The sequence below is a fragment of the Somniosus microcephalus genome, unplaced genomic scaffold, assembly GCF_052327205.1.
Source record: "Somniosus microcephalus isolate GS21.2 unplaced genomic scaffold, FLI_Smic_1.0 unresolved_chr2, whole genome shotgun sequence".
Lineage (NCBI taxonomy): Eukaryota > Metazoa > Chordata > Chondrichthyes > Squaliformes > Somniosidae > Somniosus > Somniosus microcephalus.
This window is the reverse complement of record NW_028225180.1, coordinates 90,024,663-90,165,030: the sequence shown is the minus strand read 5'-3', so window position 1 is coordinate 90,165,030 and position 140,368 is coordinate 90,024,663. Positions and strand designations below refer to the sequence as shown.

The 140,368-nt window shown below is 53.1% G+C and overlaps 2 protein-coding genes, 2 long non-coding RNA genes and 5 other non-coding genes across 10 annotated transcripts; 2 read left to right on the top strand and 7 right to left on the bottom strand.

The window, feature by feature from the left end:
* Positions 1 to 684: 684 nt before the first annotated feature.
* On the bottom strand, positions 685 to 12,547 carry LOC147092991 (uncharacterized). 2 transcript variants are annotated; one of them, XR_015075094.1, is made up of 12 exons: positions 12,490 to 12,520; positions 11,609 to 11,637; positions 10,442 to 10,477; positions 8,520 to 8,567; positions 7,855 to 7,901; positions 7,217 to 7,254; positions 5,932 to 5,970; positions 5,148 to 5,182; positions 4,150 to 4,258; positions 2,499 to 2,935; positions 1,556 to 1,587; positions 685 to 887 (listed from the first exon to the last, which is right to left on the bottom strand). It is a non-coding gene; the product is annotated as an uncharacterized LOC147092991 (long non-coding RNA). The 2 variants fall into 2 exon arrangements; XR_015075093.1 differs by lacking the exon at positions 8,520 to 8,567 and having other exon boundaries at positions 12,490 to 12,547.
* LOC147092996 (small nucleolar RNA SNORD31) lies at positions 1,321 to 1,393 on the bottom strand. The gene has a single exon (XR_015075107.1). It is a non-coding gene; the product is annotated as a small nucleolar RNA SNORD31 (small nucleolar RNA).
* LOC147092995 (small nucleolar RNA SNORD22) lies at positions 1,664 to 1,786 on the bottom strand. Its single transcript, XR_015075109.1, has one exon. It is a non-coding gene; the product is annotated as a small nucleolar RNA SNORD22 (small nucleolar RNA).
* On the bottom strand, positions 4,048 to 4,117 carry LOC147092994 (small nucleolar RNA SNORD31). The gene has a single exon (XR_015075108.1). It is a non-coding gene; the product is annotated as a small nucleolar RNA SNORD31 (small nucleolar RNA).
* LOC147092993 (small nucleolar RNA SNORD22) lies at positions 6,054 to 6,174 on the bottom strand. The gene has a single exon (XR_015075110.1). It is a non-coding gene; the product is annotated as a small nucleolar RNA SNORD22 (small nucleolar RNA).
* LOC147092992 (small nucleolar RNA SNORD26) lies at positions 10,731 to 10,803 on the bottom strand. The gene has a single exon (XR_015075111.1). It is a non-coding gene; the product is annotated as a small nucleolar RNA SNORD26 (small nucleolar RNA).
* Positions 12,548 to 57,453: 44,906 nt separating the features above from the next.
* Positions 57,454 to 57,743, top strand: LOC147092990 (uncharacterized). Its single transcript, XR_015075022.1, has 2 exons — positions 57,454 to 57,503; positions 57,549 to 57,743. It is a non-coding gene; the product is annotated as an uncharacterized LOC147092990 (long non-coding RNA).
* An 8,280-nt stretch (positions 57,744 to 66,023) lies between these two features.
* LOC147092989 (cofilin-2-like) lies at positions 66,024 to 76,083 on the top strand. Its single transcript, XM_085976332.1, has 4 exons — positions 66,024 to 66,169; positions 71,722 to 72,032; positions 74,565 to 74,641; positions 75,057 to 76,083. Exons 1-4 carry the CDS (start codon positions 66,167 to 66,169, stop codon positions 75,164 to 75,166), a joined length of 501 nt encoding a protein of 166 aa, XP_085832458.1. The 5' UTR covers positions 66,024 to 66,166; the 3' UTR covers positions 75,167 to 76,083.
* A 424-nt stretch (positions 76,084 to 76,507) lies between these two features.
* On the bottom strand, positions 76,508 to 100,951 carry LOC147092988 (sorting nexin-32-like). The gene is made up of 13 exons (XM_085976330.1): positions 100,836 to 100,951; positions 93,811 to 93,915; positions 92,843 to 92,953; positions 91,844 to 91,965; positions 90,052 to 90,175; positions 87,041 to 87,145; positions 86,017 to 86,122; positions 84,527 to 84,602; positions 83,162 to 83,201; positions 82,877 to 82,963; positions 80,756 to 80,915; positions 79,240 to 79,325; positions 76,508 to 78,110 (listed from the first exon to the last, which is right to left on the bottom strand). The coding sequence occupies exons 1-13, from the start codon at positions 100,875 to 100,877 to the stop codon at positions 78,057 to 78,059; spliced, it is 1,218 nt and encodes a 405-aa protein (XP_085832456.1). The 5' UTR covers positions 100,878 to 100,951; the 3' UTR covers positions 76,508 to 78,056.
* Between the last annotated feature and the right edge of the window lie 39,417 nt (positions 100,952 to 140,368).

The window sequence follows — 140,368 nt, the reverse complement described above, 5'->3', positions numbered from 1 at the left end:
GCTGAAAGGGGGGGGGGGGGGAGGGGAAGGGGTGAGAAAAGTGCAGGGAAGGGACAGTCAAGGGCTGTCAACCAGGGAATCCTCAGTTGAGGAAAAAGACTATCAGAAGCACAGGTATGGAAGGTGGTGGAGACAAAGAAACTAGAAGAATGGGAGAGTCCTTACAGGAAACAGGGTGGTGGGGGAAAAGTAGTGTAGCCCAAGTAGCTGTGGGAGTCAGTGGGCTTATAGTGGATGTTTGTCAATGGCCTATCCCCAGAAACTGAGGCAGAAAAGTCAAAGATGGAAGCAAAGCGAATGAAATTTTCCAGCTCAGGGAAAGAGCAGGAAACGGCACCGATAGTCATTGATATACCAGAAAGAGATGGGACGGGGACCAGAGCAAAGACTGCTCCACAAAAAGGCACGGTTCCCATAGTAACACCTCTTATTTGGAGGAGTACGAGTTGTGAATGCCACTAATCATAGGCCAACTGTAGATCAAGTAACCCAGCACGGGCCAGGGATTGAAACTGGAGGTTACTGTTCTGCGATCCTACATGTTTCCTCTTTAATCTCCCTCTTAACCATTTGGAGGTCTATAATGCAGTACGACTGCCCTTATAGCAACTAATGTTTCTACATTAAAAATGCAGGCACTGCTACACCACTTTTCTGATCTGTTATTCACTTACTGGACAAGAGTTGAAAAATAATTCAATTTTATTTCAATTAAAAATGATTTGACAAGTCAAATACAGATCACAATGCTTTATACATTTCAGTACAGGTCACTTCAATAAGCAGGAACTGTAGAGGCAGCGTCCACTCAATGGTATGAATTCGCAACTTCAGCCCGTGGCCAAGTGATGATGCAGTGTCGTAAACTCATCCGCTCCCCGTCGCGCCTGTGAAAAGATGATCAGTAAACACTAATGTAACAAGCGTTCTTCGTCTACTCTCGCACATTCTAACTTATATTCAGGACTATTTGAGCGGTCGGCGATAGGAACAGGAAGCAGCCACTCAGATCGTGGCCGATCTGTATCTTGACTCCATCCACCTGCCTCGGTTCTGTAACCCTTAATACACTCACCCAACAAAAATCTATCAATCCCAGTTTTGAAATTTTCAAATTGACCCCCAGCCTCAACAGCTTTTTGGGGGGTGTTCCAGATTTCCACCACCCTTTGTGTGAAGTGCTTCCTGACATCACCCCGAATGGCCTGGCTCTAATTTTAAGGTTACGCCCCCTTGTTCTAGACTCCCCACAGTTTCTATCAAATCCGTTACTGGCTCTTGCACGTGGGGGGTTGCACACTCAGGGCATTTTCTTGCTGGTGTGAATCAGAACATACCAATCAGTCACTGGATAAGTCAGACTGGGGCGGTAACATGAGTCATCATATTCAAACCTAGCCACCTCATTCACTACTCAAAACGCCAGTGCCACACACTGCCTGAGCGTGTCTGTGTGGTGCTGTACACAGATTCAGCACTGGAGGGGAGGCAACTTTGCTCGATAGAACATAGTGTGCTGCAAAACACACGGTAAGGAATTTTTGAACCAGCTCACCTTGTAGTCCAACCTCTCACTCCAGCCAACACCTGCAAAGTATAAAGGACACATTACTCAGTCTGGGGTCTCTGCAGTAAAACACCAACAGCTGGAAAACACACCCTAGTCCCATCAGACAGTTCCAAGTGAACAGTGTCTCCTCTTTCGATGCTGCAGGCACCAGTGGGTTCACCTTTGCAGGTTCTGGCTCCTTGAAGCACATAAGATGCAGTATTCTCATCCTTGGGACTCGGCTATACGCAAACTGTGGCTGAATAAAGCTCTTTACCGCCAATTAACACAGATTAACGGGTCCTCCTCCCTTCATCCAGTGCGTAGAGTGAAGCAGAGACGCACACGAGCATTTCAAACTAATTGCTCCCCCACGGCATGTTCGGATTTGGAATGGTAAGTTTTCCCACCATGTTCACAGGACTCACTAACGATGAGGAACAATCTTTTAAATTGAGGGCTCACCTGTCACAGGATCCTGACTGCAGCCCCAATGGGCTCAGGAATGTAGAATTCGCAAAATTGAACATTGTCCTGTAAGGGTCTATTGGCAGAAAAGGCCTTAATTTTAAAGACTGTTTTAAAAGAAGCCCAGAAAAAGGGACACAAAATTGCCGCCAGACCCCGTGGCCAGCTTTTGGGACATTTTAAAATGGTTCCTGCAGTCCCCAGACAGCTTTTGTGGATTCAGCCCACAGTAAGTTCTGGAAGGCAGTTTCAGAGAAAACAAAACCAGACAGAGCCCCATACATACAGATTGGATGCAGATCCGATCGGCCTGTAGATAAAGGCCATCTAAATGTTTACCCAAAGGGCAACAGATTCAAGTTCGAAGAGGGACATTAAAGACAATACAGAGATGGCAGTTACCAGCAATCCCGAAGGTACTTTAAAAACAAAGACTACCCTGCTGTGCTACAAGCCCGCCAAAAGTTAAACAAAGACTAACCTTGATTTGGCGGGAGGTAAGGGCCTCCACAGAAAAGTATAACGGAGTCCTGGGGTAGCGTTGAAAGGTAGAAGGAGGAATTCGGATTGGAGTCCGGAGAGAGAATTGGGACCGGAGACCATTGGGTTTTCAGTAGCCATTGAGGAGCATCAGCTTCATGAGTGCAGAGTTGAGTGGAGACGACGGAGGATCGAGATTCGAGTTCGGAGCAGTTCGAGAGGGGAGATCGAGTCAGCATCCAGCCCCGGGGGGGTAACTGTCGGGAGGTCATCGACCAACCCCGGGACACTGACGAGACAAGAAGAAACCTATATGAAAATGGTCAGACAGTTGATGTCCAGGCCTGCTAACATCCAGCCTGTCCGAGTCCATCACCTCGAGGGAAAGAAGAGTGTTGCAGCCTGCTGCGTTCCGCTGACCACGTGAAGACAGGACACCTGAGAGGACCAAAACGCAAACTTCAAAAATTGTTTCTAATTGGGATTGGTGAGCATGTTTCTGGCCCCTCAATCTAATCTAGCTAGGTTTAGGGGTGGGCATTTTTGGGGAATAATTAACAATGAGTTGTTGTCCCTCGATGTTCCGTGTGCTTCCCTATTTCATGATGAACCTTGTAAAGCATAATATGCCTGTAGATATGTTGGTTAGTACTGTATTATGATTTGTTTTTCCCTCCCATGTACCTTATTGGCTTACATTCAAATTTTCTTTTATGCAATAAAATTTCATTTTGTTTGATTAAACTTGGTGTTAAGAGTATTCTCTGCATTGTAGTTCCTGGCTAAAAGTCTAGTGTAAAGAACCTAAGGGGTGAGTGCGTCAAACCACTCGGTAAACTACTGTGCAAGAGAGCGAGAGAGACCTCGTCGATCGAAAACCCCTTACAGGAAGGTGCAGTGGCCGTTTACTGCGATCCTAAAGTAGCCGCTTTATAGTGTTTCAGGAACATCGGCCATCACTACCTGCGAGAAAGAATATGCTCGGTTTAGAACAGAGGACAAGACCGGCACCTTTCGACAGACTGCAGGCTGCCCTTTTCTCAGCTAATGTCAAGCCTTCCAAAATACCAGCCCCACCTTCCTCCCTTAGCCCAACATCTACCCGAAGGACAGCACGTTCTGCAGTAACAGTGGGGTGGGGAGGGGGTCTCAGCCTCCCATGAGTGGAGGCAGAGCCAGTCACAAAGCCAACACGACTCGGCTTATTTGTTGTTCAGTAGATGTTTGGGAGGCATAAAGACAAGGGACAAGCAGGGCGTGCTGTGGAACATTGCTGCTGTGAAGTCCCGGTTACTAAGCACCCTGTGGACCAGCAAGCAGACAGAGCCTCCTGTTATCGACTGCATGCAGTGATCCTCGTTGGAAAGCGAGTACTGTGCACAATGTTTGCTCCAAGGTGCAGCACACCATGCGGGAGGGCCTGCACGTGCCACCCAAGCTGCTGCCAATGGAAGATAACGTGTGCACGCGTTTGTAAGAATGTAGAACCCTGGCTTCCAGCTAGACACCCCTCGTCCCATGCAAGTCTGCCTTCAGATGGCAATCAATCAGATTTATCACATATACCACTCAGTCACTTTACAATCAGACTGGGGCGGTAATGCAGTCATCACGAGAGCCAAGTTACACAGCGCGCACCAAATGCCACTCACCTGGGCGACCAGCGGAGTCTCTCGATGCGCCACGACCCATCCCCCCGCTCAGCGTGGCGAGATCAGATCCCACCTGGTTTAATGCAGAAGATCCCAACATCCGCTACCCCTGTAGTGGAAGGAGACAAGAAGCAATCACCACACAGCTTGTTTCACCTGAAGACACTCCGGCACAGCCCAGTCTATGCTGCATCAGATGTTTTCTTTTGGTAACATCACATTGTTCAGTCGAACGAGATCCCACAAGTAAAAATCATCATTACTGCAGCATGAAAAGGTTCAAATAAAGCAGGTACTCTCATTTCTACAGCGCCTTTCAGAACCTCAGGACATCCCAAAGCACTTTACGGCAGGGATAAGCATTGGCCCCAGGAAGAACTCCCAGTACCACCCATCCGACAGTGCTGCACTCCCTCAGCACTGCCCCTCCGACAGTGCGGCGCTCCCTCAGCACTGCCCCTCCGACAGTGCGGCGCTCCCTCAGCACTGCCCCTCCGACAGTGCGGCGCTCCCTCAGCACTGCCCCTCCGACAGTGCAGTACTGGCACTGGGAGTGTCAGCCTGAATTTTATGCTCAAGTCTCTGGAGTGGGGCTTGAACCTACAACCTTCTGCTCCAAGGCTAGAGAGACCCTGAGCCACAACCTTGTCATTTCCCTACAATACTGCCATGATAATTCAGCTGGGAAGCAGAATTATGAAATTTTGTACGGAACAGCGGCTGCAAATACTGCAGCCCCAGGGCAGGAGTTGTGACAATTTATCACTGGGATTTAGTTACCACAAGGGACTGAGACAGAGACTGTAGAGGGGGATTGCAGGGAGAGGACCCATCACTAGCACAGGCAGGAGGGGCCAAACAGCCTCCTCCTGTGCAATCATTTCTATAACGGTGAATTCTCCCCCGCCCCATGAGCCAGGAGGGAAATCAGCCAGCTAGTGTTGGGGGATGAATTCTGTTCTGGAACATGCACGGGTTATCAAACCAGAAACACTCACCGAGTCAGTGGGAGGCCACCGTCGCAGCGTTTGAGCTGAAAGGGAACAACAAAGGATCGTTAGCAACTTAAATCAACAGAGTCCCTGAAATCCAAAGCAGAGCCTGGAGTCAGTCACTCAGGGTGTTCTAGTCTCTTTTCACACAGGGTCAAAGTGAGCTAAGGATGATCATCACTGGACTTGGGTGTTGGTAGAAAGAGCAGCATCGCCTATGAGAACAGACCTCGTGACACCAGCCTCGCGAGGCAAACACACTCGTGTTTAAACACACCCTGGGGACCCATCCCTATCTGTCCTGAACTAACCGACAGATAGCAAGCCGAAGGAAGAGAGTTTTTGGCTCTGATTCCTCTCAGAGGAACACGGACAGGAGTTACAGTTGGCCTCAGCGCCACTTGGACTGAATAATGAGCTTGGGGGGGGGGGGGGGGGGGGGGAAAAAGAGAATAGATGTGATGCCCATCAAGTTGAATAGCTTGCCAGTGCCGACAGTGAGTGAGCCGGGCAGAGGACAGCGAATCTGTTCCGCAGGATTGCCTTCAGAAAGCGGGCAGGAATGGAGCAAAGCACTCGCTGCCCGAAGCTACACAAGGAAGCCTTAGTGACAAAAAAGTTAACTGTTGCCACAGTGCATGCCCGAACAGTGTTTGCACACCACAAGCCTGGAGCTGGGGGCTGAAAACCCCCTGGCCTGACCGACTAAACCAGCCCAAATTTACTGCCTTCAAGGTCACAGCCAAAACCAACAGGCGACGCTGCCCATTCCGTTAGAAACGCTACTCACCTGATATTCTCGTCAGCAGTCCCGGTCGTCTTCAGTCACCTAAGAAAAAAAGGGCACAGTGTTGAGACGAGCGCTCTCCTCCTGACCCGCCTCCACCCAGCAGCAGCACCGGGGAGGGTGGGTCCCATCAGACCGTTCAGAGAACAGGCTGTCCTCATTTCACGCCGCGGGAACCAGTGGGTTCACCGTTGCAGGTTCTGGCTCCGTACGGTGTGTAAGATGCAGACAAAGTCATCCTTAGGACAAATCCCGGTAAGGAGGGGCCGTGGGGAAAAAATTCCCAGCTCCGCAACTTTATTAAACGCAGCGAGTTGTTGTGATCTGGAACACGCTGCCCGAAAAGGGCAGGTGGGACTTTCAAAAGGGATTTAGGAGATTCAATTCGCAGGGCTGTGACTAGAGAGGCGGCACAGGCATGGTGGGCAATCGAGCCCCAAGCTGTGCCAACCTGACTGGACTCAGCCAGTGATTAGCCAACCCCAGTGAGAGAAGGCAAGGATGTTGGATATATTTCTTAAGGCTAAAGGGATCAAGGGGTATGGGGAGAAGGCAGGGACCGGGTACTGAATTTGGATGATCAGCCATGATCGCATTGAATGGCTCGAGGGGCCAAATGGCCGACTCCTGCTCCTATCTTCTATGTTTCTATGTCCTGCACTGACACAAAGGGCTTACTGTGCGTTGGGACATATCCTAGAAACTGCCAGCTTGGGGCAGAGGTCTTGAACGGTGGGGGGGGGGGGGGAAAAGAGATGGGGTCCTGCAGATTGACTAGGATGTTACCTGGGCTGGAGCGCTTCAGCTATGGAGAGACAGGACAGGCTGGGATTGTTTTCCTTGGAGCAGAGAAGGCTGAGGGGGGACCTGATTGAGGTGTACAAAATTATGAGGGGCATGGATAGGGTAGATAGAAAACTTTTCCCCTTAGTAGAGGGGTCAATAACCAGGGGCATAGTTTCAAGGTAAGGGGCAGGAGGTTTAGAGGGGATTTGAGGAAAAATTTTCACCCAGAGGGTGGTTGGAATCTGGAACTCACTGCCTGAAAGGGTGGTAGAGGCAGGAACCCTCACAACATTCAAGAAACATTTAGATGAGCACTTGAAACACCATAGCATACAAGGCTACGGACCAAGTGCTGGAAAATGGGATTAGAATAGACAGGGCTTGATGGCCGGCGCGGACACGATGGGCCTCTCTCTGCTGTATAACTCTTATATGACTATGCCACGGTCACCATCGCTCACGGGTCTGATAACAGAATTCCCCGGAGACGAGCGTTACTTACACAGCCTCGCCGCTTTTCCCCGCACTGCGGAACTGCACCTGAAAAGAGAACACGAGTGGTTTATAAAAAGGTGCGGGGAGGTGGCGCGGAGGAGGAGACACCGTGAAGGCCAGCTGGTTCAATCAGGGCTTTGGTGACTTCAGTGTATCACTCGACAGTGTGTCGTCCACTCACAGGCTAACGCCCATTATCATCCTTTCAAACCTTTTGCCAGCGTGCAGCTCTTGAATTTTAACAACCCGAAAGACTACAGGACCGAGCGCACCCAGGGTGGTACCCTAGGAGCATGTTAACTAAATTTAACACCGCCGTGGCCAAGCAATCCTCCCCCCCCTTGTTGTGAAGTCCTCGCTGGAGTCTCATCAGAGGACCCTAAAATTAGCAAGCTATTCAGTCATGGGGGCATCACCAAGCCAGATGGAATGCCCAGCGGCGGGTGGCCGATTTTCCTCTCCCTATTCTAGTGGTAGCACTCCCCTAAGCCCCGCAGTAACTCAGCACAGCCTGGAAGCTCGGCAGCAAGGGCAAGGCGAAGACAGTGAGCTCAGCACATCTCCCTGCCTCCCTCCCACATCAGAATGACAAAGCTGCTGGACTCTCCCATTTCCAGACAAGAGCCCCATTGAGTCTTCACTCACCCATCACGTGTCCTTCGTGGCATCACTCCAGGTTGCTGTCAGGTGGCCTACAAACAAGGAGACAACATGCTCAATACCAAGCAAGAGCCCCCGCCTCAGCCCGCCGTCTGATCAGCTGCTCTATCAGCACTCCACCATGCTTTTGTTCAGCACCAAGTATCAGACGAACGAGACTACATTAAAAGTCATCATTTGGAGCAGGCAACACCTGTCACAGAGCAGAGCAGTGAATTCCAGCACGGTCACTAGGGATATTTCAGTACATGTCAGGGCACTGGGTTCCTGAATTCACTTGGCGTTGATCACTGGGCTCAGTGCATTCATTGACGTGCATTAAAATTGGCACGGAGCTGCTCGTTAATAGAACTCTACCACATGACGTGCTTGAGTCGAGTAGCATAGAAATGTTCAAGGGGAAATTTGGATGTGGGAGAAAGGGAAGCATAGACCTGGTCTCTGGTGCTGTAAACTCACACAGCTCGAAGTGGCTCCCTCCAGAGACGGGTGCAGCTTCGATGGGTAGAATCAGAGTGTTACACCCCCCTGACATACTGTTGTAGTACTGAAATGCTAGTGACAACACTGGCGAGCTGGCAGCAGCTCTAGGAGGGCGAGCCCAGTTACACTGTCCTGCCTACGACTACGTCCCAGCGCACAATTCCTACCTGAGGCAGAGAGAGCTCGTCAGAACTTGGTCACGTCCAACCCAGAGCCTGCCAGAGGGGGGGGGGGGGGGGGGAAGAAACAGAAGTGTTACAATCAGTGCCCGCCCGACAATTACCCACAAGATCGGGTGCCTACTGCTGTCCTCAGCACAAGTTCGGCATCAACTCTTGTTCAGATATATGCTTGTCGGTTATTTATCATCATTGGAACAACAGTTTCAGGCCACATCACTACACAGGACCCCCCCCCCGGCTGACCAGATCCTTCAACACAGAGAATGGTGCACACAGCCCACTGCAAACAAACAGGCCCACAAGATTCAAACAGGACAAAGCGGGAAGGAAGGGCGAGCTAGAGCTGCTGGCCCTGGAGAGGAGCAGTGACCCACAGACCCGAGGATACAGGATGAGCTTCCATAAAACTCTCAATAACCTGCCCTCCGGGTAAGGTTGTGTTATTTCACTTGCAGTCCAGGCACATTCCCCCAATTTGCAGAAAGAGCCAAGTCCTTAAAAGTACCAGAGGTTTAAAACCCCCCCCCTCTTCTGCTCACCTGAACTTCAGCAAAACACACAAGGTGTTTAAACTGACCCAGCAGTTCCTAAATGCTGCACTGCAGAACATTTGTTAGGTAAAGTTTGCAAAAAATACCCTCGCAAATGACATAGTAAGTTCAGCAGACAGGCCATTCGGCCCAACTCCTCTGTGCTGGTGTTTATGCACCACACCAGCCTCCTCCCATTCCATCCGACTCACCTTCAGTACATCTTTCGAGTCCCCTTTCTCTCATGTACTCACCTAGTTTGCTTTTGGCCTCAGCCACTCCCTGTGGTAGCGTTTCACATTCTAACCGCTCTCATTTCCCCAACTGGATTTTTAAGTGAAGCAACCGAGGATTCCCCTCTACTGCGGTTGACACGGCCCTTGACCGTGTCCGTTCTATTTCCCACACTTCTGCTCTCACCCCACCCCCTCCCAGAACCACAATAGGGTTCCACTTGTCCTCACCTTTCACCCCACCAGCCTCCACATTCAACAGATCATCCTCCGCCATCTCCAACGTGATCCCCCCACCAAACAACGCCCCCTCACCTCCCCTTTCAGCATTCCGAAGGGACCGCTCCCTCCACGACACCCTGTCTCCTTCACCTGGCACCTTCCCGTGCAAGCACAGGAGATGCAACACCTGCCCTTCCCACTGTCCAGGTGAAGCATCGGTTTACTTGTACTTCTTGCAATCTAGTATACTGTATTCGCTGCTCACGATGCGGTCTCCTCTACATTGGGGAGGCCAAACACAGATTGGGCGACCGCTTTGCAGAACACCTCCGTTCAGTCCGTAAGGGTGACCCCCGAGCTTCCGGTCATTTGTCAATTTAATTCTCCGCTCCACTCCCACGTTGACCTCTGTCCTCAGCCTCTTACATTGTTCCATGGAAGCTCAGCGTAAGCCCGAGGAACAGCACCTCATCTTTCAATTAGGCACTTCACAGCCTTCCGGACTCCATCAAGTTCAACAATTTCAGATAATAATCCCTGCCCCCATTTTTCATGCTGTATGATTTTGCCATTCCCATTTGCAATATTTTCACAGTATGTTCTTTCAATTCCTTCCCTCCCCTGCCCCCCATCTCTGCACCTGCTTAATACCCGTTACATCTCCAGCTTTTTCCACTTCTGAAGGGTCCCAGACCTGAAACTAACTGTTTTCTCTCTCCACAGATGCTGCCTGGCCTGCTGAGTATTTCCAGCATTTTCTGTTGTTATCTTGTATTTATAAGTGACTTGCTTTGCATTTATGGCCCCTAGTTTTGCATTGAGCAAGTGGCGACACCCCTCAGACAGTGCAGATCCCCAATTTACAGGATTTAAATGGGTTTATACGATTATAGATAGATTTTGTAGATGAGAAGACACTCACCTCAAGAGGACAAGCCAAGACTGGAGCCAATGGAACCTGCAAGAATTAAGACAGTTGAATCATTTCAGCAGTTTGAGTGTCACAGACTTCCAGTTAGGATCCCCGTGCAAACAACGAGAAGACTGTCCAAACTGAAATCCAGGCCGATTAATGGGAGGAGTCAGCATCTGCTAGAACTGGTGAACCCCCCAGGCAGGGGCTGTGCATCAAGCAGTGATGCACTTTTTTAAAGAAAATTTGGCTGTCCCAACAATCTTTTAATTGTCATGGGGGGCAGGGGCAGCTCAGTGCTACTCAGTTCGCAGAGAAACTTCTACATGGTACATGCAGAAAGAGAGAGTTCATAGAAATCATCTTTGTAACACTGAACATGCTGCCCCAATCCAGCCCAGAGAACTTTCACTACTTGCAGAGTGATCCATAACCCTGAATGTGCTCGAGGCTGGCAGAATTAATGGCGGGGCAAGGGAGGTCACACATTGAACCGTGTGCTATCCAACACTACCCCAGTCCTCATCAGCTTCCCATCTATTCCCCCCACCCATCCAAAATCCTGGTGCTCAAATCAGTGCAACCTCAACTCTCCCCACACCCTAAACCTCTCCATCTCAGGGTAAGGGGGTCAGCCAGTTACAACCGAGATGAGGAATTTCTTCACTCAGAGGGCAGTGAATCTTTGGAATTCTCTACCCCAGAGGGCGGTGGAGGCTCAGTCGTTGAGTATATTCAAGACTGAGATCGATAGATTTTTGGACTCTAGGGGAATCGAGGGATATGGAGATCGGGCGGGAAAGTGGAGTGGAGGTCGATGATCAGCCATCTTAATGAATGGCGGAGCAGGCTCGAGGGGCCGTACAGCCTACTCTTAATGCCAAGTGCACCTATCACCAAAGCTTGAGTGAGAACACTGCTCAAAGTTTACACTGTGTTCCTGCTCTTACTGCACAGCACTATCCTTAACTAACTACATCAAAAGCACAGCACAGAAACAGGCCCTTCAGCCCAAATGGTCTTTACTAGAGTTTGCGCTATACAGGCACCTCCCCCCACCCTACTTTATCTAACCCCATCAACATACCCCTTTCTCCCTTGTGTTTATCTAGCTTCCCCTGAAATGCATCTATTAATAATGTATATACAGAAGTATAAACAGAACAAGAAAGTTACCTGTTCCAGTAACACCATCCTGACTGCGTCTGAAATACAAGAACAGAATTAGAATGCCCCATGGGTCGGCAAGTCCCTAATCACCCTTTACAAAACCGCACCGAAGCTCGTTAGACCCAAAAACCGTTCAGCAAACTGCAAAGTGGGGACGTTAACTTCGGAGCACGTCCCCAGAGTGAGTTTGCAAAGCTGCTAAACGCAAAACAGAAAGATTCCAGCATTTAAAGCGGCGAATCTTTATAGGCTGCATGCAAACCTTTAATAAGCAAAAATAATCTTCCCAAGTTACAGAATCATAGCATGGTTACAGCGCAGGAGGCCATTCGGCCCTTCGAGCCTATGCTGGCTCTCTGCCAGTCCCACTCCCCTTTTCCCATAGTCCTGCACATTTTTCCCCCCCCTTCAGGTCCTTATCCAATTCCCTTTTGAAATTGAAGTCGAAGCATTTGCCTTCTGGAACTACTTTTTTTTTTAAACCAGGCAAAAGTGCTCGAGATTTAAGGAGACTCCAGAATGGAAATCAACAGGAGAATGCAGAGGAAAAACCCCCAATTTATGTTCAATATTTCTCCTCTTTTATAAAAAAAATTAATTTTAAATGTAAGTTTTTTGGGGGGCTCAAAAGAAAAAAGTTCCGCCAAATTACAAACGGGGCAGCTCTCATCTCAGAAAACATCGTTAGCAATAATCACGGGTTGTGTCATTACAGGTCTGTGAAAAGTGATCATCACGGAGAGAGCGGCGGCCCATCGGCGGGAAATAACCCCGGAGGTTGGAAACTAGGCGGCGGCACAAGCTGCCGAGCCGTCAATGGGTGCGAAAAGCGCGACGGGGCGGCATGATGGCGGCGGATTGTCCGCCCCCGGGCCTCCTTCACTCACCTTCAGGCCGAGGATGCGGCGACAAAATGGCCGAGGCCCCGGCCGGTCACGCGTTTTATAGGCCGCAGCGAGCATGCTGGGTAAGCCCGCTCCTTCATCATGTTTCTTTCAATTATTATTTTTTAAAAACCAGCTCCGTATTATTTCATTCAGCGTCGGTGGCAAAATTAATAATTAATTAATTTCTCCATCTTCAAATCTGACCAGGGCCATTTTTTGCTGTTCTTGTTGAAAGGTTGATTTTCACACCATCACTTCCGGGTCAACTGGTTTTGGCGCCCAATTGAGTGGCCATTTGGCCCCTCTAGTGTCCCCCCAGGGCCAGAATGGGATCTCCACTCACTGCACTGACTTCACACTAAGCATTTAAAGAAAGACTTGCATTTATACAGCGCCTTTCACGACCATCGGACGTCCCAAAGCACTTTACGGCCAATGAAGTACCGGTCACGGAGTCGTAACGGCACAGAAGGAGGCCATTCGGCCCCTCGCGTCTGCGCCGGTTCTCTGTAGAGCCAATCCAGTCAGACCCATTCCCCCCCTGTTAGATCCGTGATTCTGAGAGTATGATGTTTTTCAATAACCACACGGATACTGTAACTGAACAATAAACAGATATTTACTGGAGGAGGGTCGTCTCAAGACTGGGGGTACAGAGGCATGCGCAAGGCTTATATACAGGTGTGGTCACTGCCGGTACTACAGTATACAGGAGCTGTAAAAGTAGTTCTGTCTTAAAGGTACATACACTACAATTCCTCCCCTTTTAGATTAGTAGTACCCCTAATATTCAAATAACAATTAACACTTTAACATGTACATTAAACAACAATAGTCCATTTATAGATTCAGTCTTTGGGGCGGCTTCCTGACCCTTTCGGGATAGCGCCTTTCCTGAGGTTCTTGTTCTTGGTGCGGAGGCGATTCTGGCCCCTTTTCATCGGGTAGTTCATCAGTTTCCACTGCTACTGGTTCTGAGGTAGATGCTACCGGTATGTCGGGTTCATCTCCAGGTACTCGAGACATGGGGTTGACTCGTTCCTGTGACGCTAAGATCTGATCGACGTGGTGTCTCACAATGTTCTCCCCGACATCCACTGTGTACATTAATGGCCCCTGCCTTGTGCATATCGTTCCGGGTTGCCACTTCTCTGTTCGGTAGTCACGGGCCAAGACTGGTTGTCCTACATTGAAGCTCCTTGTCGGCTTCTCATTGATGTGCTGGAATTGTTTGTCCTCAACATTTCTTCGCACATTTGGTCTGAGCAAGTCCAGACGAGATCTCAACCTTCGGTTAAAGAACATCATGGCCGGGGTCTGGTTGGTAACTGCATGTGTCGCGTTTCGGTAGGCTAATAAGAAATTGTCCACCTTATGCTGTAGTGGAATTTCATCGTCGCACATGGCCTTTATCGCCTTCTTAAAGGTTTGTACGAACCTCTCAGCCAATCCATTTGTGGTTGGATGATACGGGGCGGATGTGTAATGCCTTACCCCATTCCTTCTCATAAATTTTCGAAACTCTTCGGACACAAACTGTGGTCCATTATCAGAGCAAATCTGCTCTGGCAAGCCGTTTCTGGCAAATATGGTCCGTAGGACTGCAATCGTTTTCTCTGTAGTGGTTGAGGACATTTTTATCACCTCAGGCCACTTCGAATGAGCATCCACTGCTATTAAGAACATTGAGTCCATGAATGGACCAGCGAAATCAATATGCACCCGTTGCCATGGAGAGGAGGGCCACTCCCATGGGTGTAGAGGGGCATGTGGTGGTGCATTTTGGACCTTCTGGCATCCTGAGCAGCTCTTGGTTAGGTCTTCGATTTGTTGATCGATTCCCGGCCACCACACATAAGCCCTAGCAAGGCTTTTCATTTTCATTGCCCCCAGATGACCTTCATGTAGCTCATTTAGCACTCTCTCCCTTAACTTGGGTGGAATCACCACTCTGGATCCACACATCACTGTCCCCTGGCATACTGACAGCTGTTCTCTTCTGGATGAGAATGCTGGCAACAGTGAGTCGCCATGTGTTGGCCACCCCCTCACCGTCAAATCATATACCCGAGACAGCGTCGGATCATTGCGGTCTCCTTCTCTATATCCGCGTTCGTTACTGGCAATCGTTCAATTATTGACAAATAAAATAGCTCGATAGGGTCCACTGCTGGTGCTTCCTCCACAGTAGGCAGTGGCAGGCGCGATAGCCCATCAGCGTTTCCATGCTGTTTCGTGCCTTTATATTCTATTTCATATTGATTCGCCCCTAGAAACAGGGACCATCTTTGTAACCGTTGTGCAGTCATCACTGGAACGCCCTTCTTAGGATTAAAGATGGAGACAAGTGGTTGGTGGTCAATCGGCAAGGTGAACTTCTGCCCATGCAGATAGTGGTTGAATTTTTTTACTCCCCATACTAGGCTGAGGGCCTCCCTGTCAATCTGGGCGTAGTTGCGCTCAGCTGAGGTTAGTGACCGAGACGCAAAGGCTACTGGCCTCTCCAACCCGTCTGGGAATTTGTGCGACAGCACCGCTCCAATACCATAGGGTGATGCATCACATGCCAAACGAATTGGTAGTGCTGGGTTGAAATGGGCCAACACCTCTTTTGATGTGATCAATTCTTTACACTTCTGGAAAGCTCGTCTATGTTCGTCATTCCACTTCCATGGTACCCCTGTTTGCAGTAGGGTGTTCAGTGGGTGTAATACCGTGGGCAAATTTGGTAAGAACTTGTGGTAGTAGTTTACCAGCCCGAAGAACGACCTCAGTTGTGACACATTTTCCGGTGCTGGAGCCTTGACTACTGCCTCAATCTTTTCAGGGGACTTATGTAACCCCTCTTCATCGATGACGTGGCCACAATACGAGATCTGTTTCTGGAAAAACTCGCACTTGTGGCGATTAGCTCGTAGCCCATACTCCTTTAATCTGGTGAGCACCTTCTCCAAGTTGGAGAGGTGATCGCTGTCATTTTCGCCCGTGACCAGGATGTCATCCAAATAACACTGGGTCCCTGGAATCCCTTGCAGGACTTGATCCATTGCCCTTTGCCAGATAGCCGGAGCCGATGCTACCCCGAACACCAGCCGGTTATATTGATAGAGACCTTTATGAGTGTTAATTGTAAGGTATTGTTTCGAAGCTTCTTCTACCTCCATTTGCAAGTACGCCTGGGCTAGATCAATTTTGGTGAAGCGTTTACCTCCAGATAGCGAGGCGAAAATATCCTCAATTCGTGGAAGCGGATATTGTACCGTGTGAAGGACTGGGTTCACTGTCACCTTAAAATCCCCACAGATGCGGACCTTCTTTGGTTCCCCAGGCATATTACTCAACGACCTCTTCATTACGGGAACGATGGGTGTAGCCCACTCGCTCCAGTCCACTTTGGACAGTACTCCTGAACGTTCCAACCCTTCCAGCTCTGCTTCGGCAGCTGGTCTGATCGCATAAGGCACTGGTCTGTCCTTAAGAAACTTTGAGCTTGCATTTTCCTCTATTTTAATCGTTGCTGTTATGCCTTTTAGTGTTCCGAGTCCCTCCTGGAACACTTCTTTTGCGTCAGTTAGCATTTTTGACAGTCGTCCAGGTGTGACGTCGTCATCGTTTTTGGCCTCAACCTTCAGTGCCTGTATGGAATGCCAATCTAATTGTATCTTCCGGATCCATTCACGTCCTAGCAGTGGTGGTCCTCCATCTGGCAATACATATATATCCATTTTAGGTATTTCCTGGCCTTTATATATCACTTTCACCCTTATTTTTCCTTTGGGGTAGACTTTTTGCTCCGTGTACGTCTTCAAGACAATCTCTGTAGCTTTCAAGGGTATATTTGAAAATAGCCACTTGTAGTCCCTTTGGTTTATGACTGTTAGGGCTGATCCTGTGTCCAATTCCATTTTCACTTGGACTCCGTCTATCTTGAGTGTAACCCAGATAGTCTGGTGATCCTCCATTTTGGTTACCTTATGTAGTTTCAGACAACCCAGCTCCTTGCTTCCGGAGTCTGTGTCACTTTTCTGTTCGTCTGAACTACTGTCCATCACCTGGTGTACCTTTTTGTACTTCTCCTGTGGAGATTTCTTACTGTTGGTTTTCTTCCCAGACCTGCAGACTCTTGCTATGTGTCCTGCTTTTCCACACTGTCTGCACACTTGGTCCTTGAACCAACAATCCTTCTGGTCATGTGTTGTTCTGCTGCAGCGATAGCACTTCCCTGTTCCATATGACATTTCATTGGTGCCATATTCTTGCGGTCTCCGTTGTATCTCTGCAGCGCCCCTTGCGGCTGCTTCGTGTGATACTGTCATACTGAAAGCCTTGTCCAGCGTAAGATCCTTTTCTGATAGAAGCCGTTTCTGGGTTCCTTCACTTTGTAGCCCACACACAAACTTGTCCCTTAACGTATCTGCTAGTCCCGCTCCAAACTGGCAGTGTTTCGATAGCTTGCGCAGTTCCGTTAGGTACACAGCATTGCTTTCATCTTTGTGTTGGTTCCTTTTATGGAACTTAAATCATTCTGCTATCAGCAGCAGTGTGGGGTTTAAGTGGTCCTGTAGGATTTCTACTATGCTTTCGAAATTCTTGTTCACCGGCTTCTCTGGGGTTATTAGATTTCGCAGTAACCCGTAAGTTTTTGCACCCGTGGAATTTAACAAAACCAGTGCTTTCCTAGCATCTGGCACTTCATTTGCCCTGCAGTACACCTCAATACGTTCCACATATGTCGCCCAATCTTCGACTTCATTGTCGAACGTAGAGATACTGCCACTCTTCGGCATCCCTGGGTGTGATTTAACTGTCAAAAATGGCGTCTCCCGCGCTTCCCCTTCTTCTCCACTGGCACAAAATGGCGTCTCCCGCGCTTTCCTTCCTTCCCGCGCTCGCCCTTCTTCTCCGCTGCGGCTTCTAAAAATGGCGTCTCCCACGCTCTTCCTTCTCCGCGGCTCAATGGCGTCTCCCGCGCTCTCCCTTCTTCTCCCCGCGGACACTGTTAAGCCCTTGAGCTCTGGCTGTGCTCTGCGCGTTCTTTTTTTTTTTCCGTTTCTGCCGCTCGGTCCTGAACCCGGCTGTTGCTTTACCCTCTCTCTCCGTTTTGTTTTGTTTTCTCGACGCCGCTCGGTTTTCAACCCCCGGCTGCGCCCTGTGCGCTTCACCCTCTGTCTTACCCCGTCGACGCTGCTCGGCTTTCTCTCCGCCGTCGGTCGGCTCCAGCCGCCGCTGTCCGGGAAGGGTCTGCGCTGTACCTGTCGTCAGTCTCTTGCTGATCATCGTGGCTGGGGAACCAAGCCCGGCTCTCCACAGCCTCCCCTGCGATGTTCACTCTCTGCCGGACGACTGGGCGGTTGCTCGTGGTCGACGCCTGTGTTCCTGGCCTCGACTTTCTTACACTGCCCTCCCGGAGCGAATCCTCGAAGGGAAATGCAGAGTTGCAGGTAGATTCGAATCGACACTCGTCGCCACTGTTAGATCCGTGATTCTGAGAGTATGATGTTTTTCAATAACCACACGGATGCTGTAACTTAACAATAAACAGGTATTTACTGGAGGAGGGTAGTCTCAAGACTGGGGGTACAGAGGCATGCGCAAGGCTTATATACAGGTGTGGTCACTGCTGGTACTACAGTATACAGGAGCTGTAAAAGTAGTTCTGTCTTAAAGGTACATACACTACACCCCCCACTCCATCCCCGTAGCCCTGCAAGTTTATTTCCCTCAAGTGCCTCTTCTTCAGTCTCCCCTTGAAAACACTGAGTGTGTCCGCTTCCATCACTTCCGTCAGCAGCGAGTTCCAGGTGGAAGTGTGGTCACTGTTGTAATGTGGGAAACGCGGCAGCCAATTTGCGCACAGCAAGCTCCCACAAACAGCAATGTGATGATGACCAGATCATCTGTTTTAGTGATGTTGATTGAGGGATAAATATTGGCCCCAGGACACCGGGGAGAACTCCCCCTGCTCTTCTTTGAAATAGTGGCCGTGGGATCTTTTACGTCCATCTGAGAGAGCAGACGGGGCCTCGGTTTAACGTCTCATCCGACAGTGCAGCACTCCCTCAGCACGGCACTGGAGTGTCAGCCTAGCTTTATGTGCACAAGTCCCTGGAGTGAACCCACAACCTTCTGACTCAGAGGCGAGGGTGCTACCCACTGAGCAACAGCTGACAATGGAATGGAATTTTAATTAAATTTATTAATATCCTTTAATGTTTTACGTTAAGTTACAGTTTATTTATTAGCACAAAAGAGTACGCTAAACATTTATTCAATAATAAAGAACAATTAACACAGTTTCATGGAATCATAGAATGGTTACAGCACAGAAGGAGGCCATTCGGCCCATTGAGCCCGTGCCGGCTCTCTGCAAGAGCACTTCGGCCAGCCCCTCTCCACCCACCCCACCCCCGCCACTCCCCCGCCCTTTCCCCGTAGCCCTGCAAATGTTTTTCCTTCAGATACTTATCCAGTTCCCTTTTGAAAGCCACGATTGAATCTGCCTCCACCACCCTTTCAGGCAGCGCATTCCAGATCCTAACCACTCGCTGAGTAAAAAAGTTTTTCCTCCTGTCGCCTTTGGTTCTTCTGCCAATCACCTTAAATCTGTGTCCTCTGGTTCTCGACCCTTCCGCCAATGGGAACGGTTTCCCTCTATCTACTCTGTCCCGACCCCTCATGATTTTGAACACCTCTATCAAATCTCCTCTCAACCTTCTCTGCTCCAAGGAGAACAACCCCAACTTCTCCAGTCTATCCACGTAATCATGGGACCATTCTCGTAAATCTTTTCTGCACCCTCTCTAAGGCCTTCACATCCTTCCTAAAGTGCGGTGCCCAGAATTGGACCCAATACTCCAATTGGGGCCGAACCAGTGTTCTATAAAGGTTCATCATAACTTCCTTGCTTCTGTACTCTGTGCCTCTATTTATGAAGCCCAGGATCCCGTAAGCTTTTTAACCGCTTTCTCAACCTGCCCTGCCACCTTCAATGTTTTGTGCACATAAACCCCCAGGTCTCTCTGTTCATGCACCCCCTTTAGGATTGTACCCTTTAGTTTATATTTCCTCTCCTCGTTCTTCCTATCAAAATGTATCACTTCGCAATCATAAAATGATACAACACCAGGTTATAGTCCAACAGCTTTATTTGAAATCACAAGCTTTCGGAGCGCTGCTCCTTCGTCAGGTGAAGGAGCAGCGCTCCGAAAGCTTGTGATTTCAAATAAAGCTGTTGGACTATAACCTGGTGTTGTGTGACTTCTTACATTTGTCCACCCCAGTCCAACTCCGGCATCTCCACACCATAAAATGATACAGCACAGAAGGAGGCCATTCAGCCCATCATGCCATAGGAACAGGAGGAGGCCATTGAGCTCCTCGAGCCTGTTCCGCCATTCAATGAGATCATGGCTGATCGATGACCTAACTCCATCTGCCCGCCTTTGGCCCCTATCCCTTAATACCTTTGGTTAACAAAAAGCTATCAATCTCCGAGTTAAAATTAACAATTGATCGAGCATCAATTGCCGTTTGCGGAAGAGAGTTCCAAACTTCTCCTGCCCTTTGTGTGTAGAAGTGTTTCCTAATTTCACTCCTGAAAGGTCTGGCTCTAATTTTTAGACTATAACAACAACAACTTGTATTTATATAGCACCTTTAATGTAGTAAAATGTCCCAAGGCGCTTCACAGGAGTATTATAAGACAAAAAACTTGACACTGAGCCACATAAAGAGAAATTAGGGCAAGTGACCAAAAGCTTGGTCAAAGAGGTCGGTTTTAAGGAGCATTTTAAAGGAGGAGAGAGGTAGAGAGGCGGAGAGGTTCAGGCAGGGAATTCCAGAGCTTAGGGCCCAGGCAACAGAAGGCACGGCCACCAGTGGTGGAGCGATTATAATCAGGGATGCTCAAGAGGGCAGAATTAGAGGCGCGCCGATATCTCGAGGGGGTTGTGGGGCTGAAGGAGGTTACAGAGATAGGGAGGGGCGAGGCCATGGAGGGATTTGAAAACAAGGATGAGAATTTTGAAATTGAGGCGTTGCTTAATGGGGAGCCAATGTAGGTCAGCGAGCAGAGGGGTGATGGGCGAACGGGACTTGGTGTGAGTTAGGACACGGGCAGCTGAGTTTTGGATGACCTCAAGTTTACGTAGGGTGGAATGTGGGAGGCCAGCCAGGAGTGGGTTGGAATAGTCGAGTCTGGAGGTAACAAAGGCATGGATGAGGGTTTCAGCAGCGGATGAGATGAGGCGGGGCGGAGACGGGCGATGTTATGGAGGTGGATGTAGGCGGTCTTTGTTAGGCTGTGGATATGGGGTCGGAAGCGCATTTCGGGGTCAAATATGACACCAAGGTTGTGAACAGTGTGGTTCAGCCTCACAGATGTTGGGGTGAGGGATGGAGTCGGTTGCTAGGGAACGGAGTTTGTGGCAGGGACCGAAAACAGTGGCTTTGGTCTTCCCAATATTTAATTGGAGAAAATTTCTGGTCCTGCAGAACTGGATGTCGGACAAGCAGTCTGATAATTTATAGAGCATGGAGGGGTCGAGAGAAGTGGTGGTGAGGTCGAGCTGGGTGTCATCAGAGTACATGTGGAAACTGAGGCTGTGTTTTCGGATGATGTCGCCAAGGGGCAACATGTAGATGAGAAATAGGAGGGGGCCCAGGATAGATCCTTGGGGGACACCAGAGGTAACAGTGCGGGAGCGGGAAGAGAGGCCGTTGCAGGTGATTCTCTGGCTATGATTAGATAAGAATGGAACCAGGCGAGTGCAGTCCCACCCAGCTGGACGACGGTGGAGAGGCGTTGGAGGAGGATGGAGTGGTCGACCGTGTCAAAGGCTGCAGAGAAGTCAAGAAGGACGAGGAGGGATAGTTTACCTTTGTCACAGTCACAAAGGATGTCGTTTATGACTTTGATGAGAGCCGTTTCAGTACTGTGGCAGGGGTGGAAATCTGATTGGAGGGATTCAAACATGGAGTTGTGGGAAAGATGGTCATGGATTTGGGAGGCGACAACACGTTCAAGGACTTTGGAGAAGAAAGGGAGGTTGGAGATGGGGTGGTAATTTGCAAGGACGGAGGGGTCAAGGGTTGTTTTTTTGAGAGGGGTGATGACAGATTTAAGGGAAAGGGGGACAGTACCTGAGGAGAGAGAGCCGTTAACAATGTCAGCTAACTGACGTGCCTCAATAACTTCAAGACTCGAAGTTAGCAGAATAAAACAAAGGCTTTTATTAGCAAAGAAAGGATGCCGGTGGCTGCACCTAGCTTCACCTGGCGTGCTGCTGTTCTACTGCAGGACAAGCCTGGATTTGTCTTAAGTAGGGCCAGGTATGGGCGGAGCCGACACACAAAGGGGGCGGTGCCCTATACACAATACAAGGTACAAACACCGGAGCAGGCAATACAGTATATACAGTTAACTACAGAGTCTGATGAATGACATATTTCATCACACTAACATGGGAGCCAGAAAAGGAAGTTGGGTGGTCAGCAGTTTGGTGGGAATAGGGTCGAGGGAGCAGGAAGTGGGTCTCATGGACAAGATGAGCGCAGAGAGGTCATGAGGAGAGATCGGAGAGAAACTGGAGAGTTCAGGGCTAGGGGGGGTTCCTTAGAGGAAGTTTGGCCCGGTGGGCTAGGGGAAGGACGGGAAATGGCAGCGGCAGCTGAACGGATGAGGCAGCTGAGCCCTAGTCCGGGAATCCCCAACTAGTGGAAATAGTTTCTCTCTCTCCACCCTATCAGTTCCCCTTAATATCCGGAAAACTTCCATCAGATCACCTCTTAACCTTCTAAATTCCAGGGAATACAACCCGAGTTTGTGTAATCTCTCCTGGTAACTTAACCCTAGGAGTCCAGGTATCATTCCGGTAAACCTGCGCTGCCCTCCCTCCAAGGCCAGTATATCCTTCCTAAGGTGCGGTGCCCAGAACTGCTCACAATGCTCCAGGTGTGGTCTCACAGTGCTCCAGGTGTGGTCTCACAGTGCTCCAGGTGTGGTCTCACAGTGCTCCAGGTGTGGTCTCACAGTGCTCCAGGTGTGGTCTCACAGTGCTCCAGGTGTGGTCTCACAGTGCTCCAGGTGTGGTCTCACAGTGCTCCAGGTGTGGTCTCACAGTGCTCCAGGTGTGGTCTCACAGTGCTCCAGGTGTGGTCTCCCAGTGCTCCAGGTGTGATCTAACCAGGGCTTTGTACAGCTGCAGCATAACTTCTACCCCCTTGTACTCTAGTCCTCCAGATATAAAGGCCAGCATTCCATTAGCCTTTTTGATTATTTTCGGTACCTGTCCAAAGAGGGGACTTTGTCCTCTTTGAACGAGCTCTCCAATTAGTCCCACTCCCCCCTGCTCTTTCCCCGTAGCCCTGCACATTTTTTTCCCCTTCAAGTATTTATCCAATTCCCTTTTGAAAGTTACATGATAGAGATTGCTTCCTTTTTCTGATACGTACCCCCACACCCCCAGACAAACTCTTCAGTCCCACCCACGCTCCTGATCTTCGGGTCACCCGGTGCGGAGGGGAGCGGGCGGGTCGGAGGACCTCCTCGTGGGACTGCTCCTGGGCCCTGGCCAAAGTGGCCATTAACAGGTCCAGGCAGCGGGCGGTCGAGGGGGTCATCTGGCCCAATTGCCTGCCTCTCTTCCGCGGCTATGTTCGCGCCCGGGTGGCCCTGGAGATGGAACACGCGGTGTCCGCCGGCACACTCGAGGGGCCTTCCGAGACCGGAGTGCATCGTCACCCCCCCCGGCAAACACAATTTTAATTTGATTTGATAAGTTTTATTTAAAGTTCTATTTAATTTACAGTTAATTTGGTTCAATAAACGAGGACCCCCAAACAAACTATTATAGGAATAAAAGTATGTGAGGCACAGAGCTGCCAGTTACAGAAACGTAATGTATCCGGTTGAGTTGCCAACTCCGACTGGACATGTTTAACAAGCACGACCTGCATTTATATAGCGCCTTTAACATAGTAAAACATCCCAAGGCCCTTCGCAGGAGCGATTATCAAACAAAATTGGGCATTGAGCCACGTAAGGAGATATTAAAGAGGTCGGTTTTAAGGAGCGTCTTAAAGGAGGAGAGAGAGAGGCGGAGAGGTTTAGAGAGGGAATTCCAGAGCTTAGGGCCCCGGGCAGCTGAAAGCGCAAGAGGCCAGAATTAGAGGAGTGCAGAGATCTTGGAGGCTGCTGGAGGAGGTCGCAGAGATAGGGAGGGATGAGGCCCATTGAAGGGATTTGAAAACAAGGATGAGAATTTTAAAAACGGGAGCCAGTGTAGGTCAGCGAGCACAGGGGGTGATGGGTGAACGGGACTTGGTGCGAGTTAGGACACGGGGCAGCAAGAGTATTGGATGAGTTTGAGTTTACGGAGGGTGAAAGATGGGAGGCCGGGCCAGGAGAGCGTTGGAATAGTCGAGTCCAGAGGTAACAACGGCCTGGTTGAGGGTTTCAGCAGCAGAGGGGCTGAGGCAGGGGCGGAGACGGGCGATGTTACGGAGGCGGAAGTAGGCGGACTTGGTGAGGGAGCGGATTTGTGTTGGGAAGCTCAGCTCAGGGTCAGATAGGACTCTGAGGTTGCAAACGGTCTGGTTCAGCCCCAGACAGTGGCCAGGGAGAGGAATGGAGTCGGTGGTTAAGGAACGGGGTTTGTGGCGGGGACCGAAGACAATAAGAAAGACTTGCATTTATATAGCACCTTTCATGACCTCAGGATGCCGCAAAGCGCTTCACAGCCAATGAAGTTTAATTGAGTTGTAGTTAGGTGGCACACCAAAAGAGAGGAAACTGGCGAGGTGTTTTCGAATGATGTCGCCGAGGGGCAGCATGTAGACAAGAAATAGGAGGGTTTGGTCACATAGGAACAGGAGGAGGCCATTCAACGCCTCGAGCCTGCTCCAATTAGATCATGGCTGATCTTTAGCTCAACTCCGGTTACCTGCTTTTGCTCCATATCCCTTGATACCTTTACCTAGCAAAAATCTATTGATCACTTGACATTTGTTGGCCTTCGTAGCGAGAGGATTCGAGTACAAGAACAAGGATGTCTTGCTGCAGTTGTACAGGGCCTTGGTGAGACCACACCTTGAGTATTGTGTGCAGTGTGAAGATTCACCAGGCTGATACCTGGGATGGCAGGAATGACGTATGAGGAGCGATTGAGTCGATTGGGCTTATACTCGCTGGAGTTTAGAAGAATGAGAGGGGATCTCATTGAAACTTATAAAATTCTGACAGGACCGGACAGACTAGATGCAGGAAGGATGTTCCCGATGGCGGGGGAGTCCAGAACCAGGGGTCACAGTCTAAGGATAAAGGGTAAGCCATTTAGGACAGAAATGAGGAGGAACTTCTTCCCCCAGAGAGTGGTGAACCTGTGGAATTCTCTACCACAGAAGGCAGTGGAGGCCAATTCATTAAATATATTCAAGAAGGAGTTAGATATATTTCTTAAGGTTAAGGGGATCAAGGGATATGGGGAGAAAGCAGGGACAGGGTACTGAATTTGGATGATCAGCCATGATCGGATTGAATGGCGGAGCAGGCTCAAGGGGCCGAATAAGAACATAAGAAATAGGAGCAGGAGTAGGCCAATCAGCCCCTCGAGCCTGCGCCACCATTCAATAAGATCATGGCTGATCTGATCCTAACCTCAAATCTTCTATCACTCTCCATCCACCCGAACCCATGGGATCTCCCGGGAGAGGCAAAAAACCAGATAAAAGACCCAATGGCCAATTTGGGCGAAAAAAATCTGGGAAATTCCTCTCCGACCCATCTAGGCGATCGAAATTCTTCCAGGAGATCACTCTGTCCCTATATTTTCTACAGTACTTACCTTCTGTAAAGGCAATCTCCACCCCAGCCAGGAACAGGAATAAAACCATCTCCTGAAATCTAACACAGAATTAGAACACAGTAGTGTAGTGTATGTAACCTGTACTACCTTAAGAGGATACCTTAAGGTGAAGGACTACTTTTAACAGCTCCTGTACATTGTAGTACCGGTAGTGACCACACCGGTATATAAACCCTGTGGAGTAATATGTATCTCAGTTCCCGCTCTGACCCTCAATCACTAAAGACCTGTTTAGTTACTCTCTGTTGTCTGTGTCGTGTTATTCATAATAACTGCACTTGTAAACACAGACTCAACAGTGGTGACGAGTCTGATCGAACCTAGCAGCAGTTTTGCATCACCTCCCCCAGTACTGAATCTGGGGTACATTGGAAGGAGGCTGCGTCCTGGAACACGGGCGCCGACCAAGGGCATCCGCCCTCAGCATCCTGCAGAGCGGTGCATTGCAAGGGAGGCCATCGAGAACCGGGCTTGGTTTCCTGGCCACGAAGTCCAGCATAAGGGCTAGCTACAGGTAGTGCGCAACCCTTCTAAGGCAGCGGCGGGTAAGCCCGATCGAGCGGCGCGGGGGAAGACGGCCGAGCTTGTCGGAGGGAGAAGGGGAGGAAAGCATAGAGAGCGGAGAACAAGACCGCAGCCGGTGTCAGGGGCCGGACTGCAATCGCGGGGCAGAGACGCGCAGCAGCCAGAAAGGCGCTCCATTGCCACGAGGACCGCAGAAAGCGGCGTGGCAACAACAACAGCAGCAGCTCAAGGAAGCGCACATACAGGGAAAAACAAGTGCAGGAAGGACCGCTGTGAGGCGTGGGCAGCAGCAAGCGCGGGAAAAGACGCCATCTTGAGCCAGCGGAGAAGAAGACGAGCGTGGGAGCCGCCATCTTAAATTTAAAAAAAATTAAAAATAAATAATATCCGAAGGGAAAGAAGAAACTCAGCTAGGATGCCGAAAACAGGCAACATTACTGCATTCGACAACGATGTGGAAGATTGGTCCACTTATGTGGAACGCATCGAAGTTTATTGTAGAGCGAATGAAGTGCCGGATGATAAGAAAGCACTAACCCTATTAAACTTGATGGGTGCGAAGACGTACGGGTTATTGCGGAACCTGATAACCCCAGATAAACCGGTAGAAAAAAGTTTCACGGATATTGTTGCTATCCTGCAGGAGCACCTAAACCCTACACCGCTGCTGATAGCAGAACGATTTAAATTCTACAAGAGGAATCAGCATAAAGATGAGAGTAACGCTGATTACCTTACGGAATTACGCAAGCTATCAAAGCACTGTCAGTTCGGAGCAGGACTGGCAGATTCCCTACGGGACAAATTCGTCTGCGGTCTCCTGAGCGAAGGAACCCAGAAAAGGCTACTCTCAGAGAAAGAGTTGACACTGGACAAGGCTTTCAGCGTGGCCGTATCGTACGAAGCAGCAGCACGGGGAGCTGCGGAAATACAGCAAAAGCCACCTGAATTCAGCACCAATGAAATGGCATTGGGTGCAGTAAAGTGCTATCGTTGTGGTAGGACAACGCATGACCAGAACCAGTGCTGGTTCAAAGACAAAGGATGCAGGCAATGTGGCAAACTTGGTCACATAGCGAGAGTCTGCCGGTCAGGAAAGAAGACCAACAGCAAAAAGCCACCGCAGGAGAAGTACGAAAAAGTACATAAAGTGACAGAGAACAGTTCGGATGAACAGAAGACTGATTCAGACTCCAGCAGCAAGGAACTGGGTTGTCTGAAGATACATAATGTGGACAACACAGCAGACCACCAAACTATCTGGGTCATGCTCAAGATAGCAGGAGTCCAAGTGAAGATGGAATTGGACACAGGATCGGCCTTAACGGTCATAAATAAGCGAGACTACAAAAGGTTATTCTCGCACATTCCCCTGAGGGATACGGAGATTGTATTGAAAACATACACGGGGCAAAAAGTATACCCCAAAGGAAAAATAAAAGTAAACGTGGTCTACAATGGTAAAGAAAGTCAGAAAATGGACTTATATGTGTTACCTGATGGAGGTCTGCCACTACTAGGACGTGAATGGATCCGGAAAATACAACTGGATTGACATTCCATACGAGCACTGACTGTGGATGCCAGTAAGGAGGACGACGTCAAACCTGGACGACTGTCCAAAATCTTAGACGATGCTAAGGAGGTGTTCCAATAGGGACTTGGGACACTGAAAGGAATTACTGCAACCATCAAGGTTGAAGAAAATGCAAGCCCAAAATTTTTCAAAGCCAGACCGATGCCTTATGCAATACGACCTGCTGTGGAAGCAGAGCTGGAAGGGTTAGAACGTTCAGGAGTACTGTCCAAAGTGGACTGGAGCGAGTGGGCTACACCCATTGTTCCTGTCATGAAGCGATCGTTGAGCAACACGCCTGGTGAACCTAGGAAGGTTCGCATCTGTGGTGATTTCAAAGTCACTGTTAATCCAGTTCTTCACACAGTGCAATATCCGCTTCCGCGGATTGAAGATATCTTCGCTTCGCTATCTGGCGGCAAGCACTTCACCAAGCTAGACCTGGCGCAGGCGTACCTGCAGATGGAAGTTGATGAAGTGTCGAGACAGTATCTCACGATCAACACGCATAAGGGCTTATATCAGTATAATAGGCTGGTTTTTGGAGTGGCATCGGCTCCGGCTATTTGGCAACGGGCCATGGAACAGGTCTTGCAGGGAATTCCAGGGACACAGTGTTACTTGGATGACATCCTGGTTACAGGAGATAACGATAGTGATCACCTCGCGAATTTGGAACAGGTGCTCATCAGATTGAAAGAATATGGGCTAAGAGCTAATCGCCAGAAATGCGAGTTTTTTCAGAAGCAAATTTCGTACTGCGGCCACGTTATTGACAAGGAGGGGTTACATAAGTCCCCTGACAAGATTGAGGCAGTAGTCAAGGCTCCAGCACCGGAAAATGTGTCACAGTTGAGGTCGTTCCTCGGGCTGGTTAACTACTACCACAAGTTTTTACCAAATTTATCTACGGTGTTACACCCACTAAACACCCTCTTGCAAATGGGAATACCATGGAAGTGGAGCGATGACTGTAAGCGGGCTTTTCAGAAGAGCAAGGCGTTGATCATGTCTAAGGAAGTGTTGGCTCACTTTAACCCAATGCTACCTATTCGGTTGGCTTGTGATGCATCTCCCTATGGTATCGGGGCGGTGCTCTCACATAGGTTTCCAGATGGCTCGGAAAGGCCAGTCGCTTTTGCATCCAGATCATTGACCTCCGCTGAGTGCAACTATGCTCAGATAGATAGGGAGGCCCTCAGCCTTGTGTGGGGAATGAAGAAATTTAACCACTACCTGCACGGACAACAGCTTACACTGCTGACAGATCATCAACCATTGGTTTCCATATTCAATCCTAAGAAGGGTGTTCCGGTAATGATGGCGCAGAGGCTTCAGAGATGGTCCCTTTTCCTAGGGGCACATCAATACGATATTGAGTTCAAAGGTTGATGCGCTATCAATTCTAATAAAAGGCTAGGCAGAGTTCAGAACAACAGGCTTTTATTAACTACTGAATTGCACTTCAGACAGATCAGGACTATGCCTCTAGTGGACGACCGAATGCCAGGAGCTGCCATGCGGCCGCTCTTATACTCGGTAGCCCAGGGGCGGAGTCAGCTGAGGCATAGTCAGGCACAACAGTGAAACAAGAGTGAACGACAACAACAACAACAACAACAGTGAACACAGTGAACTACAGTGGTTTACCACATTCACCCCTCGTTTAAAATTAAGTCCGGCGGGGTGAAGTGTATCAAAAGTTCGAGTAGGCGAGTCTGTCGGGCGGCCTCGTTTGCCGTCGAGATCTTCGTGGCGACGGTTGCGATGGTACAGCTTCCCACGACGCGTCTTGAGCGGGGTCCAGCACCGGCGTATCGTCCCCTACTGGGGTGGAATGGACAGGGGTGAGAATTGGGTCTACTGAATTTTGGGCCGTGTCGGAGGGGGTCCTGGTGGGGGGCAATGGTGGCGGGTCAGTGGACCCCGAGGGTGCCAGATCTCTAATGGAGACTGTGTCCTCCCGCCCGTCCGGGTATGCCACGTAGGCGTACTGGGGGTTGGCATGGAGGAGGTGAACCTTCTCTACCAGGGGAGCCGTTTTGTGGGACCTTACATGCTTCCTCAGCAGGACGGGCCCTGGGGACGTCAGCCAGTGTGGTAGTGAGTTACCGGATGTGGACCTCCGGGGAAAGACAAACATTCGCTCATGGGGGGTTGCGTTGGTGGCTGTACACAGCAGTGACCGGATGGAGTGGAGCGCATCGGGTAGGACATCCTGCCAACGGGAGGTCGGAAGGCCCCTAGATTTTAAGGCTAGGAGGGCCGCCTTCCAGACCGTCGCGTTCTCTCTTTCAACCTGTCCGTTCCCCCGGGGGTTGTAGCTGGTGGTCCGGCTTGAGGCAATACCTCTCATGAGCAGGTACTGACGGAGTTCGTCGCTCATGAAGGACGAGCCCCGGTCGCTATGAATATAGCTGGGAAAACCGAACAGAGCAAAGAGGTTGTGCAGGCATTTAATGACCGTAGCGGTGGTCGTGTCCGGGCAGGGGATGGCAAAAGGGAAACGGGAGTACTCATCAACTATGTTGAGGAAGTACACATTGCGGTCAGAGGAGGGGAGGGGCCCTTTAAAGTCGATACTCAGGCGCTCAAAAGGGCGGGTGGCCTTGATCAGGTTTGCTCTGTCAGGCCTATAGAAGCGCGGCTTGCACTCTGCACAGACTGGGCAGCTCCTGGTCATGGTCCTGACCTCCTCGATGGAGTAAGGCAGGTTGCGGCCCTTAATGAAATGGAAGAACCTGGTGACCCCCGGGTGGCAGAGGTCGTTGTGGAGGCCCCGTAGTCTATCGATCTGCGCGGTGGCGCATGTGCCTCGCGATAGAGCGTCTGAGGGTTCGTTGAGTTTCCCTGGCCGGTACAAGATGTCGTAATTGTAGGTGGAAAGTTCGATTCTCCACCTCAAAATCTTGTCATTTTTGATTTTACCCCTCTGCTTGTTGTTGAACATGAAAGCAACTGAACGCTGGTCAGTAAGCAGGGTAAATCGTTTTCCAGCCAGGTAGTGCCGCCAGTGGCGCACCGCCTCCACAATGGCCTGTGCCTCTTTTTCCACAGAGGAGTGTGTGAGTTCGGAGCCCTGGAGGGTTCGTGAAAAGAAGGCCACGGGTCTTCCCGCCTGGTTAAGGGTAGCGGCCAGGGCGAAGTCGGATGCATCGCTCTCCACCTGGAAGGGGATGGACTCGTCTACCGAGTGCATGGTGGCCTTGGCAATGTCATCTTTTATACGGTGAAAGGCTAAGTGGGCCTCCGCCGTCAGGGGGAAGGAAGTGGACTTGATAAGTGGACGGGCTTTGTCCGCATAATGAGGGACCCACTGGGCGTAATAGGAAAAGAAGCCCAGGCACCTTTTGAGGGCCTTGAGACAGTGGGGCAGGGGAAGTTCCATCAACGGGCGCATCCGGTCAGGGTCAGGACTGATGACTCCGTGTTTCACCACGCAACCAAGGATAGCGAGGCGGGCTGTGCGGAATATGCACTTTTCCTTGTTGTACGTGAGGTTTAGGAGTTGGGCCGTGCGGAGGAACTTATCAAGATTGGCGTCATGGTCCTGCAGGTCATGGCCGCAGATGGTCACGTTGTCTAGGTAGGGAAACGTGGCCTGTAACGCATTCTCGTCGACCATCCGGTCCATCTCCCTCTGGAAGACGGAGACACCGTTGGTGACGCCAAAAGGAACCCTGAGGAAGTGAAAAAGGCGGCCGTTTGCCTCGAAAGCTGTGTACTGGCGGTCCTCAGGGCGGATAGGGATTTGGTGGTATGCTGCCTTGAGGTCAATGGTCGAGAAAACGCGGTATTGCGCTATCTTATTAACCATGTCGGCTATGCGGGGGAGGGGGTATGCGTCCAACTGGGTGTACTTGTTGATAGTCTGGCTGTAGTTGATGACTAGGCGCTGCTTGTTGCCAGTCTTAACGACTACCACCTGGGCTCGCCAGGGGCTGGTACTATCCTCAATAATCCCCTCTTTCAGGAGCCGCGTCACCTCAGATCTTATGAAGGATCTGTCCCCGGTGCTGTATCGCCTGCTCTTTGTGGCGATAGGCTTGCAGTCGCGGGTGATGTTGGCGAACGGGGGGGGGGGGGGGGTGATTTTGAGGGTGGAGAGACTACAGGTGGGGCGTGGCGGGCAATTTAAAAACTGCTGGTTGCAGACAGTGAGCGGGGGAAGAGGTCCACCGTATGTCAAGGTGACACTCTTAAAGTGACAATGAAAGTCCAACCCCAGCAGAACGGCAGCGCAGAGATGTGGCAGGACGAATAGCTTTACATTTTTATATACGGAGCCCTTCACCGAGAGGGTCACTACGCAGTAGCCGCCGACGTCTGCTGAGTGGGATTTCGAGGCCATGGACATCCGATGGCGCGTTGGCCGGACCGAGAGAGAATAGCGCCGTACTGTATCAGGGTGTATGAAGCTCTCCGTGCTCCCGGAATCAAAAAGGCAAGTTGTGGCGCGGCCATTTACCTGGATGTCCATCGTGGACCTGGCTAGCTGATGGGGTCTGGATTGATCCAGCGTGATGGAGGCCGCTGTGGAGTCGGTAGCGTCGCTGTAGAACCCCGGTGAGGCGGCGGTGGGTGAGTCGGGGGCCCGTTGGCAGAATGGCAGACAAGATGGCGGCGTCGGAGAGGAAGGACAAAATGGCGGCGCCCATGACGATCCTGATCCCCACGAGGCTGGAGGGAGGCAAGATGGCCGCTCCCACGAATCGCACGCGGCGCTGCTGGAGGTAGGGGTCTTCTGGCTTCTGCAGATGCCAGCGTAGTGTCCCTTCTTACCGCAGGCAGAGCAGACCGCGTTTTTCGCCGGGCAGCGCGCCCTGGGGTGTTTGGTTTGGCCACAGAAATAACATTTCTGGCTTGGGCGGGACATCGCTGCAGCAGTTGAGGCCAGGGCCCGTGGCGGCGCTGCGTCCCAAGGTGGCGGCGGCTGCGGCATCCATGAGGCGGCCGCGCGGTCCGGGGAGTAGGCCTCCATGTTCCGGTGGGCTACGTCCAACGAGAGGGTGAGTGAAATCGCCTTCTTCAGGTCGAGCTCGCTACTTTCCAGCAGTCGCTGCCGTGTGTGAGTGGACCTGAGGCCCGCCACGAGGGCGTCCCGGATGAGCTCCTCCGTATGTTCCGTGGCTGTTACTTGCTTGCATTCGCAGGCTCGGCCGAGTTCCTTCAGCGCCCGTATGTATGCTTCTGTGGGTTCCCCGGGCTGTTGTTTGCGAGACCCCAGGAGATGTCTTGCGTAAACATAGTTGACCGGGCGTGCGTATTGCTCCTTCAAGATGTCGATAGCCCCCTGGTAGCTCGTAGCGTCCCGGATAAGGGCAAAAGCTCGGTGGTTTACTTTAGAGTTCAGCACCCTGAGCTTGTCGGCATCGGCGGCGACGGTCTCGCCGGATGCAGTCAGAAAGGACTCAAAACAGTGCAGCCAGTGCGAGAACTTAGCAGTTGAGTCCGGTTCTTGCGGGTCGAGTTGCAGGCACTTGATCTTAAGAATCTGCAGCATCGTTTTTTTTCTTCAGTAGTTAATAAAATTGATGCGCTATCAATTCTAATAAAAGGCTAGGCAGAGTTCAGAAGAACAGGCTTTTATTAACTACTGAATTGCACTTCAGACAGATCAGCACTATGCCTCTAGTGGACGACCGAATGCCAGGAGCTGCCATGCGGCCGCTCTTATACTCGGTAGCCCAGGGGCGGAGTCAGCTGAGGCATAGTCAGGCACAACAGTGAAACAAGAGTGAACGACAACAACAACAACAACAACAGTGAACACAGTGAACTACAGTGGTTTACCACAAAGGTACAAAGCAACATGGTAATGCTGATGGGCTGTCGCGCCTGCCACTACCTACAGCGGAAGAGGCACCAGCAGTTGATCCTGTCGAGATATTCCACTCGACCATCATCGAATGCTTGCCAGTCACCAATGCGGGTATTGAGAGAGAGACCCGAAATGACCCGACACTGTCTCGGGTCTACGATTTGACGGTGAAGGGATGGCCAGCACATGGCGAACCACTGTTACCAGCATTCTCAGCCAGACGAGAACAGCTGTCCGTATGTCAAGGAACACTGATGTATGGAACAAGGGTAGTTATTCCTCCTAAATTACGGGAGAGAGTCTTAAAAGAATTGCATGAAGGTCATCTGGGGGGAGTCAAGATGAAAAGCCTTGCTAGGGCTTATGTGTGGTGGCCGGGTATCGACCAACAGATAGAGGATCTGACGAAAAGCTGCTCAGGGTGCCAAAAAGTTCAGAACGCACCTCCAATTGCACCGCTGCATCCGTGGGAATGGCCTTCAGCTCCATGGCAACGCGTGCATATTGACTTTGCAGGTCCATTCATGGATTCCATGTTTTTGATAGCAGTAGACGCACACTCTAAATGGCCAGAAGTGATCAAGGTGTCGACCACTACCACTGAGAAGACGATTGCAGTCTTGAGAACTATATTTGCGAGGAATGGATTGTCCGAGCAAATCTGTTCAGACAACGGACCACAGTTCGTGTCAGAAGAATTCCAGAAATTCATGAAAAAGAATGGGGTGAAACACTATACATCTGCCCCATACCATCCGGCTACAAATGGGTTGGCCGAGAGATTTGTACAAACATTCAAAAAGGCAATAAAGGCCATGTGTGAAGATCATATTCCACTACAACACAAGGTGGACAATTTCCTAATGGCATATCGAAACGCCACGCATGCAGTGACAAATCAAAGCCCTGCCATCATGTTCTATAACAGAAGGTTGCGGTCCCGGTTGGATTTGTTAAAACCCAATGTGAGATGGGAAGTTGAACACAAGCAATTCCAACACATAAATGAAAAGGCCACTCGGAGTTTTGAAATAGGACAACCAGTGTTGGCCAGGGACTATAGAAATGATAAATGGCAACCTGGAACAATTTGTGCACGGCAGGGGCCTTTGATGTACACGGTAGACACTGGGGAGAACGTAACACGACGTCATGCTGACCAACTTGTGGGATCAAGAACAAGGGTCAACCCCATGTCTCCGGCAGAGACACCAGTTCAAGAATTTATTGAGCCTGTAGCATCTACCTCGGACTCGGTTGTATTAGATGATGTTGAATCCATAGAAGATCAATTGAATGAGTCACCCCAGCAACGGGAACAAGAGATCCCTGAAAGGCGTTATCCGGCACGGATCCGGAAGCCTCTTCAGAGACTGAACCTTTGAATATTCATTGTGTGTAAACTGTATATATGTATATGTGGTAAACCACTGTTAACCTGTACATGCCTGTGTGGTAAACCACTGTTAACCCTGTACAAGTCCAGGCATATCTCAGCCCCTGGCTCCACCCCTAAGCCCGGGTATAAAGGTGACTCACCACCCTTCCCCCGGGAGCTCTTAGGATGGATTCACTAGCAGAGGCATGCTCTAGTTCTTAGTCAATAAAAGCCTACTTCATATAAGTCCATTTCGTAGTCTTTGGTATTGTTGATAGCGCATCAATTTTATTGACTAATTTTCAACATGGAGCAAATCTTGAAGCCGGAACGTTTAGACCTGGATCCTCAAGCAGCAGATGCAGCCAATAACTTTGAGCACTGGCTGAGCTGTTTCGAAGCCTTCCTGGAGGCCTCCAGCACTACTGTCACTACAGATGACGCGAAACGGCTTGTCTTGAACTTACGGGTGAGCCACCGAGTCTACTCGATCATCCGAGACGCCACTACTTACGCGGCCGCCATCGCGACGCTAAAGGAACAATACGTGAGGCCTGTTAACGAGGTCGACGCCAGACACCTCCTGGCTACCCGAAAACAGCGCCCCGGGGAATCGGGCGCTGAATATTTACTGGCACTGAGAGTCCTCGGCCGGGACTGTAATTGCAAAGCGGTGACGGCCAAGGAATGCACGGAAGACCTGATCCGAGACGCCTACATAGCCGGCATCAGGTCCAACTATACTCGGCAGAGGCTGCTGGAACAGAGGGGGCTCGACCTGCAGAAGACGGTGGCCCTCGCTAACTCGTTAGACGTGGCCCTCCAGAACATGGACGCCTACCCCCCTGACCGGATGGCCACGTGGATGCCACGGGAGCAGCCATCTTGGGACCCGGTAAGGCCACAAGCCGCCAGCAGCCCAACTACAGCTGCAATGACCAGAGGCCAGAAATGCTACTTCTGCGGCCAGGCCAAGCACCCCAGACAGCAATGCCCAGCAAAGGATGCGACCTGCTCCAAATGCGGCAAGAAAGGCCACTACGCGAGAGTGTGCAAGGCGAAATCGACCCCCAATTCCAGCAGCGCCGCGTGTGAACCGTACAGGCCGCCATTTTGGACCCCACCAACCACGTGTGAGCCGTGCGGGCCGCCATTTTGGACACCACCAGCCGAGGGGGAGCCGCCATCTTGGACACCATCTCGGGACCAGGCCCTCGGTGCGGTCGAATACTACAGCGACCCACCGACCTCGACGATGGCCTCCATCACCCTGGACCAATCTAGGCCCCATCAACTAGCCAGGTCCATGATGAACGTAAAGGTAAATGGCCATGCCACAAATTGCCTTTTCGACTGCGGAAGCACGGAGAGCTTCATCCACCCTGACACGGTGCGACGCTACTCCCTATCGGTTATGCGCACACGCCACCAGGTCTTTATGGCCTCAAAGTCCCATACGGCGGACGTCGGCGGCTACTGTGTAGCGACTCTGACAGTGAACGGCGTGGAGTACAGAGAGTTTAAATTCCTCGTCCTGCCACAGCTCTGCGCTCCCGTACTGCTAGGATTAGACTTCCAGTGCCATCTGGAGAGCGTCACGATGGCATATGGCGGGCCCCTGCCCCCACTTACAGTCTGCAGCCAGCAGAATTTAAACACGGCGCCGCGCAAAGTATGCAGCCTGTCCACCCTGAAGGTCAAACCCCCCCCATTGTTCGCTAACCTCGCCAAAGACTGCAAGCCAATTGCTACTAAAAGCAGGCGGTACAGTGCCGGGGATAGGAGCTTTATTAAATCAGAAGTACAAAGACTCCTGAGGGAAGGGATTATCGAGGGCAGCACCAGCCCATGGCGAGCCCAAGTGGTGGTAGTAAAGACCGGCGAAAAACAGCGCCTGGTTATTGATTACAGCCAGACGATCAATCAATACACGCAATTAGACGCATACCCACTTCCCCGCATATCTGACATGGTCAACCAGATAGCATAATACCGGGTATTCTCGACGATTGATCTGAAGTCGGCATACCACCAGCTCCCCATCAGGCCTGAGGACCGCCAGTACACGGCCTTCGAGGCTGACGGTCGCCTCTACCACTTCCTCCGAGTCCCCTTCGGCGTCACCAACGGGGTCTCGGTCTTCCAAAGGGAGATGGACCGGATGGTTGACCAGAACGCGCTGCAGGCCACCTTCCCCTATCTAGACAACGTCACCATCTGCGGCCATGACCGGCAGGACCACGACGCCAACCTAGAAAAATTCCTCTGTACGGCCCAACGGCTGAACCTGACATACAACAGAGAAAAATGTATGTTCCGCACCGCGCGCCTCGCTATTCTTGGCTGCGTGGTGGAAAACGGAGTCATCGGCCCCGACCCCGACCGAATGCGTCCCCTCCTGGAACTACCCCCCCCCACTGCCGAAAAGCCCTGAAGAGATGCCTAGGGTTCTTCTCTTACTACGCCCAGTGGGTGCCCAACTATGCGGACAAAGCCCGGCCCCTCATCAAGTCAACCTCCTTCCCCCTGACGGCAGAGGCCCGTGCGGCCTTCACCCTCATAAAAGAGGACATTGCGAAGGCCACAATGCACGCAGTGGATGAGTCCATCCCTTTCCAAGTGGAGAGCGATGCATCCGACTTCGCCCTAGCCGCAACCCTTAACCAGGCGGGGAGACCCGTGGCCTTCTTTTCACGGACCCTCCAGGGCCCCGAAATTCGACACTCCTCAGTCGAGAAGGAGGCCCAGGCGATAGTGGAGGCTGTATGGCACTGGAGGCATTACCTGGCCGGTAAACGTTTCACCCTGCTCACTGACCAACGGTCAGTAGCATTTATGTTTAACAACAGACAAAGGGGGAAAATCAAAAATGATAAGATATTGCGGTGGAGGATCGAGTTATCCACCTACAACTACGATATCTTATACCGGCCCAGGAAACTTAATGAGCCCCCAGACGCCCTATCCCGTGGGACATGTGCCAACGCACAAGTCGATAGGCTACGGACCCTCCACAATGATCTCTGCCACCCGGGGGTCACCAGGTTCTTCCACTTTATTAAAGCTCGCAACCTGCCTTACTCCATCGAGGAGGTCAGGACCATGACCAGGAACTGCCAGGTCTGCGCCGAATGCAAACCGCATTTTTATAGGCCAGACAGGGCACACCTGATTAAAGCCACCCGCCCCTTCGAACGTCTCAGCGTCGATTTCAAGGGGCCCCTTCCCTCCTCTGACCGCAACACGTACTTCCTCAATATTATTGACGAGTACTCCCGTTTCCCCTTCGCCATCCCCTGCCCGGACATGACCAGCGCCACAGTCATCAGGTGCCTCCACGACCTGTTCGCCATATTTGGCTTCCCCAATTACATCCACAGCGACAGGGGCTCGTCGTTCATGAGCGACGAGCTGCGCCAGTACCTGCTCGAGAAGGGCATAGCCACGAGCAGGACTACCAGCTACAACCCCCGGGGTAACGGACAGGTAGAGAGGGAGAACGCAACGGTGTGGAAGACCGCCATGCTCGCCCTAAAATCCAAGGGCCTCCCAATCTCCCGCTGGCAAGATGTCCTCCCCGATGTGCTCCACTCCATACGATCACTGCTCTGTACTGCCACAAACGCCACCCCTCACGAGAAGATGTTCGTCTTCCCCAGGAAATCCACCTCGGGGACATCACTACCGCCATGGCTGACGTCTCCGGGACCCGTCCTGCTCAGGAAACACGTGAGGAGCCATAAGACGGACCCCCTGGTCGAAAAGGTTCACCTCCTCCACGCCAACCCACAGTACGCCTACGTGGCGTATCCTGATGGGCGGGAGGACACAGTCTCAATTCGAGACCTCGCACCCTCAGGTACCACCTGAAACACCATCGATCACCATCCACTACCTCCACCCACCACCACTACCCACGACGCACCACCGGGGTGTCTACCACGAACTGACGACATGCCGGTGCCATCCCTACCCCGAGAGGACGACACGCCAGTGCTCCGTCCCACGCGAGAAGCAGCCGCGGGCAAAGAACCGCTGCAACCGGCACCACGAAGATCATTACGGCAGACAAGACCCCCGGAGAGACTTTCGTATACGAACTTTTGAAACACTTCACCCCGCCGGACTCTTTTTTAAACGAGGGGTGAATGTGGTAAACCACTGTTAACCTGTACATGCCTGTGTGGTAAACCACTGTTAACCCTGTACAAGTCCAGGCATGTCCCAGCCCCTGGCTCCACCCCTAAGCCCGGGTATAAAGGTGACTCACCACCCTTCCCCCGGGAGCTCTTAGGATGGATTCACTAGCAGAGGCATGCTCTAGTTCTTAGTCAATAAAAACCTACTTCATATAAGTCCATTTCGTAGTCTTTGGTATTGTTGATAGCGCATCAGTATATATATTCATGTACTGTATTAATAGGGTGTCCACTGTTAAGCTAAAAGGTGAGGAATTGTTGTGTATGTAACCTGTACTACCTTAAGAGGATACCTTAAGATGAAGGACTACTTTTAACAGCTCCTGTACATTGTAGTACCGGTAGTGACCACACCGGTATATAAACCCTGTGGAGTAATATGTATCTCAGTTCCCACTCTGACCCTCAATCACAAAAGACCTGTTTAGTTACTCTCTGTTGTCTGTGTCGTGTTATTCATAATAACTGCACTTGTAAACACAGACTCAACAAGTAGGAGCAGAACCAGGCTACACGGCCCCTGGGTCCACTCCACTACCCACAGGGCCATGACCATTCCGAACCTAGACTCATGTCCAATTTCTTGCCCGCTCCCCGTAACCCTTAATTCCCTTTACTTCTAGGAAACTATCTATTTCTGTTTTAAATTTATTTAATGATGTAGCTTCCACAGCTTTCTGGGGCAGCAAATTCCACAAACCTACCACCCTCTGAGTGAAGAAGTTTCTCCTCATCTCAGTTTTGAAAGAGCAGCCCCTTATTCTAAGATTATGCCCCCTAGTTTTAGTTTCACCCATCATTGGGAACATCCTCACCACATCCACCCGATCAAGCCCCTTCACAATCTTATATGTTTCAATAAGATCGCCTCTCATTCTTCTGAACTCCAATGAGTAGAGTCCCAATCTACTCAACCTCTCCTCATATGACCACCCCCTCATCCCTGGGATTAACCGAGTGAACCTTCTTTGTACTGACTCGAGAGCAAGTATGTCTTTTCTTAAGTATGGACACCAAAACTCTATGCAGTATTCCAGGTGCGGTCTCACCAATACCTTGTACAACTGCAGCAATACCTCCCTGTTTTTATATTCCATCCCCCTAGCAATAAAAGCCAACATTCCATTGGCCTTCTTGATCACTTGCTGCACCTGCATACTAACTTTTTGAGTTTTGTGCACCAGGACCCCCAGATCCCTTTGTACTACAGTACTTTCCAGTTTCTTGCCATTAAGATAATAACTTGCTCTATGATTTTTCCTGCCAAAGTGCATAACCTCACACTTTCCAGTATTGTATTCCATCTGCCAAATCTCTGCCCACTTACTTAGCCTGTCTATGTCCCTTTGCAGGTTTTTTATGTCCTCCTCACTCACTACTTTCCGTCCCATCTTTGTATCATCTGCAAACTTTGATATGTTACACTCGGTCCCCTCCTCCAAATCGTTAATATAGATTGTAAAGAGTTGGGGACCCAGCACTGACCCCTGCGGAACACCACTAGTTACTGGTTGCCAATCTGAGAACGAACCATTTATCCCAACTCTCTGCTTTCTGTTAGAGAGCCAATCCTCCACCCACGCCAGAATATTACCCCCAATCCCGTGATATTTTATCTTGAGCAATAATCTTTTGTGTGGCACCTTGTCAAATGCCTTTTGGAAGTCTAAATACACTACGTCCACTGGTTCCCCTTTATCCACCCTGTATGTTACTTCCTCAAAGAACTCAAGCAAATTTGTCAAACATGACTTCCCCTTCATGAAACCATGCTGAGTTTGTCCTATTAAATTATGTTTATCCAAATGTCCCGTTACTGTCTTCTTAATAATGGACTCTAACATTTTACCAACCACAGATGTTAGGCTAACAGGTCTATAGTTTCCAGCCTTCTGCCTACTACCCTTTTTAAATAAGGGGAGTTACATTAGCAGTTTTCCAATCTGCCAGGACCTTTGCTGAGTCCAGGGAGTTTTGGAAAATTATTACCAATGCATCCACAATCCCTACCGCCACTTCCCTCAAGACCCTAGTATGCAAACCATCAGGTCCAGGGTATTTATCCGCCTTGAGTCCCATTATTTTACCAAGTACCACTTCCTTAGAGATTTTAATCGTATTTAGTTCCTCCGCCTCTAGAGCCCCCTGTTTGGCCAGTGTTGGGATATTCTTAGTGTCCTCTACTGTAAAGACTGATACAAAATAATTGTTCAGCGTTTTTGCCATCTCCATGTTTCCCACCATTAATTTCCCGGTCTCATCCTCTAAGGGACCAACATTTACTTTAGCCACCCTTTTTCTTTTTATATAACTATAGAAACTTTTGCTGTCTGTTTTTATATTTTTTGCTAATTTACTTTCATAATCTATCTTCCCTTTCTTAATCAATCTTTTAGTTATTTTTTGCTGTCTTTTAAAGACTTCCCAATCTTCCATCCTCCCACTAGATTTGGCTACCTTATATGCCCTTGTTTTTAGTCGGATACTATCCTTAATTACTTTACTTAGCCATGGGTGGCTATCTTTTCTTTTACACCCTTTTTTCCTCAGTGGAATATATTTTTTTTGGAAGTTGTAAAATAACTCCTTAAATGTACACCACTGATCATGTACCGTCTTACCCTTTAATCTATTTTCCCAGTCCACTCTAATCAATTCCGCTCTCATACCTTCATCGTCGCCTTTATTCAAGCTCAGCACGCTTGTTTGAGATCCAACCTTCTCACCCTCTAATTGAATATGGAATTCAACCATGTTATGGTCACTCATTCCAAGGGGATCCTTTACTAGGACATTTTTAATTAATCCTGTCTCATTACACAGGACCAAATCTAAGGTTGCTTGCCCCCTGGTCGGTTCAGTTACATACTGCTCAAGAAACCCATCCCTAATACACTCAATGAACTCATCCTCAAGGCTGCTCTGCCCAATTTGATTTGTCCAGTTAATATGATAGTTAAAATCCCCCATAATTATAGCTGTTCCCTTATTACAAGCCTCAACTATTTCCTGATTAATACTCCGTCCAACAGAGTTGCAACTGTTCAGAGGCCGATAGACTACACCCACTAGTGTTTTTTTCCCCTTATTATTCCTTATCTCCACCCAAACTGTTTCACTATCCTGCTCCTTTGACCCAATATCATTTCTCTGTATTATAGTGATTCCTTCCTTTATTAACATAGCCACCCCACCTCCTCTCCCTTCCTGCCTGTCGTTCCTGATTGTTAAATAACCTGGTATGTTTAATTCCCAGTCATGGTCACCCTGCAGCCATTTTTCTGTAATGGCCACAAGATCATACCCATATGTCGTTATTTGTGCCGTTAACTCATTCATTTTGTTACGAATGCTACGTGCATTCGGATAAAGAACTTTCAAATATGTTTTGTAACACTTAGTTCCTGTTTTTTCCCTTTTTAGTACTTTACTTTTTACGCCATACCTTCTGTCCCTTCCTGACACGTTCTGTTTTTTAATTCCCCCACTGCTACCTAAGTCTATGACCTTCTCTGTTGTCATTTGTATTATTTGCTCTCTAGAAACCTCCCCCCCCACTAATTAGTTTAAAGCCCTCTCTACAGCCCTAGTTATATGATTCGCCAGGACTCTAGTCCCAGCACTGGCCAAGTGGAGTCCGTCCCAACGGAACAGCTCCCTCCTGTCCCAGTACTGGTTCCAGTGTCCCAAGAAGCAAAACCCATTTCTCCCACACCAGTCTTTGAGCCACGCATTTAACTCTTTAATTTTATTTATCCTAGCCAAATTCGCTCGTGGCTCAGGTAATAACCCAGAGATTATTACCCTTGAGGTTCTGTTTTTTAATTTGACCCCTAGCTGCTCATACTCCTTTAACAGAACCGTCTTCCTTGTCCTATCTACGTCGTTTGTACCAACATGGACCACGACAACTGGATCCTCCCCCTCCCACTCCAAGTTTCTTTCCAGCCCAGAAGAGATGTCCTTAACCCTGGCACCGGGCAGGCAACACAGCCTTCGGGACTCACGCTCTTGACTGCAGAGAACCCTATCTATCCCCCTAATGATACTATCCCCTACCACTACAACATTTCTTTTTACTCCCTCCACTTGAATGGCCCCCTGTACCACGGTGCTGTGGCCAGGTTGCTCATCCTCCCTGCAGTCCCCGCTCCCGCCCTCACAGGGAGTAAGAACCTCGATCCTGCTTGACAAGAGCAAGGGCTGCATCTCCTTCAACACTACATCCTGGATCCCTGTACCTTCCTCACTCGTAGTCACACCGTCCTGTCCCTGACCACGGACTACATCTGCAGTAATTAACTTCATAGGTGTGACCATCTCCTGAAACATAGAGTCCAGGAACTTCTCCCCCTCCCTGATGTGTCGCAGTGTCTGAAGCTCGGTCTCAAGCTCTTTAACATGGAGCTTGAGTTCCTCTAGCAGCAAACACTTATCGCAAATGTAATCACCGTGAGCCTCAATGGGGTCCACCAGCTCCCACATTTCGCAACAGTGACACATCACCTGTTCACCCATATCTATGTAATTAATTAAATTTATTATTATTAGTTATAAAGGCCCTCTGCCCCGATGTAGATGATACTATTACACCACTATTCAATAGGATTTACCAACTTAAAGAAATAAAAGAGAAGGAAGAAAACCAACCAACCAGCTGATCACCAACCTCCTCCTTGAATACTGTCTGTGGGGCCTGTTTGGTTGACTCGTCTCGCTGCTCCGCCTCCGCAGTGCTGTCTAAGCCTGGGAGTGGGGAACAAAACAGAACAAAAAACACACCCTCACCTCCCACTTGCCCGAACTCTCCCTCTTACCAAACTCTAGCAGCACTCAATGCACAAGCACTAGTCCCGCCCCTTTTATACCCGGATTCTACTTCCGGGTTAAACTCCCCAACAGTTTAATATACACTTAAAAGTCTACTCCTGCTCCTATCTTCTATGTTTCTAAGTTTTGGTCGCCTTATCTGAGGAAGGATGTTCTTGCCATGGAAGGAGTTCAGCGAAGGTTCACCAGACTGATACCTGGGATGGCAGGAATGACGTATGAGGAGAGATTGGGTCGATTGGGCTTATATTCGCTGGAGTTTAGAAGAATGAGAGGGGATCTCATTGAAACTTATAAAATTCTAACAGGACTGGACAGACTAGATGCAGGAAGGATGTTCCCGATGGCGGGGAGTCCAGAACCAGGGGTCACAGTCTAAGGATAAGGGGTAAGCCATTTAGGGCAGAAATGAGGAGGAATCTCTTCACCCAGAGAATGGTGAACCTGTGGAATTCTCTACCACAGAAGGCAGTGAAGGCCAATTCATTAAATATATTCAAGAAGGAGTTAGATATATTTCTTAAGGCTAAAGGGATCAAGGGATATGGGGAGAAAGCAGGGACCGGGTACTGAATTTGGATGATCAGCCATGATCTCATTGAATGGCGGAGCAGGCTCGAGGGGCCGAATGGCCGACTCCTGCTCCTATCTTCTATGTTTCTATATTCATAATTGTACAGCAGAAATGAATGGTTTACATGTCCATTATATTTCCTTCCTCATTTGGGGGCTGGTCATTAGAAGTCTATTCGTCATCAGGAACAACTGCAAGTGTGATTTTTTGTTTATTTATTCATTCCTGGGATGTGGGTGTCGCTGGCGAGGCCCAGCATTTATTGCCCGTCCCTAATTGCCCTGGAGAAGCTGGTGGTGAGCCGCCTTCTTGAGCCGCTGCAGTCCGTGTGGTGAAGGTGCTCCCACAGTGCTGTTAGGGAGGGAGTTCCAGGATTTTGACCCGGCGACGACGAAGGAACGGCCGATATATTTCCAAGTGTGTTTGACTCGGAGGGGAACTTGGGGGTGGTGGTGTTCCCATTGCACCCTCGCTGCCCTCGTCCTTCTAGGTGGTGGAGGTCGCAGGTTAGGGAGGGCGCTGCCGAAGAAATCAGACAACATGCAAACTTGTTGAGCACAAGTCTCAACCGCACGGGCACGATGGGCCGAATGGTCTTCTTCTGTGCTGTACCATGCTATGATTCTATGAACACGCACCCCACTATATTTCAATTTGTGGTTTATAAAAATGATTTAGCAATGGAAGTCAGCAATTATATCTTAAAACATTATGGGGGAAAAATTCAGTATCGCCCCGTGTGGGGCGCCATTATCGGCCGTGCGCAAAGTTTAGCGCCTGGCGCTAATTATCGCCTCTGACGGCAAACTTGGCTTTTATCGCCCCTGGAGGTGATTGGAGCGCTAAACCAGGCGCTTCACACCTCTCTTAAGGCGCAAAGGCCGAGGAGCGAGGCGCTACTTCACAGCGCTGGCGAAGCAAGGACGGGCAAATCAAAATGAAGCTGCAAAGTGCTGCTCAGTACCCAAAACTCCTTCACACAGCATTGAATCTCTCCAGAAGTCTCTCTCTCTCTCTCAGAATGCGTGGTGCAAAAATGTCACCGACAAAAAAAGGCAGGAAGCGGCCACCTTTAAACAGCGCTCCCCCAGTCCCTTCCTGACAGCAAAACGCTCCCCTCAACCTGTCGTTGCTAGCGGCAGGCGGTAAGGCAGGGGGCGCCACTCAATATCCGGTCCGGGGCACTAACGGGGCGTTGCGCACTCGACTGACGTCACGATCTGCCGGCGCAGGAGATCGTGGCGGTAGTGTTTAGCACCGCCGCAAAATGTCTAGTTAATTTCGCGAGCGGCACAAACATCGCCGCGCCCGGGCACTAGTTGCTTTCCGCCCCATTAGCGCCCTCTTAAGGCGCTAACGGGAGGCGCAAACAACGGAATTTTCCCCCCTATTATTTAGTGCACATGTCTGTGGCCAAGTGAATTCCAAGGGAATGAATGGAGCTCGATGACTAATCAATGATTCATTTGTCTCCATCCGTTCTCGGTGCGAGTACCGGAGATGACAAGACCATCTGAAGCGACAAACAGCTCAACCGAAAGTAAATCGAAACATATTTCCCAAAGACTACAGTGGCTTTTGGCAAGAGGTGAAAATAATTTCTTCAGAAACCCAAAGCATGAAAGCCACATCAGTCGTCAGGTTAACAAGGCCATAACAAACAAAGCAGACTAAGCGCTGGGGTTCATTTCTAGAGAGACAGAATTGAAAAGCAGAAGAGAGATGTTAAACTTGTATTGAAGCTGGGTTAGACAACACTTGATGAAAAAAAACGAGCATTTCTCCCCCGCCTTTCACCACCACCCGATGTCACAAAGTGCTTCACAGCCAATGAAGTACTTTTTTTGAAGTGTGCTCACTGTTGTAATATAGGAAACGCGGCAGCCAATTTGCGCACAGCAAGCTCCCACAAACAGCAATGTGATAATGACCGGATCATCTGTTTCAGTGATGTTGGTTGAGGGACAAATATTGGCCCCAGGACACCGGGGAGAACTCCCCCTGCTCTTCTTCCAATAGTGCCCGTGGGATCTTTTACATCCACCTGAGAGAGCAGACGGAGCCTCAGACAGTGCACCACTCCCTCAGTACTGCCCCTCCGACAGTGCGGCGCTCCCTCAGTACTGCCCCTCCGACAGTGCGGCGCTCCCTCAGTACCGCCCCTCCGACAGTGCGGCTCTCCCTCAGTACTGCCCCTCCGACAGTGCGGCGCTCCCTCAGTACCGCCCCTCCGACAGTGCGGCTCTCCCTCAGTACTGCCCCTCCGACAGTGCGGCACTCCCTCAGTACCGCCCCTCCGACAGTGCGGCGCTCCCTCAGTACCGCCCCTCCGACAGTGCGGCGCTCCCTCAGTACTGCTCCTCCGACAGTGCGGCGCTCCCTCAGTACTGACCCTCCGACAGTGCGGCGCTCCCTCAGTACCGCCCCTCCGACAGTGCGGCGCTCCCTCAGTACTGCCCCTCCGACAGTGCGGCGCTCCCTCAGTACTGCCCCTCCGACAGTGCGGCGCTCCCTCAGTACTGACCCTCCGACAGTGCGGCGCTCCCTCAGTACTGACCCTCCGACAGTGCGGCGCTCCCTCAGTACTGACCTTCCGACAGTGCGGCGCTCCCTCAGTACCGACCCTCCGACAGTGCGGCGCTCCCTCAGTACCGCCCCTCCGACAGTGCGGCGCTCCCTCACTACTGCCCCTCCGACAGTGCAGCACTCCCTCAGTACTGACCCTCCGACAGTGCGGCGCTCCCTCAGTACTGACCCTCCGACAATGCGGCGCTCCCTCAGTACCGCCCCTCCGAAAGTGCGGTGCTCCCTCAGTACTGCCCCTCCGACAGTGCGGCGCTCCCTCAGTACTGCCCCTCCGACAGTGCGGCGCTCCCTCAGTACCGCCCCTCCGACAGTGCGGCTCTCCCTCAGTACTGCCCCTCCGACAGTGCGGCGCTCCCTCAGTACCGCCCCTCCGACAGTGCGGCTCTCCCTCAGTACTGCCCCTCCGACAGTGCGGCGCTCCCTCAGTACCGCCCCTCCGACAGTGCGGCGCTCCCTCAGTACCGCCCCTCCGACAGTGCGGCGCTCCCTCAGTACTGCTCCTCCGACAGTGCGGCGCTCCCTCAGTACTGACCCTCCGACAGTGCGGCGCTCCCTCAGTACCGCCCCTCCGACAGTGCGGCGCTCCCTCAGTACTGCCCCTCCGACAGTGCGGCGCTCCCTCAGTACTGCCCCTCCGACAGTGCGGCGCTCCCTCAGTACTGACCCTCCGACAGTGCGGCGCTCCCTCAGTACTGACCCTCCGACAGTGCGGCGCTCCCTCAGTACTGACCTTCCGACAGTGCGGCGCTCCCTCAGTACCGACCCTCCGACAGTGCGGCGCTCCCTCAGTACCGCCCCTCCGACAGTGCGGCGCTCCCTCACTACTGCCCCTCCGACAGTGCAGCACTCCCTCAGTACTGACCCTCCGACAGTGCGGCGCTCCCTCAGTACTGACCCTCCGACAATGCGGCGCTCCCTCAGTACCGCCCCTCCGAAAGTGCGGTGCTCCCTCAGTACTGCCCCTCCGACAGTGCGGCGCTCCCTCAGTACTGCCCCTCCGACAGTGCGGCGCTCCCTCAGTACTGCCCCTCCGACAATGCGGTGCTCCCTCAGTACCGCCCCTCCGACAGTGCGGCGCTCCCTCAGTACCGCCCCTCCGACAGTGCGGCGCTCCCTCAGTACTGTCCCTCCGACAGTGCGGCGCTCCCTCAGTACTGCCCCTCCGACAGTGCGGCGCTCCCTCAGTACTGTCCCTCCGACAGTGCGGCGCTCCCTCAGTACTGCCCCTCCGACAGTGCGGCGCTCCCTCAGTACTGCCCCTCCGACAGTGCAGCGCTCCCTCAGTACTGCCCCTCCGACAGTGCGGCGCTCCCTCAGTACTGCCCCTCCGACAGTGCGGCGCTCCCTCAGTACTGCCCCTCCGACAGTGCGGCGCTCCCTCAGTACTGCCCCTCCGACAGTGCGGCGCTCCCTCAGTACTGCCCCTCCGACAGTGCGGCGCTCCCTCAGTACTGCCTCTCTGACAGTGCGGCGCTCCCTCAGTACTCCCCCTCCGACAGTGCGGCGCACCCTCAGTACGGCCCCTCCAACAGTGCGGCGCTCCCTCAGTAGTGCCCCTCCGACAGTGCGGCGCTCCCTCAGTACTGCCCCTCCGACAGTGCGGCGCTCCCTCAGTACTGCCCCTCCGACAGTGCGACGCTCCCTCAGTACTGCCCCTCCGACAGTGCGGCGCTCCCTCAGTACCGCCCCTCCGACAGTGCGACGCTCCCTCAGTACTGCCCCTCCGACAGTGCGGCGCTCCCTCAGTACTGACCCTGTACCGTCCAGTGGCCAGGATCCACAGACAGTCATGTTGTGGTTTTTCTCCTTTATTCGCTCTCGGGAGTGTCGCCGATAAGGCCGGAGTTTAAAGCCCATCGCGACGGTGAGCACACTTCAAAAAGTACTTCAGTGGATGTAAAACGCTTTGGGAGGTCGTGGAAGGCGCTGCAGACATGCTAGTCTTTCTTTTTCTTTTAGCCTTATCACCACTTGCATTTATAGCACGTTTTTAACATAAGAACATCAGAAATAGGAGCAGGAGTCGGCCATTCGGCCCCTCGAGCCTGCTCTGCCATTCAATAAGATCATGGCTGATCTTCGACCTCAACTCCACTTTCCCGCCCGATCCCCATATCCCTCGATTCCCTTAATATCCAAAAATCTGTCGACCTCTGTCTTGAATATACTCAACGACTGAGCCTCCACAGCCCTCTGGGGCAGAGAATTCCAAAGATTCACCGCCCTCTGAGTGAAGAAATTTCTCCTCATCTCAGTCCGAAATGGCCGACCCCTTATTCTGAGACTGTGACCCCTGGTTCTAGACTCCCCAGCCAGGGGAAACATCCTCCCTGCATCTACCCTGTCAAGCCCTGTAAGAATTTTACACGTTTCAATGCGATCACCTCTCATTCTTCTAAACTCTAGGGAATATAGGCCGAGTCTACTCAATCTCTCCTCATAGGACAATCCCCCCATCCCAGGAACCAGTCTGGTGAACCTTCGTTGCACTCCCTCTATGGCAAGTAAATCGTCCCAAGATGCTTCACAGGAGCGATTATCAAACAAATTTGACCCAGAGCCACATAAGGAGATATTAGGACAGGTGACCGAAAGCTTGGTCAAAGAGGCAGGTTTTAAGGAGAGAGAGGCGGAGAGGTTTAGGGAGGGAATTCCAGAGCTTGGGGCCCGGGCGGCTGAAGGCACGGCCGCCAATGGTGGAGCGATGGAAATCGGGGGACGCGCAAGAGGCCAGAGTTGGAGGGCTGGCTTCGGTGTGTTTGCACGAGATCGCTAACATGATTTCTGTGTTATATTAACTGACTTTGGACCGATGGTTTTCCGAGGGGCACGAGTATGGCATTAATGTAGGAGGGTGGGATGAGAGAGGCCGCAAGAATCCTTTGGAAATACATGCGACGAGTCGGCTGCTGTACAGTAGGTGGCGGTGTTGCACTACAGATGGTAGAATTACACAGAGTACATAGCACAGATCTGAACCAGGAAGTGGCTGCAAACAATACGCCAAGACCATTCTTTATAAATCACTGGGTTCGGCCCCAGCTGGAGTCTTGTGTCCAATTCTGCGCACCGCACTTTAGGAAGGATGTCAAGGCCTTGGAGAGGGTGCGGAGGAGATTTACTAGAATGGTCCCAGGGGATGAGGGACTTCAGTTAATGTGGAGAGACTGGAGAAGCTGGGATTGTTCTCCTTAGAGCAGAGAAGGTTAAGGGGAGAGTTAATAGAGGTGTTCAAAATCACGAGGGGTTTTGATGGAGTAAATAAGGAGAAAGTGTTTCCAGTGGCAGGAGGGTGGATAACCAGAGGACACAGATTGAAGATAATCGGTAAAAGAACCAGAGGGGAGATGAGGAGAATGTTTTTCCGCAGCGAGTTGTTGTGATCTGGAATGCGCTGCCTGAAAGGGCGGTGGGAGCAGATTCAATAGTAACTTTCAAAAGGGAATTGGAGAAATACTTGAAAAGGAGAAATGTGCAGGGCTGTGGGGAAAGAGCAGGGGGGAGTGGGACTAATTGGAGAGCTCTTTCAAAGAGCCGGCACAGGCACGATGGGCTGAATGGCCTCCTCCTGTGCTGTGTGATTCTATCCTAGTTAGCGGAGTTATAAAGCCGCAGTTTTATGAGGCTTTACTCAGAGTGCAGAGGCCGGATTGCGAGTTGGGGATGCCGCACGTGATTCACAACGGGCTGCACTTTGGTCGTGTCTGTCTCCGAACACTCCTGAATCCACCACCAAGGCTCCAGTGGAATTTACTCAGTGTGTTATCATCTTGGCTAACAAGCTTGTGCAAATTTATTACACGTCCTATTTAATAAAGTTAACCATTTATATCACGAGTATGGGCTATATCAGCAAACGAAAGCAGTGTGACAAAAGGCCTATTAATGTATAACCATTAGACTCAACAACAATCTAGCACGGTGTCAGTCGTGACTCAGTGGGCTGCACTCTGGCTTCTGGGTCAGAAGGTTGTGGGTTCGAGCCCCCACTCCATGAGACTCGAGCACAAAATCCAGGCTGAAACTCCCAGTGCAATACTGAGGGAGCGCCGCACTGTCGGAGGGGCAGTACTGAGGGAGCGCCGCACTGTCGGAGGGGCAGTGCTGAGGGAGCGCCGCACTGTCGGAGGGGCAGTACTGAGGGAGCGCCGCACTGTCGGAGGGGCAGTACTGAGGGAGCGCCGCAGTGTCGGAGGGGCAGTACTGAGGGAGCACCGCAGTGTCGGAGGGGCAGTACTGAGGGAGCGCCGCACTGTCGGAGGGGCGGTACTGAAGGAGCGCCGCACTGTCGGAGGGGCAGTACTGAGGGAGCGCCGCACTGTCGGAGGGGCAGTACTGAGGGAGCGCCGCACTGTCGGAGGGGCAGTACTGAGGGAGCGCCGCAGTGTCGGAGGGGCAGTACTGAGGGAGCGCCGCACTGTCGGAGGGGCAGTACTGAGGGAGTGCCGCACTGTCAGAGGGGCAGTACTGAGGGAGCGCCTCACTGTCGGAGGGGCAGTACTGAGGGAGCGCCGCACTGTCGGAGGGGCAGTACTGAGGGAGCGCCGCACTGTCAGGGGGGCAGTACTGAGGGAGTGCTGCACTGTCGGAGGTGCAGTACTGAGGGAGCGCCGCACTGTCGGAGGGGCAGTACTGAGGAAGTGCTGCACTGTCGGAGGGGCGGTACTGAGGGAGTGCCGCACTGTCGGAGGGGCAGTACTAAAGGAGCGCCGCACTGTCGGAGGGGCAGTACTGAGGGAGCACCGCACTGTCGGAGGGGCAGTACTGCGGGAGCGCCGCACTGTCAGAGGGGCGGTACTGAGGGAGCGCCGCACTGTCGGAGGGGCTGTCTTTCAGAGAGAGAGATTGCTACCCACTGAGCTACGGCTAACATGTAACGGCTCGTTGCCATAGAGGCCGATTCATTTGACCCTCTGAGCCATGGGGTGAAGCTACAGTGCCCGATATGTGTACAATGAAATGAGGATGAGGGCAGTGGTTCCTGCTAAACAAACAAGTGTCCTATTAGCCAGTCTGCAGTGGATATGCGGGGCAGTGTTGAGTCTATTGTGCGTAGTGTCACAAGCAAATAACAAGCTGTCAGCATTGTGTGCAGCACTGAACGATATAAAGAGCGGTGCTCCTAGCTGGGTCAGGCTGCAGTTTGCAAATGTTCCTTTTGTCATTGACAGTTAGCTATGTCTGCACTCCTTTCATCGTTAACCATTTCGTTTTTTTATATTCGATCCTGGGATGTGGGCGTCGCTGGCAAGGCCAGCATTTATTGCCCATTCCCTAATTGCCCTTGAGAAGGTGGTGGTGAGCCGCCTTCTTGAACCGCTGCAGTCAGTGTGGTGAAGGTACTCCCACAGTGCTTTTAGGGAGGGAGTTCCGGGATTTTGACCCAGCGACGATGAAGGAACGGCCGATATATTTCCAAGTCAGGATGGTGTGTGACTCGGAGGGGAACTTGGAGGTGGTGGTGTTCCCGTGCACCTGCTGCCCTTGTCCTTCTAGGTGGAAGAGGTCGCGGGTTTGGGAGGTGCTGCCAAGGAAGCCTTGGCGAGTTGCTGCAGTGCATCTTGTAGATGGTCCACACTGCAGCCACGGTGCGCCGGTGGTGGAGGGAGTGAATGGTGAAGGTGGTGGATGGGGTGCCAATCAAGCGGGCTGCTTTGTCCTGGATGGTGTTGAGCTTCTTGAGTGTTGTTGGAGCTGCACTCATCCAGGCAAGTGGAGAGTATTCCATCACACTCCTGACTTGTGCCTTGTAGATGGTGGAAAGGCTTTGGGGAGTCAGGAGGTGAGACACTCACCGCAGAATACCCAGCCTCTGACCCGCTCTTGTTGCCACAGTATTTATGTGGCTGGTCCAGTTAAGTTTCTGGTCATAGAATCATCATAGTAATTTACAGCATAGGAGGAGGCCATTTGGCCCATCGTGTCTGTGCCGGCCGACAAAGAGCTCTCCAGCCTAATCCCACTTTCCAGCTCTCGGTCCGTAGCCCTGTAGGTTACGGCACTTCAAGTGCATATCCAAGTACTTTTTAAATTTGATGAGGGTTTCTGCCTCGACCACCCTTTCAGGCAGTGAGTTCCAGACCCCCACCACCCTCTGGGTGAAATAAATTCTCCTCAAATCCCCTCTAAACCTCTGACCAATTACTTTAAATCTATGCCCCCTGGTTATCGACCCCTCTGCTAATGGAAATAGGTCCTTCCTACCCACTCTATCTCGGCCCCTCATAGTTTTATACCTCAATTAAATCTCCCCTCAGCCTCCTCTGTTCCAAACAAAACAACCCCAGCCTATCCAGTCTTTCCTCGTAGCTAAAATTCCCCAGCCCAGGCAACATCCTCGTAAATCTCCTCTGCATCCCCTCTAGTGTAATCACATCCTTCCTGTCATGTGGTGGCCAGAACTGCACGCAGTATTCTAGCTGTGGCCTAACTCGTGTTTTATACAGTTCAAGCATAACCTGCCTGCTCTTGCATTCGATGGTCAATGGTGACCCACCAGGATTGATGGTTGGGGATTCGGCAATGGTTTGCTGTTCTGTGTCCTTCCTCTCCTGCAAACCATATGATTGTATTATCCAAGCGGTGAGTGATAACTCCCTCCCCCCGTCACCACCCCCCCCCCCACCCCCAGAAGGTGCTGTTCCCCGAGAGGGGCCCCTACCAGAGACTTCAGCACGAAATCCAGGCCGACATCCCCAGTGCCTTTACTGAGGGGGTGCTGTGCTGTCGGAGGTGCCGTCTTTCAGACATGACGTCAAACCGAGGCCCCGTCTGCCCTGCTAATGTGATTCCTATATTTAAAAAGGGAGACAGAACAAGTCTGGGGAACTATAGACCAGATAGCTTCACGCCGGTGCTAGGAAAGATAGAAACATAGAAACATAGAAGGTAGGAGCAGGAGTAGGCCATTCGGCCCCTCGAGCCTGCTCCGCCATTCAATGAGATCATGGCTGATCATCCAAATTCAGTACCCGGTCCCTGCCTTCTCCCCATATCCCTTGATCCCTTTAGCCTTAAGAAATATATCCAACTCCTTCTTGAATATATTTAATGAATTGGCCTCCACTGCCTTCTGTGGTAGAGAACTCCACAGGTTCACCACTCTCTGGGTGAAGAAATTCCTCCTCATCTCTGTCCTAAATGGCTTACCCCTTATCCTTAGACTGTGACCCCTGATTCTGGACTCCCCCGCCATCGGGAACATCCTTCCTGCATCTAGTCTGTCTAGTCCTGTTAGAATTTTATAAGTTTCAAAGAGATCCCCTCTCATTCTTCTAAACTCTAGCGAGTATAAGCCCAATCGACCCAATCTCTCCTCATACGTCATTCCTGCCATCCCAGGTATCAGCCTGGTGAATCTTCGCTGCACTCCCTCCATGGCAACAACATCCTTCCTCAGATAAGGCGACCAAAACTGCACACAATACTCAAGGTGTGGTCTCACCAAGGCCCTGTACAACTGCAGCACGACATCCTTGCTCCTGTACTCGAATCCTCTCGCTACGAAGGCCAACATACTATTTGCCTTCTTAACCGGCTGCTGCACCTGCATGCTTACCTTCAGCGACTGGTGCACAAGGACACCCAGGTCTCGTTGCACTTCCCCTTCTCCCAATCTATTGCCGTTCCGATAATAATCTGCCTTCCTGTTTTTGCCACCACAGTGGATAACCTCGCATTTATCCACATTATACTGCATCTGCCATGCTTCTGCCCAATCACCCAACCTGTCCAAATCATACTGGAGTTTCTCGGCATCCTCCTCACAGCACACAAGCCCACCCAGCTTTGTGTCGTCTGCAAACTTGGAGATATTACATCTAGTTCCCTTGTCTAGATCATTAATATATATTGTGAATAGCTGGGGTCCTAGCACCGATCCCTGTGGTACCCCACTAGTCACTGCCTGCCACTCGGAAAAAGACCCGTTAATTCCAACTCTTTGCTTCCTGTCTGCCAACCAGTTCTCTATCCAAGTCAGTACCTTGCCCCCAATCCCATGTGCTTTAACTTTACACGCTAATCTATTATAGAATCTTTACTCTAAGATGTGATAGAAAAACATCTAGAAACCAGAAGTATAATAAAGAGTCAACAGGGATTTCAAACGGGAAGGTCACGCTTGACCAACCTCATTGAATTTCTTGAAGAGGTAACAGAAAGGGTAGACAAGGGTAACGCGGTAGATGTAATATACTTGGATTTTCGAAACGCCTTCGATAAGGTACCGCATATTAGACTCATGACTAAGGGCAGAGCATGTGGAGTCAGGGGTTAAGTAGCAGAATGGATAGCAAGCTGGCTGCAAAACTGAAAGCAGAGAGTCGGGGTTCAGGGTAGCTATTCAGAGTGGCAGAGGGTGGGAAGTGGTGTTCCACAAGGATCGGTGCTGGGACCACTGCTGTTCACCATATACACACACACACACAAACGATTTGGACTCAGGAATCGGAAGTACAATTTCGAAATTTGCGGATGACACCAAATTGGGGTGGTTATAGTTAATACCGAGGAGGACTGAGGCAAAATACATTCTGCGTGTGAACGGCAAATGTATTTTAATAGAGATAAGTGTGAGGTGGTGCATTTTGGGAGGGGGAATAAGGAGGTCACATACTCCTGGGAAAATAAGTCTAAATGGGGTAGAGGAGCAAAGGGAGTACAGAATCAGATACACAAATCATTAGAAATAGCAACACCATAAAAAATGCAACTTCAAAAAATATGGGTTAATAAATGACAGCCGGCACGGATTTGTTAAAGGCAAATCGTGTTTGAGTAACTTGATTGAGTTCTTGGATGAAGTACCGGAGAGGGTTGATGCGGGTAGTGCGGTTGATGCTGTGTACACAGACTTTCAAAAGACGTTTGATAAAGTGCCACATAATAGACCCGTTAGCAAAATTCAAGCCCACGGGATTAAAGGGACGGCGGCAGCATGGATACGAAATTGGCTAAGGGACAGAGAGCAGAGAGCAGTGGTGAACGGTTGTTTTTCAGACTGGAGGGGGGTGTGCAGTGGTGTTCCCCAGGGGTCGGTGTTGGGAGTACAGCTCCTTTTGATATATATTCATGACCTGGATTGGGTATACAGGGCACAACTTCAAAGTTTGCAGATGACTTGGAAATGTAGTAAACAGTGAGGAGGATAGTAACAGTCTTCAGGAGGATGCAGACAGACCGGAGAAATGGGCGGACACGTGGCAGATGAAAATTAACGCAGAGAAGTGTGAAGTGATTCATTTTGGTAGGAAGAATGGGGAGAGGCAATATAAACTGAATGGCACAATTTTAAAATGGATGCAGGAGGGGGAGGGGGTTGTATGTGCACAAGTCTTTGAAGGTGGCAGGACATGTTGAGAAAACATACACAATCTTTGGCTTTATTAATAGAGGAATAGAGCACAAAAGGAAGGAAGTTAGTGCTAAACCTTTATAAATGACTGGGTTCGGCCCCAGCTGGAGCAGTGTGTCCAATTCTGGGCACCGCACTTTAGGAAGGATGTCAAGGCCTTGGAGAGGGTGCGGAGGAGATTTACTAGAATGGTCCCGGGGATGAGGGACTTCAGTGATGTGGAGAGACTGGAGAAGCTGGGGTTGTTCTCCTTAGAGCAGAGAAGGTTAAGGGGAGATTTAATCGAGGTGTTCAAAATCAGGAATGGTATTGATGGAGTAAATAAGGAGAAACTGTTTCCAGTGGCAGGAGGGTCGGTAACCAAAGGACACAGATTTAAAGTGATTGGCAAAAGAATCAGAGGGGAGATGAGGAAAAAAATAATCTACACAGCAAGCTGTTGTGATCTGGAATGCGCTGCCTGAAAGACTGGTGGCAGCAGATTCAGTACTTAATTTAAAAAGGGAAGTGGAGAAATACTTGAAAAGGAGAAATGTGCAGGGCTGTGGGGAGAGAGCAGGGGGGAGTGGGACTAATTGGAGAGCTCTTTCAAAGAGCCGGCACAGGCACGATGGGCCGAATGGCCTCCTCCTGTGCTGTATTGATTATGCAGATAGCTTGAGATGAAGTGGGGTCGCAGGAGACTTGTGTGGAGCATAAACACCGGCACAGACCAGTTGGGCTGAGTGGCCGGTTTCTGTGCTGTAAATTCGATGTAATACTCAAGTGGGTGTAAAAAATCCCACGGCCACTATTTCGAAGAAGAGCAGGGGGGAGTTCTCCCCGGTGTCCTGGGGCCAGTATTCATCCCTCGACCAAACATCAGTAAAAACAGATGATCTGGTCGTTGTCACATTGCTGTTTGTGGGAGCTTGCTGTGCGCAAATTGGCTGCCGCGTTGTCTGTAATCAAGAGGCAGAGGCTAGAGAGACCAATCCCAGAGCCAGCCCACATATATACCAACCGTATTTAATACAATTTTGAAGGTGGCTTCTCTGGGTTGCGAGTCAAGCATGCTAACCAGTCGACTACCATATCCTATTTCTAAATAAGTACAAACCCTTGATTTCTCCTTTCACTAACTCGGGCCTTGGAGCCGAATTGCCCAGGATTGAGTAGTTCGGTACACCACACCATGCATGACAGGATGATTTGGACAGGTTGGGTGATTGGGCAGAAGCATGGCAGATGCAATATAACGTGGATAAATGTGAGGTTTGTGATGAAATATTCCATTCATCACTGCCTGTGACTGTGGTTGGTTTCAGGTTTCCCCTCACCATTGTATTGCCTGTGACTGTGGTTGGTTTCAGGTTTCCCCTCACCATTGTATTGTATATTGGAATGTATGGAATGTGTTGTGTGTAGGGCTCCGCCCATACCTGGCCTCTATGTAAGCCAGCTCAGTCTGGCCTCATATCCAGTACTGCAGAGCTCCAGATGGAAGATACCTCTCTCCACTGCGTGTTATCTTCTAAGTTAATAAAAGCCTTGTTTTGTTCCGCTAACATCGAGTCTCGGGATTATTGAGGCACATCAATTTTATTAACTTATTTTTCAACACAATGGATCAACTCCTGAAACCCGAACGTTTGGATTTGGATCAGCATGCTCCGGACGCATCAGCACGCTTTGGACACTGGTTTATGTGTATGGAATTCTTCCTGGACAATTCCGCAGCCGTCAAAGACGCTACGGATGCTGCGAGTATGAAACTCGGAATCCTGCGGAATTGGGTAAGCCACTGGGTTTACCCCCTCATCCAAGACGCCGACACGTACCTGGCCGCCTGCGACATCTTAAAGGCGCATTACCAGCAGCCTACGAATGAGGTGTATGCTAGGCATCTGCTCGCCACTCGCGCACAGCGACCTGGGGAATCGGTGGAGGAGTTCCTAGGCACCCTGAAAATGCTTGGCAAAGACTGCAAGTGCCGAGATGTAAAAGCCGCAGTGTACACCGACGAGCTTGTTCGCGATGCCTTTATCACAGGCCTCAGCTCCACTTACATCCGGCAAAGACTGCTGGAAAAAACGGGATTGGACCTGAAACAGGCTGCGGACACCGCGCGATCCCTGGATGTGGCCCAGAGAAACTCGGACGCCTACTCTTCAGCCCGCGCCATCCACGCCGCCACGTGTGCACCAAGGGCGCCGCCATCTTGGAAGGCATCTTCCCCGCCCGGCAGCCCGACACCGTCGGGGCCCCGCTCTCCCCCCAGAAGCCCTACGACAGCCGCGACGCGTCGGGGACCCAACTGCTACTTCTGCGGGCAGCCAAAGCACACCAGAAACCTGTGCCCGGCGAAAGGCACCACCTGCTTTAAGTGCGGTAAGAAGGGGCACTTCGGGAAGGTGTGCAGAGGGAACCCCGCCGGAAAACCAAAACCCGCCACCGCCGCGTGTGCGCCGTGGGAGCGGCCATCTTGGACGCCATCTTGCCCGACCTCGTGGGGTCCGCCATCTTGTGAGCAGACAGCGTGGACGCCATCTTGTCTCGATCAGGGCCCTACAGTGGCATCGGTCACAGTGGACCAGACCAGGCCCCACCCGCTATCCAAATCAATGGTGGACATCGAGGTAAACGGGTGCCGGGTTAAATGTTTAATTGACAGCGGAAGCACGGAGAGTTTTATCCACCCTGAACTGGCACAACAACTCTCCCTAAAGGTGGTCCCTACTCGGGGTACCATCTCTATGGCTGATAAAACCCAGACATCGACCATCCTGGGTTACTGCACGGTACAATTGTCCGTTAACGGGACTGTATACGATAATTTTAAAGTATTAATCATGAAGAATCTATGCGCGAGCGTGATCTTGGGCCTGGATTTCCAGTGCAACCACCAAAGCATCACGCTCAAGTACGGTGGGTCCCAGCCGCCCCTCACAGTGTGCGGCCTGGCTACCCTGAAGGTAAAGCCGCCTTCGCTATTCGCGAACCTTACCCCTAACTGCCGGCCAATAGCGACCAAAAGCAGGAGGTACAGCTGGGAGGACAGGCGGTTTATCGCGACCGAGGTAGACAGGCTCCTGAAAGAGCGCATTATTGAATGCAGCAATAGCCCGTGGCGCGCCCAAGTGGTGGTGGTAAGGGGTAGCGAGAAGAAACGGATGGTGATCGACTATAGCCAAACGATCAACAGGTACACCCAACTAGACGCCTACCCGCTACCCCGCATATCAGAAATGGTGAACCAAATCGCCCAATACCGGGTGTTCTCCACCATCGACCTCAAGTCAGCGTACCACCAGCTCCCTATCAGACCAGAGGACCGCCCGTACACCGCCTTCGAGGCGAACGGACGCCTCTACCAATTCCTCAGAGTCCCCTTTGGGGTGACGAATGGGGCTCGGTCTTCCAGAGGGAGATGGATCGCATGGTCGATGACCACCACTTGCAGGCAACCTTCCCCTACCTCGACAACGTCACCATCTGCGGTCACAACCAGCAGGATCACGACTCGAACCTCGAGAGGTTCCTGAAAACCGCACAAAAACTCAACCTCACCTACAACGAGGACAAGTGCGTTTTCAACACCACGCGCCTCTGCATACTAGGCAGCGTGGTGGAGAATGGGGAAATCGGACCAGACCCCGACCGATTGCGCCCCCTACGGGAGCTGCCCCTGCCCAACACTCCCAAAGCCCTGAAAAGGTGCCTGGGGTTATTTTCTTATTATTCCCAATGGGTCCCCAACTACTCCGACAAAGCCCGCCCCCTCTTGAAAGCATCCTCTTTTCCGCTCTCTGCTGAGGCCCACGCCGCCTTCAAAAGCATTAAGCAGGATATTGAGCGGGCCACGCTACAGGCAGTGGACGAGAACACTCCATTTCAAGTGGAAAGTGATGCGTCTGACTTTGCCTTGGCGGCCACCCTCAACCAGGCGGGGCGGCCCGTAGCTTTCTTCTCGAGGACCCTCCAAGGGCCCGAGATCAGACACTCCTCCGTGGAAAAGGAGGCCCAAGCCATCGTGGAGGCAGTGCACCACTGGCGCCACTACCTAGCCGGCAAACGCTTCACCCTACTTACCGACCAGCGGTCGGTAGCGTTTATGTTCAATAATAAACAGAGGGGGAAGATCAAAAATGATAAGATTCTTAGGTGGCGGATCGAGCTCTCCACCTTCGAGTATGACATCATTTACCGGCCAGGGGCCCTTAACGAATCCCCAGATGCCCTCTCACGAGGGATGTGTGCCAGCGCCACCGGGGATCGGCTACAGACCCTCCACAACGACCTCTGCCACCCAGGGGTCATGCGGCTGTTCCACTTCATAAAGTCCCGCAACTTACCCTACTCGATTGAGGAAGTTCGGTCTCTGACCAGGAACTGCCGCACTTGCGCTGAGTGCAAGCCTCGGTTCTACCACCCTGATAGAGCCCACTTAATCAAAGCTACGCGGCCCTTTGAGCGGCTCAGCTTAGATTTCAAGGGCCCCCTCCCGTCCGTCGACCGCAATGTTTACTTCCTGAACATTGTGGACGAATACTCCCGGTTCCCATTCGCCTTCCCCTGCCCAGACATGACCAGCGCCACGGTCATTAAATGCCTCAACAGCCTGTTCTGCCTGTTCGGTATGCCGAGCTACATCCACACGGATAGGGGGGCGTCCTTCATGAGTGAAGAGCTACGCCAGTACATGCTGTCCAGGGGTATCGCCACGAGCCGTACCACCAGCTACAACCCCCGGGGTAACGGTCAAGTGGAGCGAGAGAACGGGACAGTATGGAAAGCAGTCACTCTAGCTCTAAGGACCAAGGGCCTCCCTATCTCCCGCTGGCAGGAAGTCCTCTCAGATGTGCTCCATTCGATACGGTCGCTATTGTGTACTGCCACTAATGCCACGCCTCATGAACGAATGTTTAGCTTTCCCCGGAAATCCACCTCAGGCGTATCCATGCCGTCATGGCTCTCCACCCCAGGTCCGGTATTCGTGCGAAGGCATGTGAGGGGCCATAAGACGGACCCTCTCGTGGAGCCAGTGCACCTACTCCACGCCAACCCCCAATACGCGTATGTCCGGCACGCCGACGGAAGGGAGGACACCGTGTCAATAAAAGACGTCGCCCCAGCCGGTAACGACAACAACCACGGCAATAGCAGCAACAACGACCACAGCAACTCTTACCCACCCACTACTCTTTCATCACCCCCGGAAGAACATCGACCAACGGCACCCCCACCAACTACCCCTTCAACAACCCTGGCGGCACCCCTGGCAGAGACCCAGGAGGCCACTGGGGACACCCAGCCGACACCCGCGACACCACAACAGCCATGTCGGTCGCAGAGGACTACCAAACCCCCGAACAGACTAAATCTATAGAAGGGGTGAATGTGATGAAATATTCCATTCATCACTGCCTGTGACTGTGGTTGGTTTCAGGTTTCCCCTCACCATTGTATTGCCTGTGACTGTGGTTGGTTTCAGGTTTCCCCTCACCATTGTATTGTATATTGGAATGTATGGAATGTGTTGTGTGTAGGGCTCCGCCCATACCTGGCCTCTATGTAAGCCAGCTCAGTCTGGCCTCATATCCAGTACTGCAGAGCTCCAGATGTAAGATACCTCTCTCCACTGCGTGTTATCTTCTAAGTTAATAAAAGCCTTGTTTTGTTCCGCTAACATCGAGTCTCGGGATTATTGAGGCACATCAAGGTTATCCACTTTGGTGGCAAAAACAGGAAGGCAGATTATTATCTGAATGGCAATAGATTGGGAGAAGGGGAAGTGCAAAGAGACCTGGGTGTTCTTGTGCACCAGTCGCTGAAGGTAAGCATGCAGGTGCAGCAGGCGGTTAAGAAGGCAAATGGTATGTTGGCCTTCGTAGCGAGAGGATTCGAGTACAAGAACAAGGATGTCTTGCTGCAGTTGCACAGGGCCTTGGTGAGACCACACCTTGAGTATTGTGTGCAGTTTTGGTCGCCTTATCTGAGGAAGGATGTTCTTGCCATGGAAGGAGTGCAGCAAAGATTCACCAGGCTGATACCTGGGATGGCAGTAATGACGTATGAGGAGAGATTGGGTCGATTGGGCTTGTACTCGCTGGAGTTTAGAAGAATGAGAGGGGATCTCATTGAAACTTATAAAATTCTAACAGGACTAGACAGGCTAGATGCAGGAAGGATGTTCCCAATGGTCGGGGGAGTCCAGAACCAGGGGTCACAGTCTAAGGATAAGGGATAAGCCATTTAGGACTGAGGTGAGGAGGAATTTCTTCACCCAGAGAGTGGTGAACCTGTGGAATTCTCTACCACAGAAGGCAGTAGAGGCCAATTCATTAAATATATTCAAGAAGGAGTTGGATATATTTCTTAAGGCTAATGGGATCAAGGGATATGGGGAGAAGGCAGGTACGGGGTACTGAATTTGGATGATCAGCCATGACCTCATTGAATGGCGAAGCAGGCTCGAGGGGCCGATTGGCCTACTCCTGCTCCTATCGTCTATGTTTCTATGTTTCACTGCCCCAGCAGTGGTGCCTTCAGGTCTTTAAGCTGCATGGGCACCCCCAGGTACGGCGAGATAACGGTGTGCCAAACAGGGCATTGCAGCGGATTTATCAGCTCTCTTTTAAGTGAACTTTAGAATATTTACTCATGGTGTTGGCTCAAGTGATCATTTCCTGCTTCCACCAAAGGGAGTTTAATCCAGAAAATTGCCACGTCATAGTTGCATAGAGTTACATCGAGTCTACAGCACAGAAACAGGCCATTCGGCCCAACTGCTCCGTGCTGGTGTTTCTGCACCACATGAGCCTCCTCCCACCCTCTTCATCCCACCCCATCAGCATATCCTTCTATTCCTGTCTCCCTCATGTGCTTATCCAGCTTCCCCTTAAATGCATCTATATTATTCACCTCAACCACTCCCTGTGGTAGCGAGTTCCACATCCTCACCACTCGCTGGGTAAAGAAGTTTCTCCTGAATTCCCGATTGGATTTATTAGTGACTCTCTTATACTGATGGCCCCTAGTTCTGGCCTCCCCCACAAGTGGAAACATCTTCTCTACGTCTACCCTATCGAACCCCTTCATAATTTTAAAGACCTCGATCAGGGCACCTCACAGACTTCTCTGTTCTAGAGAAAAGAGCCCCAGCCTGTTTAGCCTTTCCTGAGAACTATATTCTTTCAGCTCCTGGTCGCATCCTTGTGAATCTTTTTTTTCTGCACCTCCTCCAGTGCCTCAATAATGTTTTTTTTTAAATATGGAGACCAGAACTGTTCACAGTAACTCCCAAGTGTGCTCTAACCAAGGTTGGAGACTAGTCTAACTGCACCTCTCTTCCCTCTGGGAGAAGGGAAAACAATTTATATAATAGTGTCAGCTAGTGGCTCAGTTGGTAGCACCCTCACCACTGAGTCAGAAGGTTGTGGGTTCAGAGTCCCACTCCAGAGACTTGAGCACAAAAATCTAGGCAGACACTCCCAATGCAGTGCCGAGGGAGCACCGCACTGTCGGAGGGGCAGTACTGAGGGAGCGCCGCACTGTCGGAGGGGCAGTACTGAGGGAGCGCCGCACTGTCGGAGGGGCAGTACTGAGGGAGCGCCGCACTGTCGGAGGGGCAGTACTGAGGGAGCGCCGCACTGTTGGAGGGGCGGTACTGAGGGACCGCCGCACTGTCGGAGGGGCGGTACTGAGGGAGCGTCGCACTGTCGGAGGGGCTGTACTGAGGGAGCGCCGCACTGTCGTAGGGGCAGTACTGAGGGAGCGCCGCACTGTCGGAGGGGCAGTACTGAGGGAGCGCCGCACTGTCGGAGGGGCAGTACTGAGGGAGCGCCGCACTGTCGGAGGGTCAGTGCTGAGGGAGTGCCGCACTGTCGGAGGGGCAGTACTGAGGGAGCGCCGCACTGTCGGAGCGCCGCACTGTCGGAGGGCAGTACTGAGGGAGCGCTGCACTGTCGGAGCGCCGCACTGTCGGAGGGGCAGTACTGAGGGAGCGCCGCACTGTCGGAGGGCAGTACTGAGGGAGCGCCGCACTGTCGGAGGGCAGTACTGAGGGAGCGCTGCACTGTCGGAGGGGACATACTGAGGGACCGCCGCACTGTCGGAGGGGCAGTACTGAGGGAGCGCCGCACTGTCGGAGGGGCAGTAGTGGAGGGGCCGTACTGAGGGAGCGCCGCACTGTCGGAGGGGCAGTACTGAGGGAGCGCCGCACTGTCGGAGGGGCAGTACTGAGGGAGCGCCGCACTGTCGGAGGGCAGTACTGAGGGAGCGCTGCACTGTCGGAGGGGACATACTGAGGGACCGCCGCACTGTCGGAGGGGCAGTACTGAGGGAGCGCCGCACTGTCGGAGGGGCAGTAGTGGAGGGGCCGTACTGAGGGAGCGCCGCACTGTCGGGGGGGGGCAGGAGTGAGGGAGCGCCACACTGTCAGAGGTGGCGTCTTTTGGCTGAGACGTTAAACCGAGGATCAGTAGAAGATCCAACGGCCACTATTTCAAGGAAGAGTTCTCCCCGGTGTCCTGGGACCAATATTTATCCCTCTATCAACATCACTAAAAAAACAGATGATCCGGTCATTATCAGCTTGCGGGAGCTTGCTGTGCGCAAACGGCGGCCGTGTTTCCTACATTACAACAGTGACCAGGCTGCAATAAAAATAAATAGGCTGTGAAGCGCCTTGGGACGTGAAAGGCGCTGTAGCAATGCAAGTCTTTTTAAAAAAAATAAAATGGAAGAATAGGAAATTGCTAGCAGGTGCAAAATGAAATTTGATGGAAGATTAATAGGTGGGTGGCTCCTGTCTCCAGATCAGCTGATAATATTATCACCCAGAAAGAATCAGCTATTGCTTTCCAGGACAGTTATGAAAAAAGAGAGAGGGAAGGGCTGTGCAATGATTGCCTAATAAGGCAGTAACAGGTTGAGGTTGGGCTCACGCCATGCCAGATGCAAGCACTTGGCCATATATGGCCAGGAGCTGCTCTCCCAGGGCAGCCATTGGTCGCCTTGGCGAGGTGAAGTTAAAAGGTACCAAGTTCCACCCGAACTCGACGGCGTCGCCTCTCCCCTGACCCGGGGCATCGAATGAACTGCTTGGCTTGAATTTTTTGAAGTAAAAAAAGGCGATTTAAAAGCAAAAAAACAACAGCTTGGCGCCCGACCGTCATGGCGCCGCCGCGCGAGGCATCCTGGGAGTTGTAGTCCGCTCACTTTTGTTTGTCAACAACCGTCTTTTTCCACCGTTTCTCCTTCCCGCCGCCGTCTGGTTCAATAATCGGTCGGAGCCGCACTGAACCTCATCCCGCCGACCGGTATTTTTTTTCTCTAACTTCGTTCCATTCGCCGGGGGGGGGGGAAGAAGCGGAGAGAACTCGCTTTCCCAGAAACCCCCCCACTCCCGACCGCCGCCATCTTACTCCCACACGGCGCGGTGCCGCCTGGGAACTGTAGGCCCCAGCCTCGCCCCGTCTCCGCGCCTGCGCAGTAACCACCTGAGTGACGTAGTGGAGGGAAAGCGGAGAAGCCTGCGCATGCGCAGTAACACCCTGGCTGCCACTCGAGGCTTCGCTGTTAATCCCCCGCGTGGCGCCTGCTGGGACTTGTAGGCAGAACCTTGCGCGGCGCTCCCTGGGAATTGTAGTCCGAAAGGTGGGGCCAGGGCCGAGCAGAACGGTCCGAAGAGTGGGGGGAAGGAGGAAATAAATAAAAACAAACCAGGAGAGAAAAAAAATATATGAAGGGGAAGTGAAGCGGGAAAGTCGGGGGAAAATAATTGAAAGAAATAATATTGAAGCGGCATGCTTTGCGGGCCCTTGTGTGGGGGCGGGGAGAGGCTGCGCGCGCAGCCCGCCCTCCCTCTGCCTTTAGTCAGTCGGCGGCGAGTGCGGAGGCTTCCTGTTGTCGAGTGAGCGGCTCTCGAACAGATTGGTCGGCTCTTCGAGCGCACTGAGTGATCCGTAAAGAAGAAGAAGAAAAAAAAATGGCAAGTCGGATTTAGTTATATTTTAGAAGTGTGTGTACGTGTGATACGACGTCTTTTTGTGTTTTTTTGCTAAATAACGGGCGGGTGGTTTTTTATCCCTACCCCCTCTCCCCCCACCCCCCCAACCTTCTTTAAACAAAAGGTCGCAAAGGCGGTGCTCAAAATGGCGCCGGCCGGGCCTCGACTCGACTCCACCGTGCGCGCCAAAACACCCACCCCCGCGCCAGGGTCTCCGGGCTGGCGGGCACCCACCGCGCCTGCGCCACCCACCGGCGAACCGGGATCCGCTGCGCTTGCGCGGGCTGGCTCCGGGCAACGTTCTAAAACCCCCCCCCGGGCCACGTTCTAAAATCCCGGGCAGCGTTCTATTTTGCAATCCCCCATTGATTAATTCGCGTTGACCGCGCCTTTATTTTTTTTTAGCGGCGTTGTCGGTTATATATTATTTTTTTACGGCGGGCTGCGTTGGTTTTTATATATTTTTTGCATTTTTTTTTTTCTTTCAACTTGCGTGTTTTTTCTCCTTCGGCCCGCCGCCTACTGCTTTTTTTTCTCGCTCCGACTGCCCGGCCCCACCCTGAATCCGCCGCTTGCTGTTGCTGCTGCTTCCCTTTTGCAAAAAAAAACCCCTCGTTCGCCAGCCCCGAGGGAACGACAGGGGAAGGTGCAAAAAAAACACCAGCGCCTTTGCAACCTGGCGGAGATTGCCGCGTCTCTTTGCTGAATGCACTGCGCCCGTGGTTTTTAAAAATCTCCTTTCCATCCCCCCCCTTTGTAAATTTTTAAAATTAAATTTTACAAAAAATTGAATTATGCAATGCAAATTTTTTTTTCCAAGTCTTTAATCCAGTGTTCAGTTTTTGCAGATTGAATGCCCCCATTTCAGCCTTAAAATGTTAATAATCAGACGGATTTTAATCTCCTTTCAAGATTTGATCATTTTGCGACTTCACTTTTTAAAAAATATAGCATCACCAATTTTGTGCATGTCATTTTTATTAATTAAAGAAATTAAAGATCGTAACTTTAAAATTTCCATTTTTCAGTTAAATGTATTATTAAATCTTTCTTATTTAAGTTAGTATTTTTAACAAGATCTTGAATCTTGAGATTGTAGAGATGTAATTTTTGAGTGTTTTTCCCCCTTTTGAGATGAGGCTCGTGTTGAATGCGAGGACTCCCGTTATTTTAAAATGGCCTGTTGGGGGCTGTTTGCAGAAACCCAAGATACTCGAGCAAGAAAATCCGGAATAAAAGCCGCGCATAAACGATTGCCCGAATGGACTGGGTTGTTGGTCTGTCGAGGTGTTTATAAAAAAAAAAAAAAAAAGTTGGGATGTTGCGGGGCCGGTTAAATGGGAGATTCTTCGATTTGAAATGGAGAGGGATGCTGATGTGCCACAGGTTTTGTGTTTGCGCTCCCACTTCCCAGAGTCCGTTGGCGTTCTCTACCACGAGTTGCCCGGTGACGCAGGGTTCCCACCCTTCCTGAGGGGTGCCCTCTGACCTCCTGTAATTGCTACTGTTATATTCAGTCAAGCTGGATTCTTAAGGGATTTGCAAATGGGGATAGTTAAGAACATGGATGCCAAGCCCTGGGGGAATAGATTAAATGGGGTGACTGACAGACAACTTGGCCCAAAAGTGTGTTTTGTTTTTAAAAAGGTGCAGAGAGGGGCTTCCAGACGGTCAAACCAAGGCACTCAAACCGGGTGGGGTCAGGGTTGAAGGATTGGAGGGCGTGGGGGAGGAGGAGGATAGGGAGGGATTCGAAGGTGACTGGTTTTTAAATCTGATGTATTGGGGCCACCAGGGAGCTATTTTGGGTCGTGTGAGTGCAAGGGGTGATGAGCGAGCAGGATGTGCGTAGCTGGATTATTATTTTTTCTGCAGGCCTCCCGACTGAGCTCTGATCTCGCCCTTTCTCTTTTTCCCCCCCCCCCATCCCGAGCCCTTCAGTTAATGTGGGGCCAGCGTGATTACGCAAGGGTGCTAACCGTCTTAATAAATAGGTTGCCTTCCTGTAACCCAACTGTTGTGAAACTGCCCGTTTCCTCTAATGATCCAATGTCGCGGGGGCTGCTTTGACTTGGCTAACTTCCTTTGTAGAAGCAGAAGTTACTAATTGGTTGTAACATGTCGACTGTAAATGATGCAAGCTGCTGCAGATCATCTGAATTTAGGTTTGTCACCGTTGTTACTGGAATGCTGGGCAAGCTGAGCTCTACAATAAAGTAATTGTGCTGATCAATTGACATTTCTGAACCTGAGTGAAATCAAAACTTCAGTAAACTGCAGCCTCGAATATTTTACCCTAATAAGGTCATCCTGAAAACCGTGCATCACCAACTGAGGTGTGGTCACAGCAGCCTCGCTCAATTCTCCTTGTTTTAAACTATTTTACTAATTGCCCCGCCTCGTGGTTCTTTTCCCCTGCACCGGCTAACATGCACACCCTCGCAGAGCAGCGCAAGAAAGAAAGGCTTCGATTTTTATAATGCCCGTGGCCGCAGGATATCCCAAAGTGTGTCACAACCAGTGGGGATGCGGGCCAATTCAGCACTCCTGTTTTTGCGCAGTGAAAGATATTGGTAACTGCAAATGATTGGAGTGGTCGCTTAAATCTGTTGCTGGTTGTAGTGGGTGAGGAGACTGTTGGTCAGTCCTGCCCGGCATCTTTTGCAGCCTCCCAAGTAGGCAGACAAGATCTCGGTTTAACCTCTCGCACAGTTGTGCTTTTTGGGGCAATACCTTTGTCCATATAGGTGACTTTGATTTCAAATTGGCTGTTTGCTCTCGATGCTGCTAAAAGACAGCCTAAATTATGTGCTCCAGTCCTAACCTTGCACCCATGACCTTTTGGGACCTTTAGTTTAGTATCTTGTACTGGTGGTTGTGACGCAGTCCCACAGTGACCTCTGGATTAGGTAGAATGGTTTAAACAACAACTTGCATTAATACAGTGCCCTTAATGTAATAAAACGTCCCAAGGCGCATCACAGGAGTGTAACCTGGCAGAATGTGACCCTGAGCCACATGAGATATTAGGACAGGTGACCAAAAGCTTGGCCAAAGGTAGGTTTTAAGGAGCATCTGAGAGGCGGAGAGGTTTAGGGAGGGAATTCCAGAGCTCGGGGCCCAGGCAGCTGAAGGCACGGCTGCCAATGGTGGAGCGATGGAAATCGGGGGATGTGCAAGAGGCCAGGACACCGGATCTGCTATTTGATCTGGGGACTGAGCTCCCATTTTGAGTTTCGGCCATCGAAGTATGAAATGCGTTGTAGATTTAATCTACTTCTGTGCTGGTGAATAGACTAACTCCCCTCCCAGCCATGCTCCTTTGCCCCTCTTGTGGCGTTTTCCCCTGTGAGCTGCAATATCACAGCTGCCACCTGGCTGTTTGTGTGTGGACTGTTGCTGGATAGCATTCAAGGGAATACCTCACGCCTCAACTATCCAGTGCCTGAAATGCAAGCCTGTGTGGACTTGGCTGTGATGCTTGAATCGGGTGCCAATGCTTACTGGGCAGGCTGGTGCACGACTGGAATAGTTGCTACTTAGTGGAGAATAGGAACAGACGAGGGGGTGCAGAAGGCAATTTACAGCTCCCCCAAGCAATGGGCTAAAGCTATCAGCTGTCCAATTCATTAGCAAAAGCAAGGAAGTTATGCTCAACCTTTCATAAATCACTGGGTTAGGCTCCAATTGTGTCCAATTCTGGGCACCGCACTTTAGGAAGGATGTCAGGGCCTTGGAGAGGGTGCGGAGGAGATTGACCAGAATGGTCCCAGGGATGAGGAGAGACTGGAGAAGCTGGGATTGTTCTCCTTAGAGCAGAGAAGGTTAAGGGGAGATTTAATAGAGGCGTTCAAAATTACGAGGGGTTTTGATGGAGTAAATAAGGAGAAAGTGTTTCCAGTGGCAGGAGGGTCGGTAACCAGAGGACACAGATTGAAGATAATCGGTAAAAGAACCAGAGGGGAGATGAGGAGAATGTTTTTCCGCAGCGAGTTGTTGTGATCTGGAATGCGCTGCCTGAAAGGGCGGTGGGAGCAGATTCAATAGTAACTTTCAAAAGGGAATTGGAGAAATACTGGAAAAGGAGAAATGTGCAGGGCTGTGGGGAGAGAGCAGGGGGGAGTGGGGCTAATTGGAGAGCTCTTTCAAAGAGCCGGCACAGGCACGATGGGCCGAATGGCCGCCTCCTGTGCTGGCGGATTCTATGGTTAGCAAGTCACATGACAAATTGGGAATCCTGCTGTAGCTGATTGCAGTTCTGATTATGGGCACGTGATCTCAAAGCTCATATTCACAGGATATTGTATACATGGTATGTATTTCCTGTTCACTTTACATTAGAATTACCACTTTAAAATTTAAATACTTCTGTCCAATTTGGAGTGGGAATCGGCTGTGTGAAATGGCCATGCTGTAATTGTGCCTTCCTGCCAGCGGTGAGTGCTGCTGTCGGAGGTCGGGTGTAACTCCAGCATGACCATTTACATTGTCAATGTGGAATTGATGAGCTTTGCAATTACTCCCTGGTTCAGCCTCTTAACACAACCTACCTGGACTCTGCCTGCTGTGGGAGAAATCATGGAATGATGCTACTCCGAAGGAGGCCATTCGGCCCATCGTGCCTGTGCCGGCTCTTTGAAAGAGCTCTCCAATTACAGGAAACTTTGGTTTATCCGGAGGTTAGCTGTCCGGAATGCTCGAGCCACCGGCAAAAATCAGGAGCCGTTTCGTTAGGTTTTTTTTCTTCTCGTTGCTTTTTTTTCACCAGTCAGGCTCTGCAAGGTCTTGCTGAAGCTGTTGCTAAGCTACAGAGACGCTTGCAAGGTACGGCCGACTGTTTAGAAGCTCTCGGGGTTTGTTGCCAGATACGGAGCTCAAAATCTCCATATGTTTCAACATTAGCGCTGGTTTGTCCGGCAGTTTTGATGGGACGGCAACAGCTCGGTCCTGTTGGTGCCGGATAGCGCACAGTTTCCTGTAGTCCCACTCCCCCCTGCTCTCTCCCCACAGCCCTGCACATTTCTCCTTTTCAAGTATTTCTCCAATTCCTCTTTTGAAAGTTACTATTGAATCTGCTCCCACCGCCCTTTCAGGCAGCGCATTCCAGATCGCTCAAACTTGCTGTTTATTTTTTTTTAATGTCCTCATCTCCCCTCTGGTTCTTTTGCCAATCGCCTTAAATCTGTGTCCTCTGGTTACTGACCCTCCTGCCAGTGGCAGCTTTCTTGGAGGTTTAAAATCCAATTCCATCCCCTGTTGTGGGTCTGGCAATGGTCTTTTCATCACCCGGTGTCAGCATTCTCTGGTAGCAGAATGACTTGCAGCCTCTACTCTCAATTCATGCTGAGTCGTCTGTCTAAATCGTCTGCCCGCTGTCCGCATCCTGTTTTAAACCATTGTCATGTGTTGCCAGCACACACACACAATCGGGTCAGTGGTATGGCCTCTACCTCCATTTGCGCAAACACTTGCGAAAGTACTGGGGCCAGAAACCGAATGTAATTGTGTGTGTGGTTTTAATCTCTCATTTCCAGGCGTCTGGTATTAAAGTCTGCGATAGAGTCATCGACTGTTTCAATAATATGAAGGTCCGAAAATCATGTAGCCAAGCTGAGGTCAAGAGGAGGAAGAAAGCAATCCTGTTCAGAATAGACGATGCGAAGGAGAAGATAATTCCATTTGAGGGCAAGGAAATCCTAGTCGGAGATATCCAGGAAGGAATAATTCCCGACCCACTCCAGGCCTTTATAGATATGCTTCCTGAGAATGAGTGCTGCTATGCTCTCTATGATGCATCCTTCGAGACAAAGGAGACCAGGAAGGAAGAGCTGATCTTCGTACACTGGTAAGTGAATTTTGTAATTTATTGAATGTCACTTCACTCCACACTTTGCAACGGGGCAGGTACTAGAATGACTCATGCTGGGATACATTGCTGTCCTTCCCCCTCTCCCCCCCCCCCCCCCCCCCCTCCCCTAACTGAACACTGCGCAATCATCAGCCAACATCCCCACTTCTGACCTTATGATGGAGGGAAGGTCATTGATGAAGCAGCTGAAGATGGTTGGGCCAATGACTGCGCTGAGGAACTCTGGCAGCGATGTCCTGGGGCTGAGATGACTGACCTCCAACCACCACAACCATCTTCCTTTGTGCTAGGTATGACTCCAGCCAGTGAAGAGTTTTCCCATTGACTTCAGTTTTACCAGGGCTCCTTGATGCCACACTCGGTCAAATGCTGTGGTGATGTCTAGGGCAGTCACCCTCACCTCCTGGAATTCAGCTCTTTTGTCCATGTTTGGACCAAGACTAAGTGGACAATTTTCCACTTTGTTGGGTAGATGCCAGTATTGTAGCTAGAGGCATGGCTAGTTCTGGAGCACAAGTCTTCAGCACTACTGCTGGGGTGTTTCATGTTGCTGTGTTTAGCATGCATGTAGTCCTGTGTTGTAGCTTCCCCAGGTTGGCACCTCATTTTTAGGTACGCCTGGTGCTGTTCCCGGCATGCTCTTCTACACTCCTCATTGAACCAGGGTTGGTCCCCTGGTTTTGATGGTGATGGTAGAGTGAGGGATATGCGGGCCACAAGGTTACAGATTGTGGCGGAATACAATTCTGCTGCTGCTGATGGCCCACGGTGCCTCATTGATGCCCAGTTTTGAGCTACTAGATCTGTTCTGAATCTATCCCATTTAGCATGGTAGTGCCACACAACACGATGGAGGGTGTCCTCGGTGTGAAGACAGGACTTTTGTCTCTACAATACGTTGGTCTTACAGAGCCACTGATCTGTACCGTGCTGTAGGGATAATCATAGAATGGTTACAGCACAGAAGGAGGCCATTTGGCCTGTTGAGCCCGTACCGGCTCTGCAAGAGCTCTTCAGCTAGTCCCACTCCCCCGCCCTTCCCCGTAGCCCCGCTTCAGGTACATGGCCAACTCCCGTTTGAAAGTCACGATTGTCCTCTGGTTCTTGACCCTTCCGTCAATGGGAACAGTTTCTCTCTATCTAATGTCTAGACCCCTCCTTTAGTTTATATTGCTCATTCTTCCTACCAAAATGTATCACTTTGCACTTTTCTGTGTTAAATTTCATCTGCCACGTCTGCCCATTCCACCAGCCTGTCTGTCCTCTTGAAACCTATTGCTGTCCTCCACATCTAGTTATAGTCCCCTCTCGTTGATTGGTTAACTCTGCCCCGGGGGACGGGGGTCGAGTCCGCATCATCCTCGCTGGACGTCGACAATGGCACTGAGTTGAGAATCTGTATTTTCTGGGGCTAGCTCCAGATGAGTGGATCATCTCGCGACTCCAGGGCTGGGTTGATGGTGAGTGTGCCTCGAGGGAGGGGGATTCATTAGCGGAGGAGTCAAAACTTGGTGTACATGTGGGGGAGACCAGAAGTAAGGAATTCAGGAGAAACTTCTTTCCCCAGAGAGTGGGGAGAATGTGGAACTCGCTGCCACGGAGTGGTTGAGGCGAATAGCAGAGATAGATTTAAGGGGAGGCTGGATAAACACGAGGGAGAAAGGAATAGAAGGATATGGGTGAGATGGAGGGGTGGGAGGAGGCTGGTGTGGAGCAGAAACGCCAGCACGGAGCAGTTGGGCCCAATGGCCTGTTTCTGTACAAAGTGATTATCTTCATGAACATTTTTGTGCCCTTCTGCGCATGTGGGACAAGGCCTGTCACTGGATCAGAGGTGGTAGGGGGTCAGAGAGGATTGAGAAGGGGGCAGTTGAGGGGGGGAGTAGGTCAGGAACTTGTTTGGGGGGCTGGATCCTGTCTGTTCTGTCTGGAGTCGGCAGTCAGAATGGCTCGATTTACACTTTGCAAAGTGACTGATTATATAGGCAGGGAGGATCGAATGACACATTCCAGAGAAACTGCTGGGGGACCAACCAGCAATCGGGACTTGTCATCAACGGGTCCCAATCTGAGCGCTTGGTGTTGCGAGCAAAGACGTCTGTTCCTGTGCTGTCGGTTCTGTTTTGTGCTTGCCCCAGTGATTGGCACTTTTACCGTGTGGATTCTGGATTCCATGACCAGGAGAGATTGGATTCTCGGGTCTGAGTTGGAGGATCTCGGCCTGGGGGCCCTGCACTAGGATTCGGTGCCACCTGAGCTCCGAAGGAAAAAGCCACCCAAGGTTCCTGCTGTCGACCGTCCAGACGCTTCTACTGGTTAATGCCCCGAGTATCTGCTTGTGCTCAGCTTCCCCCCTCATCGATTTACACTGCTAGCATTCTCTGGTGTGGTGAATAACCACTCGTGAGGAGTGAGCCACAGGAGGGGCTGTGCTTTTAGAAAGGGATGGCAGGGGGAACGCTGGGAGATTTTTGGTGGCTTACACTTGTGGTTTTTTTTCCTCAACAGGGCTCCTGAACATGCAAAGATTCAGAATAAGATGCTCTATGCCAGCTCCAAGGAGGCAATCAAGGGAAAGTTTGATGGTAAACGGCATTGCTTTCTTCCCCCCTCTCCCTTTCCCTCGTTAATTCTGAAATGTTTGACCTGTGGGCTCCTAAACCTTTAGCCTTTGCTTTCATACAAGGTTAGTGAGTTCACGCAAAGGCCAGCCGAGGGGGCGGGGCTGGGTAAATGAACTGCCCAAGGGCGGGTCTGCAGAGCCGGGCTCGTTGCTGGGCCAGTACTGCTGTTTGCTTCAGCACCTGGTGTAAAGAAAATGGGCCCCGTTGAGTTGTTGGCTGTTCTGGTTTCTGTGAAAATCTCAAAACGTGCTGAAAAGACTTCAATCTAATCCAGCAGCTATTGCATGTGTCAATGTTGCCCCTCTTGATCAGTGTTTGTCCATCTGTGCATTGCCAAGACACATTTCTTTTCCTAACCGATGGGTTTCTTTTGCAGGGATCAAGCATGAGTGGCAAGTGACGGGCATTGAGGAGTTATTGGACCTCGGTGCACTGGGATCAAAGCTGGCATCTGACGTCGTCTCGGTTGAATCCCGGAAAATCTAACGCCAGTGTAAAGCCAGCTTCCATGTTTTTAAAGTCATGTGCTGCAGGATTTTTTGCTTAAGTACCTTCAGTTTGTATACTTTTTGTCTTTGACTTCCCATCTTGATGCTTGCTTTAACCTGTTTGTGATCAGGACCAGTAATTTACAGGACCTCATATAGGGCAAAAAAAAAAGTACTGTTCATTGTGGGGGAAAGGAAAGAGAACTTACTGCCAAATTTTTTTTTGTTTTTCACATGGCCAAGCCCGTGATTTGTGTGGGTGGTTGTTGATTTATTGCGCACATGCACTGACAACCTGATGGGATTTGTGTAAACCATTCCTGGCAATGTGGTGCAGTGATCTCCTGTTTGAGTTTTGTAGCTGGAAGATTTGACTAGCCTGGGAGAACGGGTTCTCCGTCAATAGCGGATGCCCCCTTGTACTAGAGGGGAGGGGAGGGGGGGGGCCCCCAACGATTAGATGGTTTTAGATCCTTGTAATCATGCGATCTTGATTTTTGTTAAACGTTCTGATGCATTGAACTGTTGCCTCTATTTAAAAAAAAAAATTCCACCTCCCTTTTTTAATTTACAAGCACTTTCCTTGATCATGCTGTTAAGCAAGCAGATGCCTGTGTAATTAGAATTCAGCTCATTCCATGTGTAATTCAAACATTATTTTGTAAGCATTCCTTAATGTTTTAACAAGATTTCTCTTGTGGCAAAGGCCAATCCTTGCAATCACTCACTGCATGTAAAATGTGACCAAATTTGATGTGTGTGTGTGGGGCAGGAGGGACTGCCAATTCAGAGAACTGTCAATCAGTAGTAGCGTGTCTCACAGATGGTTAATAGGTTGGGTGGGACACTGGACCCCTGACAGTTACTAATATGGAAGCAGCACCATTAACCATCTTAATAAACTTACAATCAACATCTTGTGTCCTGTTTTGTTTGTAATGTCAATTTTGTGTGCTGAAGGGGTGTCATTGAGTTGAATATTTTAACTGCTATCTCAACACTTCCAGGGTTAGATACAGAGTAAAGCTCTCTCTACACTGTCCCATCAAACACACCCAGGGCAGGTACAGCACGGGTTAAATACAGAGTAAAGCTCCCTCTACACTGTCCCATCAAACATGCACAGGTTAGATGGGAGTAGGAAAGTGTTTTGGGATGTCCTGTATGAAGGTAAAATCACAGGCCCCACATCATACCTAGTTGCTGGCAGCAGTGATCCAGGACATGTTTCTGCAGGTAAAATTAAACTGCCTCAGGCAGCAGATTCCAAAACACTGAAATATTGTTCTATTCAGACCTTCCATTAAACTCTAGCACTGGTAAAGTCAAACAAGTGTGAGACAGCAGCCTGAAATTCTGCTCAGTATTTTATTAATAAATCAACAGACCAGAAAGTAATTGGGAGCTGGTTAGAGTTGCTCAAACCAGGACTTTAAACAATTACACACTTCCAATAAAAAAAGGACAAATACAGCCAAAGTCCTCAATAGATTACTGCACCCTCCATTTTGCCCTATGCAGCAGCCACATATCAGAAGCTGATCTGCTACATTGCTCAGCCAGTTAGAACACCACATCCCCATCCTGATGGGCCAAAAGGAATCCATTTGCATCCAGCATATTAGTGTTTGGGGGGGGTCGTCAGGCATGTTTAATATTTGACATTTTAGTGTATTGTTGAATATGGCTGGAGACAATAACCAGAGCCAAGGTACTCCCAACCACATCAAAATCTGAACAACCGTGGAGGGGCTGGAAAAAATTGCCAGTCACAAATTATGTGCACTGAATACTTCAAATCAAGAGGTGTCGATAATTACAAATTACCCTTCTGCGATGTGTGCTTAAATCTGTACAGCAGTGAGATCAGCCAGCATCAAGCTTACTCTCCCTCCCCACCTGTGTATGCAGTGTTGCTTCAGTCCCTGTGGAATCTTTTGCAGCACAAGATTGCTGGTACCAAGAATGGAACACATTCCAGCATCAAACACTCCCAGGGCAGGTACAGCACAGGTTAGATACAGAGTAAAGCCCCCTCTACACTGTCCCAACCTAAAAGTACCCACGTCTGAAAGAATTGCTCGGGGTGAAGGGATTGCTGGGGTTTAGGTTCGTGCTGTAGGGGCGGTTTGTTTACTGCCAATTCAGAGCAATTCACTTTCCCCATCTGTGCGTAAGATGCAGGACACTGTGGGTTGAACAAGTCCTGGTGACTGCGACTGGCACACATCAGTGTTCCCTGCGCAGTGGCAAAAAAATAAAAGGGGCCTCTGGCTTCTCGAGGCTCCCCTCTCCAGCAGGAACAGAGTGGGCTGGGGTGTGGAAATCATGAACAGGAAAAAGACAGATCCCAGGAATCAACACACTGGAGCAGTACAGCGAGTCGCAGCTTGCAATCAGGTGGCTTTCTTGCTGGGTGGGTTAGAGGGGCACGGACAGGAAGGAAGATAAAGAGTGGGCAGCACGATGGTCCCCTGCGAAGAACTGTGACCCCCCCCACCCATTTGCCAGGGCAGAGCTTCTCCCCGGCAGCAATGCTCGTTCGAACAGTGGGGTAGACTGGAATGAGAGCGCGGAAACCCGACTCCCTACGGGACTCCTGGAATGAATGAGTGAAAAACAAATGAACAAGGCAGTCTGCATCCCTCCTCCCCACCACCAAACCCCGCACAGGACACAGGGAGACTGCCACAACTCTCGGGAGTTGGATCCCATACCCGGCAACGTCGCCCCGAACCCCTGACCCCCATCAGCTCGTTCATCGCCTCAACCTCCAAACACGATTCTAGCATGATAAAAATAAACATCTCTCTTTTTTGGTGGGTTGGGGGGGGAAAATAAGAAAGCTGCTCCTCTCCAAACATGGTGTAGCGAGCAGCCATGGACAGCTACTGTTCCCCTCTCAACGTGCTCAGGCAGTTCCTCAGTAGCAGCAGGTTGGCCTGGAATAAGAGACACAAAAGTAAATTAACCCGAGGTTTCAAAGACCGCAACCCCAACAAGCACTCGAATTTTGTAGCGCCTTCAATGTAGTAAAATGTCCCAAGGCACTGCACAGGAGCGCGAATCACCCCGAGCCACACTAGGAGATATTAGGACAGTTGACCAAAGGCTTGGTCAAAGAGGTCGGATTTAAGGAGCGTCTTAAAAGGAGAGAGGCGGAGAGGTTTAGGGAGGGAATTCCAGAGCTCAGGGCCCAAGCGGCTGAAGGCACGGCCACCAATGGTGGAGCGATGGAAATCGGGGGATGCGCAAGAGGCCAGAATTGGAGGTGGTTACAGAGATAGGGAGGGTTGTAGGGGCTGGAGGTTACAGAGATAGGGAGGGTTGTAGGGCTGGAGGAGGTTACAGAGATAGGGAGGGTTGTAGGAGGTTACAGAGATAGGGTTGGTTGTGGGGCTGGAGGAGGTTACAGAGATAGGGAGGGTTGTGGGGCTGGAGGAGGTTAGAGAGATAGGGAGGGTTGTAGGGCTGGAGGAGGTTACAGAGATAGGGAGGGGTGTAGGACTGGAGGAGGTTACAGAGATAGGGAGGGTTGTGGGGCTGGAGGAGGTTACAGGGATAGGGAGGGTTGTAGGTGCTGGAGGTGGTTAGAGATAGGGAGGGGTGTAGGGCTGGAGGAGGTTACAGAGCTAGGGAGGGTTGTAGGGGCCGGAGGAGGTTACAGAGATAGGGAGGGTTGTAGGAGGTTACAGAGATAGGGAGGGTGGTAGGTGCTGGAGGAGGTTACAGAGATATTGAGGGATACACAGAAAATGTAACGCCTAAAATGTAAAGAGAGAATCTTACATCACAGGAGGAGGCCATTCGGCCCATCGTGCCTGTGCCAGCTCTTTGAAAGAGCTCTCCAATTAGTCCCACTCCCCCCTGCTCTCTCCCCACAGCCCTGCACATCAGTCCTTTGAAAGTGACTCTGGAATTTGATTCCACCAACTCTTAAGGTCGTGCGTTCCAGATCTTAACAACCCTCTGAGGATATTTCTGCTCATTTTCCCTCTAATGCAGGTCAAGACAGAGACAGAGAGCGTCCCCCGGCCACCAGTTTAGTCTCTGCCGATATCCGGGGCCTACCTTGGCATGTTTCAGCTCCAGCTCCGTCATTTCAATCATGTTTTTCCGAAAGGCAGAGACTCTTCGAACTTTAAAGTCTGTGAGTTCTGCGTGAAAAGGAAGAGTTTCTGGTGAGACTGCGGCCCCAGGGACACCAGGTCGGCACACGCCCCCAGCAACTACACCAGCAGGACGCGCCCGGTCCACCCCAGAGGCCTCCCGCCGACGCCGGATTGCCCGTCCCTCCCCAGCTGGTCCCAATCTCAAGCCGGGACACGGGTATGCAGAGCTACAGTTCGCTTCGGTGGGAGGGAGTGACAAAGAATTCCCATTTCTCCCCTGCTTTTCAGCACCTCAGGACATCCCAAAGTGCTTTACAGCCAATGAAGTACTTTTTTTGAAGTGTGCTCACTGTTGTAATGTAGGAAACGCAGCAGCCAATCTGTGCACAGCAAGCTCCCACAAACAGCAATGTGATAATGACCGGATCATCTGTTTTAGTGATGTTGATTGAGGGATAAATATTAGCCCCAGGAAGAACTCCCCCATCTCTTCTTCCAATAGTGGCCGTGGGATCTTTTACGCCTACCCGAGGGGGCAGACGGGGCCTCGGTTTAACGTCTCAGCCGAAAGACGGCACTCCCTCAGTGCTGCCCCTCCGACAGTGCGGCACTCCCTCAGTGCTGCCCCTCCGACAGTGCCGCGCTCCCTCAGTGCTGCCCCTCCGACAGTGCCGCGCTCCCTCAGTGCTGCCCCTCCGACACTCCCTCAGTACTGCCCCTCCGACAGTGCGGCGCTCCCTCAGTGCTGCCCCTCCGACACTCCCTCAGTACTGCCCCTCCGACAGTGCGGCGCTCCCTCAGTGCTGCCCCTCCGACAGTGCGGCGCTCCCTCAGTGCTGCCCCTCCGACAGTGCGGCGCTCCCTCAGTGCTGCCCCTCCGACACTCCCTCAGTACTGCCCCTCCGACAGTGCGGCGCTCCCTCAGTGCTGCCCCTCCGACACTCCCTCAGTACTGCCCCTCCGACAGTGCGGCGCTCCCTCAGTGCTGCCCCTCCGACACTCCCTCAGTACTGCCCCTCCGACAGTGCGGCGCTCCCTCAGTACTGGCACTGGGAGTGTCGGCCTGAATTATGGGGCTCAAGCCTCTGGAGCTCGAACCCACAACTGTCCGACTCCAGGCTAGAAAGAGAGAGCTACCCACTAAGCCACAGCTGACGACCCAAGTAGGCCAGACTCAATGAATGTTGAACGAACACAAGCCACAGATTCAATTACCTCCCTTTGACATGCAGGCAGTCCAAGGGCACCGGTTTGAGCCCACAGCTATTCGACTGCAGGGGCATCACACCAGACACCACTCTCAGCCGGCATCCCGGACGGTGATTGTGCTGCAATTTGTTTAAAACACCCTGCCCCAGCCAGGAACACCAAGAGTCATCACCCCACCGTCCACCCACCACAGCATAGCCCCGACGGGTCTGGATAGAAGAGAGTTTCAGAAACCAGGGTGGAGGAACGGCCGAGAGGCCAGTTACCTTGTTTGGCCGAATCAGAGAGCTTCTCGAATTTCTGGCAGGAGAGTTGCTGATTGGCTTCGGCGTGCTTCACATCCTTGTTCTTCATCCGGGCCCGGTCCAGTGCCTTGTTGGCATTCTCGAAGTCCGACAGAGACCGAGCTCTCCGGTACAGGAGGTCCTGAACAACAACAACAACAACAAGCATTTATACCACACCTTTAACATAGCAAAAATCCCAAGGCGCTGGACGGGAGTGTAAATCAGAAAAACTTGACACCAAGCCACATGAGGTATTCGGACAAGTGGAGGCAGGTTTTAAGGAGCGTCTTAAAGGAGGAGAGGCGGAGAGGTTTAGGGAGGGAATTCCAGAGCTTGGGGCCCAGGCGGCTGAAGGCACGGCCGCCAATGGTGGAGCGATGGAAATCGGGGGATGCGCAAGAGGCCAGAATTGGAGGAGCGCAGAGATCTCGAGATAGGGAGGGTTGTAGGGGCCGGAGGAGGTTACAGAGATAGGGAGGGTTGTAGGGGCTGGAGGAGGTTACAGAGATAGGGAGGGGGGCGAGAAGGCCACGGAGGGATTTGAACTCGAGGATGAGAATTTTAAAATCGAGGCGTTGCCGGACCGGGAGCCAGTGTAGGTCAGCGAGCACAGGGGGTGATGGGTGAACGGGACTGGGTGCGAGTTAGGACACGGGGCAGTGAGCACAGGGGGTGATGGGTGAACGGGACTGGGTGTGAGTTAGGACACAGGGCAGAGGCAGAGTTTGGGATGAGCTGAAGTTTATGGAGGGCGGGAGGTGGGAAGCCGGGCCAGGAGAGCGTCGGAATAGTCGAAGTCTGGAGATAACAGAGGCACAGATGAGGGTTTCAGCAGCGGATGAGCTGAAACGACATATTTAGCCCGCAAGGGGGGGGGGGGGGGTGGTGGTTGGGGTTGCAACAACTTTACGCGGGATTCGCGCCGAAAAGTCCCAGTATCTGGCCGCGGGATCGTTCTCCTCGGAGAAGCAATAGCGATCTTCTCACCCCACCTACCCATCCCTCACGAAAGGGCAAAATGCTGGCTAGCTGGAGCGAGCAGTCACACCAGCGCATTATCCAGGAGTTTTTGTTTAATCCGCACAGCAACGTTCCCAGTAATGGTGGGATTTGAACTGGCGTCTCCAGATCACGAGTCCAGGCCTCTGGATTACTAGCCCAGTAACATTAACACTATGCTACCGTATGATTTGGACAGGTTAGGTGATTGTACTGCATCTGCCATGCTTCTGCCCAATGTGGATAAATGAGAGGTTATCCACTTTGGTGGCAAAAACAGGAAGGCAGATTATTATCTGAATGGCAATAGATTGGGAGAAGGGGAAGTGCAACGAGACCTGGGTGTCCTTGTGCACCAGTCGCTGAAGGTAAGCATGCAGGGGCAGCAGGCGGTTAAGAAGGCAAATGGTATGTTGGCCTTCGTAGCAAGAGGGTTCGAGTACAGGAACAAGGGTGTCTTGATACAGTTGTACAGGGCCTTGGTGAGACCACACCTTGAGTATTGTGTGCAGTTTTGGTCGCCTTATCTGGAGGAAGGATGTTCTTGCCATGGAGGGAGTGCAGCGAAGATTCACCAGGCTGATACCTGGGATGGCAGGAATGACGTACGAGGAGAGATTGGGTCGATTGGGCTTGTACTCGCTGGAGTTTAGAAGAATGAGAGGGGATCTCATTGAAACTTATAAAATTCTGACAGGACTGGACAGACTAGATGCAGGAAGGATGTTCCCGATGGTCGGGGAGTCCAGAACCAGGGGTCACAGTCTAAGGATAAGGGGTAAGCCATTTAGGACAGAGATGAGGAGGAATTTCTTCACCCAGAGAGTGGTGAACCTGTGGAATTCTCTGCCACAGAGGGTGGTAGAGGCCAATTCATTAAATATATTCAAGAAAGAGTTAGATATATTTCTTAAGGCTAACGGGATCAAGGGATATGGGGAGAAAGCAGGGACAGGGTACTGAATTTGGATGATCAGCCCTGATCGCATTGAATGGCGGAGCAGGCTCGAGGGGCCGAATGGCCTACTCCTGCTCCTATCTTCTATGTTTCTATGGAGATATACAGAGTGCTCTGAAAGGGACGAGAAATTGGATCCCTACCTTTGCTGCCTGCGAGTCTCTCATGTAATATCGCAATAAGTCCGAAAGTTTCAAGTCTTCGTCCGACGCCACGCGACCCTCCAGTTTCTGGATGAAGTAATGCAACGGATTCAGGTTTTAATAAGCATCCTTTTATATAAAAAATAAACCTCTCGTCTCCCTGAAGACCCCGGCAGCCGCTGGTCCCAGAGACAGACAGCGAGAGCAACAGAAAGAGGAGCAAAGTGGGCACAGACAGATAGACACGAGAGATCAGTCCCCGAGCAGCAGAGTGTTTCCACTTACCCGCAGTTTCTCAAAAAGTTCAGCAAGTTTGAGGAAGTTTCTGCAAAAAAATAAAAGAGAAACTGTCAATAAGGCAAAAAGTGATCTCATCGGAAGCTCAGGAACTAGCAGCGACAGCGAGCTCGCGTCACTGCCCAGCGCACACGCCCCACAACAATCACGGCCGAGGGGCTCGGTAGCTGTAACCCCTTGGTGGGTAAGGAGTCTGCTGGGGGAAGGGGGGAAAGCATGCAGCTGCAGATGTCAAATCTTTCCCGGTGCAGACCCAGGCTGCTTCGCAGAAGCCAGAGTGGAGTTGGCAAGATTTCAACAGAGGACAGTCGTCTGCACACATCCCAACTAACTGCCTCAAGGACTTGGCATTAGATTCATCTTTTATTAAGCTGGGGAATTTCCAACACGCTGTGTCCCAACACTCCCAGGGAAGGTACAGCACGGGTTAGATACAGAGTAAAGCTCCCTCTACACTGTCCCATCAAACACTCCCAGGGCAGGTACAGCACGGGTTAGATACAGAGTAATGCTCCCTCTACACTGTCCCATCAAACACTCCCAGGGCAGGTACAGCACGGGTTAGATACAGAGTAAAACTCCCTCTACACTGTCCCCATCAAACATTCCCAGGGCAGGTACAGCACGGGGTTAGATAGAGTGAAGCTCCCTCTACACTGTGCAGGCCTCAGCAACAATAATTTGCGCACAGCAAGCTCCCACAAACAGCAATGTGATAATGACCAGATCATCTGTTTTAGTGATGTTGGTTGAGGGATAAATATTGGCCCCAGGACACCGGGGAGAACTCCCCCTGCTCTTCTTCCAATAGTGGCCGTGGGATCTTTTACACCCACTTGAGCGCAGACGGGGCCTTGGTTTAACGTCTCATCCGAAAGACGGCACCCCCTCAGTACTGCCTCTCCGGCGCTCCCTCAGTACTGCCCCTCCGACAGTGCGGCGCTCCCTCAGTACTGCCCCTCCGGCAGTGCGGCGCTCCCTCAGTACTGCCCCTCCGACAGTGCGGCGCTCCCTCAGTACTGCCCCTCCGACAGTGCGGCGCTCCCTCAGTACTGCCCCTCCGACAGTGCGGCGCTCCCTCAGTACTGCCCCTCCGACAGTGCGGCGCTCCCTCAGTACTGCCCCTCCGACAGTGCGGCGCTCCCTCAGTACTGCCCCTCCAACTACACCGGGAGAATCGGCCTAGATTTTTGTACCAAGTCTCCGGAGTGGGAGCTCGAAGCCACACCCTTCTGACTCGAGGGGCGGGAGAGCACCACCGAGTCACAGCTGGCACCCAAATCCCGTTTACACCCACCACTCGTGACAAACCGGGAAGAAACGCTCGCGGAGTTGGCGACAGGGTTCTCGTACTTGCTGAGTGGATTGGCATCCAGGGTTCCCAAACTGGACAAGGCAGAAGAGATTGGAATGTAATCCTCAGCTACATCTGTGGATACAGACAGACAAGAGTTTCAGCTCCCCTTCCGACAGGTCGGTGTCGACACAGCTCCAGCACAGTCCCATTCTGAGCAGCGCGGGGCACAAAAGGCCCTCATCCCTGCTCTGCTGTTCGCTATAGTCACAAGCGGCTTAGACAAAGGAATGAGAGCGCCGTATATCCACGTTTCCGGACGACACCAAGTTAGGTGGTAGACAGGAATCAGTGTCGCTGGGAGCAGAAAGCGGCCATGGGACACAGATCGATTAAGCCAGCGGGCAAAACTGGGGCAGATGGAGTTCAATGTAGGGGAAGTGTGAAGTCATCGACTTTGACTCGGGAAAGACAGATCAGAGTATTTTGTTAAATGGCGAGAAGCTCGGAACTGTAGAGGAGCAGCGAGATTACAGGGTCCGTGCACAGAAATCACTGAAAGCAAGCGGACAGGTACAAAAAATAATAAGGCTAAAGGAATGTTGGCCTTTATCTCAGGGGGCTGGAATACAAACAGTGGAAGTGATGTTACAGTTTATATAAAGCTCAGGTTAGACCCCACCTGGAGTCACTGCGATCAGTTCTGGGCCCCGCACCTCGGGAAGGATATATTGGTCTTGGAGGGGGGGGCAGTGCAGATTCACCAGAACGATACCGGGGCTAAAAGGGTTAAATTACAAGGACAAGTTGCACAGACTGGGCTTGTGTTCCCTCGAGTTAAGATTATTAATGGGCGATCTAATCGAGGTGTTGAAGATGATTAAAGGATTCGATCGGGTCGATGGAGAAACTATTTCCTCTGGTTGGGGGGGGGGGGGGGGGGGGGGGGGGAGTCCAGAACAAGGGGGCAGAACCTTCAAATTAGAGCCAGGCCGTTCAGGGGTGATGTCAGGAAGCACTTCTTCACACAAAGGGGGGCAGAAATCTGGAACTCCCCCCCCCAAAAAAGCTGTTGAGGCTGGGGGTCAATTGAAAATTTCAAAACGGAAATTTTTGTTGCGTCAGGGTATTAAGGGTTACGGCACCAAGGCGGGTAGATGGAGTGAAGATACAGATCGGCCGCGATCTCACTGAATGGTGGAACGTGTTAGAGGGGCTGAATGGCCTCCTCCTGTTCCTGTGTAACAGGCTCGAGGGGCTGAATGGCCTCCTCCTGTTCCTGTGTAACAGGCTCGAGGGGATGAATGGCCTCCTGTTCCTGTGTAACAGGCTCGAGGGGCTGAGTGGCCTCCTCCTGTTCCTAGGAGATAGGATGATGGAGCGCGATTTCAACACAGCAAGGATATGGGGGTGTGGTTGGAGGAGGGGGGAAAACGAGAGCAGAATTTGGAGGAGCATGGACCGGAGGTGGGTAACAACGCGGAGTGGATAGAAATGAAACACACATTCAGGATGGCGAAAAGGTGCAATGGAAAAAGCGGAAACGTACTTTTGTGTGATCGAGTCTTCTTGTCTGCTTTCAAGGTGGCGTCCTTGACACGGTTGTGATATTCAATCAGGAAGGTCCGCTCGTGTTCAAAAAACTCGTCCACTTCCTGCAGGAGAAGAGTTTCTCGAGAGTCACTGCTGCACATCACCGACCGAGTGAAACATTCCCCGGGGACAGGCTTCAAATACCGGGCAGTGGGCAGTATAGAATGGAGCATCAATCTCCAGGACCCTGCACGGTACAGGGAGCTTTACTCTGTATCTAACCCGTGCTGTACCTGCCCTGGGAGTGTTTGATGGGGACAGTGTAGAGGGAGCTTTACTCTGTATCTAACCCGTGCTGTACCTGCCCTGAGAGTGTTTGATGGGACAGTGTAGAGGGAGCTTTACTCTGTATCTAACCCATGCTGTACCTGCCCTGGGAGTGTTTGATGGGGACAGTGTAGAGGGAGCTTTACTCTGTATCTAACCCGTGCTGTACTTGCCCGAGGAGTGTTTGATGGGACAGTGTAGAGGGAGCTTTACACTGTATCTAACCCGTGCTGTCCCTGCCCTGGGAGTGTTTGATGGGACAGTGTAGAGGGAGCTTTACTCTGTATCTAACCCGTGCTGTACCTGCCCTGGGAGTGTTTGATGGGACAGTGTAGAGGGAGCTTTACTCTGTATCTAACCCGCGCTGTCCCTGCCCTGGGAGTGTTTGATGGGACAGTGTAGAGGGAGCTTTACTCTGTATCTAACCCGTGCTGTCCCTGCCCTGGGAGTGTTTGATGGGACAGTGTAGAGGGAGCTTTACTCTGTATCTAACCCGTGCTGTACCTGCCCTGGGAGTGTTTGATGGGGCAGTGTAGAGGGAGCTTTACTCTGTATCTAACCCGTGCTGTACCTGCCCTGGGAGTGTTTGATGGGACAGTGTAGAGGGAGCTTTACTCTATCTAATCACTAAACGCAGTTGTCCACACAGCAAAGAGAAACAAGTTCATCGTTTGAAATAATGAGACAAAGGCTGACACGAGGTCAGTATGTACCTTAATCCCAGAGATGCCGGCTATCAGTGCCTCATCTGCACTCTTCACGATGTTCTTCAGGAATCCCCCCAGGATCTCCTTCCTGTTCTTCCCACGGACACTCAGCTGTTAAAGAGAGAAAGACTCGCATTGCTCCCGCGCCTTCCACAAGCTCACAGCGTCCCAACGCGCTTCACAGACAATGCCGTGCGGATTGCAGAGTGGTCACTGTTGTAATGTAGGAAACGCGGCAACCCATTTGCGCACAGCAAGCTCCCACAAACAGCAAGGAGATAATTTCTCACCTCCTGACTCCCCAAAGCCTTTCCACCATCTACAAGGCACAAGTAAGGTGTGTGATGGAATACTCTCCGCTTGCCTGGATGAGTGCAGCTCCAGCAACACTCAAGAAGCTCGACACCATCCAGGACAAAGCAGCCCGCTTGACTGGCACCCCATCCACCACCTTAAACATTCACTCCCTCCACCACCGGCGCACCGTGGCTGCAGTGTGGACCATCTACAAGATGCACTGCAGCAACTCGCCAAGGCTTCTTCGGCAGCACCTCCCAAACCTGCGACCTCTTCCACCTAGAAGGATGTGGGCAGCAGGCGCATGGGAACACCACCACCTCCAAGATCCCCTCCAAGACACACACCATCCTAACTTGGAAATAGATCAGCCGATCCTTCATCGTCGCTGGGTCAAAATCCTGGAACTCCCTCCCTAACAGCACTGTGGGAGCACCTTCACCACATGGACTGCAGCAGTTCAAGGTGGCGGCTCACCCACACCTTCTCCAGGGGCAACTAGGGATGGGCAATAAATGCTGGGCCTTGCCAGCGACGCCCAGATCCCCAGAATGATTTAAAGAAAAAAGTGTGACCAGGTAATCTGTTTTAGTGATGTTGATCAAGGGATAAATATTGGCCCCAGGACACCGGGGAGAACTCCCCCTGCTCTTCTTTCAATAGTGGCCGTGGGATCTTTTACACCCACCCGAGAGAGCAGACGGGGCCTCGATTTAACGTCTCATCCGAGATGGCACCTCCGACAGTGCGACGCTCCCTCAGTACTGCCCCTCCGACAGTGCGGCGCTCCCTCAGTACGGCGCTCCCTCAGTACTGCCCCTCCAACAGTGCGGCACTCCCTCAGTACTGCCCCTCCGACACTCCCTCAGTACTGCCCCTCCGACACTCCCTCAGTACTGGCACCGGAGAGTGTGTTGCGTCGCTGGAGTGGGACTTGAATCCACAACCTCCTGACTCAGGAGAGTGTGCTACCCAATTAGCCACAGCTGACAATGAACGCGGTTATAATCCATTCCTAATTGCCAATTGACGATGTGTTTCAACATGAGCTTCCTGCCCGGGGGGTGGGGCGGGAGAAGAACTAATATTTTTCTGCACCACACTAGGCCAGCACTGATTGCTACATCTATTGTTCACCCTTCCCCCACTACTGAACAGACAGAAGCAAGAAATGCCATTGTACAGTCATTGCACGTTCCCCCTGGTGGGCAACCTGCCCCATTACCACAAGCTGCACTGACCGAGTCACAGCTTCCTTTCTGGGCAAACAATGCTCATTTCAGACTCCCGGGCCATAATTACACATTATAACAGGGCTCGGAGCACAAGGAACTGCACGGTGCCGAGAACAGGACTGCAGCAGAGCAGGGGTAATCTTCGGCTCGTAGCAATTAGTCCCAAAAGGTCTTGGTTCCAGGGAGAGGGAGAGGGAGAAAAATCAGCCAGGATTCTTGCTCCTGGTCACTGTCCCATGTCAGGTGATACAAGAAAAAAAAGTTCGAACTCCCATTTCTCCCACACCTTTCACCACCTCAGGAAGTCCCAAAGTCTCTTACAGCCAATGAAGTACTTTTCTTTTGAAGTGTGGTCACTGCCTCGCCGACTGCAACGCTCCCTCCGCACCGCCCCTCCGACACTCCCTCCGCACCGCCCCTCCGACAGCGCGGCGCTCCCTCCGCACCGCCCCTCCGACAGCGCGGCGCTCCCTCCGCACCGCCCCTCCGACAGCGCGGCGCTCCCTCCGCACCGCCCCTCCGACAGCGCGGCGCTCCCTCCGCACCGCCCCTCCGACAGCGCGGCGCTCCCTCCGCACCGCCCCTCCGACAGCGCGGCGCTCCCTCCGCACCGCCCCTCCGACAGCGCGGCGCTCCCTCCGCACCGCCCCTCCGACAGCGCGGCGCTCCCTCCGCACCGCCCCTCCGACAGCGCGGCGCTCCCTCCGCACCGCCCCTCCGACAGCGCGGCGCTCCCTCCGCACCGCCCCTCCGACAGCGCGGCGCTCCCTCCGCACCGCCCCTCCGACAGCGCGGCGCTCCCTCCGCACCGCCCCTCCGACAGCGCGGCGCTCCCTCCGCACCGCCCCTCCGACAGCGCGGCGCTCCCTCCGCACCGCCCCTCCGACAGCGCGGCGCTCCCTCCGCACCGCCCCTCCGACAGCGCGGCGCTCCCTCCGCACCGCCCCTCCGACAGCGCGGCGCTCCCTCCGCACCGCCCCTCCGACAGCGCGGCGCTCCCTCCGCACCGCCCCTCCGACAGCGCGGCGCTCCCTCCGCACCGCCCCTCCGACAGCGCGGCGCTCCCTCCGCACCGCCCCTCCGACAGCGCGGCGCTCCCTCCGCACCGCCCTCCGACAGCGCGGCGCTCCCTCCGCACCGCCCCTCCGACAGTGCGGCGCTCCCTCAGTACTGCTGGATTATGGGTTCAGGTACTTGGAGTGGGGGCTTGAACTAACGAGCTTCTGGCTCTGAGGCGAGCGTGAACGAGCTACCCGCTGAGCCACGGCGGACACTGATGGTCAGCTGTGGGTGAACAGGCAGACTGGGCCCACAAACAGATGAGGCACTGTGGAGGGCACCCGCGAACCTGTCCCAGGAACAGGCCTGTACCACACAGGGGTTCCAGCTACGCAATGGGGGCGCTGAAGTGGGGATTGTGCTCGCACGCTTTCCTGCTGAGGGTTACCCGCTCCCTTGTTCCCCCAGGGAAGAGGATCAACTTACATCCTGATCGTACTCCAGAAATACATAGAAGTTGTGATCCTTCCTGAGCACAGGGTGAGCAGCCAGACGCTGCAGGAAGACTTCGTGCATGGCCACAGTCTTCTTAAAGATCGCCAGGTACTCGCTGCAGGGAGAGAGGGACAGAGACGGTCAGTGGAGACACAGGAGGGGAGGGGAGAGAAGAGGGAGGAGGAGAAGGACAAAAGGAGAGAGAGAGAATGAGAGAATGAGAGAGAGAGAGAGAAGATGGAGAAACACTCCAGTGACCAGTCTAGAAGTGAACCCTGGTTTACTTCTCCCCCCTCTTCGAAAACCACTGACTGTTGCTGGAGGGGGGGTGGGGGGAACAGGTTTATTATTTTCGCTGGGGCCAGCTGCCCTTTGATATCCCACCCAAATGGACCATCCTTTAAGCTCAAGCCCAGCAAGTGTCTGAGATATTCGACTATGGAAGGGGGCATCACAGCCGATCCTGACCTTTCCCAACGTAGCCACACAGGCATCTTCCAGCAGCGGGTCCCTGGACATCGATCAGGAGCGGGAAGTGCAGCTGATTTCTACCCCCCCCCCCCGGCCAAAAATCCCAGCTCAGGTGTGCTGAGGCTAATCCTAGGCCCCCCCCCCCCCCGCCCGAGATCAGAACAAGCTGGAGAGTGAGAAACTGAGAGCATCACTCGCTGCCGTCGGGTCTCCGAGCACATCAGCGGCTGCTCATGGGCTACACGGCTTGCTAAAAGAAAACCAGCGAAAGCGGCAGAGTGAAGCCCCGGGGGAAATGTGCTAGGCCACTCCTGATGTAACCTGCAGATACCATGCACGCGTGTTTGTGCCAGGAGGAGGAGGATCAGACTCTGCTGTGATGCCCCCCCACAGTCGAATAGCCCACGGACACTCAAGCCTCAGTCTTCCGGTCGGCGTTATCTAACTGCAGCAGGAACTCGTAGGGTCTGAAAAACTATGGGGGGGATTGGGAAAATGCACCCTTTGCTGTGTGTGCTCACACATGTCGAATGGCCCCTGGGGTCAGGTACTCAAGGGCGGGAGAGTTCCAGCGCGTTAGCAGTGGGAGGGTGGCGGGGGACTTAGAAAGAAAATAGTTCGAACAGAACAAGTACACGGATAAGTGAAGGGGATACTTCCTTAAAAAGGGTGACTTGTACAGTTAGACCACACTTGGTTGTTACTGTGAACAGTTCTGGTCTCCACATTATATAAAAGGATATTGAGGCACTGGAGAGGGTGCAAAAAAGGATGATACCAGAACTGAGAGGTTCTAACTGTCAGGAGAGATTGACCAGGCCAGGGATTGTTTCTCTAGAACAGAGAAGGCTGTGGGGTGACCTGATCGAGGTCTTTAAGATTATGCCAAGGTTCGATAGGGTAGACGTAGAGAAGATGTTTCCACTCGTAGGGGAGACCAGAACTAGGGGCCGTCAATATAAGATCGTCACTAATAAATCCAATCAGGAATTCAGGGGAAACTACTTTACCCAGAGAGTGGGGAGAATGTGGAACTCGCTGCCACAGGGAGTGGTTGAAGCGAATAGCAGAGATGGATTTAAGGGGAAGCTGGATAAACATGAGGGAGACAGGAATAGAAGGATCTGCTGATGGGGTGAGATGAAGAGGGTGCGAGGAGGCTCGAGTGGAGCAGATGGGCCGAATGGTGACACAAACTGGGAGGGGTGAGCGTGGCGAGATCGGGAGACCCTTTCCCCCGATTCCCCCAACCCACAGCGAAGTAAATCTGCAGCCAACAGACACCCTCCTTCCTTCCCCTGCCCTCACTTACGATTCCAGCTCTTGCTTCATCTTGGCGAACTCCTCGCGCGTCATCGAGCCGTCCCCCTCGCCCAACTTCTGGAGCTTCTCCCTTGATGCGTCGAAGTTTGGCTTCGGGGGAGCGGGAGGGATCTGTGAGCAGGGAAAGGGTTCGAACGTTTAGAGAATTAAACACTTACGTTTCTCCCCCGCCTTTCACCACCTCAGGACGCCCCAAAGCGCTCCACAGCCAATGAAGTACTTTTTTTGGAAGTGTGCTCACTGTTGTAATGTGGGAAACGCAGCAGACAATCTGTGCACAGCAAGCTCCCACAAACAGCAATGTGATAATGACCGGATCATCTATTTTAGTGATGTTGGTTGAGGGATAAATATTGGCCCCAGGACACCGGGGAGAACTGCCCCTGCTCTTCTTCCAATAGTGGCCGTGGGATCTTTTACATCCACCCGAGAGCGCAGATGAGGCCTTGGTTTAACATCTCATCTGAAAGATGATACCTCAGACAGTGCGGCGCTCCCTCAGTACCTCCCCTCCGACAGTGCAGCGCTCCCGCAGTACCGCCCCTCCGACAGTGCGGCGCTCCCTCAGTACCGCCCCTCCGACAGTGCGGCGCTCCCTCAGTACCGCCCCTCCGACAGTACTGCGCTCCCTCAGTACCGCCCCTCCGACAGTGCGGCACTCCCTCAGTACCGGCACTGGGAGTGTCAGTCTCGATTGTGGGTGCATGTTTCTGGAGTGGGACTTCAACCTCCTGCCTCAGAGGCGAGCGAGCTGCCCACGGAGCCAGGGCTCACGGCCAATTCAGCATCAAGAGATCAACTGCCCTCAAGAAGACAGCTGCTGTGGGAAATGGAACTATCACTGGGTTCAGTAGGAAGCACTCAAAAATATCGTGAAGACAGTGTACTCCGTGTCTAACCAGTGCTTCACCTTGACAAACACAAAATTCACAAGTACTTTGGTTTACGAAAGGAACCCACATAGAAACCCTGGTCCACAGTCACTCACTATAATCCCGGCGTAATCCTCGTTCTCCAAATACGCATCATGGAGCCAAATAAACTCCTCGTGCTGGCGAACCACCGAGAATTCTGGCTGTTTGAAGTGAGAGAGGTTCGTCTGGGACAAGGAGAGAAAAAAGACTCATTAGTCACGCACAGCAAGATCCCCCAAACAGCAAAGATTCACCGAACAGATCATCTGGTTTTTGGTGATGTTGGTTGAACAATAAATATTGGCCCGGAACACCGAGGAGAACTCCACTGCGCCTCCCTCCGACAATGAGGCGCTCCCTCAGTACCGCCCCTCCGACAGTGCGGCGCTCCCTCAGTACTGCCCCTCCGACAGTGCGGCGCTCCCTCAGTACTGCCCCTCCGACAGTGAGGCGCTCCCTCAGTACCGCCCCTCCGACAGTGCGGCGCTCCCTCAGCACTGCCCCTCCGACAGTGCGGCGCTCCCTCAGTACCGCCCCCGAGACAGTGCGGCGCTCCCTCAGTACTGCCCCTCCGACAGTGCGGCGCTCCCTCAGTACCGCCCCTCCGACAGTGCGGCGCTCCCTCAGCACTGCCCCTCCGACAGTGCGGCGCTCCCTCAGTACCGCCCCCGAGACAGTGCGGCGCTCCCTCAGTACCGCCCCTCCGACAGTGCGGCGCTCCCTCAGTACTGCCCCTCCGACAGTGCAGCGCTCCCTCAGTACTGCCCCTCCGACAGTGCGGCGCTCCCTCAGTACTGCCCCTCTTGACAGTGCGGCGCTCCCTCAGCACTGGCACTGGGGAGTGTCTGCCTGGAGTACGGGGCTCCAGTCTCTGGCTCGTACCCACAAACCTTCTGACTCAGACAAGAGAGAGTTACCCACTGGGCCACAGCGGTTTAAGTGAGGTACTCCCCTTACCGCGCAGGATCGCTTAATCACAGCAAAACCAGCAAGCTGCAAACAAATATTACAACGCTGGTTTATCATTCCCCTTCGCACCTACCTTTGTGTGGACGGTGAACTTCACTTTGTCTCTCTCGCTGACCGCATCAGAGATTTCAACCTGCAGTGAGCAATCTGTGTGTAGATCCACTGACATGGTCCGTGACTGCATAAAAACACACACACAAAGACTGACTCATTACTGCCACAAACCACAAGCAGATTGGCTACCAGACTTCGGGTACCTGACGCAGAGAAGGAAGGGTACAGGTCCCTGGGAGTGTTTGATGGGACAGTGTAGAGGGAGCTTTACTCTGTATCTAACCCGTGCTGTACCTGCCCTGGGAGTGTTTGATGGGACAGTGTAGAGGGAGCTTTACTCTGTATCTAACCCGTGCTGTACCTGCCCTGGGAGTGTTTGATGGGACAGTGTAGAGGGAGCTTTACTCTGTATCTAACCAGTGCTGTACCTGCCCTGGGAGTGTTTGATGGGACAGTGTAGAGGGAGCTTTACTCTGTATCTAACCAGTGCTGTACCTGCCCTGGGAGTGTTTGATGGGACAGTGTAGAGGGAGTTTTACTCTAACCCTGGGAGCTGGGTAACCCAAAGCCTGTTCTAAACCCCTTATTTAACAAACATTAGACTCAATGATCAATTCCTCCTGGCAGCAATTCAGTGTGCAGCTCTTATCTACTCTGGAGAAACACATTGAGCGTGTGTGTTTCCCTCCTGCTGCCAGTGGCTGCTGATCTCTGTGGGCATATCATTAAACAACATTGGCAATCAGTTGGATCAAACCGCTCCTGCTCTTTTTGGCAGAAAGACGCAGGGAGCCGTCAAGTGTCAACATGGGCTGAAAAATTAATTAAATTGGACTGAAAACATCGAATTTGTTTCATGTCAAATGTGCGAGAGAAAAAAAGAGAGCGCACGAGTAGACAGAAGATAGGGAGCGCGTGTGCGAGAGATTGGGCTCGTGTGATGCCACCCTGCCGTCACTATCTAGACACAGGTGATAAACAGCCACTTGCTGAGGTACGGTTCGAGGGCATGGCCCCTTCAGGGAGTGCGTAAGACAAAATGGAAACAGGTACTGTAGCCAGCTCCCTGCTGCCGGCAGACTCTCCCTCAGTACCGCCCCTCCAGTACTGCCCCTCAGACAGTGCGACGCTCCCTCAGTACTGCCCCAGTGACAGTGCGGCACTCCCTCAGTACGGAGCTCCCTCAGTACTGCCCCTCCGACAGTGCAGCGCTCCCTCAGTACGGAGCTCCCTCAGTACTGCCCCTCCGACAGTGCGGCGCTCCCTCAGTACTGCCCCTCCGACAGTGCGACGCTCCCTCAGTACTGCCCCTCTGACAGTGCGACGCTCCCTCAGTACTGCCCCAGTGACAGTGCGGCACTCCCTCAGTACGGAGCTCCCTCAGTACTGCCCCTCCGACAGTGCAGCGCTCCCTCAGTACTGCCCCTCCGACAGTGCAGCGCTCCCTCAGTACTGCCCCTCCGACAGTGCGGCGCTCCCTCAGTACTGCCCCTCCGACAGTGCGGCGCTCCCTCAGTACTGCCCCTCCGACAGTGCGGCGCTCCCTCAGTACTGCCCCTCCGACAGTGCGGCGCTCCCTCAGTACTGCCCCAGTGACAGTGCGGCGCTCCCTCAGTGCTACACCGGGGAGTGCCAACCTAGATTTTTGTGCTAAGGATCTGGCGTGGGACTTGAACCCACAACCATCTGACTCAGAGGCGGGGGAGAAATTGGTTTCCGACAGTTACAGCAAAGCACGAATGCAAACACTGGGAGCTCTTCATATAGGAAGTGACTCAACCACACAGCATCTTCTAGAAGGCCATTAAAGAGAGCGACTAAAAGCAGCCAGTGCCCATTAGCTGCATTTAATTAAACATTCACAAACGCATTACGATGAGTTTTGCATGGCATTAGACCGGGGAGAGGGGAAGGGTCTATCCGGCTCTGATGAGAAGAACTTAAGAAATAGGAGCAGGAATAGGCCCCTTGGCCCCTCGAGCCTGCTCCGCCATTCAATAAGATCATGGCTGATCTTGGGCTCAAAGCCACTTCCCTGCCCGCTCCCCATAACCCTTCACTCCCTTTTCTTGTAAAAATCTATCTCCACCTTAAATATATTCAATGACCCAGCCTCCACAGCTCTCTGGGGCAGAGAATTCCACAGATTTACAACCCTCAGAAGAAATTCCTCCTCATCTCAGTTTCATAGAGTCATAGAGCACAGAAAGAGGCCCTTCGGCCCATCGTGTCCACACTGGCCATTAAGCCCTGTCTATGCGAATCCCATTTTTCAGCCCTTGGCTTGAGTTTCTTGTCTACAAATCCTCTCCTTCTAATACCCTGAAAAAGGAGATTACAAAAGTCATCACTAAGTACAGGACAGAAATTCAGAACAGACAATTCTAGTTCCAATGGAACAATCTTTCCTCTTGTGTTTCCCCCAAATGCTGTACATTCCTGTCCCACACACACACTCCCGCTCCTGAAATCCTTACCCATTGCACCTCTCCCACTGCTCTCCAGTCCCTGTATGCGAGGAGTGTGATGGAATACTCTGACTATTTCTAAAAGGGCGACCCTTTATTCTGAAACTGCGCCCCCGAGTTCTAGATTCCCCAACGAGGGGAAACATCCTCTCCGCATCTACCCTGTCGAGCCCCCTCAGTATTTTAGATGTTTCAATAAGATCCCCTCTCATTCTTCTAAACTCCAATGAGTATAGGCCCAACCTGCTCAACCTTTCTTCATAAGACAACCCCTTCATCTCCGGAATCAACCACGTGAACCGTCTCTGAACTGCCTCCAATGCAAGTATATCCTTCCTTAAATAAGGAGACTAAAACTGCACGCAGTACTCGTGATGCTCGGACTGGGGGTACAGTTCAATGAACACCTGCTCCAGGGCATCACTCAACCGGCCAACCTTCAGCATCATCGACAGTGGATGGCTTCACCACCGGGTGACCCCCTCCACTCCCACTCCCTGCGCTTTCCTCCGTCCACTCCCACCCCACAGGGAGATTGCAATCTTAGTCACGGCGGTGCGGATTCCACCAGAGGGATCGATCCACTTGGCAGCAGTGAACAACCGCAACCAGGGAGAGCTGCAAGAGGGGCTGGCTACAAATTATAGGAGCTGGTTCCCCCATTCAATGAGATCATGGCTGATCTGTGATCTAACTCCATCTGCAATCTAACTCCATCTGCCCGCTTTTGGCCCCTATCCCTTAATACCTTTGGTTAACAGAAATCTATCAATCTCCAATTTTAAATTAACAATTAATCCAGTATCAATTGCTGTTTGAGGAAGAGAGTTCCAAACTTCTCCCACCCTTTGTGTGTAGAAGTGTTTCCTAATTTCACTCCCGAGAGGTCTGGCTCTAATTTTTAGACTCTGCCCCCGAGTCCAAGACTCCCCAACCAGCGGAAATAGTTTCTCTATTTACCCTATCTGTTCCCCTTAATATCCTGAAAACTTCCATTAGATCACCCCTTAACCTTCTAAATTCTAATCTGTGTAATCTCTCCTCATAATTTAACCCTGGGAATCCAGGTTTCATTCTGGTAAACCTACGCTGCACTCCCTCCGAGGCTAATACACCCTCCAATCCCACAATGGACCCCCCCCCTACAGCAGAGAGCACTCTCCTGGGGAGTTTGAAAGGGGGCTGATCATTCTGCAAGGTCAAATTCTGTCTGATTTCCGCTCCTGCGAAGCACCTTGGGACGTTGTGCTACGTTAAAGGCGCTGTATAAATACAAGTTGCTGCTGCTGTTAACTGGGGCAGCCGTTGTACGGTCAGAGGGCAAAATAAAAAACTTAACTGGAAAAGAAGATCTTGAGAAGTTAACTTCTCAGCTTTAAAAAATTAATTCATGGGATGTGGGCGTCGCTGGCAAGGCCGGCATTTATTGCCCATCCCTAATTGCCCCTGGAGAAGGTGGTGGTGAGCCGCCATGTCAGAGGGCAGTTAAGGTCAAGCATATTGCTGGAGTCACGTATCGGCCAGACCGGGTAAAGGCAGCAGATTTCCTTCCCTAAAAAAGGACATTAGTGAACCAGATGGGGTTTTTAACGACAATCCAGTAGTTTCATGTCACCATTACTGATACTAGCTTTTTATTCCAGATTTATTTATTTATTATTTTTATATTTTTAATTAACTGAATTCAATTCCACAGCTGCCGTGGTGGGATTTAAACTCATGTCTCCGGATCATTAGTCCAGACCTCTGGATTACTAGTCCAGTAACATAACCACGATGCTACCGTTCCCGCTTCCTCTTCCCTCTCTTGCGTTCCCCTCCCCCCCGCGGTCCCCAACTTACTCAAGATGGAGGAGGTAGGGGATAACCAAGCCACACAGATCAACAGCTCAGTAAACTGGAGAAGGAAATCGGATTACCAATCAGCAGGGAGAGTCCAATTGAGAGCTCGTTCCCAGAACATTAGGAACAGGGGGAGGCCATTCAGCCCCTCGAGCCTGTTCCACCATTCAATTAGATCACGGCTGATCTGCACTTGCCTTTGCTCTGTATCCCTTAATACCCTCACCCAACAAAAATCTCTCCATTGGTCTTGAAAGCTCCAAATGACCACCGGCCTCGATAGCTTTTGGGGGGGAAAAAAGAAAAGAGTTCCAGATTTCCACTCCCCTGTGTGTGAAGAAGTGCTTCCTGACATCACCCCTGAACGGCCTGGCTCTAATTTGAAGGTTCTGCCCCCTTGTTCTGGACTCTCTCCTCCCTCCCCCCCACCCCACCCGATCAAATCCTTTAATCATCTTAATCACCTCGATTAGATCACCCCTTAATCTTCTAAACTCAAGGGAATACAAGCCCAGTCTGTGCAACCTGTCCTCGGGTATCATTCTGGTGAATCTGCACTGCACATTCTCCGAGGACAATATGTCCTTCCCGAGGTTCATGGCCTCGCCCCTCCCTACCTGCAACCTCCTTTAGCCCTACAACCTCCCCCTACCACCCACCCCTCCGACAGTGCAGCGCTCCCTCAGGACTGCCCCTTCCGACAGTGCGGCGCTCCCTCAGTACTGCCCCTCCGACAGTGCGGTGCTCCCTCAGTACTGCCCCTCCGACAGTGCGGCGCTCCCTCAGTACTGCCCCTCCGACAGTGCGGTGCTCCCTCAGTACTGCCCCTCCGACAGTGCGGCGCTCCCTCAGCACTGGTATTGGGAGTGTCAGCTTAGATTAGATGCGCAAGTCTTCGAGCAGGGCTTGAAACCACAATCTTATGACTCGGAAGCATATGCGAGACCAACTGAGCCAAGGCTGATGCTCGTGGAAGGTGTTGGGTTTGATTCTCACACTGCGGGAGCGTGGAAATCGGGGGAGGGTGGGCGGAGCTGGTACGACAACTGGCCTCAGTCCTGGTAATCAGCCCCGGCTATCCACCCCATGCTATCTAGTGTCCTCTGCTGCGTGTGATGTGGAGCAAGGACAAGATAGGGCACAGCTGTGACGCACCTCATGGTCAAATATCCTGATGACGACAAGTGTCTAGGCTGAGGAAGAATGGCCACTTGGGCGAGGTACAGGAGGGCAGTGGTCAGCTACAAAACTCCCTTCAGCTTAAGGAGGAGAATATAAAATTATATGGCTGCAGCAGTATAGATTTAAAAGTTTAACAATCATACTTCCCCCCCCCCTCACCAAACTAAGTATATATCTGGTGTCTAGCTAAAATAGGGCAGCTGCCTCAACACGTGACAGTTCTTCGCTGAAACTGCAGACCCAGAATTGGGTTACTTACAAGACGAGAGGTCCCAGTTGACAGAACTTGACCCATTTAATATAGAATCCTAGAATGGTTACAGCACAGAAGGAGGCCATTCGGCCCATCCAGCCTATGCTGGCTCCCTGCAAGAGCACTTCAGCTAGTCCCACTCCCCCACCCTTTCCCCCAGAGCCCTGCAAGTTTTTTTTTTCCTTCAGGTACTTATCCAACTCCCTTTTGAAAGCCACGATTGAATCTGCCTCCACCACCCTTTCAGGCAGCGCATTCCAGATTCTAACCACTCGCTGCGTAAAAAAGTTTTTCCTCATGTCGCCTTTGGTTCTTCTGCCAATCACCTTAAATCTGTGTCCTCTGGTTCTCGACCCTTCCACCAATGGGAACAGTTTCCATCTATCTACTCTGTCCAGACCCATGATTTTGAACACCTCCATCAAATCTCCCCTCAACCTTCTCTGCTCCAAGGAGAACAACCCCAGCTTCTCAAGTCTCTCCACGAGTCTCAAATATCATTGCGTCTGGGCCCCCATCTTAGCTCCTCTCGCAATCGAGCTAACCTTTTTGGATTAAAAGCAAGGAAGGCGATTAGGCGCAAAGATAACATTCTATCCATTGGGAGTTAAATATCTGAAAGAGAGAGAGAGAGAGAGAGAGAGAGAGAGAGAGAGGAAAAAAAACCAAACATGCATTTCTACAGCTTTCACCACCATCGCACGTCCCAAAGCACTTCACAGCCAATGAAGTACTTTCTGAAGAAGTGTGGTCACTGTTGTAATGTAGGAAACGCGACAACCAATTTGCACACAGCAAGCTCCCACAAACAGCAATGAGATAAATGACCGGATAATGTTTTTTCGGTGATGTTGGTCGAGAGGGTGAAAGCATAACAAAAATATAAAGCAGCACTTGGCAGGAATAGGGGGTAAAAAACATTGAGAGAGATAGATATTGAGAAAGATAGATAGGTGTATATATGGGGATATATATAATTTAAAAAAACCATAACTGCAAAAGCACAATAGAAATGAAGCAAGAACATTTTAAAATGTTAGGAGAGGAGAGGGGGTGAAACGGCCAAGACACAGGCTGGAGGTTTGCTGCAATGAAACATTAGCAAAATGAACATTTAAATCGAAATGATGCAGATTAGAAATGAAAATAAGTTAAGATTAAAAGGAGAATTGTCATTTCTCAGCACCTGATTTCTCTCCCAGAGACCTGCTGACCATTTGCAAAAATTGCCTCTTCTAATTTTAAACAAAAAGCAATAACAGGAAAGGTGGTATTTGCAGAAGTGATTTTCAGCATTACCTTGGAGTCCTGTGCCTCAAACAGCTCTGAACTGCCCTCCATTGCTGCTGTCCACAAGCCCCTGTCTATCTGGGAGGGTTCCTTTGGGAGGACCAGTCTGGTTTTGAGCGCTTCCGTCCCGAGGCCGGTTGCCTCTTGTCCGCCGCGCACGCCTCCTCGGCCGCCCGCCCCTCCGCGGCTCCGATTGGCTGCCACGCCCCCGCGCCCGCCGCCGATTGGTCGGCCGGCCCGTCAATCGACCTCGATGCCGCCGATTGGCCGGCCGGCCCGTCAATCAAACTCGGCACCGCCGCTCCTTAAGGTGGAACCGGATTTATTGCCTCTTGCTCGACGGTATTTTATTTTAATTTGTTCTTGGGGGAAAAAAAGCCATGAGGCGACGGCTGCACCTATTGAAACTCTCTCAGTATCTATAAAGTGGAGGAGGGGTTGATTTCCCCCGCTCGATCGGGTGAAGAGACGAGAATTATAGATATATTTTTATTAAATAAAGAGGTGGTTTTTCGGGAGGAACCGAACGCGGCGATGATATTGTTAATTTTTCTGAGGGGAGTTTGTTGGACGGACCCGCCCTTCGACCGAAATTTCGCCGATGGAAAGTTCCAGCGGCGGCGGCGCCGCCTTAAAGACTCCCGGCGGCCTCCGCGCGCGGGGGGGGGGGGCGGGAAGTTTGAATGAACCGAAAGTGACGTCAGGGCTCCGCCCCCGCCCGGTGAGGTCATGGGTCGGTGACGTAACCGAGCCTAGCATTGTGAGATCATCAGGCACACCCAAAGATGTGCGGGTTAGGTTGATTGGCTATGATAAATTGACCCTTAGTGTTAGGGGGATTAAATACGTGGGGTTACAGGGATAGGGTGGGATATGTGTTGGTGTAGGGGTTACGGGGATCGGGTGGGATATGTCGGTGCAGGCTCGATGGGCCGAAATGGCCTCTATCTGCACTGTGGGGTTTCTGTGATTCTGTGACGTCGAGCCCAGCATTGTGAGGTCGTCAGGGGGGTGTGACGTCACCGAGCCCAGCATTGTGAGGTCATCAGGTGTGACATCACCAAGCCCAGCATTGTGAGGTCATCAGGGGGGGGGGGGGTGACGTCACCGAGCCCAGCATAGTGAGATCATCAGGTGTGACATCACCAAGCCCAGCATTGTGAGGTCATCAGGTGTGACATCACCGAGCCCAGCACAGTGAGGTCATCAGGTGTGTGATGTCACCGAACCCAGCATAGTGAGGTCATCGGATGTGACATCACAGAGCCCAGCACAATGAGGTCATCAGGTGTGACGTCACCGAGCCCAGCACAGTGAGGTCATCAGGTGTGACATCACCGAGCCCAGCACAGTGAGGTCATCGGGTGTGACGTCACAGAGCCCAGCATCGTGAGGTCATCGGGTGTGACGTCACTGAGCCCAGCATGGTGAGGTCATCAGGGGGTGTGACATCACCGAGCCCAGCATTGTGTGGTCATCGGGTGTGACATCACCGAGCCCAGCATTGTGAGGTCATCGGGTGTGACGTCACTGAGCCCAGCATGGTGAGGTCATCAGGGGGTGTGACGTCACTGAGCCCAGCATTGTGAGGTCATCAGGTGTGACATCACAGCCAACCTGCACTTTGACCCCAATTTTCTTTTTAAAATGACCTGACCCTTGAACCATTGCCAACCCCCCTCGAACCATCGCCCACCCCCTCGAAGCATCGCCAACCCCCCTCGAAGCATCGCCAACCCCCTCGAACCATTGCCAACCCCCTCGAACCATCGCCAACCCCCCTCGAACCTTCGCCAACCCCCTCGAACCATCGCCCACCCCCTCGAACCATCGCCAACCCCCTCGAACCATCGCCAACCCCCTCGAAGCATCGCCAACACCCTCGAAGCATCGCCAACCCCCTTGAACCTTCGCCCACCCCCTCGAACCATCGCCCACACCCTCGAACCATCGCCCACACCCTCGAACCATCGCCAACCCCCTCGAACCGTCGCCAACCCCCTCGAACCGTCGCCAACCCCCTCGAACCATCGCCAACCCCCCTCGAACCATCGCCAACCCCCCTTGAACCATCGCCCACACCCTTGAACCATCGCCAACCCCCTCGAACCATCGCCCACACCCTTGAACCATCGCCAACCCCCTCGAACCTTCGCCAACCCCCCTCGCACCATCGCCAACCCCCTCGAACCATCGCCAACCCCCTCGAACCTTCGCCAACCCCCCTCGAACCATTGCCAACCCCCTCGAACCATCGCCAACCCCCCTCGCACCATCGCCAACCCCCTCGAACCATCGCCAACCCCCTCGAACCTTCGCCAACCCCCCTCGAACCATTGCCAACCCCCTCGAACCATCGCCAACCCCCTCGAACCTTCGCCAACCCCCCTCGAACCATTGCCAACCCCCTCGAACCATCGCCAACCCCCTCGAACCTTTGCCAACCCCCCTCGAACCATTGCCAACCCCCTCGAAGCATCGCCAACCCCCTCGAAGCATCGCCAACCCCCTCGAACCATCGCCAACCCCCTCGAACCATCGCCAACCCCCCTCGAACCATCGCCAACCCCCTCGAACCATCGCCAACCCCCCTCGCCCCCGAACCCTCGCCCCCATCGCCCAGATCCCTCGCCCCCATCGCCCCTGGAACCCTCCCCCTTCTCCCTTACATGGCTCGGCGTCACATTCTGCCTGATTTACGTTGCTGCGATGCACCGTGGGACGTCCTATTACGTGAAAGGCGTGGTATAAATCCCAGTTATTGCTGGCGTTCTTTCTAATCCAAGGAGCCCCAGCCCAGTCCTGGGGTGGGATCAGGGCTCAGGAGTGAAGCTTCCTCTGCCGCTGATGAAAGTTTATCACAGATCCTTCTTACGTGATATCTGCAGACGGTGCGACGCAAGTTTGAAAGAGAGAAAGCTGTTCCTGAGGACGGTTCTTAATCTGCCTTTTCTCTCCACAAGTGCTGGTTGATCAGCCGCGACATTCCGCAGTTTATTTTAGTAGGTGGACAAAATTCTGTTTTTTTTTTAAATGTACTCTTTCGTACCCAGTTTACATCTCAGTGCATTTTCCTTCCATACAGGCACATGTAAAACCGAACAAGGATCCCAGTCATAAACGGTTCTCCCGGGCTTCCTTTCCCTGTTTCCAGGTAGCAATTCTAACTCTGAGTCAGAAGGTCGTGGGTTCCAGCCCCCAATCCCGAGCCCCATAATCCGGGCGGACACTCCCAGTGCCAGTACTGAGGGAGCGCCGCACTGTCGGAGGGTCAGTACTGAGGGAGCGCTGCACTGTCGGAGGGGCAGTACTGAGGGAGCGCCGCACTGTCGGAGGGGCAGTACTGAGGGAGCGCTGCACTGTCGGAGGGGCAGTACTGAGGGAGCGCCGCACTGTCGGAGGGGCAGTACTGAGGGAGCGCTGCACTGTCGGAGGGGCAGTACTGAGGGAGCGCCGCACTGTCGGAGGGGCAGTACTGAGGGAGCGCTGCACTGTCGGAGGGGCAGTACTGAGGGAGCGCCGAACTGTCGGAGGGGCAGTACTGAGGGAGCGCCGAACTGTCAGAGGGGCAGAACTGAGGGAGTGCCGAACTGTCGGAGGGGCAGTACTGAGAGAGCGCCGCACTGTCGGAGGGGCAGTACTGAGGGAGCGCCGCACTGTCAGAGGGGCGGTACTGAGAGAGCGCCGCACTGTCGGAGGGGCGGTACTGAGAGAGCGCCGCACTGTCGGAGGGGCAGTACTGAGGGAGAGCCGCACTGTCAGAGGGGCAGTACTGAGGGAGCGCCGCACTGTCGGAGGGGCAGTACTGAGAGAGCGCCGCACTGTCGGAGGGGCGGTACTGAGAGAGCGCCGCACTGTCGGAGGGGCGGTACTGAGAGAGCGCCGCACTGTCGGAGGGGCAGTACTGAGGGAGAGCCGCACTGTCAGAGGGGCAGTACTGAGGGAGCGCCGCACTGTCGGAGGGGCAGTACTGAGGGAGCGCCGCACTGTCGGAGGGGCGGTACTGAGGGAGCGCCGCACTGTCAGAGGGGCAGTACTGAGGGAGCGCCGCACTGTCAGAGGGGCAGTACTGAGGGAGAGCCGCACTGTCAGAGGGGCAGTACTGAGGGAGCGCCGCACTGTCGGAGGGGCAGTACTGAGGGAGCGCCGCACTGTCGGAGGGGCGGTACTGAGGGAGCGCCGCACTGTCAGAGGGGCAGTACTGAGGGAGCGCCGCACTGTCAGAGGGGCAGTACTGAGGGAGCGCCGCACTGTCAGAGGGGCAGTACTGAGGGAGAGCCGCACTGTCAGAGGGGCAGTACTGAGGGAGCGCCGCACTGTCGGAGGGGCAGTACTGAGGGAGCGCCGCACTGTCGGAGGGGCGGTACTGAGGGAGCGCCGCACTGTCAGAGGGGCAGTACTGAGGGAGCGCCGCACTGTCGGAGGGGCAGTATTGAGGGAGCGCCGCACTGTCGGAGGGGCGGTACTGAGGGAGCGCCGCACTGTCAGAGGGGCAGTACTGAGGGAGCGCCGCACTGTCGGAGGGGCAGTACTGAGGGAGCGCCGCACTGTCAGAGGGGCAGTACTGAGGGAGCGCCGCACTGTTGGAGGGGCAGTACTGAGGGAGCGCCGCACTGTCAGAGGGGCAGTACTGAGGGAGCGCCGCACTGTCGGAGGGGCAGTACTGAGGGAGCGCCGCACTGTCAGAGGGGCAGAACTGAGGGAGGGCCGCACTGTCGGAGGGGCAGTACTGAGGGAGCGCTGCACTGTCAGAGGGGCAGAACTGAGGGAGGGCCGCACTGCCGGAGGGGCAGTACTGAGGGAGCGCCGCACTGTCGGAGGGGCAGTACTGAGGGAGAGCCGCACTGTCGGAGGGGCAGTACTGAGGGAGTGCCGCACTGTCAGAGGGGCAGTACTGAGGGAGCGCCGCACTGTCGGAGGGGCAGTGCTGAGGGAGCGCCGCACTGTCGGAGGGGCTGTACTGAGGGAGCGCCGCACTGTCGGAGGGGCAGTACTGAGGGAGCGCTGCACTGTCAGAGGGGCAGAACTGAGGGAGGGCCGCACTGTCGGAGGGGCAGTACTGAGGGAGCGCTGCACTGTCAGAGGGGCAGAACTGAGGGAGGGCCGCACTGCCGGAGGGGCAGTACTGAGGGAGCGCCGCACTGTCGGAGGGGCAGTACTGAGGGAGAGCCGCACTGTCGGAGGGGCAGTACTGAGGGAGTGCCGCACTGTCAGAGGGGCAGTACTGAGGGAGCGCCGCACTGTCGGGGGGCAGTACTGAGGGAGCGCCGCACTGTCTGAGGGGCAGTACTGAGGGAGCGCTGCACTGTCGGAGGGGCAGTACTGAGGGAGCGCCGCACTGTCGGAGGGGCAGTACTGAGGGAGCGCCGCACTGTCGGAGGGGCAGTACTGAGGGAGAGCCGCACTGTCGGAGGGGCAGTACTGAGGGAGCGCTGCACTGTCGGAGGGGCAGTACTGAGGGAGCGCCGCACTGTCGGAGGGGCAGTACTGAGGGAGCGTCGTACTTGCGGAGGGGCGGTACTGAGGGAGCGCCGCACTGTCGGAGGGGCGGTACTGAGGGAGCGCCACACTGTCGGAGGGACGGTACTGAGGGAGCGTCGTACTTGCGGAGGGGCGGTACTGAGGGAGCGCCGCACTGTCGGAGGGGCGGTACTGAGGGAGCGCCGCACTGTCGGAGGGGCAGTACTGAGGGAGCGCCGCACTGTTGGAGGGGCAGTATTGAGGGAGGGCCGCACTGTTGATGGGGCAGTACTGAGGGAGCGCCACACTGTCGAAGGTGCCGTCTTTCAGATGAGATGTTTAACCGAGGCCCCGTCTGCTCTCTCAGGTGGATGTAAAAGATCCCACGGCCACTATTGGAAGAAGAGCAGGGGGAGTTCTCCCCGGTGTCCTGGGGCCAATATTTATCCCTCAACCAACATCACTAAATTTAACATTTCCCACATCACAACAGTGACTGCAGTTGAAAAGTATTTGATTGGCTGTAAAGTGCTTTGGCAAGTCTTTCTTTAGCTGCAGTACTCAGCTCCTGCCAGCAGATGCCCTAAGTGAGCTATCGAGTGTCACAACCTCTGCTCCCATTCTATCTGACAGCAGCTATTGAGGATTCTGCTATTCCCACTTACGACACCTCCTCTAGACCCATCTTGTGTTTCTTTACTTGTCTCATGACCGTCTCCTTTCGCCTCGCACCATCCTTCCTTTTGTCATTTAATCTCTCCTGCCCTCCGCCCTACCACAGACTGTCCCTTCTGTTCTCTCCTCCCCTCCTCCCTTTCACTGCCCCTGCACTTGCTTAAAACCTGTTACATCTCCAACTTCTTCCTCATCGACCAGAAATGTTAATACGAAGGTTCACTAGACTGATCCCTGGGATGAGAGGGCTGTCCTATGATGAGAGATTGTGTAGAATGGGCCGATACTCTCTGGAGTTTAGAAGAATGAGAGGTGATCTCATTGAAACATACAAGATTCTGAGGGGGATTGACAGGGTAGATGCTGGGAGGATGTTTCCCCGGGGCTGGAGAGTCTAGAACCAGGGGTCACAGTCTCAGGATAAGGGGTCGACCATTTAGGACTGAGATGAGAAGGAATTTCTTCACTCAGAGGGTGGTGAATCTTTGGAATTCTCTGCCCCAGAGGGCTGTGGAGGCTCAGTCGTTGAGTATATTCAAAACAGAGATCGATAGATTTTTGGACTCTGGGGGAATCAAAGGATATGGGGATCGGGCAGGAAAGTGAAGATCAGCCGTGATCTCATTGAATGGCGGAGCAGGCTCGAGGGGCCGAAGGAGAGGAGGACGAGGAGGAAGGAGAGGAGGATGAGGACGAGGAGGAAGAGGACGAGGAGGAAGGAGAGGAGGATGAGGAAGAGGACGAGGAGGAAGGAGAGGAGGAAGAGGACGAGGAGGAAGGAGAGGAGGAGGCAGGAGAGGAGGATGAGAAAGAGGACGAGGAGGAAGGAGAGGAGGAGGAGGACGAGGAGGAAGGAGAGGAGGAAGGAGAGGAGGAAGGAGAGGAGGAAGAGGACGGGGAGGAAGGAGAGGAGGAGGAGGACGAGGAGGAAGGAGAGGAGGAAGGAGAGGAGGAAGAGGACGGGGAGGAAGGAGAGGAGGAAGAGGACGAGGAGGAAGGAGAGGAGGAAGGAGAGGAGGAAGAGGACGGGGAGGAAGGAGAGGAGGAAGAGGACGAGGAGGGAGAGGAGGAAGGAGAGGAGGAAGAGGACGGGGAGGAAGGAGAGGAGGAAGAGGACGGGGAGGAAGGAGAGGAGGAAGAGGACGAGGAGGAAGGAGAGGAGGAAGGAGAGGAGGACGAGGACGAGGAGGAAGGAGAGGAGGACGAGGAGGAAGGAGAGGAGGAAGAGGACGAGGAGGAAGGAGAGGAGGAAGGAGAGGAGGACGAGGACGAGGACGAGGAGGAAGGAGAGGAGGAAGAGGACGGGGAGGAAGGAGAGGAGGAAGAGGACGAGGAGGAAGGAGAGGAGGAAGAGGACGGGGAGGAAGGAGAGGAGGAAGAGGACGAGGAGGAAGGAGAGGAGGAAGGAGAGGAGGAAGGAGAGGAGGAAGAGGACGAGGAGGAAGGAGAGGAGGAAGGAGAGGAGGAAGGAGAGGAGGAAGAGGACGAGGAGGAAGGAGAGGAGGAAGAGGACGAGGAGGAAGGAGAGGAAAGAGAGGAGGAAGAGGACAGGGAGGAAGGAGAGGAGGAAGAGGACGAGGAGGAAGGAGAGGAGGACGAGGAGGAAGGAGAGGAGGAAGAGGACGAGGAGGAAGGAGAGGAGGAAGGAGAGGAGGAAGAGGACGAGGAGGAAGGAGAGGAGGAAGAGGACGAGGAGGAAGGAGAGGAGGAAAGAGAGGAGGAAGAGGACAGGGAGGAAGGAGAGGAGGAAGAGGACGAGGAGGAAGGAGAGGAGGACGAGGAGGAAGGAGAGGAGGAAGAGGACGAGGAGGAAGGAGAGGAGGAAGGAGAGGAGGAAGAGGACGAGGAGGAAGGAGAGGAGGAAGAGGACGAGGAGGAAGGAGAGGAGGAAGAGGACGAGGAGGAAGGAGAGGAGGAAGAGGACGAGGAGGAAGGAGAGGAGGAAGAGGACAGGGAGGAAGGAGAGGAGGAAGAGGACGAGGAGGAAGGAGAGGAGGAAGAGGACGAGGAGGAAGGAGAGGAGGAAGAGGACGAGGAGGAAGGAGAGGAGGAAGAGGACGAGGAGGAAGGAGAGGAGGAAGAGGACGGGGAGGAAGGAGAGGAGGAAGAGGATGGGGAGGAAGGAGAGGAGGGAGGAGGAAGGAGAGGAGGAAGGAGAGGAGGAAGAGGACGAGGAGGAAGGAGAGGAGGAAGGAGAGGAGGAAGAGGACAGGGAGGAAGGAGAGGAGGAGGAGGAAGGAGAGGAGGAAGAGGACGAGGAGGAAGGAGAGGAGGAAGAGGATGAGGAGGAAGGAGAGGAAGAGGACGAGGAGGAAGGAGAGGAGGAAGAGGACAGGGAGGAAGGAGAGGAGGAAGAGGACGGGGAGGAAGGAGAAGAGGAAGAGGACGAGGAGGAAGAGGACGAGGAGGAAGGAGAGGAAGAAGAGGACGGGGAGGAAGGAGAGGAGGAAGGAGACGAGGAGGAAGGAGAGGACGAGGAGGAAGGAGAGGAGGATGAGGACGAGGAGGAAGAGGACGAGGAGGAAGGAGAGGAGGATGAGGAAGAGGACGAGGAGGAAGGAGAGGAGGAAGAGGACGAGGAGGAAGGAGAGGAGGAGGCAGGAGAGGAGGAAGGAGAGGAGGAAGAGGACGAGGAGGAAGGAGACGAGGCAGGAGAGGAGGATGAGGAAGAGGACGAGGAGGAAGGAGAGGATGAGGAGGATGAGGACGAGGAGGAAGGAGAGGAGGAGGAGGAAGGAGAGGAGGAAGAGGACGAGGAGGAAGGAGAGGAGGAGGAGGACGAGGAGGAAGGAGAGGAGGAGGAGGAAGAGGACGAGGAGGAAGGCAGCAGAGCTGGACAGTGGGACTGGGCTGGGTAGCTCTTTTTCGGCCGGCACAGACACAATGGGCCGAACGGCCCCCTTCAGTGCCGCAAATGTCTTCTGATTGTGTGAGGTGCTGAGCCCATCCCCCACACTGATGTCAGCATCGAATTCGCCTTTCCTGATAAGTTCTAACCTCGCTCTTCTGCTATCATCCCTGTGAATCTCTTATGGACCATGTACAGCAGGCACCTCAAAGCACTGGAGAGGTACCACCAACGCTGCCTCCGCAAGATCCTGCAAATCCATTGGCAGGATAGGCGCACCAACGTCCGTGTTCTTGCTCAGGCCAACATCCCCAGCATCGAAGCTTTGACCACGGTCAATCAGCTCCGATGGACGGGTCACGTCGTCCGCATGCCCGATACGAGACTCCCAAAACAAGCGCTCTACTCGGAGCTCTGACACGGCAAGAGAGCCCCAGGTGGGCAGAGGAAACGCTTCAAGGACACCCTCAAAGCCTCCTTGAAAAAGTGTAACATTCCCACCACTGACACCTGGGAATCCCCGGCCCAAGACCGCACAAAGTGGAGGAGAAGCATCCGGGAAGGCACCGAACACCTCGAGTCTCCTCGCCGGAAGCCAAGCGCAAGGAGCGCAGGTCAACCCAAGCACCCCACCCACCCGCCCCTTCAACCACAGTCTGCCCCACCTGTGACAGAGACTGTCGGTCCTGCATTGGACTCGTCAGCCACCTGAGAACTCATTTTTAATGTGGAAGTCAGTCATCCTCGGTTCCGAGGGACTGCCTAAGAAGAAGAAGAAGAATCTCTTATCGCCCCTCCTCCAGTGCCTGAGTGCCTGGGATCGGCGGGGGCGGGAGGGCGGGAGGGCTGGGGAAAGGTCGCTAACCGGTTCTGCTGGTGCCTGTCACATGAGGCAGTCGGGATCTGATTGCAGCCCCGCCTTTCATTGGCTGCTCATTGTGTTGGTACCTGGGACCTGACTCGGTGCCAGGTAACTCGCAGCCAAGTCCAGCCAACCTCCTGAGGTGGGTGGCGCCCTCTTCCGCTCTGCTCTCATTTTAACCCTGCAGCTGCCAAACTGGTCCGAAACATTTCAGGTTTTTTTAAACGGCGGTTTGGTGGGAAACAACATTTCACAGAATGACATCGAACGTACAGCACAGAGACAGGCCATTCGGCCCAACTGCTCCACTCGAGCCTCCTCCCACCCCTCTTCATCTCACCCCATCACCATATCCTTCTATTCCTTGCTTCCTCCTGTGTTTCTCCAGTTTCCCCTTAAATGCGCCAACCCCCAACGGCTGCCATTTTGTTTCTTTTGAACAAGGAGGCCATGGGGTCTTTTATGTCTACCTGAGAGAGCAGACGGGGCATCGGTTTAACATCTCATCCAAAAGACAGTCCTGAATGGGCCTCCTCCTGTTCCTGTGTAACAGGCTCGAGGGGCTGAATGGCCTCCTCCTGTTCCTGTGTAACAGGCTCGAGGGGCTGAATGGCCTCCTCCTGTTCCTGTGTAACAGGCTCGAGGGGCTGAATGGCCTCCTCCTGTTCCTGTGGATAAAGTACTAGATTTAATGCTCTCGCTGCAGAACAGACTGGAGCAGTCACATCCTAAATGATGTCGGTTTTCTATAGACCTCTCCTCTCTGCCTCTTTTATTTTATTCGTTCATGGGATGTGGGCGTCGCTGGCGAGGCCCAGCATTTATTGCCCATCCCTAATTGCCCCTTGAGAAGGTGGTAGTGAGCCGCCTTCTTGAACCGCTGCAGTCCGTGTGGTGAAGGTGCTCCCACAGTGCTGTTAGGGAGAGAGTTCCAGGATTTTGACCCAGCGACGATGAAGGAACGGCCGATATATTTCCAAGTCAGGATGGTGTGTGACTGGGAGGGGATCTTGGAGGTGGTGGTGTTCCCATGCGCCTGCTGCCCTTGTCCTTCTAGATGGAAGAGGTCGCGGGTTTGGGAGGTGCTGCCGAAGAAGCCTTGGCGAGTTGCTGCAGTGCATCTTGTAGATGGTACACACTGCAGCCACAGTGCGCCGGTGGTGGAGGGAGTGAATGTTTAAGGTGGTGGATGGGGTGCCAATCAAGCGGGCTGCTTTGTCCTGGATGGTGTTGAGCTTCTTGAGTGTTGTTGGAGCTGCACTCATCCAGGCAAGTGGAGAGTATTCCATCACACTCCTGACTTGTGCCTTGTAGATGGTGGAAAGGCTTTGGGGAGTCAGGAGGTGAGATACTCGCCACAGAATACCCAGCCTCTGACCTGCTCTTGTTGCCACAGTATTTATGTGGCTGGTCCAGTTAAGTTTCTAGTCAATGGTGACCCCCAGGATGTTGATGGTGGAGGATTTGGCAATGGTAATGCCGTTGAATGTCAAGGGGCGGTGGTTAGACGCTCGCCTTTTGGAGATGGTCATTGCCTGGCACTTCTGTGGCGCGAATGTTACCTGCCACTTATCAGCCCAAGCCTGAATGTTGTCCAGGTCTTGCTGCATGCGGGCATGGACTGCTTCATTATCTGTGGAGTTGTGCATGGCGCTGAACACTGCGCAGTCATCGGCGAACATCCCCACTTCTGACCTTATGTTGGAGAGAAGGTCATTGATGAAGTAGCTGAAGATGGTTGGGCCTAGGACTCTGCCCTGAGGAACTCCTGCAGCGATGTCCTGGGGCTGTGATGATTGACTTCCAACCACCACAACCATCTTCCTTTGTGTTAGAAATGACTCCAGCCAGTGGAGAGTTTTCCCTTCCGATTCCCATTGACTTCAGTTTTACTAGGGATCCTTGATGCCACACTCAGTCAAATGCTGCCTTGGTGTCAAGGGCAGTCACTCTCACCTCACCTCTGGAATTCAGCTCCTTTGTCCATGTTTAGACCAAGGCGGTAATGAGGTCGGGAGCCGAGTGGTCCTGGCGGAACCCAAACTGGGCAACAGTGAGCAGGTTATTGGTGAGTAAGTGCAGCTTGATAGCACTGTCGATGACACCTTCCATCACTTCGCTGATGATTGAGAGTAGACTGATGGGGCGGTAATTGGCTGGATTGGATTTGTCCTGCTTTTTGTGGACAGAACATACCTGGGCAGTTTTCCACATTGTTGGATAGATGCCAAAGTTATAGCTTTACTGGAACAGCTTGGTTAGAGGCACGGCTAGTTCTGGAGCACAAGTCTTCAGCACTACAGCCGGGATGTTGTCAGGGGCCATAGCCTTTGTTGTAGGTCGAGGGAGGAAATTCCAGAGGTTAGGGCCCAGGTGGCTGAAGGCATGGCCGCCAATGGCGGAGCGATGCAAATTGGGGGATACTCAAGAGACCAGAATTGGAGGAGCGCAGAGATCTCGGAGGGTTATAGAGCTAGGGAGGGTTGTAGGGGCTGGAGGAGGTTACAGAGATAGGGAGGGTTGTAGGGCTGGAGGAGGTAACAGAGATAGGGAGGTTTGTAGGGCTGGAGGAGGTAACAGAGATAGGGAGGGTTGTAGGTGCTGGAGGAGGTTACAGAGATAGGGAGGGTTGTAGGGGCTGGAGGAGGTTACAGAGATAGGGAAGGTTGTAGGGGCTGGAGGAGGTTACAGAGATAGGGAGGTTTGTAGGGCTGGAGAAGGTAACAGAGATAGGGAGGGTTGTAGGGGCTGGAGGAGGTTACAGAGATAGGGAGGGTTGTAGGGGCTGGAGGAGGTTACAGAGATAGGGAGGGTTGTAGGGCTGGAGGAGGTTACAGAGATAGGGAGGGTTGTAGGGGCTGGAGGAGGTTACAGAGATAGGGAGGTTTGTAGGGCTGGAGGAGGTTACAGAGATAGGGAGGGTTGTAGGGCTGGAGGAGGTTACAGAGATAGGGAGGGTTGTAGGGCTGGAAGAGGTTACAGAGATAGGGAGGGTTGTAGGGGCTGGAGGAGGTTACAGAGATAGGGAGGGTTGTAGCGCTGGAGGAGGTTACAGTGATAGGGAGGGTTGTAGGGCTGGAGGAGGTTACAGAGATAGGGAGGGGTGTGGGGTTGGAGGAGGTTACAGAGATAGGGAGGGTTGTAGGGCTGGAAGAGGTTACAGAGATAGGGAGGGTTGTAGGGGCTGGAGGAGGTTACAGAGATAGGGAGGGTTGTAGCGCTGGAGGAGGTTACAGTGATAGGGAGGGTTGTAGGGCTGGAGGAGGTTACAGATATAGGGAGGGTTGTGGGGCTGGAGGAGGTTACAGAGATAGGGAGGGTTGTGGGGCTGGAGGAGGTTACAGAGATAGGGAGGGGTGTGGGGTTGGAGGAGGTTACAGAGATAGGGTTGTAGGGCTGGAAGAGGTTACAGAGATAGGGAGGGTTGTAGGGGCTGGAGGAGGTTACAGAGATAGGGAGGGTTGTAGCGCTGGAGGAGGTTACAGTGATAGGGAGGGGTGTGGGGTTGGAGGAGGTTACAGAGATAGGGAGGGGTGTGGGGTTGGAGGATGTTACAGAGATAGGGAGGGTTGTAGGGCTGGAGGAGGTTACAGAGATAGGGAGGGTTGTGGGGCTGGAGGAGGTTACAGAGATAGGGAGTGTTGTGGGGCTGGAGGAGGTTACAGAGATAGGGAGGGTTGTAGGGCTGGAGGAGGTTACAGAGATAGGGAGGGTTGTGGGGCTGGAGGAGGTTACAGAGATAGGGAGGGGTGTGGGGTTGGAGGAGGTTACAGAGATAGGGAGGGTTGTAGGGCTGGAAGAGGTTACAGAGATAGGGAGGGTTGTAGGGGCTGGAGGAGGTTACAGAGATAGGGAGGGTTGTAGCGCTGGAGGAGGTTACAGTGATAGGGAGGGTTGTAGGGCTGGAGGAGGTTACAGATATAGGGAGGGTTGTGGGGCTGGAGGAGGTTACAGAGATAGGGAGGGTTGTGGGGCTGGAGGAGGTTACAGAGATAGGGAGGGGTGTGGGGTTGGAGGAGGTTACAGAGATAGGGTTGTAGGGCTGGAAGAGGTTACAGAGATAGGGAGGGTTGTAGGGGCTGGAGGAGGTTACAGAGATAGGGAGGGTTGTAGCGCTGGAGGAGGTTACAGTGATAGGGAGGGGTGTGGGGTTGGAGGAGGTTACAGAGATAGGGAGGGGTGTGGGGTTGGAGGATGTTACAGAGATAGGGAGGGTTGTAGGGCTGGAGGAGGTTACAGAGATAGGGAGGGTTGTGGGGCTGGAGGAGGTTACAGAGATAGGGAGTGTTGTGGGGCTGGAGGAGGTTACAGAGATAGGGAGGGTTGTAGGGCTGGAGGAGGTTACAGAGATAGGGAGGGTTGTGGGGCTGGAGGAGGTTACAGTGATAGGGAGGAGTGTGGGGCTGGAGGAGGTTACAGAGATAGGGAGGGGTGTGGGGTTGGAGGAGGTTACAGAGATAGGGTTGTAGGGCTGGAGGAGGTTGCAGAGATAGGGAGGGGTGTGGGGTTGGAGGAGGTTACAGAGATAGGGAGGGGTGTAGGGGCTGGAGGAGGTGACACAGATAGGGAGGGTTGTAGGGCTGGAGGAGGTTACAGAGATAGGGAGGGTTGTGGGGCTGGAGGAGGTTACAGAGATAGGGAGGGTTGTAGCGCTGGAGGAGATTACAGTCATAGGGAGGGGTGTGGGGTTGGAGGAGGTTACAGAGATAGGGAGGGGTGTGGGGCTGGAGGAGGTTACAGAGATAGGGAGGGTTGTAGCGCTGGAGGAGGTTACAGTGATAGGGAGGGGTGTGGGGTTGGAGGAGGTTACAGAGATAGGGAGGGGTGTGGGGTTGGAGGATGTTACAGAGATAGGGAGGGTTGTAGGGCTGGAGGAGGTAACAGAGATAGGGAGGTTTGTAGGGCTGGAGGAGGTAACAGAGATAGGGAGGGTTGTAGGTGCTGGAGGAGGTTACAGAGATAGGGAGGGTTGTAGGGGCTGGAGGAGGTTACAGAGATAGGGAAGGTTGTAGGGGCTGGAGGAGGTTACAGAGATAGGGAGGTTTGTAGGGCTGGAGAAGGTAACAGAGATAGGGAGGGTTGTAGGGGCTGGAGGAGGTTACAGAGATAGGGAGGGTTGTAGGGGCTGGAGGAGGTTACAGAGATAGGGAGGGTTGTAGGGCTGGAGGAGGTTACAGAGATAGGGAGGGTTGTAGGGGCTGGAGGAGGTTACAGAGATAGGGAGGTTTGTAGGGCTGGAGGAGGTTACAGAGATAGGGAGGGTTGTAGGGCTGGAGGAGGTTACATAGATAGGGAGGGTTGTAGGGCTGGAGGAGGTTACAGAGATAGGGAGGGTTGTAGGGGCTGGAGGAGGTTACAGAGATCGGGAGGTTTGTAGGGCTGGAGGAGGTTACAGAGATAGGGAGGGTTGTAGGGCTGGAGGAGGTTACAGAGATAGGGAGGGTTGTAGGGCTGGAGGAGGTTACATGGATAGGGAGGGTTGTGGGGCTGGAGGAGGTTACAGAGATAGGGCGGGGTGTGGGGTTGGAGGAGGTTACAGAGATAGGGAGTGTTGTAGGGCTGGAGGAGGTTACAGATATAGGGAGGGTTGTGGGGCTGGAGGAGGTTACAGAGATAGGGAGGGTTGTGGGGCTGGAGGAGGTTACAGAGATAGGGAGGGGTGTGGGGTTGGAGGAGGTTACAGAGATAGGGTTGTCGGGCTGGAAGAGGTTACAGAGATAGGGAGGGTTGTAGGGGCTGGAGGAGGTTACAGAGATAGGGAGGGTTGTAGCGCTGGAGGAGGTTACAGTGATAGGGAGGGGTGTGGGGTTGGAGGAGGTTACAGAGATAGGGAGGGGTGTGGGGTTGGAGGATGTTACAGAGATAGGGAGGGTTGTAGGGCTGGAGGAGGTTACAGAGATAGGGAGGGTTGTGGGGCTGGAGGAGGTTACAGAGATAGGGAGGGTTGTGGGGCTGGAGGAGGTTACAGAGATAGGGAGGGTTGTAGGGCTGGAGGAGGTTACAGAGATAGGGAGGGTTGTGGGGCTGGAGGAGGTTACAGTGATAGGGAGGGGTGTGGGGCTGGAGGAGGTTACAGAGATAGGGAGGGGTGTGGGGTTGGAGGAGGTTACAGAGATAGGGTTGTAGGGCTGGAGGAGGTTGCAGAGATAGGGAGGGGTGTGGGGTTGGAGGAGGTTACAGAGATAGGGAGGGGTGTAGGGGCTGGAGGAGGTGACACAGATAGGGAGGGTTGTAGGGCTGGAGGAGGTTACAGAGATAGGGAGGGTTGTGGGGCTGGAGGAGGTTACAGAGATAGGGAGGGTTGTAGGGCTGGAGGAGGTTACAGAGATAGGGAGGGTTGTAGGGGCTGGAGGAGGTTACAGAGATAGGGAGGGTTGTAGCGCTGGAGGAGATTACAGTCATAGGGAGGGGTGTGGGGTTGGAGGAGGTTACAGAGATAGGGAGGGGTGCGGGGCTGGAGGAGGTTACAGAGATAGGGAGGGTTGTAGCGCTGGAGGAGGTTACAGTGATAGGGAGGGGTGTGGGGTTGGAGGAGGTTACAGAGATAGGGAGGGGTGTGGGGTTGGAGGATGTTACAGAGATAGGGAGGGTTGTGGGGCTGGAGGAGGTTACAGAGATAGGGAGGGTTGTGGGGCTGGAGGAGGTTACAGAGATAGGGAGGGTTGTAGGGCTGGAGGAGGTTACAGAGATAGGGAGGGTTGTGGGGCTGGAGGAGGTTACAGTGATAGGGAGGGGTGTGGGGCTGGAGGAGGTTACAGAGATAGGGAGGGGTGTGGGGTTGGAGGAGGTTACAGAGATAGGGTTGTAGGGCTGGAGGAGGTTACAGAGATAGGGAGGGGTGTGGGGTTGGAGGAGGTTACAGAGATAGGGAGGGGTGTAGGGGCTGGAGGAGGTTACACAGATAGGGAGGGTTGTAGGGCTGGAGGAGGTTACAGAGATAGGGAGGGTTGTGGGGCTGGAGGAGGTTACAGAGATAGGGAGGGTTGTAGGGCTGGAGGAGGTTACAGAGATAGGGAGGGTTGTAGGGGCTGGAGGAGGTTACAGAGATAGGGAGGGTTGTAGCGCTGGAGGAGATTACAGTCATAGGGAGGGGTGTGGGGTTGGAGGAGGTTACAGAGATAGGGAGGGGTGTGGGGTTGGAGGAGGTTACAGAGATAGGGAGGGTTGTAGGGGCTGGAGGAGGTTACAGAGATACGGAGGGTTGTCGGGCTGGAGGAGGTTACAGAGATAGGGAGGGTTGTAGGGCTGGAGGAGGTTACAGAGATAGGGAGGGTTGTAGGGCTGGAGGAGGTTACAGAGATAGGGAGGGTTGTAGGGCTGGAGGAGGTTACAGAGATAGGGAGGGTTGTGGGGCTGGAGGAGGTTACAGAGATAGGGAGGGTTGTAGGGCTGGAGGAGGTTACAGAGATAGGGAGGGGTGTGGGGTTGGAGGAGGTTACAGAGATAGGGAGGGTTGTAGGGCTGGAGGAGGTTACAGAGATAGGGAGCGTTGTGCGGCTGGAGGAGGTTACAGAGATAGGGAGGGTTGTAGGGGCTGGAGGAGGTTACAGTGATAGGGAGGGTGGGAGGGCTGGAGGAGGTTACAATGATAGGGAGGGGTGTGGGGTTGGAGGAGGTTACAGAGATAGGGAGGGGTGTGGGGTTGGAGGAGGTTACAGATAGGGAGGGTTGTAGGGGCTGGAGGAGGTTACAGAGATAGGGAGGGTTGTAGGGGCTGGAGGAGGTTACAGAGATAGGGAGGGTTGTAGGGGCTGGAGGACGTTACAGAGATAGGGAGGTTTGTAGGGCTGGAGGAGGTAACAGAGATAGGGAGGGTTGTAGGGGCTGGAGGAGGTTACAGAGATAGGGAGGGTTGTCGGGGCTGGAGGAGGTTACAGAGATAGGGAGGGTTGTAGGGCTGGAGGAGGTAACAGAGATAGGGAGGTTTGTAGGGCTGGAGGAGGTAACAGAGATAGGGAGGGTTGTAGGGGCTGGAGGAGGTTACAGAGATAGGGAAGGTTGTCGGGGCTGGAGGAGGTTACAGAGATAGCGCGGGTTGTAGGGGCTGGAGGAGGTTACAGAGATAGCGAGGTTTGTAGGGCTGGAGGAGGTAACAGAGATAGGGAGGGTTGTAGTGCTGGAGGAGATTACAGTGATAGGGAGGGGTGTGGGGTTGGAGGAGGTTACAGAGATAGGGAGGGGTGTGGGGTTGGAGGAGGTTACAGAGCTAGGGAGGGTTGTAGGGGCTGGAGGAGGTTACAGAGATAGGGAGGGTTGTCGGGCTGGAGGAGGTTACAGAGATAGGGAGGGTTGTAGGGCTGGAGGAGGTTACAGAGATAGGGAGGGTTGTAGAGCTGGAGGAGGTTACAGAGATAGGGAGGGTTGTGGGGCTGGAGGAGGTTACAGAGATAGGGAGGGTTGTAGGGCTGGAGGAGGTTACAGAGATAGGGAGGGGTGTGGGGTTGGAGGAGGTTACAGAGATAGGGAGGGTTGTAGGGCTGGAGGAGGTTACAGAGATAGGGAGGGTTGTGGGGCAGGAGGAGGTTACAGAGATAGGGAGGGTTGTAGGGGCTGGAGGAGGTTACAGTGATAGGGAGGGTTGTAGGGCTGGAGGAGGTTACAATGATAGGGAGGGGTGTGGGGTTGGAGGAGGTTACAGAGATAGGGAGGGGTGTGGGGTTGGAGGATGTTACAGAGATAGGGAGGGTTGTAGGGCTGGAGGAGGTTACAGAGATAGGGAGGGTTGTGGGGCTGGAGGAGGTTACAGAGATAGGGAGGGTTGTAGGGGCTGGAGGAGGTTACAGAGATAGGGAGGTTTGTAGGGCTGGAGGAGGTTACAGAGATAGGGAGGGTTGTAGGGCTGGAGGAGGTTACATAGATAGGGAGGCTTGTAGGGCTGGAGGAGGTTACAGAGATAGGGAGGGTTGTAGGGGCTGGAGGAGGTTACAGAGATAGGGAGGTTTGTAGGGCTGGAGGAGGTTACAGAGATAGGGAGGGTTGTAGGGCTGGAGGAGGTTACAGAGATAGGGAGGGTTGTAGGGCTGGAGGAGGTTACATGGATAGGGAGGGTTGTGAGGCTGGAGGAGGTTACAGAGATAGGGAGGGGTGTGGGGTTGGAGGAGGTTACAGAGATAGGGAGGGTTGTAGGGCTGGAGGAGGTTACAGAGATAGGGAGGGTTGTGGAGCTGGAGGAGGTTACAGTGATAGGGAGGGGTGTGGGGCTGGAGGAGGCTACAGAGATAGGGCGGGGTGTGGGGTTGGAGGAGGTTACAGAGATAGGGAGGGTTGTAGGGCTGGAGGAGGTTACAGATATAGGGAGGGTTGTGAGGCTGGAGGAGGTTACAGAGATAGGGAGGGTTGTGGGGCTGGAGGAGGTTACAGAGATAGGGAGGGGTGTGGGGTTGGAGGAGGTTACAGAGATAGGGAGGGTTGTAGGGCTGGAAGAGGTTACAGAGATAGGGAGGGTTGTAGGGGCTGGAGGAGGTTACAGAGATAGGGAGGGTTGTGGGGCTGGAGGAGGTTACAGAGATAGGGAGGGTTGTAGGGCTGGAGGAGGTAACAGAGATAGGGAGGGTTGTAGGGGCTGGAGGAGGTTACAGAGATAGGGAGGGTTGTAGGGGCTGGAGGAGGTTACAGAGATAGGGAGTGGTGTGGGGTTGGAGGAGGTTACAGAGATAGGGAGGGTTGGAGGGGTTGGAGGAGGTTACAGAGATAGGGAGGTTTGTAGGGCTGGAGGAGGTTACAGAGATAGGGAGGGTAGTAGGGCTGGAGGAGGTTACATAGATAGGGAGGGTTGTGGGGCTGGAGGAGGTTACAGAGATAGGGAGGGTTGTAGGGGCTGGAGGAGGTTACAGAGATAGGGAGGTTTGTAGGGCTGGAGGAGGTTACAGAGATAGGGAGGGTTGTAGGGCTGGAGTAGGTTACATAGATAGGGAGGCTTGTAGGGCTGGAGGAGGTTACAGAGATAGGGAGGGTTGTAGGGGCTGGAGGAGGTTACAGAGATAGGGAGGTTTGTAGGGCTGGAGGAGGTTACAGAGATAGGGAGGGTTGTAGGGCTGGAGGAGGTTACAGAGATAGGGAGGGTTGTAGGGCTGGAGGAGGTTACATGGATAGGGAGGGTTGTGAGGCTGGAGGAGGTTACAGAGATAGGGAGGGGTGTGGGGTTGGAGGAGGTTACAGAGATAGGGAGGGTTGTAGGGCTGGAGGAGGTTACAGAGATAGGGAGGGTTGTGGAGCTGGAGGAGGTTACAGTGATAGGGAGGGGTGTGGGGCTGGAGGAGGCTACAGAGATAGGGTGGGGTGTGGGGTTGGAGGAGGTTACAGAGATAGGGAGGGTTGTAGGGCTGGAGGAGGTTACAGATATAGGGAGGGTTGTGAGGCTGGAGGAGGTTACAGAGATAGGGAGGGTTGTGGGGCTGGAGGAGGTTACAGAGATAGGGAGGGGTGTGGGGTTGGAGGAGGTTACAGAGATAGGGAGGGTTGTAGGGCTGGAAGAGGTTACAGAGATAGGGAGGGTTGTAGGGGCTGGAGGAGGTTACAGAGATAGGGAGGGTTGTGGGGCTGGAGGAGGTTACAGAGATAGGGAGGGTTGTAGGGCTGGAGGAGGTAACAGAGATAGGGAGGGTTGTAGGGGCTGGAGGAGGTTACAGAGATAGGGTGGGTTGTAGGGGCTGGAGGAGGTTACAGAGATAGGGAGTGGTGTGGGGTTGGAGGAGGTTACAGAGATAGGGAGGGTTGGAGGGGTTGGAGGAGGTTACAGAGATAGGGAGGTTTGTAGGGCTGGAGGAGGTTACAGAGACAGGGAGGGTAGTAGGGCTGGAGGAGGTTACATAGATAGGGAGGGTTGTAGGGCTGGAGGACGTTACAGAGATAGGGAGGGTTGTAGGGGCTGGAGGAGGTTACAGAGATAGGGAGGTTTGTTGGGCTGGAGGAGGTTACAGAGATAGGGAGGGTTGTAGGGCTGGAGGAGGTTACAGAGATAGGGAGGGTTGTAGGGCTGGAGGAGGTTACATGGATAGGGAGGGTTGTGGGGCTGGAGGAGGTTACAGAGATAGGGAGGGGTGTGGGGTTGGAGGAGGTTACAGAGATAGGGAGGGTTGTAGGGCTGGAGGAGGTTACAGAGATAGGGAGGGTTGTGAGGCTGGAGGAGGTTACAGTGATAGGGAGGGGTGTGGGGCTGGAGGAGGTGACAGAGATAGGGCGGGGTGTGGGGTTGGAGGAGGTTACAGAGATAGGGAGGGTTGTAGGGCTGGAGGAGGTGACAGATACAGGGAGGGTTGTGGGGCTGGAGGAGGTTCCAGAGATAGGGAGGGTTGTGGGGCTGGAGGAGGTTTCAGAGATAGGGAGGGGTGTGGGGTTGGAGGAGGTTACAGAGATAGGGAGGGTTGTAGGGCTGGAAGAGGTTACAGAGATAGGGAGGGTTGTAGGGGCTGGAGGAGGTTACAGAGATAGGGAGGGTTGTAGCGCTGGAGGAGGTTACAGTGATAGGGAGGGGTGTGGGGTTGGAGGAGGTTACAGAGATAGGGAGGGGTGTGGGGTTGGAGGATGTTACAGAGATATGGAGGGTTGTAGGGCTGGAGGAGGTTACAGAGATAGGGAGGGTTGTGGGGCTGGAGGAGGTTGCAGAGATAGGGAGGGTTTTGGGGGCTGGAGGAGGTTACAGAGATAGGGAGGTTTGTAGGGCTGGAGGAGGTTACAGAGATAGGGAGGGTTGTAGGGCTGGAGGAGGTTACATAGATAGGGAGGCTTGTAGGGCTGGAGGAGGTTACAGAGATAGGGAGGGTTGTAGGGGCTGGAGGAGGTTACAGAGATAGGGAGGTTTGTAGGGCTGGAGGAGGTTACAGAGATAGGGAGGGTTGTAGGGCTGGAGGAGGTTACAGAGATAGGGAGGGTTGTAGGGCTGGAGGAGGTTACATGGATAGGGAGGGTTGTGGGGCTGGAGGAGGTTACAGAGATAGGGAGGGGTGTGGGGTTGGAGGAGGTTACAGAGATAGGGAGGGTTGTAGGGCTGGAGGAGGTTACAGAGATAGGGAGGGTTGTGGGGCTGGAGGAGGTTACAGTGATAGGGAGGGTTGTGGGGCTGGAGGAGGTTACAGAGATAGGGAGGGTTGTGGGGCTGGAGGAGGTTACAGAGATAGGGAGGGGTGTGGGGTTGGAGGAGGTTACAGAGATAGGGAGGGTTGTTGGGCTGGAAGAGGTTACAGAGATAGGGAGGGTTGTAGGGGCTGGAGGAGGTTACAGAGATAGGGAGGGTTGTGGGGCTGGAGGAGGTTACATGGATAGGGAGGGTTGTGGGGCTGGAGGAGGTTACAGAGATAGGGAGGGGTGTGGGGTTGGAGGAGGTTACAGAGATAGGGAGGGTTGTAGGGCTGGAGGAGGTTACAGAGATAGGGAGGGTTGTGGGGCTGGAGGAGGTTACAGTGATAGGGAGGGGTGTGGGGCTGGAGGAGGTTACAGAGATAGGGCGGGGTGTGGGGTTGGAGGAGGTTACAGAGATAGGGAGGGTTGTAGGGCTGGAGGAGGTTACAGATATAGGGAGGGTTGTGGGGTTGGAGGAGGTTACAGAGATAGGGAGGGTTGTAGGGCTGGAAGAGGTTACAGAGATAGGGAGGGTTGTAGGGGCTGGAGGAGGTTACAGAGATAGGGAGGGTTGTAGCGCTGGAGGAGGTTACAGTGATAGGGAGGGGTGTGGGGTTGGAGGAGGTTACAGAGATAGGGAGAGGTGTGGGGTTGGAGGATGTTACAGAGATAGGGAGGGTTGTCGGGCTGGAGGAGGTTACAGAGATAGGGAGGGTTGTGGGGCTGGAGGAGGTTACAGAGATAGGGAGGGTTGTGGGGCTGGAGGAGGTTACAGAGATAGGGAGGGTTGTAGGGCTGGAGGAGGTTACAGAGATAGGGAGGGTTGTGGGGCTGGAGGAGGTTACAGTGATAGGGAGGGGTGTGGGGCTGGAGGAGGTTACAGAGATAGGGAGGGGTGTGGGGTTGGAGGAGGTTACAGAGATAGGGTTGTAGGGCTGGAGGAGGTTACAGAGACAGGGAGGGGTGTGGGGTTGGAGGAGGTTACACAGATAGGGAGGGTTGTAGGGCTGGAGGAGGTGACAGAGATAGGGAGGGTTGTGGGGCTGGAGGAGGTTACAGAGATAGTGAGGGTTGTAGGGCTGGAGGAGGTTACAGAGATAGGGAGGGTTCTAGGGGCTGGAGGAAGTTACAGAGATAGGGAGGGTTGTAGCGCTGGAGGAGATTACAGTGATAGGGAGGTGTGTGGGGTTGGAGGAGGTTACAGAGATAGGGAGGTTTGTAGGGCTGGAGGAGGTTACAGAGATAGGGAGGGTTGCAGGGCTGGAGGAGGTTACATAGATAGGGAGGGTTGTAGGGCTGGAGGACGTTACAGAGATAGGGAGGGTTGTAGGGGCTGGAGGAGGTTACAGAGATAGGGAGGGTTGTAGGGGCTGGAGGAGGTTACAGAGATAGGGAGGTTTGTAGGGCTGGAGGAGGTTACAGAGATAGGGAGGTTTGTAGGGCTGGAGGAGGTTACAGAGATAGGGAGGGTTGTAGGGCTGGAGGAGGTTACAGAGATAGGGAGGGTTGTAGGGCTGGAGGAGGTTACGTGGATAGGGAGGGTTGTGAGGCTGGAGGAGGTTACAGAGATAGGGAGGGGTGTGGGGTTGGAGGAGGTTACAGAGATAGGGAGGGTTGTAGGGCTGGAGGAGGTTACAGAGATAGGGAGGGTTGTGGAGCTGGAGGAGGTTACAGTGATAGGGAGGGGTGTGGGGCTGGAGGAGGCTACAGAGATAGGGCGGGGTGTGGGGTTGGAGGAGGTTACAGAGATAGGGAGGGTTGTAGGGCTGGAGGAGGTTACAGATATAGGGAGGGTTGTGAGGCTGGAGGAGGTTACAGAGATAGGGAGGGTTGTGGGGCTGGAGGAGGTTACAGAGATAGGGAGGGTAGTAGGGCTGGAGGAGGTTACATAGATAGGGAGGGTTGTAGGGCTGGAGGACGTTACAGAGATAGGGAGGGTTGTAGGGGCTGGAGGAGGTTACAGAGATAGGGAGGTTTGTTGGGCTGGAGGAGGTTACAGAGATAGGGAGGGTTGTAGGGCTGGAGGAGGTTACAGACATAGGGAGGGTTGTAGGGCTGGAGGAGGTTACATGGATAGGGAGGGTTGTGGGGCTGGAGGAGGTTACAGAGATAGGGAGGGGTGTGGGGTTGGAGGAGGTTACAGAGATAGGGAGGGTTGTAGGGCTGGAGGAGGTTACAGAGATAGGGAGGGTTGTGAGGCTGGAGGAGGTTACAGTGATAGGGAGGGGTGTGGGGCTGGAGGAGGTGACAGAGATAGGGCGGGGTGTGGGGTTGGAGGAGGTTACAGAGATAGGGAGGGTTGCAGGGCTGGAGGAGGTGACAGATACAGGGAGGGTTGTGGGGCTGGAGGAGGTTACAGAGATAGGGAGGGTTGTGGGGCTGGAGGAGGTTTCAGAGATAGGGAGGGGTGTGGGGTTGGAGGAGGTTACAGAGATAGGGAGGGTTGTAGGGCTGGAAGAGGTTACAGAGATAGGGAGGGTTGTAGGGGCTGGAGGAGGTTACAGAGATAGGGAGGGTTGTAGCGCTGGAGGAGGTTACAGTGATAGGGAGGGGTGTGGGGTTGGAGGAGGTTACAGAGATAGGGAGAGGTGTGGGGTTGGAGGATGTTACAGAGATAGGGAGGGTTGTCGGGCTGGAGGAGGTTACAGAGATAGGGAGGGTTGTGGGGCTGGAGGAGGTTACAGAGATAGGGAGGGTTGTGGGGCTGGAGGAGGTTACAGAGATAGGGAGGGTTGTAGGGCTGGAGGAGGTTACAGAGATAGGGAGGGTTGTGGGGCTGGAGGAGGTTACAGTGATAGGGAGGGGTGTGGGGCTGGAGGAGGTTACAGAGATAGGGAGGGGTGTGGGGTTGGAGGAGGTTACAGAGATAGGGTTGTAGGGCTGGAGGAGGTTACAGAGATAGGGAGGGGTGTGGGGTTGGAGGAGGTTACACAGATAGGGAGGGTTGTAGGGCTGGAGGAGGTGACAGAGATAGGGAGGGTTGTGGGGCTGGAGGAGGTTACAGAGATAGGGAGGGTTGTAGGGCTGGAGGAGGTTACAGAGATAGGGAGGGTTCTAGGGGCTGGAGGAAGTTACAGAGATAGGGAGGGTTGTAGCGCTGGAGGAGATTACAGTGATAGGGAGGGGTGTGGGGTTGGAGGAGGTTACAGAGATAGGGAGGTTTGTAGGGCTGGAGGAGGTTACAGAGATAGGGAGGGTTGTAGGGCTGGAGGAGGTTACATAGATAGGGAGGGTTGCAGGGCTGGAGGACGTTACAGAGATAGGGAGGGTTGTAGGGGCTGGAGGAGGTTACAGAGATTGGGAGGGTTGTAGGGGCTGGAGGAGGTTACAGAGATAGGGAGGTTTGTAGGGCTGGAGGAGGTTACAGAGATAGGGAGGTTTGTAGGGCTGGAGGAGGTTACAGAGATAGGGAGGGTTGTAGGGCTGGAGGAGGTTACAGAGATAGGGAGGGTTGTAGGGCTGGAGGAGGTTACGTGGATAGGGAGGGTTGTGAGGCTGGAGGAGGTTACAGAGATAGGGAGGGGTGTGGGGTTGGAGGAGGTTACAGAGATAGGGAGGGTTGTAGGGCTGGAGGAGGTTACAGAGATAGGGAGGGTTGTGGAGCTGGAGGAGGTTACAGTGATAGGGAGGGGTGTGGGGCTGGAGGAGGCTACAGAGATAGGGCGGGGTGTGGGGTTGGAGGAGGTTACAGAGATAGGGAGGGTTGTAGGGCTGGAGGAGGTTACAGATATAGGGAGGGTTGTGAGGCTGGAGGAGGTTACAGAGATAGGGAGGGTTGTGGGGCTGGAGGAGGTTACAGAGATAGGGAGGGGTGTGGGGTTGGAGGAGGTTACAGAGATAGGGAGGGTTGTAGGGCTGGAAGAGGTTACAGAGATAGGGAGGGTTGTAGGGGCTGGAGGAGGTTACAGAGATAGGGAGGGTTGTGGGGCTGGAGGAGGTTACAGAGATAGGGAGGGTTGTAGGGCTGGAGGAGGTAACAGAGATAGGGAGGGTTGTAGGGGCTGGAGGAGGTTACAGAGATAGGGAGGGTTGTAGGGGCTGGAGGAGGTTACAGAGATAGGGAGTGGTGTGGGGTTGGAGGAGGTTACAGAGATAGGGAGGGTTGGAGGGGTTGGAGGAGGTTACAGAGATAGGGAGGTTTGTAGGGCTGGAGGAGGTTACAGAGATAGGGAGGGTAGTAGGGCTGGAGGAGGTTACATAGATAGGGAGGGTTGTAGGGCTGGAGGACGTTACAGAGATAGGGAGGGTTGTAGGGGCTGGAGGAGGTTACAGAGATAGGGAGGTTTGTTGGGCTGGAGGAGGTTACAGAGATAGGGAGGGTTGTAGGGCTGGAGGAGGTTACAGAGATAGGGAGGGTTGTAGGGCTGGAGGAGGTTACATGGATAGGGAGGGTTGTGGGGCTGGAGGAGGTTACAGAGATAGGGAGGGGTGTGGGGTTGGAGGAGGTTACAGAGATAGGGAGGGTTGTAGGGCTGGAGGAGGTTACAGAGATAGGGAGGGTTGTGAGGCTGGAGGAGGTTACAGTGATAGGGAGGGGTGTGGGGCTGGAGGAGGTGACAGAGATAGGGCGGGGTGTGGGGTTGGAGGAGGTTACAGAGATAGGGAGCGTTGTAGGGCTGGAGGAGGTGACAGATACAGGGAGGGTTGTGGGGCTGGAGGAGGTTACAGAGATAGGGAGGGTTGTGGGGCTGGAGGAGGTTTCAGAGATAGGGAGGGGTGTGGGGTTGGAGGAGGTTACAGAGATAGGGAGGGTTGTAGGGCTGGAAGAGGTTACAGAGATAGGGAGGGTTGTAGGGGCTGGAGGAGGTTACAGAGATAGGGAGGATTGTAGCGCTGGAGGAGGTTACAGTGATAGGGAGGGGTGTGGGGTTGGAGGAGGTTACAGAGATAGGGAGGGGTGTGGGGTTGGAGGATGTTACAGAGATATGGAGGGTTGTAGGGCTGGAGGAGGTTACAGAGATAGGGAGGGTTGTGGGGCTGGAGGAGGTTACAGAGATAGGGAGGGTTTTGGGGGCTGGAGGAGGTTACAGAGATAGGGAGGTTTGTAGGGCTGGAGGAGGTTACAGAGATAGGGAGGGTTGTAGGGCTGGAGGAGGTTACATAGATAGGGAGGCTTGTAGGGCTGGAGGAGGTTACAGAGATAGGGAGGGTTGTAGGGGCTGGAGGAGGTTACAGAGATAGGGAGGTTTGTAGGGCTGGAGGAGGTTACAGAGATAGGGAGGGTTGTAGGGCTGGAGGAGGTTACAGAGATAGGGAGGGTTGTAGGGCTGGAGGAGGTTACATGGATAGGGAGGGTTGTGGGGCTGGAGGAGGTTACAGAGATAGGGAGGGGTGTGGGGTTGGAGGAGGTTACAGAGATAGGGAGGGTTGTAGGGCTGGAGGAGGTTACAGAGATAGAGAGGGTTGTGGGGCTGGAGGAGGTTACAGTGATAGGGAGGGTTGTGGGGCTGGAGGAGGTTACAGAGATAGGGAGGGTTGTGGGGCTGGAGGAGGTTACAGAGATAGGGAGGGGTGTGGGGTTGGAGGAGGTTACAGAGATAGGGAGGGTTGTTGGGCTGGAAGAGGTTACAGAGATAGGGAGGGTTGTAGGGGCTGGAGGAGGTTACAGAGATAGGGAGGGTTGTGGGGCTGGAGGAGGTTACAGAGATAGGGAGGGTTGTGGGGCTGGAGGAGGTTACATGGATAGGGAGGGTTGTGGGGCTGGAGGAGGTTACAGAGATAGGGAGGGGTGTGGGGTTGGAGGAGGTTACAGAGATAGGGAGGGTTGTAGGGCTGGAGGAGGTTACAGAGATAGGGAGGGTTGTGGGGCTGGAGGAGGTTACAGTGATAGGGAGGGGTGTGGGGCTGGAGGAGGTTACAGAGATAGGGCGGGGTGTGGGGTTGGAGGAGGTTACAGAGATAGGGAGGGTTGTAGGGCTGGAGGAGGTTACAGATATAGGGAGGGTTGTGGGGTTGGAGGAGGTTACAGAGATAGGGAGGGTTGTAGGGCTGGAAGAGGTTACAGAGATAGGGAGGGTTGTAGGGGCTGGAGGAGGTTACAGAGATAGGGAGGGTTGTAGCGCTGGAGGAGGTTACAGTGATAGGGAGGGGTGTGGGGTTGGAGGAGGTTACAGAGATAGGGAGAGGTGTGGGGTTGGAGGATGTTACAGAGATAGGGAGGGTTGTCGGGCTGGAGGAGGTTACAGAGATAGGGAGGGTTGTGGGGCTGGAGGAGGTTACAGAGATAGGGAGGGTTGTGGGGCTGGAGGAGGTTACAGAGATAGGGAGGGTTGTAGGGCTGGAGGAGGTTACAGAGATAGGGAGGGTTGTGGGGCTGGAGGAGGTTACAGTGATAGGGAGGGGTGTGGGGCTGGAGGAGGTTACAGAGATAGGGAGGGGTGTGGGGTTGGAGGAGGTTACAGAGATAGGGTTGTAGGGCTGGAGGAGGTTACAGAGATAGGGAGGGGTGTGGGGTTGGAGGAGGTTACACAGATAGGGAGGGTTGTAGGGCTGGAGGAGGTGACAGAGATAGGGAGGGTTGTGGGGCTGGAGGAGGTTACAGAGATAGGGAGGGTTGTAGGGCTGGAGGAGGTTACAGAGATAGGGAGGGTTCTAGGGGCTGGAGGAAGTTACAGAGATAGGGAGGGTTGTAGCGCTGGAGGAGATTACAGTGATAGGGAGGGGTGTGGGGTTGGAGGAGGTTACAGAGATAGGGAGGTTTGTAGGGCTGGAGGAGGTTACAGAGATAGGGAGGGTTGTAGGGCTGGAGGAGGTTACATAGATAGGGAGGGTTGTAGGGCTGGAGGACGTTACAGAGATAGGGAGGGTTGTAGGGGCTGGAGGAGGTTACAGAGATAGGGAGGTTTGTAGGGCTGGAGGAGGTTACAGAGATAGGGAGCGTTGTAGTTCTGGAGGAGGTTACAGAGATAGGGAGGGTTGTAGGGCTGGAGGAGGTTACATGGATAGGGAGGGTTGTGGGGCTGGAGGAGGTTACAGAGATAGGGAGGGGTGTGGGGTTGGAGGAGGTTACAGAGATAGGGAGGGTTGTAGGGCTGGAGGAGGTTACAGAGATAGGGAGGGTTGTGGGGCTGGAGGAGGTTACAGTGATAGGGAGGGGTGTGGGGCTGGAGGAGGTTACAGAGATAGGGCGGGGTGTGGGGTTGGAGGAGGTTACAGAGATAGGGAGGGTTGTAGGGCTGGAGGAGGTTACAGATATAGGGAGGGTTGTGGGGCTGGAGGAGGTTACAGAGATAGGGAGGGTTGTGGGGCTGGAGGAGGTTACAGAGATAGGGAGGGGTGTGGGGTTGGAGGAGGTTACAGAGATAGGGAGGGTTGTAGGGCTGGAAGAGGTTACAGAGATAGGGAGGGTTGTAGGGGCTGGAGGAGGTTACAGAGATAGGGAGGGTTGTAGCGCTGGAGGAGGTTACAGTGATAGGGAGGGGTGTGGGGTTGGAGGAGGTTACAGCGATAGGGAGGGGTGTGGGGTTGGAGGATGTTACAGAGATAGGGAGGGTTGTAGGGCTGGAGGAGGTTACAGAGATAGGGAAGGTTGTGGGGCTGGAGGAGGTTACAGAGATAGGGAGGGTTGTAGGGGCTGGAGGAGGTTACAGAGATAGGGAGATTTGTAGGGCTGGAGGAGGTTACAGAGATAGGGAGGGTTGTAGGGCTGGAGGAGGTTACATAGATAGGGAGGCTTGTAGGGCTGGAGGAGGTTACAGAGATAGGGAGGGTTGTAGGGGCTGGAGGAGGTTACAGAGATAGGGAGGTTTGTGGGGCTGGAGGAGGTTACATGGATAGGGAGGGTTGTGGGGCTGGAGGAGGTTACAGAGATAGGGAGGGGTGTGGGTTTGGAGGAGGTTACAGAGATAGGGAGGGTTGTAGGGCTGGAGGAGGTTACAGAGATAGGGAGGGTTGTGGGGCTGGAGGAGGTTTCAGTGATAGGGAGGGGTGTGGGGCTGGAGGAGGTTACAGAGATAGGGCGGGGTGTGGGGTTGGAGGAGGTTACAGAGATAGGGAGGGTTGTAGGGCTGGAGGAGGTTACAGATATAGGGAGGGTTGTGGGGCTGGAGGAGGTTACAGAGATAGGGAGGGTTGTGGGGCTGGAGGAGGTTACAGAGATAGGGAGGGGTGTGGGGTTGGAGGAGGTTACAGAGATAGGTAGGGTTGTAGGGCTGGAAGAGGTTATACAGATAGGGAGGGTTGTAGGGGCTGGAGGAGGTTACAGAGATAGGGAGGGTTGTGGAGCTGGAGGAGGTTACAGAGATAGGGAGGGTTGTTGGGCTGGAGGAGGTTACAGAGATAGGGAGGGTTGTGGGGCTGGAGGAGGTTACAGTGATAGGGAGAGGTGTGGGGCTGGAGGAGGTTACAGAGATAGGGAAGGGTGTGGGGTTGGAGGAGGTTACAGAGATAGGGTTGTAGGGCTGGAGGAGGTTACAGAGATTGGGAGGGGTGTGGGGTTGGAGGAGGTTACAGAGATAGGGAGGGGTGTAGGGGCTGGAGGAGGTTACACAGATAGGGAGGGTTGTAGGGCTGGAGGAGGTTACAGAGATAGGGAGGGTTGTGGGGCTGGAGGAGGTTACAGAGATAGGGAGGGTTGTAGGGCTGGAGGAGGTTACAGAGATAGGGAGGGTAGTAGGGGCTGGAGGAGGTTACAGAGATAGGGAGGGTTGTAGCGCTGGAGGAGATTACAGTGATAGGGAGGGGTGTGGGGTTGGAGGAGGTTACAGAGCAAGGGAGGGTTGTAGGGGCTGGAGGAGGTTACAGAGATAGGGAGGGTTGTAGGGCTGGAGGAGGTTACAGAGATAGGGAGGGTTGTAGAGCTGGAGGAGGTTACAGAGATAGGGAGGGTTGTAGGGCTGGAGGAGGTTACAGAGATAGGGAGGGTTGTGGGGCTGGAGGAGGTTACAGAGGTAGGGAGGGTTGTAGGGCTGGAGGAGGTTACAGAGATAGGGAGGGGTGTGGGGTTGGAGGAGGTTACAGAGATAGGGATGGTTGTAGGGCTGGAGGAGGTTACAGAGATAGGGAGAGTTGTGGGGCTGGAGGAGGTTACAGAGATAGGGAGGGTTGTGGGGCTGGAGGAGGTTACAGAGATAGGGAGGGTTGTGGGGCTGGAGGAGGTTACAGAGATAGGGAGGGGTGTGGGGTTGGAGGAGGTTACAGAGATAGGGAGGGTTGTAGGGCTGGAAGAGGTTACAGAGATAGGGAGGGTTGTAGGGGCTGGAGGAGGTTACAGAGATAGGGAGGGTTGTGGGGCTGGAGGAGGTTACAGAGATAGGGAGGGTTGTAGGGCTGGAGGAGGTAACAGAGATAGGGAGGGTTGTAGGGGCTGGAGGAGGTTACAGAGATAGGGAGGGTTGTAGGGGCTGGAGGAGGTTACAGAGATAGGGAGTGGTGTGGGGTTGGAGGAGGTTACAGAGATAGGGAGGGTTGGAGGGGTTGGAGGAGGTTACAGAGATAGGGAGGTTTGTAGGGCTGGAGGAGGTTACAGAGATAGGGAGGGTAGTAGGGCTGGAGGAGGTTACATAGATAGGGAGGGTTGTAGGGCTGGAGGACGTTACAGAGATAGGGAGGGTTGTAGGGGCTGGAGGAGGTTACAGAGATAGGGAGGTTTGTTGGGCTGGAGGAGGTTACAGAGATAGGGAGGGTTGTAGGGCTGGAGGAGGTTACAGAGATAGGGAGGGTTGTAGGGCTGGAGGAGGTTACATGGATAGGGAGGGTTGTGGGGCTGGAGGAGGTTACAGAGATAGGGAGGGGTGTGGGGTTGGAGGAGGTTACAGAGATAGGGAGGGTTGTAGGGCTGGAGGAGGTTACAGAGATAGGGAGGGTTGTGAGGCTGGAGGAGGTTACAGTGATAGGGAGGGGTGTGGGGCTGGAGGAGGTGACAGAGATAGGGCGGGGTGTGGGGTTGGAGGAGGTTACAGAGATAGGGAGCGTTGTAGGGCTGGAGGAGGTGACAGATACAGGGAGGGTTGTGGGGCTGGAGGAGGTTACAGAGATAGGGAGGGTTGTGGGGCTGGAGGAGGTTTCAGAGATAGGGAGGGGTGTGGGGTTGGAGGAGGTTACAGAGATAGGGAGGGTTGTAGGGCTGGAAGAGGTTACAGAGATAGGGAGGGTTGTAGGGGCTGGAGGAGGTTACAGAGATAGGGAGGGTTGTAGCGCTGGAGGAGGTTACAGTGATAGGGAGGGGTGTGGGGTTGGAGGAGGTTACAGAGATAGGGAGGGGTGTGGGGTTGGAGGATGTTACAGAGATATGGAGGGTTGTAGGGCTGGAGGAGGTTACAGAGATAGGGAGGGTTGTGGGGCTGGAGGAGGTTACAGAGATAGGGAGGGTTTTGGGGGCTGGAGGAGGTTACAGAGATAGGGAGGTTTGTAGGGCTGGAGGAGGTTACAGAGATAGGGAGGGTTGTAGGGCTGGAGGAGGTTACATAGATAGGGAGGCTTGTAGGGCTGGAGGAGGTTACAGAGATAGGGAGGGTTGTAGGGGCTGGAGGAGGTTACAGAGATAGGGAGGTTTGTAGGGCTGGAGGAGGTTACAGAGATAGGGAGGGTTGTAGGGCTGGAGGAGGTTACAGAGATAGGGAGGGTTGTAGGGCTGGAGGAGGTTACATGGATAGGGAGGGTTGTGGGGCTGGAGGAGGTTACAGAGATAGGGAGGGGTGTGGGGTTGGAGGAGGTTACAGAGATAGGGAGGGTTGTAGGGCTGGAGGAGGTTACAGAGATAGAGAGGGTTGTGGGGCTGGAGGAGGTTACAGTGATAGGGAGGGTTGTGGGGCTGGAGGAGGTTACAGAGATAGGGAGGGTTGTGGGGCTGGAGGAGGTTACAGAGATAGGGAGGGGTGTGGGGTTGGAGGAGGTTACAGAGATAGGGAGGGTTGTTGGGCTGGAAGAGGTTACAGAGATAGGGAGGGTTGTAGGGGCTGGAGGAGGTTACAGAGATAGGGAGGGTTGTGGGGCTGGAGGAGGTTACAGAGATAGGGAGGGTTGTGGGGCTGGAGGAGGTTACATGGATAGGGAGGGTTGTGGGGCTGGAGGAGGTTACAGAGATAGGGAGGGGTGTGGGGTTGGAGGAGGTTACAGAGATAGGGAGGGTTGTAGGGCTGGAGGAGGTTACAGAGATAGGGAGGGTTGTGGGGCTGGAGGAGGTTACAGTGATAGGGAGGGGTGTGGGGCTGGAGGAGGTTACAGAGATAGGGCGGGGTGTGGGGTTGGAGGAGGTTACAGAGATAGGGAGGGTTGTAGGGCTGGAGGAGGTTACAGATATAGGGAGGGTTGTGGGGTTGGAGGAGGTTACAGAGATAGGGAGGGTTGTAGGGCTGGAAGAGGTTACAGAGATAGGGAGGGTTGTAGGGGCTGGAGGAGGTTACAGAGATAGGGAGGGTTGTAGCGCTGGAGGAGGTTACAGTGATAGGGAGGGGTGTGGGGTTGGAGGAGGTTACAGAGATAGGGAGAGGTGTGGGGTTGGAGGATGTTACAGAGATAGGGAGGGTTGTCGGGCTGGAGGAGGTTACAGAGATAGGGAGGGTTGTGGGGCTGGAGGAGGTTACAGAGATAGGGAGGGTTGTGGGGCTGGAGGAGGTTACAGAGATAGGGAGGGTTGTAGGGCTGGAGGAGGTTACAGAGATAGGGAGGGTTGTGGGGCTGGAGGAGGTTACAGTGATAGGGAGGGGTGTGGGGCTGGAGGAGGTTACAGAGATAGGGAGGGGTGTGGGGTTGGAGGAGGTTACAGAGATAGGGTTGTAGGGCTGGAGGAGGTTACAGAGATAGGGAGGGGTGTGGGGTTGGAGGAGGTTACACAGATAGGGAGGGTTGTAGGGCTGGAGGAGGTGACAGAGATAGGGAGGGTTGTGGGGCTGGAGGAGGTTACAGAGATAGGGAGGGTTGTAGGGCTGGAGGAGGTTACAGAGATAGGGAGGGTTCTAGGGGCTGGAGGAAGTTACAGAGATAGGGAGGGTTGTAGCGCTGGAGGAGATTACAGTGATAGGGAGGGGTGTGGGGTTGGAGGAGGTTACAGAGATAGGGAGGTTTGTAGGGCTGGAGGAGGTTACAGAGATAGGGAGGGTTGTAGGGCTGGAGGAGGTTACATAGATAGGGAGGGTTGTAGGGCTGGAGGACGTTACAGAGATAGGGAGGGTTGTAGGGGCTGGAGGAGGTTACAGAGATAGGGAGGTTTGTAGGGCTGGAGGAGGTTACAGAGATAGGGAGCGTTGTAGTTCTGGAGGAGGTTACAGAGATAGGGAGGGTTGTAGGGCTGGAGGAGGTTACATGGATAGGGAGGGTTGTGGGGCTGGAGGAGGTTACAGAGATAGGGAGGGGTGTGGGGTTGGAGGAGGTTACAGAGATAGGGAGGGTTGTAGGGCTGGAGGAGGTTACAGAGATAGGGAGGGTTGTGGGGCTGGAGGAGGTTACAGTGATAGGGAGGGGTGTGGGGCTGGAGGAGGTTACAGAGATAGGGCGGGGTGTGGGGTTGGAGGAGGTTACAGAGATAGGGAGGGTTGTAGGGCTGGAGGAGGTTACAGATATAGGGAGGGTTGTGGGGCTGGAGGAGGTTACAGAGATAGGGAGGGTTGTGGGGCTGGAGGAGGTTACAGAGATAGGGAGGGGTGTGGGGTTGGAGGAGGTTACAGAGATAGGGAGGGTTGTAGGGCTGGAAGAGGTTACAGAGATAGGGAGGGTTGTAGGGGCTGGAGGAGGTTACAGAGATAGGGAGGGTTGTAGCGCTGGAGGAGGTTACAGTGATAGGGAGGGGTGTGGGGTTGGAGGAGGTTACAGCGATAGGGAGGGGTGTGGGGTTGGAGGATGTTACAGAGATAGGGAGGGTTGTAGGGCTGGAGGAGGTTACAGAGATAGGGAAGGTTGTGGGGCTGGAGGAGGTTACAGAGATAGGGAGGGTTGTAGGGGCTGGAGGAGGTTACAGAGATAGGGAGATTTGTAGGGCTGGAGGAGGTTACAGAGATAGGGAGGGTTGTAGGGCTGGAGGAGGTTACATAGATAGGGAGGCTTGTAGGGCTGGAGGAGGTTACAGAGATAGGGAGGGTTGTAGGGGCTGGAGGAGGTTACAGAGATAGGGAGGTTTGTGGGGCTGGAGGAGGTTACATGGATAGGGAGGGTTGTGGGGCTGGAGGAGGTTACAGAGATAGGGAGGGGTGTGGGTTTGGAGGAGGTTACAGAGATAGGGAGGGTTGTAGGGCTGGAGGAGGTTACAGAGATAGGGAGGGTTGTGGGGCTGGAGGAGGTTTCAGTGATAGGGAGGGGTGTGGGGCTGGAGGAGGTTACAGAGATAGGGCGGGGTGTGGGGTTGGAGGAGGTTACAGAGATAGGGAGGGTTGTAGGGCTGGAGGAGGTTACAGATATAGGGAGGGTTGTAGGGCTGGAGGAGGTTACAGATATAGGGAGGGTTGTGGGGCTGGAGGAGGTTACAGAGATAGGGAGGGTTGTGGGGCTGGAGGAGGTTACAGAGATAGGGAGGGGTGTGGGGTTGGAGGAGGTTACAGAGATAGGTAGGGTTGTAGGGCTGGAAGAGGTTATACAGATAGGGAGGGTTGTAGGGGCTGGAGGAGGTTACAGAGATAGGGAGGGTTGTGGAGCTGGAGGAGGTTACAGAGATAGGGAGGGTTGTTGGGCTGGAGGAGGTTACAGAGATTGGGAGGGTTGTGGGGCTGGAGGAGGTTACAGTGATAGGGAGAGGTGTGGGGCTGGAGGAGGTTACAGAGATAGGGAAGGGTGTGGGGTTGGAGGAGGTTACAGAGATAGGGTTGTAGGGCTGGAGGAGGTTACAGAGATTGGGAGGGGTGTGGGGTTGGAGGAGGTTACAGAGATAGGGAGGAGTGTAGGGGCTGGAGGAGGTTACACAGATAGGGAGGGTTGTAGGGCTGGAGGAGGTTACAGAGATAGGGAGGGTTGTGGGGCTGGAGGAGGTTACAGAGATAGGGAGGGTTGTAGGGCTGGAGGAGGTTACAGAGATAGGGAGGGTAGTAGGGGCTGGAGGAGGTTACAGAGATAGGGAGGGTTGTAGCGCTGGAGGAGATTACAGTGATAGGGAGGGGTGTGGGGTTGGAGGAGGTTACAGAGCAAGGGAGGGTTGTAGGGGCTGGAGGAGGTTACAGAGATAGGGAGGGTTGTAGGGCTGGAGGAGGTTACAGAGATAGGGAGGGTTGTAGAGCTGGAGGAGGTTACAGAGATAGGGAGGGTTGTAGGGCTGGAGGAGGTTACAGAGATAGGGAGGGTTGTAGGGCTGGAGGAGGTTACAGAGATAGGGAGGGGTGTGGGGTTGGAGGAGGTTACAGAGATAGGGATGGTTGTAGGGCTGGAGGAGGTTACAGAGATAGGGAGAGTTGTGGGGCTGGAGGAGGTTACAGAGATAGGGAGGGTTGTGGGGCTGGAGGAGGTTACATGGATAGGGAGGGTTGTGGGGCTGGAGGAGGTTACAGAGATAGGGAGGGGTGTGGGGTTGGAGGAGGTTACAGAGATAGGGAGGGTTGTAGGGCTGGAGGAGGTTACAGAGATAGGGAGGGTTGTGGGGCTGGAGGAGGTTACAGTGATAGGGAGGGGTGTGGGGCTGGAGGAGGTTACAGAGATAGGGCGGGGTGTGGGGTTGGAGGAGGTTACAGAGATAGGGAGGGTTGTAGGGCTGGAGGAGGTTACAGATATAGGGAGGGTTGTGGGGTTGGAGGAGGTTACAGAGATAGGGAGGGTTGTAGGGCTGGAAGAGGTTACAGAGATAGGGAGGGTTGTAGGGGCTGGAGGAGGTTACAGAGATAGGGAGGGTTGTAGCGCTGGAGGAGGTTACAGTGATAGGGAGGGGTGTGGGGTTGGAGGAGGTTACAGAGATAGGGAGGGGTGTGGGGTTGGAGGATGTTACAGAGATAGGGAGGGTTGTAGGGCTGGAGGAGGTTACAGAGATAGGGAGGGTTGTGGGGCTGGAGGAGGTTACAGAGATAGGGAGGGTTGTGGGGCTGGAGGAGGTTACAGAGATAGGGAGGGTTGTAGGGCTGGAGGAGGTTACAGAGATAGGGAGGGTTGTGGGGCTGGAGGAGGTTACAGTGATAGGGAGGGGTGTGGGGCTGGAGGAGGTTACAGAGATAGGGAGGGGTGTGGGGTTGGAGGAGGTTACAGAGATAGGGTTGTAGGGCTGGAGGAGGTTACAATGATAGGGAGGGGTGTGGGGTTGGAGGAGGTTACAGAGATAGGGAGGGGTTTGGGGTTGGAGGAGGTTACAGATAGGGAGGGTTGTAGGGGCGGGAGGAGGTTACAGAGATAGGGAGGGTTGTAGGGGCTGGAGGAGGTTACAGAGATAGGGAGGGTTGTAGGGGCTGGAGGAGGCTACAGAGATAGGGAGGTTTGTAGGGCTGGAGGAGGTAACAGAGATAGGGAGGGTTGTAGGGGCTGGAGGAGGTTACAGAGATAGGGAGGGTTGTAGGGGCTGGAGGAGGTTACAGAGATAGGGAGGGTTGTAGGGCTGGAGGAGGTAACAGAGATAGGGAGGTTTCTGGGGCTGGAGGAGGTAACAGAGATAGGGAGGGTTGCAGGTGCTGGAGGAGGTTACAGAGATAGGGAAGGTTGTAGGGGCTGGAGGAGGTTACAGAGATAGGGAGGGTTCTAGGGGCTGGAGGAGGTTACAGAGATAGGGAGGTTTGTAGGGCTGGAGGAGGTAACAGAGATAGGGAGGGTTCTAGGGGCTGGAGGACGTTACAGAGATAGGGAGGGTTGTAGGGCTGGAGGAGGTTACAGAGATAGGGAGGGTTGTCGGGTTGGAGGAGGTTACAGAGATAGGGAGGGTTGTGGGGCTGGAGGAGGTTACAGAGATAGGGAGGGTTGCAGGGCTGGAGGAGGTTACAGTGATAGGGAGGGGTGTGGGATTGGAGGAGGTTACAGAGATAGGGAGGGTTGTAGGGCTGGAGGAGGTTACAGAGATAGGGAGCGTTGTGGTGCTGGAGGAGGTTACAGAGATAGGGAGGGTTGTAGGGGCTGGAGGAGGTTACAGTGATAGGGAGGGTTGTAGGGCTGGAGGAGGTTACAATGATAGGGAGGGGTGTGGGGTTGGAGGAGGTTACAGGGATAGGGAGGGGTGTGGGTTTGGAGGAGGTTACAGATAGGGAGGGTTGTAGGGGCTGGAGGAGGTTACCGAGATAGGGAGGGTTGTAGGGGCTGGAGGAGGTTACAGATAGGGAGGGGTGTAGGGCTGGAGGAGGTTACAGAGATAGGGACGGTTGTAGGGGCTGGAGGAGGTTACAGAGATAGGGAGGGTTGTAGGGGCTGGAGGAGGTTACAGTGATAGGGAGGGTTGTAGGGGCTGGAGGAGGTTACAGAGATAGGGAGGGTTGTAGGGGGCTGGAGGAAGTTACAGAGATAGGGAGGGTTGTAGGGGCTGGAGGAGGTTACAGAGACAGGGAGGGTTGTAGGGGCTGGAGGAGGTTACAGAGATAGGGAGGGTTGTAGGGGCTGGAGGAGTTTCCAGAGATAGGGAGGGTTGCAGGGGCTGGAGGAGGTTACAGACATAAGGAGGGTTGTAGGGGCTGGAGGAGGTTACAGAGATAGGGAGGGTTGTAGGGGCTGGAGGAGGTTACAGAGATAGGGAGGGGTGTGGAGTTGGAGGAGGTTACAGAGATGGGAGGGTTGTAGGGGCTGGAGGAGGTTACAGAGATAGGGAGGTTTGTAGGGCTGGAGGAGGCAACAGAGATAGGGAGGGTTGTAGGGGCTGGAGGAGGTTACATAGATAGGGAGGGTTGTAGGGCTGGAGGAGGTTACAGAGATAGGGAGGGTTGTAGGGGCTGGTGGAGGTTACAGAGAAAGGGAGGTTTGTAGGGCTGGAGGAGGTTACAGAGATAGGGAGGGTTGTAGGGCTGGAGGAGGTTACATAGATAGGGAGGGTTGTAGGGCTGGAGGAGGTTACAGAGATAGGGAGGGTTGTAGGGGCTGGAGGAGGTTACAGAGATAGGGAGGTTTGTAGGACTGGAGGAGGTTACAGAGATAGGGAGGGTTGTAGGGCTGGAGGAGGTTACAGAGATAGGGAGGGTTGTAGGGCTGGAGGAGGTTACATGGATAGGGAGGGTTGTGGGGCTGGAGGAGGTAACAGAGATAGGGAGGGTTGTAGGTGCTGGAGGAGGTTACAGAGATAGGGAAGGTTGTAGGGGCTGGAGGAGGTTACAGAGATAGGGAGGGTTCTAGCGGCTGGAGGAGGTTACAGAGATAGGGAGGTTTGCAGGGCTGGAGGAGGTAACAGAGATAGGGAGGGTTGTAGGGGCTGGAGGAGGTTACAGAGATAGGGAGGGTTGTAGGGGCTGGAGGAGGTTACAGAGATAGGGAGGGTTGTAGGGCTGGAGGAGGTTACAGAGATAGGGAGGGTTGTAGGGGCTGGTGGAGGTTACAGAGATAGGGAGGTTTGTAGGGCTGGAGGAGGTTACAGAGATAGGGAGGGTTGTAGGGCTGGAGGAGGTTACAGAGATAGGGAGGGTTGTAGGGCTGGAGGAGGTTACAGAGATAGGGAGGGTTGTCGGGCTGGAGGAGGTTACATGGATAGGGAGGGTTGTGGGGCTGGAGGAGGTTACAGAGATAGGGAGGGGTGTGGGGTTGGAGGAGGTTACAGAGATAGGGAGGGTTGTAGGGCTGGAGGAGGTTACAGAGATAGGGAGGGTTGTGGGGCTGGAGGAGGTTACAGTGATAGGG

Coding starts and splice junctions, on each gene's coding strand:
- LOC147092989 (XM_085976332.1), top strand. Junction 72,033..74,564: donor GAGCTGATCTTCGTACACTG/GTAAGTGAATTT, acceptor TTTCCTCAACAG/GGCTCCTGAACATGCAAAGA. Junction 74,642..75,056: donor AATCAAGGGAAAGTTTGATG/GTAAACGGCATT, acceptor TTTCTTTTGCAG/GGATCAAGCATGAGTGGCAA.
- LOC147092988 (XM_085976330.1), bottom strand. CDS start 100,877: ATGGAGGGCAGTTCAGAGCTGTTTGAGGCACAGGACTCCAAG. Junction 87,146..90,051: donor TTCTGGAGTACGATCAGGAT/GTAAGTTGATCC, acceptor TCTCTTTAACAG/CTGAGTGTCCGTGGGAAGAA. Junction 78,111..79,239: donor TGGAGCTGAAACATGCCAAG/GTAGGCCCCGGA, acceptor CTCTTATTCCAG/GCCAACCTGCTGCTACTGAG.